The following is a 121,896-nucleotide window of genomic DNA, read 5'->3' as shown; positions in this document are numbered from 1 at the left end:
GCTTAGTCTCTCATATTGTTCTCACACATGCATTCATGTCACCCAACAGAACATCTTTTTCCTCAGGATCAATCATTAATTAATTCTTAATGTTTCCAAAACTCATTTCTTGTTTTTCTATTATCACCACTGACTGGAATGTAGCATGTATCCAAGTTATGAATTCCTATGTTCGTATACACCTATAACATCCTATATGACACCATTTTTGAAATATATTTTAGACTCTTCATTCATCATTAAACCTATACCTTTACACCCCTGCATGTTTTCATCAGCTCCACTCCAAAACACTGGACTACTTTCAAACAGATCTATTACATTCTTCCCCCTTCTCTTCATTTTACCAACATGCAACATTCTCTTCTTTCTGTCATCTAATGTCTTAACTCATCCTCTTTATCATTTACTCTTCTCCAATTCCAAGTCACATCTTCCATATGTTATGGCCATCACCAGATGGGTCCACAGATACTGACTCTAACAGTCATCTTGACGTTGGTCAGTTGAGGGTTTCTCATTAAGCTTTCTAATAAAGTGTGGACTAAATCAGGGGTTTTCAAAGTTTATCAGCCCATGGAAACCATGGATGCAAAGCTTCTAAATGTCAGCTGACAAGGCCCATACCTTCCTCTGTATCTTAGAAAAATTGCTATGCACATTCCTGGAGGCCCTGTAGTCAGCTGAACTGTTTTCTTTGCCCCTTATGGAACCCCATCAAGTTCTAGCAGAAACCTTGAGTTCTCTGGAACAGTCATACCCATGCCACATCCAGCATTCCTTGCTAATGGTAAGGGACTGATAGTTTGGGCCCATTTTGGCTAGTGTGTCACAAGGGTAGCCACAACCCAGTTTTATCCCAAGCATACTCTTGCAATTCCATGCAAACTAGGATCTAGATCAGCATTTTTCAAACTTGGCAACTTTAAGATGTACGGACTTCAACTCCCAGAATTCACCAGCCAGTAGCCTGTTGAGTTGCCAAGTTTGAAAAACACTGATCTAGAGACTACCTTGCAAGCCAACATATGTTACGTGCATCTCATCAACTCAGAGGTACATGTAGTGTGCTAGTCACACACTCAGGCTACTTTTATTACATTATTACTAGGATTATTATTCTAATAAAATTATCTATTTTGTTCTGAATCTAATAAAGGATTTTGGCCATCAACAGTTTTTTTTCTTTGCCCTCCTCCTCTTCACCTTCGGAGCAACGATACTGGGGCCAATGTGCTTGCCTGCTGTCATCTACTAACAAGGATGATTCTTCATTTTTTTGTATAAATCTCTAAGTAACTCCCAGCCATTCGCACCTGCTGCCCTCAGGACCGGCTGAGGAGAAGGCGATAGGCGCTCCCACATAAGCTTCCACTGGGTGGAGGTGAGGGAGCAACGAGAGTCGATTGTAATCACACCCCTAAAGAGGAGAGTCCTTAAATGGGGGAGGAGAGATGGTGACAGTGCTGCGGGCGCTGCTCTGGACACGCTGGGACTAACTGCTGGGAGCTACCTCAACAGCAGCCTCCGTCTCCAACGGCAGGCTGCACGCCCTCCAGCCGCCGCTGCTGCCCCTCTCCCGCCTGATCCCGTCCCGCCAAGAGGCGCGCCCAATGGACCGCCCGCAGGCTGCGCCGCTCGCGCACATTTTCAAAGGGACCTTCGTCCATTCCACCTGCGCCTCACCTATGGTCGTCCTGCAAGGCCACCTGTTGGGTGTAGAGGAGAGCGGGAAGGTGAGCCTGGGAAGGGTCGGAGGGAAGGGCAGCGCGGGGCTGTCAGCTGCTGCCTCCCCTGGCACATGGGCGCTGAAGGATGAGCTCTGGGTGGCGGAGGCCCTGAGGGGTCGCGAAGGAGAAAAGGCGGCAGCGCGACCGGTCAGCGGCGGCGGGACCGCGTGTGGGAGCGAGGGAGAAGTGTGAGGGCAGGACGGTTATATAACGCGTGGAAGGGATATTTTTACCCGTTTTTCCCCCGTTAACACGAAAAACCCGGCAGTTACAGAAACCTCGATGTAGAATAGTGAGAAGGCGGAAGGGCGGGTGGTTGTCATGATTCACAGAACTTACGTAACGTCTATGAAAAAGAAAAATGAAGTTTGGTTTCATCAAATCCATTTCCCAAGCAGTGAGCTAGCTTTCCGGCTTTCGAGAATCGCCCCAAGGGATCGCTTTAAATGGATCCGAAATACGGAAATGATGAGAAGATAGAAAAGTTGTTGGTAGAAAGTGTGGTAGTCTCCAGTACATTAAAGTCTCTTACGGTTTTTAAATGGCAGTTTAGGAAGGTGGGTAAATTATGCCAACTACAAAAAGGACTTGATAGACTTTAGAGATATTCAAGATACGTTGTTTTAGGAAGGGTTGCAACGCGTGTTTCCAATGCTGGCAATTATCAGAGCACGGCAAAAAAATATGATAGAAATAAATATTAAATACTGCTATCCCCTGAGCCTTTTTATTATTTGTCTATATAGAAGAGAAAGTCTGCTTTATACATATATAAAGAAACACTTGTCATCTTTAGATGTCTTTTTTAATTCTGATGTTATATTCAGTCACATAAAAACTCCTTTGCACTAATGTCCCAGAAAACCTCATGATATTATTGGTGTGTTTGTTGTGAAGAATAAATTAGTACTGGGAGTGTTGAGAATTTGCACCCTTTCTCTCTAAGGAGATAAAGAGCTATAAAAATGTTGAGAACGTTGGAGATAAAATATTAGATGTTTCAGGACAGTATTCAGTTCTGATCTTCTGTTCAGCTCACCTGATTGCTTTAATCCAAGATAATATTGTTTAATACTACCTTGTAATATGAAATCCTGCAGAAAGGTTTTCATATGCATTTCCCCCCCCACTATTTCACCTATTCAGATATTTGGTTCCACTAGCCACATCAGCAAGGACAATATTTGTTCAACCATTATATAAGCAGTATCAGGCAAAGCTTCCGGGCTTTGCTACTTTAGCCATCTGGCTCTATGTAATCTTAGATGCCAGAAAACTCTGGTCTAATTAGATGCTCATTTAACAGGAAGTATATGTTCCGCATTCATTGGTGAGTATACAGTTAAAAGCTTAATGAAGCATATTATTGTACAAGCTCATACACTTTCAAATATGTGTGTGTGTGTAGAGAACACATGATTGCAATGCGTAATAAATGAACGTGTTGGGCATAGCAACAACATGCACTTGGTGGTTCTTGAATCATTATCTTCCACTCTCTTTTGAAAATTATTCTTTGCCACATCTGGTTGCTGCATAGAACAATGGAGACAAGGATGTGTGAAAGGTATAAAAATAAGGGGGAAGACTGTTTTTTGAAAAGCTCCAGTGAGTCTAGTTATTGGAAGGATACCACCAAAAGCAGACACGTGGCTTTCTCCTGTTCCATTCTTAGACCGTAGAACATGCTCATTCGAGAGCTATTATTGGGCTCCACTCTTTTTTTTAGAAGAGTGTTAAACGGATTTTTATATTTTTAGATCTGTTTAAACTCATCTATTTAACTAGTCTCAGAAACAGTCTTAAGACAAGTAGGATATGTCGGTCTAACCTCCTAACATGCCAAAGAGGGAAAATGAAGACCTGGATTATTGTGTGATGGGACATGCTGGGGAGATGTTCATCAGCATTCCCAATCAGGAGCAAAAATCAAATAATTCATTTTCCTCCTATTGGTTGTAATAGTAGTAGATATACTATTAGAAAAAAGGAACAGAAAGGATAAATAATTCATCCTGCCACCTTTTTATGTTGGGATGGGAGATTTTTATTTCTTCCTGAAGAGTTTCCTTAGTTCTGGACATACAGAAAGGCTCAAAATGGAGAGATATGATGAGGCAGGAGGTGAACTTGTCCCTGTCTCACTCCACTTAAGTTTCTAGGTTCAGAGGATTAAGCAATGTACATATTGAAGCAGGCTCATCACAGCTTGTGCAACAGTGATTGCTTAAGGCAGTTAATAGGAATTGCTTTTAGGCTTGGAGCCAGAGTGGAGCGTACTTAGCTAATAGGGGTGAGTGTCTGAAAAATTGGCATCCACTATTTTACCTCAGGGAGTTCACTGATGCTGTAGAACACATAGTAAAATTTAAAAATAATTAATATTTTGTTTTAGTATGCCTATGCAAATCCTTTGAAATGAAATGTAGAAGCACCTCTCTTCAAATCACATCTTTTTCAAGGTTCATGCAGCCGTTTTGGAAGCTGCTCCCGGCTGTCTCTGTATATGTAAAATGAAGTGTCTGTCCCTGTAGATCCACACATAGGCACACACAAGACATCTAGAAGCAGCTTCTGCAGTGTCCATGCAAGCTTGGCTGGAGTAAGATGCACCATCTTTCATATGTTGTGAAGCCCCTTGTTTGAAGGATTTGTGCAGCACTATGTTATGGGTCCTTTAATTCAGTTAAATTTTCAGTATATTTAACCACAACTGTGTTTCCTCATGTCCTTAGTGCTCGTTGTTCTTCACAAGAATAAAAATGGCCATAAAAAGTGGGAATCCAAGAACACTTATTTGGCAGTGCTATTAAAAAGGAGACAATATTAAGTGAATGTGCTAGAATGAGTTCTATGAGACACCAGGATAGATAATCTTGACTTTTACTAATTCTACTTTGTTGTTTTTCTTCTTTGAAACTCTTGCGTTTAGCTATGTACTATATAAGAACAGTTTCATCTTCAGTGTGTGTTTCACACATTGTGCCAAGACATTCTTAATGTTTTCTTAAACTGTGGGGGTACATATAATATGTTACACAAAGCCAAATCAAACTGCACTATGGATTTACTCAGTGTGTTGAACCTAGCTTCTGTGTATGTGGGTAGAATATACAATTTGCTATTGAACAATACTTTCCACATGACAGTTGGAAAAATCTTGGAAGGTAAAGGAAGGCTTTTCATTTAAGACAACTTTTGATAACTGGAACAGAACCAGTATACTTTTTTTGTACTCAGATATATACCAGTAGTGCACTAGCGCTGATAGAATATCTTTCAATAGAACATATTACTTAGACTATTTGGGTATAGTGAAATGAATTCACCTTTGAATTTCATAATTGGCTAACTTTATTCACTGTTGTCCGCCAATGTATTCTTATTAAATTTATCAGATGCTGGATCAGTGTAGCAAGCAGTGCTTTTGAATAATAAGTCACACCTTTCTCTAAGTTCCTCCAATATGTCCTTTCCCTGTCCATCTTTTTCTCAGTCTAATACTTCTAAAATCGAGACCTTGCATACCACTGCCACTATCTTAGTCTAGAATCCTTACTTTGGAGTGCCCACTACTTGTTCCATTCCAGAGGTGTGCGCCTTTGTCTGCACGATGCATATACATTTTAGGTAGTTCATAATTAACTTCTGTTTCAGTTTATTTATCCTCTTAGGCAATCTTATCAGTTCATTCAAGTTCAGCAATTTGTGGGCTGGTACGTTGTAATGGAACAGGTTCACAAAGTGGTGACTGCTATCTTTCAGCTGTAATATCAGAGCCAAGTTTTTTGAGTGGAATAGGTTCACTATGATGCATCAATGGATGAACACTTGAAAAATCAAATTATGTTTATATAAATGAACTAACCTTTGCTTTATCGTCTGATTAATGAATACTTATCAAACATTGCTCATAAACAAAAGAAGCAGAACTGATCCTATTGCCTCACCTCTGCAATTTGTTTTTAGTAACTCTGGCCTTTGTTGCCCATATGTATTTGCTTTCTTTCTAAAAATGATATTTGCATAACATTGTTGCACTTTGCTGTTCCATAATAAAATTAGTGCAAAGTGCTGGGCTATGAATATAGTGTTGGCAGCTTGTCTACCATGACAACAGTCCTGCTTTCAGTGCTTACCATCTGGTGCTATATGTTTATCTTTATTTCACTTCTCCCAGTTATGAAATTTGTGTTTAGTACAAAGCATTAGTTATTTTCTTTGCAGTTTTTACTTCAACATCTCTGCAGTATTATTTTGTTGCTCACCAGAAGATCTGAATATATGTATTAGTTATGTAATTACATGCTCATGTGGAAACATGTCACATTATTTGATTTATATAGTTACACATCTCACATATGTGACTCAGGGTGTCTTACAATAAAATAAATAAAACAAAATACATAAAATATAAAACAAATAAAATACATAATATAAAATAAAAATGCATAGCAGCCAAGCATCATAAAATAAAATAAAATAAAATAAAATAAAATAAAATATTCTCCTTCAGGGGACTCAGAGAAGAAACAATCAGTCATGGAAATGAAAGTTTTATAGCACAAAAAAGGTAATGAATCTGCCTCTTTTGCACTGCCTAAACTATTTGCTGAGTTGAAAAAAGACTTAACTAATGGTTGGTCAAAAGTAATTAAACTATTACAAGAAGACATTTCCAAGTTGTTCTCCACTATAATAATCATTGCTGATACTGCAAATAAAGCATCTGAAGTCACTGAAAGGAATTTTGTTAATCTAATAAAAAGAAAACCTCAAAATTTAATGTGAAATTATTATATCTGGAGAATGCCAACCATCACTGCACCAATAAAACTAAAAACATTACACAGTTACATGAAGAATAGAATATATTATCTTTTGCAGTAAATTGCTAAATGGTATACTCCTAGAGATTAACAATAGACCCCAGGACATGGAAAATGTATGCCAGACAGGATACTATAATTATCTCATAAAAAAAAATCAAGATATATTATTAAGTTTTAAGTTTATTATGTTAAAAAGACTATCAATCAAAAGGCTAGAACAATGGAAAACACATATTGTGGTGAAACAGAGTCCAAATATTTTAAGATATAGCATCTGAAATTCTTCAGAAAAGATGTCCACTTTAAACTTTGAATACCTTAGAAAATCTGGGAAAATTTATCACCTGATATTCTTCTTCAGATTAGAATTCAATTTACATGGGAAGAAAAAATCCATATCTACACTGAAATAGATGAAACAAATGAATTCAAGATGAAGTATCTTGAATTGATGAATCAAGATAAACAGATCATGACAAATCCCACTCAGAGATGCACTGAGAGGAGGAGGAGGAGGAGAGAGAAGGAGGAAGAGGAAGTTCTACTATCAACTCTGGAATGGAAGAAGAAAAGAAATCCAATAACAGGAGTAATAGATGATAATGTTGAAAGGGACAATATATATATAGATGTTGGTTTGACCACATCATTTAATGATTAATAATTAATAGAGGAGAACTTCTTTTTAAAAAGTTATTTCTTCTTTTTTATTTTTTAGATAATTCATTGCTGTTATACCTTGAAATTAGAAGGGAGCAGCAGAAGTCTATATTTATCCACCTTGGCCCCCAGAACAGGTTTATCTGTGTGACAATTGTATTGTCACTTCTGGAGGTGACAGCTCTTCAGATTGGCCCATCTATAAACTACAGCAGGAATTCCTGTTATCTTTCTTTACACTGATCACTACATTATTATCAAAATGCTGTATTTTGTGGATCACCATGTAAGAAAGCCACTTTAACATGCTCTTGTTTGAGGATGGCAAAAAAAAAAAAGTAATCTACCTTTGGATTCCATATTCTAACTGCCAAACACACAAACAGCATCTGTTCACCTTGATTTCATGGAAAAGCTCTGTAAGGATTGAGGTAGGGGAGGAGTGGACTAGAGCCAGATGGCCATTACATAAACATACAAGGCCACCAAGGGCTGCTCCAAATATCTATTAATTCAGAATGATGGAAAGAACAGATCTTAAGTTTAAACACCGGAGAATATCAACGTTGTCTAAATTTTTGCACTTAACAGTAGGAAATGAACTATTGCATGAGGCTTTATTCTTTTCTGCAGTGAAGATTCTAATCTAATGTATCCATGTCTGAGTTATCAGCTAAGCCAAGCCAAGCCAAGGTGTCAAGCTAACCCATGAAATGTCAGGAAATTTACATCTGAGCCCAGGCTGGGAAACCTGAAATTGCCAGTTTATATTCAGATAGTATTGTATTAAGCAAGGATGCTTAGAAATCAAATTACACTTCAGACAATATCATAATGCAACATGCTTTATAGTATTAAATATAATACAGAAAAGTTGTATGTATCATAATTGCAATATCTCATTCTTATACAATTACAGTATCTCCACCTGCCCTTTAAAAATTGTCTGGATTTCAGATTGGTAACTTCTGATTACAGTAATTAGAAAATCACATTTTGTTTGAAGAAAATGTCCAGCCATCATTCTTATATGAGAGAGGAGAGGGGGAAACAAAGAGAAAAGTGGGAAGGGAGAATAAGTAGGGTGGCTTTACAGGCTGAGAGGCAGAATTGATAGTAATGTTCAGTAAAGGAAGAGTAGGTGTTCCTGTTAATACTATGCAATAAAACCAGCAAGTAATCTTGTGGCTCCTAAAAGACAACTGCTGTAACTTCCTCATCGCATGGTTTCAAAGTCCTGAGGCAGTATAATATTTTACCTGTACACTTGTAGGGAGAGAGAGAAAGAGAAAGAAAATGGGAGGAAGATTTCTTTAAGGAAAGCAGCTGGTGGCAGTATATTTAGTTATCTCTCCCCAAGCATTGTAGGGAGGAGCATCTCTAAAATACATTAAATACTCAACAGTTACAGAAATTACTTGTACAGTTCCTTTTGTATTTAAAGATGGAATATCTTCTTTTGGAACATTACAAGCTTAGCTTACGGTAATTTGTACTGAGATGAATAATAAGTTGCTACTGATCTGTAGGATATTGCAAGTTATTTAATTCATCACTATTACTGTGCCTGTGAATTTGAACTAATGGCTGTATTACAAGAAATGCTTGAACTGGCTCTTCTGAAGGTCCAATGCGTCATAAAAACCAGGAAATCCAGCCATGCCCAATTAAGCCCAAAGTATTCTGAAGTAACTGTAGGTTATTTATCTTCAGCTAGGAAAAGGATTAACTCCCTCTTGACAAATGAGGAGTTTGAGTCAAAAAGAGGATGAGGGTGGACACGATGGGCTTTTACTTAAAAAAAAAAAAAAAATGAAACAATGGCAACAGGAAATTGCCAGATGCTGCCAGATATAATGGAGACTAGGATACCAGCCAGAATGACTGCTCCCTATTTCATTTGGGTGGTTCCTGTATTCATAATTTACTTTTAACAGAAGCAATGATAGGAATAGACTACTATGCCATAGGAAAACATCTTTGGTGTCAGGCTTTCTCTGTTATCAGACCTGAACTCAACAGAGGGTAGTGTCATGGTAGGCTCATATTCGGAGTCAGAGGAGGAGACCAACGAGCAGCCAGTTTCAGAAGTGCCCACAGACAATGAGCCATCAGCTCCAGAGGCACCGGACAGACTGCCTGCCGCCTGAGCAGGCAGAGGAGGTGGGGCTGCCAGCAATCAGCAGACTTAGCTGCTGCCACTCTCCAAAGATAATGGAGGGAAATTACCGCATCCTCCCAATGCAAGTGCTCAGTGGGCTGCTAAGAGAGTAGAGCAAAGGCGCTCTGCGAGATTACTCATGAGGAAGGAGTCTTGCCCCATTAAGTGAGCTACACCAGGGCAGCTTCTATTAAAATGGAGCAGCAAGTTCAATTTCTCTGTTGATGACAACCGTTTGTTAACTCCTTGATTCTGAACCTGTGACCCTCAAGATCTGGACCTAGACCAGGACCAGCTGATGAACCTTCTACCCAGTTTTGACCTTTGGACTTCGCCTGATTACTTCCTCTCTCTGCCTGCTGCTTTGGACTGTACTCATTAAGACAAGCTTGCTAAGCATTCGGACTTGTTGCTTAATATGAGTGTGTGTGTGTTTGCATTCATATTTACTTTGTCAGCCACTTCTAGTAAAGCACTGCAACCACCTCTTCGTGTGCATGTGTGTGTTGGCCTAGAACAGGACAGGTACTCAGACACTTGACTCCATAGGGCTAAATAAGTATCACTGCTGCAGTCTTAGAATGAAGTGACTGAAGTTAGTGGATTGCTTCTGTAAACATAAGATCCAAGTCATCTCTTATATTCACTGCAGTTTAAATCCAGCATTGCTACTTCCTGTCTTTTCCATGGCTTAACAGGAACTTCAGGTGTATGTAGAGAGGTGGCTGCCTTGGGCCCTGCAGACAAAGGAGATCCTGGGCTGCTTCTTGCCCCACAGCTTTGATCTTTTAAATAGGTTAGGTATTGCAGTGGAGAAAGTGCACAGGAGGAGGGAAGGAGGGAGGAAGGAACAAGGTGGTGTTGCGATATCAACTTACCTTCTACTGTGACTCCTGAGTGAACCATCACTTCAGTTGCTTTGTGGAGAGTGAGGAGGTTCGGGGGAGCTCATGGGGTTCAGGCCTTATGCTCCTGTAAGGAAGAAATGACTGGATGACTCTCCTCTTCCTTTTCTCCTGCCCAAGCTCAATAGTAGCAGCCTGTGGGGGATTGGGGTAGGAGGCTGGTGAGACTGAGTACCACTGTTAGGCCCCCCAGAGAGTTCTCCTTACACTACTGGACACCTTGTTTTGCAACTCTGATGTTCATGTTATTTACATAATCAGCTTTCTTGGGCTGGGAAAGTCTAGCCCAATATATCTCCCATGCCATCCTTCTCTTCTACCCCTTCCCTTTCTATGTCTCTGAAAGGATCAGGAATTCCTCCTACTCCTCCTTCCTAGTTCAGAGTGACAGGAAGGAGAGGCATTTCTTCCTCTCTCCATCTCCATGTCTGAAAGCTCATCTTCCTTGAGATTCAGGGTAGCAGAAATGCATGATACTCTATCTTCATTGTAGAAGGCCCTTTCTAGTTGGAGCCAATGAGATATATGCAATTTCAGAAGCCTTCCTTTCTTCAAGTGTCCTCTGAGAAACAATGGGGGAGTCTGTCCCTGTACCTCCCCTTCATAGTCACCCAGCCCCAGCTTCCTCCCTTCCTCTCTCCACTAAGCTCCCCACCTCCCCAAAATCAGCATTGCTGGCAACAGCAGAACTTTCTTAGTTGATTAGGTAATTTGGGTTTATGAGGTGCTACAGATAGAAATGGTGAAGGAAAGGCATTGCTTGCATGTTGGCCATGGCCTCCCAGTAATATTTAGTGTCAGAGTCTGCACATTCATTCCCAAAGTTCAGTAAATCCTCTGGAAACCAAACAGTTCCATCAAAGATTTCTTTATTGGGAGAAATGCACAGCAGCTATAGTTTGTTGAGTCTAATTCCACAAAGCAAAACCCTTCCTTTTTAAGCCCAAACTTAAACTCCCCCCCCCCTTGTTCTTCTCTTTTCCCGCTTGAAATTCTTTGCACCTTGCTCTGGTTCTCACAGCGCTTGGCCTTGGAGATGCCTGTGTAAAGATAACAGCACCTGGCATTCTCTCCTCCCTCTTCCTTCTAACTTCAATGGCAGGTTAAGCAAGCGGTTTGCAATTAGATTGCAAATATTAACCATTTAATATACATTGTGAAAACTAAATTAAAAGCAATCGAAGGTTCTAGCTTGCGCAGATCCTGACATTTAGTCTCCTCCAATGCCCTGGATGGCCCCATCCTGTACTGTGAATCCAGAATGCAGTCTACTTTGAACTCTTCCTCCCCATCTACCAATGGTGTCCTAACAGCAGTAAAAACAATGGAAAAATGGATTTATCTTCAAGGTGTCTGGAAGCTGCAAGTGCAAAGCAATCAGACTGATTTGTGCCACAATGGAGAATGGTCCAATTAACTTGGCATCCAGCTTCTTAAGAAATCACACAGAAGGAGTTGCTTGATACAGAGCCAAATGCAATATTTGACAGCAGTGAAAGAACCCTTTTTGTAAATATATTAGTTTTATTGCTCATATTTACAAGCGGAGACACACACACACACACACACATATATCATATTATTTAGGATATACAAAAAGAAAATTGCCTATTTAAAAGTAAAACAAAATGAAACATTTAATATGACCTAATTTCTACCACTAACAAAACTAAAATATAGAATAATCATTTGCTAAATTCCCTTGCATACAGAGTGATATATATATTTTATTCTTTTACCCTTTCTTAGATCACGTTTTTTGAACCAGCTGATGGACAAGACAAACTAGCAAAGAAGTGGGGATTTAAAGCATCTGACATACAAGAGCTCAGTAATAAGTATGCATTTGTTTTATTTTATATTATCAACTGATGATTTGTGCATATTTCTTTTCAAGAACAATTGTATGGCTTATAAACCTGGTTGGCTAAAAGTAGAAAAACCAGTAACACCAGTTTGGATATAATAGCAAAGAAGCTAGGGGCAAAGCCAAATAGGATTAATGAAATACTATGAATCACCACAGTTGCTTTTATTGTATTAGAAGAGGATCACTATGTAAGAATTTAAATCTTAAAATCTCATGAGACTTTGTCAGATTATTTCTGTTGACCCTTGTTTGTTTTTGTCCTTCTTTTCTATTTAGCTGACAAGAAATCCATTTGTGTATCTTCCTTTCTCATTCTCTGCCAAAAGACATTCCAATTTATTAATTTTAACATTTTATGGCATTCTAACTTAATAAGAGTTGTACAGGCTTCAAAAATGTTTCAGAAGTGTTTTGGACTTTGTGTGATCCTGAAAAAAAAGTTACACGACTCAGTAAAGCACCCACATCTTTTTTTCAGGCTTCCACCAAAGCCTAGAAGAAATATGGCCATATTCATGAATAGCAGAGGGATGCTGTGCTCATGGGAGATCTGAAACCCTTCTGAATAATTTGGAAAACTTGTACAATGCTATTATTTATCAGTTGTATAATTTATGTCATTTATCTATTTAAAATATTTGTATAATGCTTCTTGTAAAAAAAGTCTCATAAAAATTTGCACTTAAGAGAATCAGTTCAAACAATTGATAAAAATTTACATTACAAAAAACACTGTAGTACACACACATACACATATTATAATGTAGTACTGATGCCGACTGGGTTGAAAAGACTTAGGGAACATTCATGCTTACAGTTTAAGCTTCTCCTGCCTTAAATAAACTGAGACACTGTGGCAACATCTTGCAAGATATTCAGTCCAGAATGCAGGCTACCACATACTCCCATTGGAGATTTATCCTGCTGCTGTGCCCTGCCACCTTTCTATTCCAGGAAATCAACAGCTAATTGCTTTACTTCCTGGGGGAAGGTCTTAGTGCGCTTACATACTTTTATATGTGTGTCATTGTATAGGTAGTCCCCATTTAGCAACTGTCTCATACAGCGACTGTTCACAGTTATGATGGTGATGAAAAAGTAACTTGACGACCAATCCTTGCATTTACAACTTTCACAGGTCTGTAAAGCAAAGGAAAGCTGAAGTAAATTCATAACTATAGTCGCAGTTTTACTTAGCAACTGCTTTGCTTAACAACTGAGTTACTAGTCCCAATTGTGGTTGTTAAGTGAGAACTACCTGTATGTGTAGAATATATCTATACAAAGTTTATATTTAGAAAGTTAAACCATAACATGCATATATATGCAAGTACAACAACAACTTTTAAGATCAAATTCCTTTCTTGAAGCTGTTTTGTACTGTAATACCTTCTAGACCTTCCTTTTATCATCAGCACAATGACTGTTTTAAATATTACTAAAAGTCTTAGAAGCTATTAAAATAAGGGCAACTATTGGTTCAGTTGAAGGTGCTTCCCTTCCTCTATCAAATGGCCAATGAACTGCTCCAGTTAGCCTGTTGGGAAGGAAAGCGCACCAGCTAAGACAGACAAGAACCCTGTTTGTTTGTTTGTTTGTTTGTCACATTTACAGTCAGTTCCAGAAATATTGGGACATCGACACAATTCTAACATCTTTGGCTCTATACACCACCACAATGGATTTGGAATGAAACAAACACAATGTGCCTTAACTGCAGCCTGTCAGCTTTAATTTGAGGGTATGTACATCCAACTCAGGTGAACGGTGTAGGAATTACAAGAGTTTGCATATGTGCCTCCCACTTGTTAAGGGACCAAAAGTAATGGGACAATTGGCTTCTCAGCTGTTCCATGGCCAGGTGTGTGATATTCCCTCAGTACCCCAATTACAATGTGCGGATAAAAGGCCCAGAGTTCATTTCAGGTGTGCTATTTGGATTTGGAATCTGTTGCTGTCAACTCTCAAGATGAGATCCAAAGAGCTGTCACTATCAGTGAAGCAAGCCATCATTAGGCTGAAGAAACAAAACAAACCCATCAGAGAGATAGCAACAACATTAGGCATGGCCAAAACAACTGTTTGGAATATTCCAAAAAGAAGGAACGCACCGGTGAGCTCAGCAACACCAAAAGACCCGGGAGACAACGGAAAACAACTGTGGTGGATGACCGAAGAATCCTTTCCCTGGTGAAGAAAACACCCTTCACAACAGTTGGCCAGATCAAGAACACTCTCCAGGAGGTAGGTGTATGTGTGTCAAAGTCAACAATCAAAAGAAGACTTCACCAGAGTGAATACAGAGGGTTCACCACAAGATGTAAACCATTGGTGAGCCTCAAAAACAGGAAGGGCAGATTAGAGTTTGCCAAACGACATCTAAAAAAGCCTTCACAGTTCTGGAACAACATCCTATGGACAGATGAGACCAAGATCAACTTGTACCAGAGTGATGGGAAGAGAAGAGTATGGAGAAGGAAAGGAACTGCTCATGATCCTAAGCATACCACCTCATCAGTGAAGCATGGTGGTGATAGTGTCATGGCATGGGCATGTATGGCTGCCAATGGAACTGGTTCTCTTGTATTTATTGATGATGTGACTGCTGACAAAAGCAGCAGGATGAATTCTGCAGTGTTTCGGGCAATATTATCTGCTCACATTCAGCCAAATGCTGCAGAACTCATTGGACGGCGCTTCACAGTACAGATGGACAATGACCCAAAGCATACTGCAAAAGCAACCAAAGAGTTTTTGAAGGGACAGAAGTGGAATGTTATGCAATGGCCAAGTCAATCACCTGACCTGAATCCCATTGAGCATGCATTTCACTTACTGAAGACAAAACTGAAGGGAAAATGGCCCAAGAACAAGCAGGAACTGAAGACAGTTGCAGTAGAGGCCTGGCAGAGCATCACCAGGGATGAAACCCAGCGTCTGGTGATGTCTATGCGTTCCAGGCTTCAGGCTGTGATTGACTGCAACGGATTTGCAACCAAGTATTAAAAAGGGAAAGTTTGATTTATGATTATTATTCTGTCCCATTACTTTTGGTCCCTTAACAAGTGGGAGGCACATATGCAAACTCTTGTAATTCCTACACCGTTCACCTGAGTTGGATGTACATACCCTCAAATTAAAGCTGACAGTCTGCAGTTAAAGCACATTGTGTTTGTTTCATTCCAAATCCATTGTGGTAGTGTATAGAGCCAAAGATGTTAGAATTGTGTCGATGTCCCAATATTTCTGGACCTGACTGTATATAGTCATCCATCTCACACAAAGTGACTCTTGACTTAAGAGTCTAATACTTGATCTAACACTTGACCTAAGACAAAAGATATTACTTTCAGACTACAGAAAGAAAATGCCCTGGAAGTCCAATTTGCAATGGGAGGGATGCAATTAAAGACTGATGTCTGTTTCCACCCTCAAAAAATGGTTGCTGTCCCATTTTAGGGATGGGGCAACTAGGCATTACAGATAAGCCTTAAAGCACCATGTAGGCAAACCAATATATTATATGATTGTACATTGTTTTCTGCATACAATTAAGTGAATAATTTGTTCATATGATTGCCCTTATTTCTTAAGTAAATTGTTAAGAGTTTGTTTTGCCCAGAACATACATATATTTTTTTAAAATTGAAATGTACTGAGTTATACCACCTGTTGCAGAATCAACTTTTTAATCATTCCTAAATACCCACAGGCTTTCTCATCCAGAAGCAATTATGAGTCTCAATTCATCTGGAAGAGGGCAGATTACTCTATTGCTGTCTATTTTTTTTTTTGCTCCTGCAACTAGATATACATTGCTTCTGAATGCAACTTTCATAACCAACTGTAATATCCAGTACCTGATGATGAATCTATCCTTTATTTATTCTTTACTTAACTATTGAACAACAGCAACAACATATGAAGAAATAGGAGACAATAAATACAAGTTTTGTGGAGGAATATTATGAACTGCATTATTATAATACTGAAATTCAATTTGTGGAACTTGGGATTCCATACTGTATATAGCCAGTCAATCTCCTGCACAATTCAGAAATCTACCAGCAATTGTTGTACAAAATGTCAGATAGGTAATCTATACAGAAACAAGTATACATTGTACCTGTAATTGTACAGTTATAATGTCAAATATGCCGTTGTACAGCCAGCCATTCCAATGAAATGGTTGCTCCAAAGTGGTAACTATGGCTTAAGAATATGGATTTTACTTTCAATAAATGCAGTTATATTAGTCTGAACTGAATACATAAATGTTCTTTTAGTATGGCAAAAATGTTAATTTTATATTTATATTTCAAAATCTTTGCTAGGACAGGTTGCAAGTTTCAACCGATGTAAGAAGCATAGGTTGTCTTGTGTTGTAAAAAAATTGGTGGAGCAGCATGATGTCTTTTTGTTTTAGTTTTCTGTGCAAGTGAAGAAGGTTAGGTTTCAGTGAGTGAGATGAATATTTGTGCCCATGACTTGCTCAGCTGAGTAGCTGAGTAATACTTTCATCTCAATCCAGTAAAAGAAGTACACTGAAATTAAATAATGCATTGTTTATTTATTAATCATTGTTTAGAAAAAAAAAGAGAGAACAAGCAAGCAAAAGGAGAAAAGAAAAAGAAAAAATGAATTGATACAGAAATATAATAATGCGTTTTTGAAAAATTCAGGTTTGGTTTCTTTCAAATATTATGAATATTAAGATCTAATAGTATCAAAGGACAGTAAATCTTATTATCTAATATAAGAGAGAACTGATACAGAATTAATATAACCAGAAAAGGTCTGGATATTTGCTGGAATGTTCATGAATCACATAAGATAAAATGCTGAGAATAATATATGAAAGATGTGGTATAACAAAAATATTTTTCAGGGAGCTGGTTTAGTATTATGTAATTTAGAGACACATCCAGTGATGGGCACAATCTGTGTGCCTGTATGGGTTGCTAGGTCTTGATATTGTAACTGCAGCAATCTTACTGCACAAGAAAGATGCTAAGGTTCCGTTCTTGTCATAAACAATAAATTATAGTTTGAAATATCTTCTATTTATCTATGATGTCAAGGGTTCCTTTGTCAGAAACAGATAACGTTATTATCTGAGCCTATGTGGTTTTGATATTTGAACCAGAAATTGTCCCTACCTTTAATTTCTTCTCTGGAATTTGTATCAAAATGTTCTGTCCAATTTTGTGGGCAGAGAATGCCAGGATGTTTGTCGACTATGTCAGCCAATCAACCGTTATTCTTACTACCCACTCATGTTAAATCAGAGAGGTTTCCCAGTTTACTGGGAACACATACACGCAGGCATGCTGCCTTTATTGATATTTCTTCAGCTGCCCTACTTCACACTATGTTGCTTCTGTCAACAGAATCAGCAGAATGTAATTTGCCACTGGAAAGGCAGATTTTAGGCAAATCCTTGCTCCTGGACTACAACACTGCGGAGTTCAAGAGTGGTCAAACCAGTACTTAATGTCTGAGCAGAACTCAATAAATTCTTAAATACTGTACAAGTCACCAGCTTTGCCTGAAGCAGTTTACTTAGGCCCTATCATCACCTAAAGCTATAATTCATGGGGTGTAGAGTTTACTTATTGTCTGTAGATCATAATCTCTCTAGTGGCTATGACAATTTATTTATGTTTACAATGACTTTCACTTTGTTAGCAGAGAACAGCTCTTTTAAATCAATACCTTGGTACAGTCATGTGGCAAAACACAAAGAAAGCAAAGAGAAGGAAGTTACACAAGAAACACTGTCTGTCCTTCAGTAATTATACAGGGTTTTTAGGTAGGACAACTTCTGGATCATTTTCTTAACAATTGATTATAAAAGACACAAGCAGATAAATGGCAGAAGCAAAACAAAGAGCCAAACAAGACTCTCTACTTAAACATTCAACATTTTCCAAATCAGCACCTTTGCTACAACCTCTCATAACCCACTGCTTCTGGGAGGACTGAATTATAGAAAAGGCTTACAGATCACTCAGGTCTGTTATATACAGGGAAAGCCCCACATTTTCTGCCTGAAACAGCCCTGATGCTCTCAGGCCACTGCTTTCTAATCAACTGTGGTACAGTGCAAATAGGTTACAAAAACCCTGACTCCTCCACAGCCATTACAAGTCAACTTTTCTTCCCAACCTCACCTCCATTTTCTAGCACATTACTCCCATACTGTAGGACAGGTTGACTGCTAGTATGCTTCCTATCTCCCAGCTCCTCATTTATCCAGCAGTAATGGTACCTGTGTAGTGCAGAGAAGAGTAGACTAAATATATCATGTCTTATAGAATGGCTTGGAGATAGCATGGGTTGTGTAGCAGGCTTTATTATTTCAGCATGTCTCTCCCACCCCACCCGCCCACCCCATTTTGTAGATCCCTATGAAACAGTTTATTATGAGCAGAAGCTGAACCTGCCAGTTTGTAAAACTGCCTTTGTCTATTATGGGCTCTGCAGATTGAAGGAAGCAGGAGCAAATGACAACATATGCATGATAATGTCATCACGCAAATGCTTATGTACTTGTGTCAACATCATGATGTAATATGTAATTGCAACATTTGTATGATAACATCATCATGAATGTATTGTGATGTTGATATCACAGTTTGTTACAGACACCATTGGACTTAATGAAATGCAAATAATAATATTTGGAAAGTTGATGTGTTTGTTTCTCATACTTTTCTTCCCCAGTGAATTCTTCATGCCAGGTTTGGTTGATGCACATATCCATGCCCCACAGTATTCCTTTACAGGGATACGAGGAAATCTGACTCTTTTGAAATGGTTGGAAAAATACACTTATCCAGTAGAGGCTGAATTCAAAAAACTTGATTTTGCTGAAGAAGTGTATACTAGAGCTGTGGTAAGTCAGATCTGTCTGTCTATCTACTTGTCAGTTTGTCCCTATCTCTCTCTTTCTCTTTCTCTCTCTCTCTCTCTCTTGTACCTTTTTCCTTATCACCATAATAATCTCAGGGTTCTTTCCCTACTACTATTATAGTTTGCAACTATAAAAAAAGAATATTTGGAGAAGGTTTTGCTGAATTTGGTATAATAATTTGATAATCCTATATGATTATCAACTTATTTTGAATTCTTCATTTCTACATTCAATAAAAACATACAAAGAGCAGTTATTCTTCCTGATCCTTACAGTTCAGCATGTATAATTCATGAATTAAAAAGGATCAGTTGGAATATATAGTAAGCACCTTCTAAAGCCACTGATTAATCTCTGTGTCATGGCCTGTTCCCCAGATAAACAAAGCATGAGCAGATAAAGCTGAATGCTAACCCTGTTTTCTGGAAAAAGCACCACTGAACTCAGGAAGATGTAACAGGGTTGGGTAATGATTTGGATTTGATTTCAAGAAGGTACTGCAGAAATAAGACAGCACCCATCTGCAGCTCTTTAAAACAGCTGCAGAGATCACCTGCACAATTCTGGGAAAGACATGGCTCCTTTAAAGAGTTGCAGACAGACTCCACACTTTCTGAAACAGCTTTGAGGAATCAAATCCAAAATGCTGCACAGCCCTAGTGAACACATACATTTATGCAGCTAGAAATCAATGTTTTTTAAAATTAGTTTTGCATGGAATATTCTTAAACTCTTTAAATGCATATGAGTGATAATAGCTGAGTTATATAGGATATATAAAACAGGAAAGGCTAACTGAATAGAATAGTGTTGTTTTGGTAGAATACTTTATGAAATACTAATTATTAGATGCTTGCATAATTTTGTGCATAATTTTTAAAGAATCTCTGCTCATGACCTAGCCATTTTTAAGTGCAACTGAGCTCAGTGGTGGAATGAGATATGTATGTGTAGTTATTTCTCTTTGAAATCTGTGGGATTTAAAAAGGAAGGCCACTCTGATTAGATTGGATTTATGAGAGGTTAGAAATGGGGCTGAGTCACACATCTAGCTGCTTAGAGTTCATTAAATATGATGTAGTCTAAGTTCTATAATCAATTTAAAAAATTACTCTATTACTTTCCATCCTCCTAATATAAGTTGTCTTGTTTTTCTTCTATTTTCTCTGGGAAATCAAACCCATCATATGAAAAGACAAGATGCAAGTAGATATTATTTATAAAAATACATATTTCAGGAAAATTCAGAACAAATTAACACAGTTGTACAAAGTAAAATGAGAGTGTATAAACTGTAAGCACCCACATACTAGTTATTCAGCTTAAATATGGATACACATTAGATATGTTGTTAAATTAATACACAAGTAAGAAATAAAAAAAATTCTTTTTTTAAATTATTCTTTAATAATGCTGCATTATTCTTTCCTGAAACAAATAAATTGTGAGGGGTTTTTTTTTTCTGCAGAGGCGAACACTCAAGAATGGTACAACTACAGCTTGCTATTTTGCCACAATTCACACAGATGCTACTTTGCTTCTTGCTGATATTATAGGTAAGATTGTCAAGAACTTTTAGAATGGTCCAGCAGAAGATAAATTGGGATTTATTGGTCAGTGATTAAGAGTAGACTAGCAAGGCTTTCTGAATTCCAATTACCTAATAATAACAATAATTAAAAAGTATTTCCTTCTCAAATTAATAGCTGGAAAAGGGACACAGGAAGTAAAACCAGGACTACTATTGATTTCAAATTCCTGGACTGAATGTATGAGGCATCATATTATTTCTTAGTATATGTCTGTATGCCCACCTCACTATTTTGTATCTGGTTTGTGAGTTGGTGGAACTTAAGATCTTATTTTACTTTTAAGAAAAAGTAAACAAAAATTCCAAATGGATCCTATTCTTACAGGTAATGGGAAATTTTCAGAAGCTCCAAATATATTTCAGATTGCCTTTGTTATTATGAACTGGATCAATTAATGCTTTTCTTATGCTAACTGTAACACACTTCAATGCTTCAAGTATTTTCTGTGTGGTTAATAATTTGGAATTAGGGATTAATTTGCTGGATCACCTGAAGAGTGTCATTCAAATTGTACATTCTGTTTTATCAGCAGTCAATAAATTTTATCTAGGAAACTTCCCAACTAGATATAATGAAAATAGTCATTCTTTGCTCTTAGCCAATAAGGGTTGCACTCATCTGTCAAAGCTAACATGAATTCATCTAATTACTAAAAACAAACAAACAAAGCCCAATTAAGTGTATGGTTTTCATCGCTATCATGTAAAAATGCTTCCATAAGTGTGCATTTTTCTACTGTTATTTTTATTTACCTTCTATTTATATAGCACTTTTGAATGTTTGGAGTACTTTGTTCTGCTTACAGATGAAATAAGACTTAAACTAAGGAACTTAGAGTTCATATCTCACAGTGGTAACCACATTATATTAGAGCTTATATTTTATAAACACTTGCTTTCAGAGGGGGAACTATAATGGTATAGCTAAAAACACCTAAACTATACAGGGAAATAATCATTAATTGCATGGAACTCCTATATTCCAAATTAATGCCTGCAATTATGAAGTATGCTTGTAAAAGCAAAATTTATTGGCAATTTTTTTTTTTAAGAGCTTGTTAAAAATGTGGATCAAAAAAATTATTCTAACTGTTGTTCTCCTTAATTCCTTACAGATAAATTTGGCCAGAGGGCATTTGTGGGTAAAGTTTGCATGGATATCAATGAGAGCTTCCCAGAATACAAGGAGGCCACCACAGAATCAGTTGAGGAAACTGAAAGGTGAGGCAGATACTTCTTCCTGTATAATTCAGGCAGCAGCATTTTCTAAGAATGATGAAAGAAAGAGGACATGGATTACTAATGATTAAAGCAAAGACTAACATATGGCATCTGTTTCTATTTTACATGTTTCTAATAGGCTCCTATAACAGTGGATTTTTGAGAAAATCCCAAATCACAGTATTTGGGATTTTCTCAAAAATGTTGCCAAAATAAACTTGTTGAAAAAGAATAAAGGTAGCTATAGAGAAACTAATGCCTGTATTGATATACAACATTTATGGACATATAATTTTTCTAACTTCTTAAAGGTCATTGAACTTAACTCAGAGCTCATGTGTGCATAACATTAAGATATAAGTAGATTAATGCTACATTTTTGTGAAAATTCAAGTATTAAAGATATATAATAATGTATTTCAGACAGCTCTGGATGATTTATGTACATAATAGTATATTTGCACATTTCTGCTCATGTGAAGAGACATCCTTCTGCTCCTTAATTCCTATGTAGCCACTTTGATTGATTGATTGATTGATTGATTCATTCATTCATTCACTCATTCATTCATTCAATTTATATAGCCACCCATCTTGCCATAGCAACTCCAGGTGGCTAACAACATATAAAAGCATAATCCAAATAAAGATTAAAACAGCATTAGAAAACAATTGAAGGCAGATGACATAAAATTCTACAATAAATTTAGCCACAACCACATGGTCTCCCATTAACTACCTGACCCCCAAGCCTGGGAACATATCAGTGCCTTCAATGCTTTTAGAAAGGACAGCAACATCAGGGCCAATCAGATATATGGAGAACTACAAAAGGAAGAAAAGGTTTCCATTAGTAGGGCTTTGAAGAAGGATGCTAAGGTAATACTGCATTGGCATTCCAGTGGTAAATGCTTTATGCTAACCCTGGGAATTGGAAAGCTAATAAGTTATGATAGAATATATGGGACTGGTATAATGTAGTATTTGTGGTTCCTTGGAAAATGCTAAATGTTCAAGTCTGGCTGGGGAATTCTGGGAGTTGAAATCCACACATCTTAAAGTTTCCAAGGTGAGAAACACTGGTATATACTATAAACTTAAAAAAAAACACCTCTGTATATCAGAAATACTACTACTGTATTTGCACAGAAACCCCTGAATCTACTCATAAGAAACATGACTGGCCTGAGCAACTAAGAACAGTCAATTACATGTGGTCCTTCCTAAAATAATAGCTACTGATATTTTCTTTAAAAACAAAAACAAAAATACTTAGTTATTAGAGCAAACTTCTTCACCCTGTTCTGTTCTATGAAATCTAATACACTTTACTGTTCCTTGATATTTTATCCAATTGCTGTGAGATAAAAAAAGTAATATTTATTGTTGAATTCCAATATAGCCAATAAGAAATTCTGAGATTTGGACTGAACCCTATGTTTAATTAGGAATGGGTGATTGGGATAGCTTTTTCAATTTGAATTGGGAACCAAACTGGGCTTGTGGAAATCCCTATTGTCAGAGAGTTGTGATTCCTGCACAACTGCAGAATCTTGTTTCAGAGGATAGAATTTAGCTTAATGAGAGAAAATTGAAGTGAGTTGTGTATTTTTCTTTCTAAAAGTACTGTAATAGCAACATTAAAGTAAATTGGAAATTATACGTAAGGTGAAAAGGTAATTCCCCATTTTACAGTTTCCAAGCATTTGTGTGAGACTACTGATGATGATGATGATGATGATGATGATGATGATTCTATCAAATTGTTGAACAAGGAAAAATTCAACTAATGCATAATCTTCATTAAGAATCTTGTTGCTGACCAGCAATACTTACAGTATGCTTTGGTATAAATATAAACTACTAAGAGACATGAGACCAATTCACACATTTTTCTAGGCAGGTTAGTAATGAAATATTTTTATGCATTTGAAAACAGTATGTTCAGGAACATGACTTTAGCACCCATATTTTAAATAGCTTGTAGTACAAAATGCAAACTAACCAGAAGTGTTTGTGGCTATGTCTGTATATAACTGGTTTAGAAAGAGCAATGTATTGAATTACCTTAAGATTTATATTAGCTATCATAATGCTATGATTGTGGTACTCACCCGTACCTGATCTATCTTTATAAGATTTTAAGAAGAATTCTTGTTTCTCCCTACTGCTCAAAAGCAGTTAAGTGTTTCTAAAGAAGCTGTGGGAAGAGAGATAGTACTGACTAAGTGAATGAAGGACAGATCTAAAATCAGACTTCACATTTTCAGGGTATTGTCAATGAAGCATATTTATGCCATATAAAATACAGCTTATAAAAATAGGACATTTCAATTTTCTGATACAGAGCCAAAGTAAGTTCTTACTTTGTAAAAAATATGGTCATAGCTATAATATACAATTATGCTTTCACTTGATTTTGTATGTTATCTATTTAGTTGTCACAGGAAACATAGTAATAACCAGTTGTCTACTGTTAATTATCAACGGCTTGTGCACATTTAAGAGCAAAATCCTGAGCTGGTGCACATTTGCACAATCTCATTAACTTCGACAGAAAGTGTTGATTTGCTGCAGTCTTTCCGAATATAGCATCCTTTGGATGTGTTGGGATCACAACAGGGAATTCTGGAAGTTGTAGTCCAAACCCACATGGAGCCCACCAGATTGAAAAAGTTGATTTCATGGTTGATCACACAGCTCACACATCCATTTATAAATCTCTTTCTAATTCCCTTCTCTGATCTTTTCAGATTTGTTCAAGAAATACTGGGAAAAAAAGTAAGTAAGCTGAGTTTTCTTCCTCAGAACAGTATATATAATTACTTTATACTTTGTATTGGGGTTTTTTTTGGAACAAAATGATCTTGGAATATGAAACCATGTACTGTCTAGATGTTTTATATTGAACTCCTATTCCTATACTGCTACAAGTCAAGGATTATAGGAGCTGGACCCAAAACATCTGGAGGACAGGTTGACTAATGTTTTGCCCAGAATGGTATCTGTCTACAGAAGGTGTTACTTTAGTTTTCAGAGCTCTGCCAAAAGTTGACATCAAATTGAAAGTTTTAATCTGATAGAAAGGGAACATTATTAAACCTTAGCTGTGTTTAATTAAATTTGAAAAATATAAAGTTAGATATAGTTTTATCCTGGTCCCTCCATTTCATTATCCTGTTCCCCATCTATTTTTTGGTATAGGACCCCATTCTCATAACCGTTCTTCCTTCCCCACTACACAGCTTTTTTCTCATTTTCAGATTGACTTCTAATATGTCAGGTTGTAGATTGAAGAAAGCTGGATCATAGGTAATGAGAGGAGATAGAAAACTTTGGCACCTTTAAAAAAAAAGGCAGCAAGAATGACATTCAAATAATTGAGTCAGTTACTGTCACATCTACTTTTGGAATGAATTCTAAACTTTAAAAAAGTTAATTTCAGTGAATTTAGTGAAGGTTAATTTTACTGCCTCTTCTATAAATTATTTTTGTAAAATAGTTAATATCAGTGGCTTATTTTTTAGGGTTGTTATGTGGACATTTTGTTTTGTTAGAGATATGAGAAAATATTCATCATTGGTGCTTTCCAAAAATAACAATTTCTCCCTTATTTATTTAACTTGTTTTCTAGATAACTTCACACAATATATCTTTTTGATTGCATTTGGTTATCATTATAAATATATGAAAATAATAACTCTTTTTATATTAATCTTGTGCTTGATGTGAATCAGCAGACATTCTAGAATCAAATAGCACTGTATATAATTATTAGTTAAAGCCTGAATTTGGATACACTTAGTGCTCGTTCTTACTAGCTAATAATCACTGTTTTGCTATGGTACATTATGGTTTAGTATTAGCGGGATAGAAATAAGCTTAAAGCCCCTTTTAATCATGGTTAACGACACATGTTAATATGAATACAGTAATAGGTATAGCTTAAAATGCTGTTGTATTCGCATATTTATTGTCTATCTTTTCTATTACTTGAATATCCTTAGTATCCAAGAATACTTCCTATAGTAACACCCCGTTTTGGACTATCTTGTACAGAGGAGTTACTTAGTGGCCTTGGTAACCTGGCAGAGGCTCATGATATTCATATACAGGTAAACCTTTTCTTATTATATTTACTGAAATTTCATTCACCCAACAGTTTTCAGAGTACCAGTAGCTTGGAAGAAAAAAACCTGTTTAGTTTACCAGCCCTGATACATGTTTTTCAGTCATAACAGATGTGGAAAAGTGCAATTTCCTTTAGGTTCATAGGATCAGCTTCAGAAAGAATAATCTTTTTTGCTGAAGGCAGCACATATTCTGATATATCCAAGAGAGATTTGGTAGTTAGCTCTCTGAGTGTGCCCTATTTTTCCTGTAAGTGCAGCTTCACAGACGAAACAGTAAACTTTGCATTTAGAATTTGGCATTTCAACACATTTTTTATGAGACTGAGCCACAAAATATTATTTCCCTCTCTTAATGTAGAAATATCCTTAAATGAAGAAGAGAGCTATTCTTTATTATTATTTCACTAGATAATAAATATGCTACAGTTAATTACTTACTGCTTTTGTGATGAATTTTTGCCAGGACTCAGCTCACTAATATCTGTCTTTTAGATTGTTATATAGTTTTTAGCTGTCATAATGCTGTATACCATTCAGAGTCACATTTTTGTGAGATGGACAGCTATATAAATATGCTAAATAGATGATATTGTGAATAGGCTTTGTGTTACTAGAATGCTTTTATGCACTTTTTATATATTATATTCCCCTCTCACCTCTGTGGGTGGTATGTGAGGCCTGGGAGTTTGAGGGTTCTGTGCAGTATCTTAGCTGTTCCTAGCACTGCGCTCTTCTGGACAGAGAGCTTTGATGTTCTTCCTGGGATCTGTTGGAGACACTTTCCCAGCTTAGGAGTCATAGCCCCTAGTGCTCCTACCACCATTGGGACCACTTTGGTCTTTACTTTCCACATCCTCTCTAGTTCTTCCTTCAGACCCTGGTACTTCTCCAGCTTCTCATATTCCTTCTTCCTGATGTTGCTATCACTTGACACCGCTACATCTATCACCACCTCTGTCTTCTGGTCCTTGTCTATTACCACAGTGTCTGGTTGATTGGCCAGTACCTGCCTGTCCATCTGGATCTGGAAGTCCCACAGGATCTTAGCCCTGTTATTCTCCACGACCTTCTGTGGAATCTCTCATCTGGACTTGGGGGGGTGTCTAGCCCATACAATCTGCAGATGTTCCTGTACATAATGCCAATTTCTTGGTTGTGCCATTCAGTGTTCCTGCCTGAATCTTACACCCTGTCACTATGTGTTGGACTGTCTCTTAGGTCTCTTTGCACAATCTGCACCTTGGGTCCTGTCTAGTGTGGTAGACCACTGCTTCTATGGATCTGGTGCTTAGTGCCTGTTCTTGTGCTGCTATGATCAGTGCTTAGTGCTGTCTTTTAGTCCAGCCTTTTCCAGACACTGGTAGGATTTCCCAGTGTCAGCCACCTCAGCTATCTGTCGATGGTACATCCCATGCAGGGGCTTGTTTTGCCATGGTACTTCCTCCACTAGAACTTCCTCCCATGTCTGCTGCTGCCTAAGGCATTCTCTCAGCAGCTCATCTTTCGGTGCCATCTTAGTCATGTACTCCTGGATGCTCTGGGTTTCATCCAGAACAGTGGCTTTGACACTCATCAGACCCCACCTGCCCTCTTTGCAGTGTACAATCTCTGGGTGTTGGACTTGGGGTGGAAACCTCCGTACATTGTGAGGAGCTTCCAGGTCTTCAAACTGGCAGCCTCACTATACCGGCAGGGTATCTGATGACTGGCAGGGCATACGTGTTAATGGCATGGATCTTGTTCTTCCCATTGAGCTGGCTCTTCAGGACCTGTCTTATCCTTTGGTGGTACTTGGATGTTGCTGTCTTCCTTGCCTCCTCATCGTGGTTCCCATGTTACTGTGGAATACAAAGATATTTATAGCTGGTCTCTATGTCTCTATGTGGCCCACTGGTAGTTCCACCCCATCAGTCTTAACTACCTTCCCTCTCTTTACTATCATTCGGCCACGCTTCTTCAGTCTGAATGACATCCCAGTGTCCTCACTGTAGATCTATGTCAGATGGATCAGTGAGTCAATGTCTCATTCACTCTTAGTATACAGCTTGATGTCATCCATGTAGAGGAGGTGGCTGATGGTGATTCCACTCTTGAACTTGTACAAGTGGCCATCACCTTGGTATATGCCGCATTTGATGGCCACTTGTGCAAGCTGTCTTGAGTTGACTTCCAGCGTTGTCCCATTGAGTTCTTGAGGAAGGTTTTTAGTGTCCTGTTGACTTTGTATAGCGCCAGGCATTCACAGATCCATGTGTGTGGTATTGAGTAATAGGCTTTCCTGTAGTCAATCCAGGCTGTGCTCAGATTGGTCTGCCTAGACCTTGAGTCTCGGGAGACTGCTCTATCTCTGAGTAACTGGTGTTTTGAGCCTCTGGTGTTGTTCCCAATGCCCTTCTGAGCTGTGCTCATGTACTGGCCCATATAGTCTTGTAGCTTGGCAGCTATGATGCCTGACAGAACTTTCCACATTGTGGGAAGGCAGGTTATTAGCCGGTAGTTGGATGGTGCTGTTCCCTTGTGAGGGTCTTTCATGATCAGCACGGTCCTTTGTTGTGTTAGCCAGTCTGGGTGGGAACCTGCTGCTAGCAGCTGTTTCATCCATGCTGCTAGGCGTTCATGCACTGCTGTTAGTTTCTTTAGCCAGTAGGTGTGGATCATGTCCAGGCCAGGTGCTGTCTAGCTCTTTATGTTCTTGACCCTCTGTTGGATGTCTGCTACTGTGATGGTGACTGGTTCTTGTTCTGGGAGATTGCTATGGTCTGCTTTCAGGTCCTGCAGCCACTTTGCACTGGGGTTATGTGTCTTCTCTTTATCCCATATGTTCTTCCAGTACTGTTCAGTTTCTGCTGCTGGTGGCTCAGCTGTTACTGTGTGGTTGCACTGCAGTTGGGAGTACACTTTGGACAGCTCTTTGGAGAACAGGGCATTTATCTTCTTGGCCTCTGCTTCTCTAGTGTATCTGTTTAGCCTGGTGGCCAGTGCTGTGAGCCTTTGTTTAGCAGTCTCTAGGGCTTCAGATGGAGTCAGGCCCATGTATTTTTTCAGTAGCCGAGTCTTATCCTTAATCTCCACACCCTTCTGTAGTTCCACCAGCTGACTGACTTCTCTCTGAGTTGCCTTGATCTTAGCCTCCAATCTCATTTTCAAGTGGGGGTATGTACTGTTGTTCTTCTTGATTGTGTAGCCACGCATTTCCAGGATTACAGCAGCTGTAGCATATACCAGTTCATTGGTTTGAGTTATGGTGGTAGGAGGGATTGTCTGGAGGGCTCTATTGGCATCTTCTAGCATACTATCTGATGGTACTTTATACACACACACACACACACACACACACACACTGTACATACATACATACAGTATGTATATACACACACATAATGTTATTGAAAATTTTAAACGCAAGAATAAGACTAATACAGATTAAAAGAGAATGAAAAAGAAAAGAGAAAAATGAAAAAAATGAAAGAGCAAACTAAAAATGCAAAAAGAAAAAGAGTAGCAGAAAAATAGAAAAGAAAAAAATATAAAAAATGGCTTCCAATCTTCTTTACAGCAGGTATAGGTACAATTATAAACTGACCTCTTTCTCTAAAGTTACTGTACATCATGACCCTCTTCTTTCTACAATCTATCCTATCTAATCATCAAAACCATAAATCATAAGTTCTTTTTTTGCTTTTTTATGCAAAATGTTCATAAGGGGTTTACAGCCACCAATAGATGTAGATATTGTCTTTTCTCTAGTCAATCAAATCAGTTTGGCCATTTCAGTGAGTTCTGTCATCTTCACCAACCATTCCTCTGTCGTAGATATTGCTAAATCTTTCCATCTCTACAATACAATACAGTACAATAATCTTGCTGCAGTTATCATATATAAAAACAATGTTCCATGACTTTTTTCCAACTGCTTATCCATCAGTCCCAAGAGGAAAAGTTCTGGTTTCAGTTGAATGTTAATCTTTGAAATCCTCTGAATCACTGTAAGTATTTGAATACAAAATTTTCTAGTTTTTTTGCATATCCACCAAGCATGATCAAATGACCCTTCTTGCTGTTCACATTTCCAACATAAATTTGAAGTATCTTTATACATTCTAGATAATTTTTCTGATGTCATATACCAACAGTACATCATTTTATAAAAAATTTCATTAAGATTATAACAAAGTGTAAATTTCAGTCCTTTTAACCACATTATTTTTCCATCGTTCCATCTGTGTGCTAGTGTATCCAAATTTTATATACTATCATACATTCCTTGACTGATTCTTCTTCTTTCAAATTTCAAGAAAAGTTTATCCATTTTAGCAATCACATGTTCATCATTTGTACACAATTCTGTTTCAAAGTCAGTCTTACAATGTCCATAAATTCTTTTATTTACTTTAAATCTTTCTGATAACTGTAAATAAGAAAACCATCAACAACCGTGCCCCTCTGCCATCAGTTGTTCTTTTGATTTGATTTTATATTCCCTTTGACGAAATTCTAGTATTTCACAATAGGTTAGCCATTTGTGTTTGACTATTATTTTTTGTCTATAGAATGCTTCTTGTGCTGAGAGCTACAAAGGTGTTTTTGGGTACAGCCTGGATTTGTATCTATTCCATGTTCTCAATATGGCACGTCTAACATAATGATTTTTGAAATCTACATTGACCTTGACTTTATTGTATCACAAATATCCATGCCACCCAAATCTCAGGTCATTTTCTTCTAACTCTAAATCTTCTATTTCTCAGCAACACCCACTTTTTCATCCAAACCAAACAACAAGCTGTAAAATACAATTTCAAATCAGGTAAACCCAATCCTCCTCTTTCCTTTGCATCTTGTAACACCTTATATTTAACTCGTGGCTTTTTCCCTTGCCATAAAACTTAGATATATCTTTTTGCCACTGTTTAAATGGTACATCAGTTGCCAAAACAGGTATTGTCTGAAACATCATTCAAGGCAAGACATTTATCTTTATCATAGAAATTCTCCCCAACAATGACAATTGTAGTTTCTCCCATTTTAACATATCTTTTGTAACCCCATATCTTGACATAATTATTTTGAAATAACATACAATTCATATTTGCCATGGTGATACCTAAATATTCTATTTTTTTTCAATTTTAAAACCCATTTTCTTCATCAGTTTAGTTTGATCCTCTATTTTCATGATTTTGTTAACATCTTTGTCTTCTGATTATTAATCTTAAAACCTGCTAGTATACCAAATTCTCTTAATTTTCCCATTAATGTTTCTATTCCCTTTAGTGGATCCTCCAAAACCAATAGCAAGTCATTAGCAAATGCCCTTAACTTATAAGTTCTTTTTAAATCTTTACTCCCACAATTCCCTCATCTTGCCTTATATCTCTATTCAATATTTCAAGAACTAAAATACACAGGAGAGGAGACAATGGGCATCCCTGTCTTGTCCATTTTTGTACCTCACAGGGTTTTGTTAGATCTCCATTGACAATTATTCGTGCCTTCTGTGAAGTGTAAATCAATCTTACTCATTTAATAAAATTCTCTCCAATATTCATATCTTCCAAAACTTTAAACAGGAAGACTCAGTTGTCAAAGGCCTTCTCTGTGACTAAAAAATCAATGAGGCTTGTTTTTCATTATGTTGCTCCAAGTATTCCAAAAAGTCCAACACATTTCTTATACTGTATTATCCTTTAACTGTCTTTTAGGTAGAAATCCACATTGATCCTCATGAATAAATTCTTAAAAAATTATTTTCAACCTCTCAGCCAAAATCGTTGTAAACATAGTCATTGTTCATTAACGATATTGGCCAATAGTTTCTTTTTAAAGTCAAATCTTGTCCCTCCTTAGGTATTAGTGCTATATTAGCCTCTTTCCAGCTCTCTGGCACCTTTCCCCTCTGTAAAATAGAATTCATCATATTTTGTAAAGGTTGTAAAAGTTCATCCTCAAAGCATTTATAGTAAGAAGCCAGTAATCCATCTGGCACAGGCATCTTTTAGACTTTTTTATAGATTTGCAAACATCCTTTACTATTATGGGTCCATTCATAATCTGTTTCTGTTTCTCTGTAATCTTCAGTAAATTTTGTTTCTTTAAATATTCATCTATTTTCTCCAGGGTAATTTCTTGTCCTTCATATAAATTGGAATAATATTGATGAAATACTTTTTGCATAGCCACATTATCTGTTATTACATTATCTCCCTCTTGTAATTTCAATATGATTTTCTTTTTTCTTTTCATAATTTGTATGCCAACCACTTCCCTGGTTTATTTGAAAACTCAATTTTTTTTGCATAATTCATTTTTATTTCCATTTTTCTTACTATTAACATAGATAATTGTCACTGTAGAAGCTTAATTTGTTGAGAATAGTTATCTTCTCTGGAAACTTCTTTAATTCCTCTTATTTTCTTTTATCTCATCCAACCTCTCATGAAAGTTTTGCTTGTGTCTCAAACCATTCTTACATCTGTACTTTTATTAAGATTATTTTTTTAAAAAATGTTTTAAATTTCTTTTTACAGTCCTCCACTATTGCATCTTTCTGTAACAGCATTTCATTTAACCTCCATGTGAAAGAACTGAATTTCCAGACCAGCTGGAAACCAGATTCACTGGATTATGATCTGAAAAGATCTTTTATGCACTCTTAAGATAACACCATTTTCTACAATCCACATGATCCAGTACAGCCCATCTGTTGTGCCCCAATCTGTTCTAAACATCAGATGCAAGGATTTTTTGAAGGGAGGAACAAAGAACTAACCTGGATTGTGAAACATGGATGGAGAAGCACTTTCCATAAATTAAAGTACCAGTGGATGTAGCCGATGTATCAGAATCCCTCCCTCCCTCCCTCTTCTATATTTATTGCAATTTATAATGCTATGTGAGATTTTCAGTGCATTTACACAAGGACTCCTTAACATTGCTGAGGCATAATTCTTTTGCTTTCAGCAACGACAATTTTTTTTAAAAAAATCTCCATCAGCAGATTCTTATCTGACTAGTGTAACTATTAAAAATGTCTTTGGTATGTACTTCCATTCAGCAGGCTTATTGTCTGGATAATATAGATACGCAGAAAGATCTTGCTGCAACTGTCCTTTACTTCTAGTATATATGGTACTGCCTACATTAATTGCAGTGACATGAATCTATTTATTTATTTGAAGTCCATCATGTCTGTAAGCTGGCCTTGAAATCAGCATAGTAGATAATTTCAGAAGACTATTCTGATGTTAGATACCATTGTGTTGGTCCTTGTCCTTGTTTTTCCATTAGCCTAAGTTTTAGGTAGAGTATAATTCAAGAACTGTTTCAAAAGCCCTTTGATGAGTCAGTCAGCCTCTGACGTTTCCTTTGAGAAAAATAACTCACATTCAGGAGCTTAGGACTGGTGAATTGCTACTATATAAACACTTAACTTGCTGAAAAACGAAAGTCCATTACTGCCGCTAGATTGTGCTTCATATAGCTTTTGAATCTGCACTGTTACACTTTGTCTGGGTTGGGTGAACTAGAAATGGAGTTATAAATTATTAGGCCTTTGCTTATTTTCATGCAATGGAACATGAGAGAACTTCAAGGGACAGAATTCAATATACACTTGGTGGTTCCTTGAGGAAAAGATAATGTAGTCTTTGAAACAAGAGCTCATTATTTAATACAAAGAAAGTGGCTACAATATCTTCACTTTGTAATTGTCTCTTGATGGATGCGGTCTCACGTACAGAAGTCACTTCAGCAGTGTGGAATTCTCTGCAAGGGGAGACCCAATTTTCAGTGTTTTTTGAAGGAAGGACAAGATGCAAATAAAAATAATCCTTTTGCACTACTTAGTCTTATCTGTGCATTCTGTCTTAAAAAAAAACAAAAACACCAAACCTGATAGAATATTGGAATAGTGCAGTTAAGTTTTATTAATGAAATCTTTTTACCTGATTTATAGTAATCCCACATCTCACAGTTTTAAATGGCTATCCTGGTTTGGTCAACATGAGGCAAGAATTTGCCCTTCTGGAAATATGCAAAGTAGCTAAGTAAGAAATAAACACGAAACCCACAGTCAGAGAGGGCTACTGCCATGACAACACACAGAGTACTGTACTATATAGGCTGTTGTTACGAGCCTGCACAGCTCTTATCCTTTAAATCAGAAATCACTACATTTCAATCTTTAATTACAATGTGTAGCACTTTTCCTTTATAAAGTATTATTCATGAATTTCAACTATTACTTTCCTAAATCAGCAGGGTACTGTAAAATAAAATGACTTCCTGCTGACCTAGTTCAACTCTGTTTTCCAGTATTGGAGCTGTGCTTGTTTTTGAAAATTATTTGGAAGAAATATTTCAAATCCTGAATAAGCACAGCACTACTCTGCTATGCATTAAAGCAGCCCAACATTATTAAGGCTTCTTCTGTGCTGCCTGTACTGTAATGCTACATTATATATCTCTTTAAAATATTGATGTTGTGTTCTCAGCTATGGAGATTCATTTCCATCAATTCTTTCTTCTTATTAAACATCTAAAATTCTGTATTCCAACTTTTCAAAATGTGCTCCAGATTAGGCAGCTCTGCTCCCTGCCATGCCTTGAACCTAGTTCTTTACCTCATGAATTTTTGTAAGGGTTTTAAAATCTGTTAAGGCAAAATGTTTCTCTTCTCTTTTCAAGCTTTTGTTCTGTTTTTTATTCTGCTTCTCTGAAAAAGCTACTGATCTCTCAAATAATAATTTAATTTACTATAAAACCATCAGTAATACTTAACACAGTATGAAGTTTTATAAATACTGTTTTTGTTTAAAAATGTAGCTTTGTGAATGCTTTGTGTTAAATAGCTTCTATTACATACTTGTTTGCATTAGGACATTTCTTAATATTATCTAAAGGAAGCTTATGTGAAATACTGACCATTGTCTCTGTGTTTTTCCCCCACCTTACAGAGCCACATAAGTGAGTCTAAAGGGGAGATCAGACTTATAAAAAGCAGGTTTCCTCATTATCAACATTATACAGAGTTATATGATAAGAATAAGCTGCTTACAAACAAGGTTTGTTATTTTTATTAGTCATAAAAATATCTGAGTAAATGTTGCCCTTTGAGTTACAAGTACTGCTGAAATAGAATAAATGTTGATCAATCTTGTAATTAGGAAAATAGACACTGTTCAGTATTCTGAGTTACAATGCATGCAGGCAAAAGCAATCTTACTTGTTTATGTATTTAATAATTTGTATGTCGTTTCCCCCCTTAAATGGAACTCAAAATGACATTCCTATTGAGACCAGCTTAGCATTGGTAATATGACTGTATCATGTTCCCACAGGGCATATCCTGACATCTAAACCTATTTCTTTATCTCATCATTTTTATAAAGACTTCTTAAAACTTGTGGATAAAATATTTCTGTTAGAAAAACAAACTTTTTTTAAAAAAATGAAATGTTTATGTCAAGAAGCTATTTACCACTCAACTCTGGGTTACAAAAGTCCAAATGACTACTAGGTAGCAGCAAAGGGATATAGAAAGTTCTGATTCTTTGGTTGTACAGATTTTCACCCAGATATGATATGGATACCCATATTATAATTTGAATTTGAATCTAAATTGGTATTGGCTGTATATGTAAATATATAGTTCTGTATTTTGCTTGTGTTTAGTTCATTTATACTTATTTGGCAAGGGAGATAGCTTGGAGATAGAAGATTTTAACGGTTTTATATATTTAAGCTACTATTTACAAAAATGTATTTCAAATACATATTAGTCTACTTTTAGAATATTTAAATAATTAATGGATGCGCTCTCCTTTTTTATCTGCCCATATTTTTTACTTGTAATCTACCCTTGTTCTATTATAAGTCCACAACTTTAAAATTCTAACTGCTCCCAGTTTTTACACATTATTATAATAATTGCATGAACATTCCCAATATACTAATAGCATATTTATGCTTATCTATTCAGAAGGAAATCCCACTGAGCTCATTGGGTATTACCACCATGGAAGTAAGCAGTGGTTGTCAAGGGGTTGTACTATAGGCTCTACTAAGCTGAATGTTTATTTACTTTATCTGCAAATGTGAACTTCTGAAGGAGAAGAAATATGAACAGTATTAAGTATTAGCATCTTACCAGTAACCCAAAATGGTTCCTTCCATTCAGCAAAGAATTGGAAGACCAAAAATTCTACAAAGTTTGAGCAATGTGTGGTACATCGCAGGAAGTTACTTTAGTGATTTTCACAAGAGATACTAAAATTATTATTTTAAAACCTGAATTGTCAAGATAAGAATAATTCAAATAAGCAAAGGTAATATTACTATATTTACTTTTAGACTATAATGGCTCATGGCTGCTATCTTTCTGACGAAGAGCTGGAAATATTTAAGCTTAGAGGAACTGCCATTGTACATTGTCCTAATTCAAACATATCGTGAGTAATATAATCACATCACAAAGTTATTACACTTACAAGAACTGGGTTTCTGATCAATCTTCCCCAATTTGATGCTCTTCGAAGGTGTTGGGTTACATATTGTATTATTCTCACCCTCCTAGATAAGGAAGATAAAACTGGAGAGCACAAATTTGTGGTAGGTTGCTTTAGAAAATGTCAATCATGGGTTAAATGCTGAAAGCATCCTGTTACCAGGTTTTTCAGATATGAATCTTGGGTGCCTTAAAGTGGCTTGATTTCCTTTTTTTTTTTTTTTAACAACCTAGCTCCTGTGTCTTTAACAATCTGAGACAAGAAACCTACGATGAATTCATAATCTCCATCAAACACTTTCTGGTTGTTTCCTTCCTCTTGATCCATTCACTCTCCTTTCATATATTTGTATACCAGAAAAGTCCAATCTGTATGCTTGGATTTTATTGATTTTATGCCCCAGCTTAAATACCAGGGTTGTACAAATTTCAGAAATGATTCAGAAGACTTTTTTTGAATCTCACAGGTCCATAGAATTGGTCTGCTATTCATTAAAGAAGCCATGCTTTTTTTCAGAATTATGTAGGAGCCTGAATGCCACTAATTTAAGGGATCCATTGGTTAAAATTGACACGACTCTTAAAGCAGCCACATCTTTTTCCATCTCATACAGAAGCATGAAAAAAATTGGACTATTTTAATAAACAGTATTGAGGTACTATGTTCTCATGAGATTTGAAATACTTCTGAATCGTTTTTGATTCAGCCTTATTAAATACATCACTTGCTCAGGTAATGTGGAACTTCCTCACAGCAATAGCATTTATGAAGTTATATCTAAAACAATGGCAAAGCTGAGCTCATACATTCTATTTTTATACATCTTGTTCTAGCACTTTGTGAATAGTTTTTAATGTTTCAATACATCTGTTACAACCTATTCTTTTTAATTATAAAGATGGTATCTTTTCATTCTTCTATTTCCAATCTAGATTAAAAAGTGGGCTTTTAAACACAAGGAAGATTCTGAATCACAATGTGAAACTTGGATTAGGCACAGGTTAGTGATTTATTATGTAAGTGTTAACTTTCAGGTACTGTTTTAAAAGATTAAAAAGGAGATAAGCCACATACATATGCACATGATGCATGTGGAATACAGGTAGTCCTTGCTTACCGACCACTCGTTCAGTGACTGTTCAAAGTTACAATGGTGCTGAAAGAGAAGACTTACAACCAGTCCTCAAAGTTGCAGCTGTCGCAGCATCCCCGTGGTTGCGTGATTGCAGTTCAGGTGCCTGGCAACTGGCATACATTTACGATGGTTGCAGCATCACACAGTCATGTGACTGCCATTTCCAACCTTCACAGCCAGCTTCCGAAAAGCAAAGTCAATGGGGAAGCTGGCAGGAAGTTGCAAGTCACAGTCTCATTATGTTTCGCTTAATGATCGCAGTTAGAACCTATGCCATAAGTCGGCGTGGTCATGTGACATTTCACTTTATGACCACATCTCTTAGCGATCAAGTTGCCAGTCCCAATTGCGATTGGAAATGAGAACTACCTGTAGTGTGTAGAATATCAGTGGTATCCACAAGGAGGGCTAAGGGGTGAGAATATCATAAGTAGCACTGTAGCATTGTGACATAAGCCCTGCCCCTTTTCTATAAGCATATGACAATATCACACATGCCCCAAATAGGTGGAGCTTGTGCTACAATGCTACAATGCTGCTTTCTCCATTCTGATGAAAGCTATAAAAACATGCAGATGCCACCGAGCAATATATGGATCCAACTATTCCCTCCAATTTTCATTATGGAAGAAGAGCTAGTTCTGGCAAAAAAAATAGGGGGCAGGGGTTTGAGAAGAAATGGGAATTATACGCTTTAATGTAAAAGAGATTTTCAATAATATTGGTTGACACCGTATTAAATAGAGAAACTGAGCGAGATTATAACCCGTTTGGGCATTTTTATATCCTTGAGCGTTCCATACATCTCCCTGTCCTTCACTGAGATGACTCCCTACAACCATGGGACTCTCCGTGCACTCCCTGCAGGGAATCAGTGTCGTTTGAGTGATCTCAGAGATGGGAGGAGTTTAACTGGAGCATTTGGATTGCACATTCCAACTGTGCGGCATTCCATGAATAAAATGGAATTATATAAATAAAATGAAACTTTTCCTGATAGTTGCTTAGGAAAGGGCATAATTTTCTGAGACAACTCTATAGTAAACATAATAAACCAAGCAGCTGCAACCATCTACAGGCCCCTCCAGCTACTGCCTGATTATCGAATATATATAAACTTCAGCCCCATCATAGCTGTGTCATCTCAGATGCTGGACATGGATCTGTTTACCATTTGCCTGTGTACCATTCACTGGGGGGCAGTTGTGGTGCGGGGTCTCGGCTTTCCTTGAGACTACAGCTCTAGCAGCACCACTGTCCATACTGAGTGGAACAGCCTGTGGCAAGAATGCACAATCTCTATCAGCTTGGCAGCAGCACCAGGCCTGCACCTCATAAGTGGATAGCGGCTGGGCTTTTTGCTGGAGGAGATTCAGGAGGTGAAATGGGTGACTTAAGCATCTGAAAAGGTTAAAACCTCTATTTTGTTTCTTAAATCTCTGGAGCAAAGTGAGGAGCAAACTTTTGGGCCTACCATTTAGGCTTTGGGAGCCCAGAAAATATGCTGGCAGGCTGTATCTGACCTTTAGCTACACTTTTTGCACCTCTGGCCTACAGCATGGGCATCCTCCTGTACATAGTGAATTCCTGAAAGATATATTGCCAGCATGACGAAAAGCCTCAATGAGACCCCACCTATGTTATAATAATGATCATCTGCCTGCATATTTAATGAAACTCATGTTTCCATCTAATGCATATGGTCTTCCAGGCTGATTGTAATGTTCTGCTCTATTGCTAGATGTTGCTGGTGGCTATTCAGCTTCCATGCTTGATGCTATCAGAAATACGATTGTGGTATCTGAAATCCTTCACATTAATAAAGAGAGTGATGAAAAAGGCTTAACTCTGAAGGAGGCATTCCGACTAGCAACTCTTGCAGGAAGTCAAGGTAATGAAATTCTCCTTCTACTCCTCTGTTTAATTGTCTACCCCAAAAACACAGAAGTTACATCTGATATTCTAATCTGGCTTGGAATAAACTTTTCATTTGGACCTTAGCATGTCTTACATCCTAACCACTACATTATACTGACCAAATACACCCTGTGTGCTAACCCCATAGTTTACTTACTCATGGTTTGTTGAATAAAACACAGCAGTTCATACTTCATGTAAGCCAAAACTAAAGAGACTAAAACACCATAGCTTAATGTGACGTCTGTACCAAATTGCTAAAATATGTGAGTGCCAGTGTGGTGTAGTAGATAAGGTGCTGAATTAGGACCAAGATGCTCTGTTCAAGTGTTACTTTTTACCATGAAAATTCAATGGATAACTTTGTATCATTTGCTATTTCTCAGCCCAATTTATCTCACATGCTTATTGTGGGGGGAAAATGGAGATGATCTATTACTGATCTAATATGCTATGTTGAACATGCTAGAAATAAGGGGGAATGTTTTCCATAAATTTACTTTGATCCTCTTCTGCTTTCTCTTATTAGCTTTGACAGGCATGGCTGTTGATGTTCTACTGCCCTCTGCTGTTTAATGTGGAAACTATATAAAAGAGAAAGGAAAAATCACACCATAGAAAGACAGTCTGAGAAGGTTTATTACTAAGTTACTAAAATTTAGTATTTCCAAAACAGTATTTCTCAGAGTTGACACTGGATCAGTTCCCTGCGGAATGACTATCCCTCTTTTGGCCATCTGATTTTATTTTATTTTATTTTATTTTAAAGAATTTGAGTAATTTTCCCTTTCATGGCCTGGGGCAATAAAACTTTAGCTCCTTCAGCATCATATTTTCAGGCAGTTTTAAAATATGTTTTAGGGCAGCCTATAAAACAAGGAATTCTGTTTTATGTAGAAGTGGCTTCAAATGAAAGAGCATTTTGATTTTGATTGCAAAACACCTGCTTGGCTATATAATAAATTTATCCCATACAAGTGAATATGTATCACTTTAAGATGAAACAATTTTTTCATGAGTTGTTTCTTTGCAATTTCATAAAGACTTCTTGTGTTGTCCTGGTATCATTCCAAGTCTCCTGAGACACAGTTTGAAAGGATTTTTTGTTTGTTTAATAAACTGAAACTGATATCACATAAGAGTCGATCAGTAGTAGATTTATGTCCAGCCTATATACTTACCTTCTTCTCACTCCCTTGGCACTGGATTACAATCTGTTCCTCTTCATAGCCTACTTTATGTGCTGCAGTGGGAGAGAGAGAAGTGTTTTTTTAATTTGTTCATTCCATGGAAGGATGTATATGTGTGAAAGGTTGGGAGTAAGTGGTAGGGGATGGTAGGATAGACAGAATGGAAACAACTTCATATTAAGAAACAACTCAGAAAATGGTGACCTTCTGTCAGCCATGGATGCAGGAAAACAACCTGCTTCTTTGCTGCATATACAGTCAGGTCCAGAAATATTGGGACATCGACACAATTCTAACATCTTTGGCTCTATACACCACCACAATGGATTTGGAATGAAACAAACACAATGTGCGTTAACTGCAGACTGTCAGCTTTAATTTGAGGGTATGTATATCCAACTCAGGTGAACGGTGTAGGAATTACAACAGTTTGCATATGTGCCTCCCACTTGTTAAGGGACCAAAAGTAATGGGACAGAATACTAATCATACATCAAACTTTCCCTTTTTAATACTTGGTTGCAAATCCGTTGCAGTCAATCACAGCCTGAAGTCTGGAACGCATAGACATCACCAGACGCTGGGTTTCATCCCTGGTGATGCTCTGCCAGGCCTCTACTGCAACTGTCTTCAGTTCCTGCTTGTTCTTGGGGCATTTTCCCTTCAGTTTTGTCTTCAGCAAGTGAAATGCATGCTCAATGGGATTCAGGTCAGGTGATTGACTTGGCCATTGCATAACATTCCACTTCTGTCCCTTCAAAAACTCTTTGGTTGCTTTTGCAGTATGCTTTGGGTCATTGTCCATCTGTACTGTGAAGTGCCGTCCAATGAGTTCTGCAGCATTTGGCTGAATGTGAGCAGATAATATTGCCCGAAACACTGCAGAATTCATCCTGCTGCTTTTGTCAGCAGTCACATCATCAATAAATACAAGAGAACCAGTTCCATTGGCAGCCATACATGCCCATGCCATGACACTACCACCACCATGCTTCACTGATGAGGTGGTATGCTTAGGATCATGAGCAGTTCCTTTCCTTCTCCATACTCTTCTCTTCCCATCACTCTGGTACAAGTTGATCTTGGTCTCATCTGTCCATAGGATGTTGTTCCAGAACTGTGAAGGCTTTTAGATGTCGTTTGGCAAACTCTAATCTGCCCTTCCTGTTTTTGAGGCTCACCAATGGTTTACATCTTGTGGTGAGCCCTCTGTATTCACTCTGGTGAAGTCTTCTTTTGATTGTTGACTTTGACACACATACACCTACCTCCTGGAGAGTGTTCTTGATCTGGCCAACTGTTGTGAAGGGTGTTTTCTTCACCAGGGAAAGGATTCTTCGGTCATCCACCACAGTTGTTTTCCGTTGTCTCCCGGGTCTTTTGGTGTTGCTGAGCTCACCGGTGCGTTCCTTCTTTTTGAGAATGTTCCAAACAGTTGTTTTGGCCACGCCTAATGTTCTTGCTATCTCTCTGATGGGTTTGTTTTGTTTCTTCAGCCTAATGATGGCTTGCTTCACTGATAGTGACAGCTCTTTGGATCTCATCTTGAGAGTTGACAGCAAGAGATTCCAAATGCAAATAGCACACTTGAAATGAACTCTGGGCCTTTCATCTGCACATTGTAATTGGGGTACTGAGGGAATATCACACACCTGGCCATGGAACAGCTGAGAAGCCAATTGTCCCATTACTTTTGGTCCCTTAACAAGTGGGGGGCACATATGCAAACTGTTGTAATTCCTACACCGTTCACCTGAGTTGGATGTACATACCCTCAAATTAAAGCTGACAGTCTGCAGTTAACGCACATTGTGTTTGTTTCATTCCAAATCCATTGTGGTGGTGTATAGAGCCAAAGAATTGTGTCGATGTCCCAATATTTCTGGACCTGACTGTAATTACCACAGTATAGACTTCCAAATGGCTTTATATTATGTCTTATTGAATTTTAGCTGGATCTTCCCACACCTGTTCTCTAACTGTCTGTCTCGCTGATCCAGCTCCTGCGATTCATTTGCACATAATGGGTCCATTTTTGTAGCAATGCTTCCTAATAAATTCTCGACCCTAGGTATCAATTGGGGCATCAGTAGAAATGGCAATGGGATTAATCCCAATTTTTCCCAAGGGCCTTGCAAAATTGCTTTTGGGAGTAGACTATTCTAATAGGCTCTATATCCTTGCAGAAGTGAAAGGCAGCTGCAGATCTAAGGTTAATCAGATGGTGATCCACCCATAACAATGGGGATCACCTCCCCAATCAGATAGAAGATAAGGTCAAACTTGTGCTGTGCATCATATGTTGGCTCTGTGACTAGCTGGGATAGACCCATGATTTCCATTGCTGCTATGACCTCATGAACTCCAAAGTGGATGTTGAAGACAACCAGCACCATACCTATGTGACTCTGCTAATTTTCCTCTATTGGAATATGGCCCCAATTTCAAAAGAGTTTCCTCTGTTCTGATATAAATTTACTTGTTTATTATCATTTGAAATCAGCTGATTGTAGTCTTACTGTATGCTTTGGAATAATAATAACAACAACATCAGCTGTTAAAGGATGATTTAATTAATTTAAGATGTTTTAAGGGTGATCCTAAAGGAATCTCCTGAAACAGTAATGTTTAAAATATAGTTCTCCCTCTGTTATTTAGAGTGGAGCAATACTCATAATGGAATTGCAACAAAGAACACAAGTATAACTTGTGTAAATGTAATATTGTATCCTTTCTATTCATTTCAAAATGTCATAACTTGTAATGTACTGAATTTGATTGTGTACGTTCGAAGAGGTTCATTTTTTATTTTTAATTTACAGCTTTAGGACTAGATCATATAACTGGAAATTTTGAGGTTGGCAAGGAATTTGATGCACTGCTTATCAATACCAAAGCTTCAGACAGTCCTTTCGATTTGTTTGCTTCTGACCGTGTTGAGGTAATCAAATACTGCATAACTGAAATAGGTTGCATATGTCTGGAGGAATCCACATGTGATGGAATGTCTAGAAGGTCCTGGGAACATGGGGCAAGGAGACAGATGCAAAAGTGACACCTCAGCCATGCAGGTGGGGAGGAGCATAAGAAAGAGACTCAGAGTAACTCCACCTTAAGGTGTAAGTTGATTTAGAGAATTGTTTTAATAGGTTTTCAAGGTTATTTATTTATTTATTTATTTATTTATTAATTATTACATTTGTATGCCACCTTATTAATTATTACATTTGTATGCCGCCCATCTCCCCCCAACGGGTGACTCTGGGCGGCTCACAATTAAAATCAGAAACCCCATCAACAATTAAAAAGCCCCCCATAAATAGTTATATACTTTACCCTAAAGTTATAGTTATATATTTTACCCTACTAGCAGTAAAGATATTTGCAGAAATCCAAGTAGTTCTTGTTCCTGAGTTTGCCTGCCTCACAGGTACTACCTAAACCCAGTGACTTTCCTAGTTGCTCCATAAAAACGTAAGAATCCTGCTCGATCAGGCAACGATTCAGCGTCCTCTGTCACACAGTGATCAAACAGATGTATTTAGGAAGCTCATAACCATGAAGAAGATGGTGATATTCCTTTTCCATTATTACTTCCTAGAAGCTGATATCTATGGTATGTCTCCAGTGATTCAGGAGGTAGTTATCAAGATTAGTACTTAACTGATAGCACAATTTTCCATGAATGTGTCTAATCTCCTTTTAAAGCCCCCTAAATTGAGGGCCATCATTACATTTGCTAATAGCAAATTCCATAATTTACCTCTGCAAAGATAAACATAAAGAAGTAGTTCCTTTTACTGCTCCTATCATATCTCACTTTACTTGTATTGGTTTAAATTAAAACACTACAAAAGCTATAGACTTTCCTTATAAGTAAAGTCCCTAATCATTTTGGTTGCTCTTTTTTTTTTTTTTTTTTGGCATCTTTTCCAGATCTACAGTATATGTGGGGGATGTAGTAACCACACCTATAACTGTATAGAATATTATGCTATAGATTTTATATAAGAGCCCTTGTATTCTTTTCATACAAAACTGTTGGCAATTCAGTTTTCAGTTACCTTTCTAATGATTGCTAGCATGAAATTTTCTCCCTCCCTCCCTCCCTCCCTCCCTCTTTCTTTCTTTCTTTCTTTCTTTCTTTCTTTCTTTCTTTCTTTCTTTCTTTCTTTCTTTCTTTCTTTCTTTCTTTCATGGTAGCCACCCACTGGACTGACTTTCTCACTTTCCTGTTAATTTTGATCCTATAGTAACTTTTTCTTGATCAGCTACAGTCAGCTCAAATTTTGTTTTAGAAGAAACATGGGTCATTTCCCACTTGATTTGATTTCATAGCCTTTGCCACTTAAAAGCCAATTCATTCATTTGGAGATGTGCTGTTAGAATTGTTGCAATTCCTTTTTGAGATTAGTACTCTGAATAGTTTGGACTCATAAGTAAAGTTTGTTGCATCTCTACTCCTCATAGCTCTGCACTATTTATTATCAAGTTAAAAAGTGCCAGTCCTGATGGTGATCCCTGGATCATCCCACTCTGCATGTCTCTAATGTAAAGAGTACTCTTTGTTTCCTATTCTTATCTCGTGATCGGGACCATTTGGTGAGGGATTTTGAGGATTTTTGAAACTCCAAGTATACAGCATCTGTGAGATCATTCCTGTCTACATATTTGCTGACACTCTCTTAAAAGTTTAGACAGTTAGATATTGAATTTATATAAAAATCATCAGAGATGCTTGATACCTTTTTTTTTCAAGCCATAAAGACATAAACATGTTTTTGTTTTTTAAAAAAGGCTTGATTTATGAGAAAAATTAAATTCTAATAGACATGTTGGAGTGGGATTGAGGATACCCAAATTTATCTCCACTTGACTATACAGCTCATTCACCAGTCCCTTTTTCTTGACCCCCATCTACTGCATAGTGTTTTTGTTGTGAAGATTAAAAATTGGATAAGAAAAAAATGGGTTCTAACATTTAATTGATTAAATGAACAATCTCAGAAGATTCCCACAAAAATTACAATAACAATATCAGTTCAGTTCAGGGAACATGTCTTTTGAAGGGGATCCTCACCTTGAAAATCCCAAGATTCCATTAAAAGGAAGAAATAGGATAACCTGGCAATGTAAGGAAAAATAAAATATAAAATGAAAGAAATGAAAATATATATTGAAAAATATTTGCATAGAAGAACCTTTATTCTGGTTCTTCAATATTTTATAATGCCAGGTATACTTGGATCAGTACTGTATTTGGATTTTTCTTTTGTGATGTTATGTTTGTTTAATTTTACAGACTATTAATATTTTATTATCTAATTTTACAATCAAAGAAGAACCACATTTTGAATATTTCCTTTTTCTCCCATGTCTTAGGATATTATTGAGAAATTCCTGTATCTTGGTATGTATGCTACTTATAATTTTATACAGATAATTTCATATGATTGCAAAATAAGTTTTTATACAATTATTAATTTATTCCCCTTTACTGATAAAAATTATTCATAAATATTATTTTATTTGTATATGTTTAATATTTATTAGCATTATTATATAATGAAATGTAATCATTTTCACTGAACATTAATACTTCCATTATGGAAGTGATTACATGTATGAAAGTGCTGCTCTGCACATGGAAACTTGATTTTGTTACTTGACAGCTGAAGTAAATCCAAGGATCTGATTTAAAATATTGTAACGTTAGTACTTGATATACTGCATGTGGGACAGTTGATTTATATGCAGTGCAAAACTGCAGGGGACAGGATGAATTTACAGGTTCATAAATTTATTTTGTTTTATATATTCTTTGTATTCTTGGTATATTGTGTTTGAGAGGATACATATTGTCATTAGCTCCTTAAAGTTGAAAGGAATATTATACACAGATGATTCTCATTTATGTCTACTTTTCATATATATTGATATGAAAATATCATATACCATATGAACTACCCACCACCTTTTGTCTACACACCACCTTATGTCTACTTTTCATATATATTGATATGAAAATATCAAATATCGTATGAACTACACACCACCTTTTCATATATATTGCATTTGGTCTGGATCCAGTATGTCTTTAAAACATTTAATGTATTCAGAGCAGCTTTCCCCAATCTGGTATCTTCCAGCCACGTTGCAGTCCGCATGGGAATTCTTGTAACTGTAGACCCAAAGAATCTGGTGGCCACAAATGATTGAAATTAATAGAATTTAAATCACTATAAAAATAACCTTGCCTACATCTATAACATTTCCCAGAAGAATACAGATGTAGTCTATTCCAAAGTTTAGCACTGTGGCAACATTTCCTGCCATTATGAGAATGCCTGTAGTTTTGTCTATGGTCTTCTGATTTATCTATACAGCAGCATAGTTAGCAGAGCATAAGATTGCTGGAATGACTTCAGAATGCTGTATGTGAACTGACTCCAAGTATAAACTGTGCATGATGGCACCAAACCTATGTCTTTAAATGTAAAGCCTCACTTCTGATATGAGGACCCACTGGGAGGAAATGGGGAGAATGGAACAGATCGCAGCAGTCAGCCAGGATATCCTTCAGCACTTTAAATCCCACTCCATGCCCTACTTTAGATACGACTGGGACAGACTTGTTTTTGAGGAATCTGCTACCGAACATTCAGTTTGGAACTTAGTGATGACTATGGGTAATTTTAAAATTTATTTTAACTTATTTATATTATTCAGAGGCTGCCAACTCCAAGCAACCCTGGGTGGTTAACATTTTAAAAGTAAGGAACAATTTAAAAAAAAAAAAAAAAACAACAGATCATAGATATCCAGAATAGAAAATATAATCAAATTCAAGTTCTTGAAAGATGTGAACGATGTATGTTTATAAATCAAATTCAGAGTTATGTGTTTATAATTTAGGAAAATTCAGAGAAATCATGAAGATTAACAGTGGTAGAGGATGCGTACCATAAGGAAATAATCTCATTCATCTTTGTGTTTTCAGGTGATGACAGGAATATTGAGGAAGTGTATGTGGCTGGCAAACTGGTGGTTCCATTTTCAAGCTCTGTGTAAATTGGATTCCCATTCTGAAAAATGCTCCACTAGTTATCATTTAGCTTGGAAGAACTGGGTAGAAATGCAGTGCCTTGTTGTTATGCTGATTTTATTTAGTATGTTTCTGATTTGCACAAGAAAGATTGTAAACTTGTCAATTACAAAACAAAAAATATGCCAAAAATCTATCTCATTTGAAGAAGACAGGAAGCAGCCCCAATGTTTAAAATAAAAAAGTGAACATGCATTTGGAATAAATCTTTCCGCCTACATCTTAAGAATATCCAGAGACAGTTGTAGAATCCATTTCCTCTCTTAAGATATAAGAACCCAAATCCTAAAAATGTATCTGACAAGAATTTAGGGATCTTATCTGTGAATATATTAGGATTACAAGCCCTGACTTAGAAACAAAGCACATCTGGTTTGGGTGGTGCCCATTTCCTACAACCATCTACAACTTTCCTCCTTGAATAGACATCACATGCTCTTGAAGTCAGGAGTGGGAAAAGCTGTTTCCTTTTCTCTCTCTTGGGGAGTGAAATGTCTCCTGAAACTTTCACCTTTATTTGCATACATCTGTCCATCTAGAATGCATTTTGCTTAATTGCAGATGTGGCATAGTGAATAAAGATATTAAAAAATGAGAGGCAGGTTCTCTGTCCACAGTTTATGTTATTCAGGGTGGCTTTAGAAAAACACTGGCTTTGTTCACACATAATGCAAAGCTGTAATGTGGTTAAATTAATTTTGGCTTAATATAAAGAATCCCGCCCCCCCCCAATTATGGATGCATTTTAAGTGAGAAGCAGGCCACCATCACTTGTTCAATAAACCATGGTAAAAGCAAATTCTGGTATAGTGTTATACAGAGACATATTCACTGTTTCTTATCAGCTCCCCACCTATTTATAGTATAAGGATAAGGCTATAGCCTTGGTGTTTTACAGATGTGTGTCAACTGGGTCCCATCTAATTGGAAGCATTTGTTCAAACTGTGAATTCATTCTTACCCTACAAGTTGAGTAAGAGCAAAAGCAATTTGAACAATCAAATCAATATGGAAAAAGGGGCTTTTGTTTTAGAATCTGATCTTTGAATTTGATATTTGCATAATGACACTATTTTATTCTGATAAAGTATATAAACCACTTAGGATAAGTACTCAGTAAATAATGTTAAAACTGTTGTTTTTCTATCTTGCAACCCAGAGATGGCAAGTATAAATATGATAGGCTTGCACAAAACACCTTGGAGGAATGTGTGCCTTTTAGGATCATTATTGGTTTTCTAATTTTTGGAGGATAATTTTAAGAGAATTACTATTATGCAGCGATTGCCTCTGAGGGATTCTCAGCAGGAAATACATTTCTGTTAATACTTGTATAAATAAACTATAAAACTTTTTTAAAGGATTTGTCTCTAAACATGTTGGAAAGCCTGTTGAAAACTGCCAACAATCTCTCAGAACACAAGATGCCTTCTTCACCAGCCTCTTTGTTCTCTGTCAGCATGAATTTCAGTTGAAAAGGGGGGGAAGCTAGCCTTGGAAATTTACTTGGGAGAAAAGAGAAGCCTAAATGTATATTTTGTGAAAAGAAGCATTTTGAATTATGGATCGAAATTATTTGAATTTCTGTCTTACTGTACCATTTGTTAACCTTACATTGGAAGATGTGAATGAGAATGAATATAACTTGTGCTTTGTGGAGTTATTTGAATGATTCCAGTGTGGCAAGTAGAGTTCTGCAGTATAAAATGTTGACCTAACTTTAAAGTGCATGTTTCACAATATTTGCAAGCAGAAGGCTAGGGGAACTCAGGAGAGGAACCCCACTTTATTCACTTATCTATTTTATTTTACTTTTTCAAATATAGTAAGCCTGTACGTTTTTGTACAATAAAGGAGGGGAAAAAGTGGTCCATCCTCTGCATTTATGCCAGAAATGAACTTTTATTCCTGCTTGTAAAAATTAATTCAAATACTCATTGGAAATCAAGGAAGGAGAAATATGATAACCAAAATTTTGCAGTACTACATTTGTTTAATATGCATTAAGAAGTTAGACTTGATTTAGTTTTATAAACAAACTTAATGAGTAAGCATGTTAGTGAACTCAGCTAACCATGGAATATTCAACAAATGATGGTTAAAGAAAGCATCGCTTAACATGATCTGTCAACCCAGTCACAGGCCTCATTCATAAGACATGCCAATAATATTTTGTCATTATTTTAATTTATACTCTATAGAAGGGGTCCCCAACCCCCGGGCCATGGACGGATACCGGTCCGTGGCCTGTTAGGAACTGGGCCACACAGCAGGAGGTGAGCGGCAGGCAAGTGAGTGAAGCTTCATCTGTTTTTACAGCCGCTCCCATCACTCGCATTACCGCCTGAGCTCTGTCTCCTGTCAGATCAGTGGCGGCATTAGATTCTCATAGGAGCATGAACCCTACTGTGAACTGTGCATGCGAGGGATCTAGGTTGTGCGCTCCTTATGAGAATTTAATGCCTGATGATCTGAGGTGGAGCTGAGGCAGTGTCAGGTTAAGCCCAACTCCACGAGACAGTACTGGAACAGCTCAGTTACTTTATTAGCTCGCACTTGCTAGACAGAATCTTGCCAGACTAACTCTAAACTCCCCAAGCCAGCAACTAAACACTACGAATTCCTTAGGGTGGTGCCAGTCTCATCCTCTTCACTTTCCCATGCTCACACTGGGGGCTGAGGAGATGCTTCTGTCCTTGACCCCTCTCATTCCATTCCATTCCATCACAGGTGGTGATGCTAGCGCTGGGAGCGGCTGCAAATATAGATTATCATTAGCAGAGAGGTCTGACTGCACAGAGACCATAATAAATCAATTGCTTGCAGACTCATATCAAAACCTTATCATGTAATGCACTTGAATCATCCCGAAACCACCACCCCCCCAGGTCTGTGGAAAAATTGTCTTCCAAGAAACTGGTCCCTGGTGCCAAAAAGGTTGGGGATCACTGCTGTATAGTATATAATATATACTATATTATTAATAATAGTTTACTATTTCATTATATTAAATTAACAAAAATGTATTTATACATATAATTCTGTTAACATAGTCATATAATATTGAAAAGAAGGAATAAGGAAAAGGGAAAAAAGCCTGGGAAATTAAATCATAAACAAAGTATTTGAAAAGAAGGAACAAAACATTCAAGTCCTCTTCAGAAATATTTAAATTTGTTTTTTTTCCCCCCAACAAACCCAATAAATTATAGATTAGCATCACATACAAACCCAACCACACAGTTGGATGGACATTGCTATTTGTGTGAAAACAATTATGATGTATTAGGAGTAAAGGAGTAAAGATTTTCATTTGTACTCTTGAAAAAAACAGTTATCCTGATAGTATGTTCTGCTGTTGATATTGCTTATCATATATTGATTTTCATCATAACGTAAAATAATTTAAGCACATTTTTCATGTCTTAAAGGTTTTGTCTGGCCCTGAAATCAATGAAACTAAAAATATGATAATTCAAAGGGTATCTGTTTATAAATGCACAGTGTTGCCATATCATTAACAGATTTGGAAATCCACCTAGATATGTCTGTTGCTAATTATAGAGCATGTGGGAGAGAACTAGGCCTCAGCAACATTGGTAGGTGGGGTCAAAAAAGGCAAGGCAACAGTTGTGGCATCTCAATTGAAGCCCCACCCCTTTTCCTACAAAGGGGCAGGGTTTAAATTGTGATGCCACAATCGCTTTTTTACTGTTTTGCCCCCTCTCCGGCAGACACCACTACTTGGCTTACCCCTTTTCACATGCATTTCAGTCTTGGTGTGAAGATTGCTATAGTTTTATTGTACAGCTTTTAGTTGATGAAAGAAATAACTTGAAATATTCTTGCCAGATTTTTATTTTTTATTTTTCTGTTTTCTTTCAAGGTGGGAAATGCACCCAAAAAAAAAAAAGTAATTGTCGCTGTGTATTCTAACTGCTTTGTTGTCAGTAATTGTAAATGAGCCCCTCTGTGCTTATGTAACAGAATAAAAAAGCTATGTTTACTATGTTTACATTGGTTAGTTTCTGAGTGTTTTGTAGAAAGGGGAAAAACCATGATCCATTCACTAACTGACTCCAGAGAAAGACATGAGTTGAAGAGAGGGAATCTGTGGGTGCTGGAGAAAAAAATAAATCCTAAATAAGGATCTCAGATAAATCAAACCACTCAAACTGAGAAAGAACATCTTTGCATAAAGTTCATGTCCTTTGTTGTCTATTCACCAACGCTGTGCAGATCCTTCAAAACAGGTGCTTTGAAACATGCTTTGGAAATACTATTCAGAGTATGAAAACTAAATGATATGAGCTTAAACTGTTAATTCTGGGAGGAAGCATATAATTTAATAGTTATAATAGTGACCTGGTGGGATATAGCAATTGAAGGAGTGAATATAGCAATTGAACAATACAATTTGTTTAAAAAGAAAATAAGCAGGGGAAAGGGAGAAGTTGTACTCTATAATAAAACAAGTAAAAGCAATAGTGATGTTAGTGTCTACTATTTTCTGCCCAACCAACGAGAAGATGGGAATTGTTCTTTCCTAAAGCATATTGTCCATTTTCCAAGAGGCATTTAATTTGCTTTCACAAAAGCTAAACAGATTTGGACCTGAAATAGGACTTTAATGGGTAACCACCTATTCAAGAGCTACTTGTGCAAGAGCTGAAGACTGGGAAGTAGAAAAACATCCCCAAAGTGAATAGCAAGCCTCCATATTGTTGCCAAGTAAATGACATGAAGATTTCTATGGAGTCAGGAGAAGTTGAGAAAAACTTGAGATTTACCTTCAACTCAAAAATAGCATGGAGTAATAGTAATGGGGAACTTCTATTACCCTGACAAATTCTGCCAAGTTTTTCTAGGAAACTTCTGAGTTGTTTATAGCTTTTTCCTTCAGAAGTTAGGGGAAGGAATAATGGGATCAACAATCTTTGATTTCATACAAACCAGTAAGTAAGTTAAAAAACAGGAAGTAGCAGGAACTTTGGGGGAAATTCCCATCTAATCCTGGAATCCTGCTTTTAAGGGAAATTACTATTCCGTATAGTGATATATGTATCTTTGATCTCAGAAAAGCAGATTTTAATAAATTCAGAGCTTTGATAAATAGGATTCAGTAACAGGAAAAGTTACAGGAAAAAGGGTTAGGAGTAGTTTCAAATTCCTTTAAAAAAGATACTGAAGGAACAATTGCAAATAATTTTAATTAGGAAAAATGGAGGACAATAGATGTACAAAATTCAGAAGAATAGAGCACAACACTGAGGAGAAATAACCAACTGTTTATTTCAATAATTGTTGGGTTCCAGCTTCACATGGAGAGGAACAGAAAACAATACAAATGTAAGACTTTTTATAAGAATTTTGAATTGTAGAGTGGGAAATTCTAGGGCTCTGGTTCATTGTCAGAATCTTGGAACAAACAATATAGGGAAAACCAGATAAGTTTGATTGTGTAAGGAGAGTTTTTTTTATTGTTAACAGAAAATGGTGCTTTTTCACGTGGCAGCAGTGCTGGAAATAACTGTTATCTATTGTTAGCAAGCAGAGGAAATGGATGGGATTAAGCAGAAGATTTGTTAACATTTAAACAAAGATAAGATCTTCGTTTAAATGTTAATGAAGTGTCTGTGCCATCCTGTATGCTCCCTATGTTCCACAAAAATGCATTGCCTCAGAGACATAAAAAAAAAAAGAGAAAAAAGAATTTCCAAACCAGAAAGAGGGTTGATAGTAGCAGCCAGAGATCTTTTAGGGATCTCCCAGAACTGTTGTTTGAAAAACAGGGATCTCCCAGATTATTATTATTGAAAAACAGAAAAGTTTTAAGAAAAGAACACTGGGGATACATCATACTATCAAATGTAAATGGTAATTTCAGAAACTGTACTTTTGTACCAAATCAATATTTCAATATATAGTGTCTAAAATTTCATAATCACTACTGTGCATACACTGAAAAAAAATGATCAAAAAGGAATAGCATAGTAATAAAAACTCTTAAATATCTATGTTCAAAGAGTTAAAAATTTCCACTCTTTCAATAATTATTTTGTAATTATTTTTAATTTATTCATTGCTTAAAAATAATCTAGCATTGTTGTTGTTCAGTCGTTAAGTCGTGTCCGATTCTTCGTGACCCCATGAACCATATTGCGCCAGGCCTTCCTGTCCTTCACTGCCTCCCTGAGTTTGCTCAGTTTCATGCTCATTGCTTCAGTGATGCTATCTAACCATCTCATCCTCTGCCGTCCTCTTCTCCTTTTGCCTTCAATCTTTCCCAGCATCGGGGTCTTTTCCAAAGACTCCTCTCTTCGCATTAGGTGACCAAAGTATCTGAGCTTGAGCTTCATTATCAGTCCTTCCAATGAGCAATCAGGGTGGATTTCCTTTAAGATTGATTGGTTTGACCTCCTAGCAGTCCAGGGGACTCTTAAGAGTCTTCTCCAGCACCACAGTTCAAAGGCATCAATTCTTCGGCGCTCAGCCTTCTTTATGGTCCAGCTCTCACAGCCATACATTACTACTGGAAAAACCATAGCTTTGACTATGCGGATCTTTGTTGGCAAGGTGACGTCTCTGCTTTTTAATCTAGGTTTGCCATAGCTTTCCTCCGAAGGAGCAAGTGTCTTTTAATTTCATGGCTGCAGTCTCCGTCTGCAGTGATCTTGGAGCCCAAATAAATGAAGTCTGTTACTGCTTCCATTTCTACCCCTTCTATTTGCCAGGAATTGATGGCTCCAGATGCCATGATCTTAGTTTTTTTAATGTTGAGTTTCAAGCCAGCTTTCACACTCTCCTCTTTCACCCTCATCAAGAGGCTCTTTGGTTCTTCTTCACTTTCTGCCATTAGGGTGGTATCGTCTGCATATCTGAAGTTATTGATCATTCTTCCTGCAATCTTAATTCCGGCTTGTGATTCTTCCAGCCTGGCATTTCTCATGATGTACTCTGCATATAGGTTAAATAAGCAGGGTGACAGTATACAGCCTTGTCGTACTCCTTTCCCTATTTTGAACCAATCGGTTGTTCCGTGACTGGTTCTAACTGTTGCTTCTTGGCCTGCATACAGATTTCTCAGGAGACAGGTAAGATGGTCTGGTACCCCCATCTCTTTAAGAATTTGCCACAGTTTGTTGTGAACCACACAATCGAAGGCTTTTGCATAGTCAATGAAGCAGATGTTTTTCTGGAACTCTCGTGCTTTCTCCATGATCCAGCGAATGTTGGCAATTTGATCTCTAGTTCCTCTGCCTCTTCGAAAACCAGCTTGTACATCCGGTAGTTCTCGGTTCACGTACTGCTGAAGCCTAGCTTGTAGGATTTTGAGCATAACCTTGCTAGCATGTGAAATGAGTGCAATTGTGTGATAGTTTGAGCATTCTTTGGCATTGCCCTTCTTTGGAATTGGAACGTAAACTGACCTTTTCCAATCCCGTGGCCACTGTTGCGTTTTCCAGACTTGCTGGCATATTGAGTGCAGCACTTTAACAGCATCATCTTTTAGTATTTTAAATAACTCAGCTGGAATACTGTCATCTCCACTAGCTTTGTTGTTAGCAATGCTTCCTAAGGCCCACTTGACTTCACTCTCTAGGATGTCTGGCTCAAGGTCAGTGACCACACCAGCATGGACATCAGGGACATTAAGATCTTTCTTGTATAGTTCTTCTGTGTATTCTTGCCACCTCTTCTTAATCTCTTCTGCTTCTGTTAGGTCCCTGCCTTTTTTGTCCTTTATTATGCCCATCTTTGCACTAAACGTTCCTTTGATATCTCCAATTTTCTTGAAGAGATCTCTAGTCTTCCCCATTCTATTGTTTTCCTCAATTTCTTTGCACTGTTCATTTAAGAAGGCCTTATCTCTCCTTGCTATTCTCTGGAAATCTGCATTCAGTTGCTTATATCTTTCCCTTTCACCCTTGCTTTTCACTTTCCTTCTTTCCACAGCTATTTGTAATGCCTCATCAGACAGCCATTTTGCTTTCTTGCATTTCTTTTTCCTTGGGATGGTTTTAGTTGCTGCCTCCTGTACAATGTTACAGACCTCCGTCCATAGTTCTTCAGGCACTCTGTCTACCAAATCTAATCCTCTAAATCTATTCATCACCTTCACTGTGTACTCACAAGGAATATGATCTAAGTCATACCTGAGTGGTCTAGTGGTTTTCCCTACATTCTTCAATTTAAGCCTAAATTTTGCAGTAAGAAGCTCATGATCTGAGCCACAGTCAGCTCCTGGTCTTGTTTTTGCTGTCTGTATAGAGCTTCTCCATCTTTGACTGCAAAGTATGTAATCAATCTGGTTTCGGTATTGACCATCTGGTGATGTCCATGTGTAGAGTCGTCTCTTGTGTTGTTGGAAAAGAGTGTTTGCTATGACTAGCTTGTTCTCTTGACAGAATTCTATTAGCCTTTGCCCTGCTTCATTTTGTGCTCCAAGGCCAAACTTGCCTGTTATTCCGATTACTCCTTGACTTCCTACTTTAGCATTCCAATCCCCTATGATGAAAAGGACATCTTTTTTTGGTGCTAGTTCTAGAAGGTGTTGTAGGTCTTCATAGAACCGGTCAACTTCAGCTTCTTCGGCATCAGTGGTTGGGGCATAGACTTGGATTACTGTGATGTTGAATGGTTTGCCTTGGATACGCACTGAGATCATTCTGTCGTTTTTGAGGTTGTACCCCATTACTGCCTTTCCCACTCTCTTATTGACTATGAGTGCAACTCCATTTCTTCTAAGGGTTTCTTGGCCACAGTAGTAGATATAATGGTCACCTGAATTAAATTCACCCATTCCCGTCCATTTCAATTCGCTGATTCCCAAGATGTCGACGTTCAATCTTGTCATCTCATGTTTGACCACATCCAGCTTGCCTTGGTTCATAGATCTTACATTTCAGGTACCTATAAAATATTGTTCTTTACAGCATCGGACCTTCTTTTCGCTTCCAGATACATCCACAGCTGAACGTCCTTTCGGCTCTGGCGCAGCCGCTTCACTCTTTCTGGAGCTACTTGGAAATGCCCTCTGCTCTTCCCCAGTAGCATATTGGACACCTTCCGACCTGAGGGGCTCATCTTCCGGCGTCATATCTTTTAGCCTTTTGACGTTGTCCATGGGGTTTTCTTGGCAAGGATACTGGAGTGGGTTGCCATTTCCTTCTCCAGTGGACCACATTTTGTCAGAACTCTCTGTCATGACCTGTTCGTCTTGGGTGGCCCTGCACGGTATAGCACATGGCTTCACTGAGTTACGCAAGCCCCTTCGCCACGACAAGGCAGTGATCCATGAAGGGGAATCTAGCATGGTGCAACTTTTCAGAGTTTTTAGTGATTTATTTTTGGTTTGGGTGTTTCTGTTATTTTTACTGTTTTGTGCACTGCCCAGGTTGTTGTTACAATATGGGCAGCTATATAAGTCTTTTAAAATGCCTAAATACATACATACATACATACATGCATACATAATAAATATTAAATATTCTGAAATCTCATTATTATAACAAAAGGGACATGCTTACATTTCTCATTCAAAGTGATACTTCAGATTGCTTAACTATAGTAGATCATGCTCCATGAAAGCAAATATTTATAATTTATGAAGACATAATTAAAGGTTATCTCCTAGGGTAAAGTTTAATTTATTCCATCAACTATCAGAGAGGAAAATAATTCATAATGAGACTTGATGTTAATATATTTTAATCAGAAAAAATAAAAGTATGTCACAGTTGCAGGAGCCACAGGAAAAAAAGCCAAACTCTAGATTTTTTTTTTTTTTTTTTAACAAAAAGATAAAAATCAAGAATCTGATTATAATGTCAAATCTATTTTCTCATAGATACTGCAAAACAAATGTCCAGCAAATGAAATGAAGGCAAAATTACAAAAACAGTAACTGGAACAACCTAGTTTTTGCAGACCTTCCTACAGTTTTGTCTCTGTGTCTATCTTGTTCAGTTGAAAGTACAACTAACTTCAGTACAGAGATGAGTCGGTTTCCCTCTTATCCTGGAAATGCCTGGGTTCTACTTATATCTAAGTATAAATAACCCCATTGTCAAAATTATATTTTATGGATCTTGTGCCTTGACTTTGGACATACATCTCACACCTTATCCTCAACTCTGTTTATTGTTCAGAAGATAAAGCTCAAGGGTGCTTCTGGCCCAACTAGCGGAAGATGCTAAATACAAGATGGAGGTAACTGTACTGTGGAGTGGTTTGTGAGGATAACAATATGACATTACTATATGAGTAGCTTCTAAAGTACAGGAAGGTAGTTTTCTTTGCAGTTAAGGAAAGATGATGTGATTTACCTATATTACTTTTAGCCTTTTAGTCTACATTTGGTTTTTTTCCGTTTGGAAAATGAAGGTGAAAATAAAGGTTAAACCAAATTCAGCCAAAGCAAGTGAAGTTCACTTAGGGTCTTTCCCCAGGTACACTCAAAGTTCACTGAGTGATTTGGGACCAGTACCTTTGCCTACTCAACCTACCTCATAGGGATGTGGTTGTGAGGAATAGAAGGATGGAGCACTTGTACCCTGCCTTGAATTAAAAGTGGAACGTCTTATAATGAACGCATTTGTATATGCGGAGCACCTGAAATTGAGGATATAGCACACATACTATTTGACTGTAACTTGTATAAGATGGTGAGAGATTTACACCTTGGCCCATATGTTAAATGAACAACCCATTGGGATTCACATATTAGAACAACATATTTTATGTGTGGTCAAAACCCAAAAATAACATACAACATAGCCTTGTTTTTAAGCAAAGCAATGTGTTTGAGATCTACATATGTGGGGTCGATTGGAGTGAATTGCCGGGGTGATATGGAAATTTGTATTTTCACTTACATATGTATATATACTTATACTTATTACTCAATTTTTATTCATGTTTTATTTAATCTGTTTGCTACATTACTTTTGGTAAAGAGTTTTATTAATTATTTACTGTCTAATTGTTATTTTGATAAGGCCTTAGGGCTAATCAATAAACTTTGATTTGATTTGATTTGAAGTGGAATGTCAACAATGAACTCCTGCAACATTTGTTTTTCTACGGTATCTGCATGACATTGCCTTCATGTTGCCCCCAATCCATGAGAGAGGAAGCCTTAAGTTCTCCTTAGCTGTCTTTTCTCCTTTATTCCAATATCATGCAAGGGCTGTTTTAAGAGGTACAGAATCTGTTAAGTTTTGTCATTCATTGCCCTGGGGAGAGGTTAGGTGACTGGCACTGGGCTTTGTTATTAGGGGCAGGGTAGCATTAGCAATGGGGACAGGAAATGTCATGCCAGTGCTGTTTTCTGCCAAGTGATGCAGAACTCTTAATGATCTTGAGTAAATCTGTCTCAGCCTAGCCTAAACAACCCTCTTGCTTTTTGGAAGTGAGATAAAGTTGTATTATTTCAGCAGGCTTTCAGCACTTAGTTGTGTTGAGTGGTTGGTAGTTTGTTGTTATAGATGTTTAATGTTTACATTTTGGAATTGTTGTTTGCCGCCCAGAGTTTGTATGGATTGAGGAGACCTGTAAATATTGTTAATAAGCAAACAAACTCTGAACTGAACAGAAAGCTGTAAATGGAAATTATATTTAAGGTAATATGTATAGGACTGCATTGGTACTGAGTCCATTTCTATCCTTCTGTGCCAGAGAATCTGTGGCTCTCAGTTTAATTTCACTTCTGTAAGTAATCAGTGCAGAGATCCTGCAAGGAGCCTGTCTCTAACACAGCAATATGCTGGGCAAGAAGGGGTGAAGAGAGAAAGAATTGTGTTGCCTCACTACTTTAGGATCTGGTCCTACCACCGGTGGATTTTCCTCTTCTTACCAAAATTTATGCAAAGGAGCCCAATCCTAAAAACAACAGCAAAGGGTTCCCCATGCTTATGCTATGCCAGTCTGAAGGAAGGAAAGCTGAAGTGCAATTGCAAAAAATATTTGAACTAATTTGCAAGCTTCCATAGCAATAGAAATTTGGAAATCAATCTATTGAAACCTGCAGAGCAGCAGTATCTTAAACCTTTTAGCTGTATTCAGTAGAAAATACAGAACAATGAAATACAGAACAATGATTTTAAATATTTTTAAACATCCACAACCAAACCATCAGTAAAAAGCGACATCTGCTTGCCTGCCTTGAAAACAGCTTGTTTACCATCTCCTTGAGAATTAAAGTTTTTTAAATACAAAAAAAAAAATAGATTCAAATTGCGTTCATGTCGCACCATTCCCTCTGGGAAGGCGATGCTAGGAACTTGCTTTTTGTTGTCAGAGTCTTTTACAATCAGGAGGAACAGTGCCCTTTTGATGAATTCAGAGCAAATGCATTTTCATGAATTTATTTCACAACTCAGCTTGGAAGGCAGCACAAGTACTAGAGAAAAGACTGTCTGGAATGAGCCAATTTCCATCATATACAAAAAATAATAGCCAGTTCTCTGGCACATAAAAATAAACAGTTTTTTTTAAAAGCAGCCTTATGGCTTTCTTATTATCTCAATGGCTTTATATTCTGAAGCAGGCGCATAGTTTGGATCCATTCATTTTAATCAAATCTATTCATCCACAATACCATATTCATGGAATCCATTACAATACTTGAATTCCTAAAAGAACAGCTTTTATACAAATCTCCAGCCTTCATAAAATGCGGAGATATGTGACCTCAATCAATACAGAGTTAAGGGCATCACATTTCCAATGAAATAATAGAGTCTATAAAAAATGTCCAGAACTGGTTGGTGAAATTTTCTTGTCTGTTTTGTACTATGCAACCTCCAAGGTTCATATCCAAATTACTCTATTGCTGCAAAAGGAAATACTGTATAACATACATGGAAATCATCTCAAAACAATTACAACAGGCACAGAAATGGAATACCTCTCATTTTTATTCTCTAAAATCAAGGGGTTTTTCAGTGATGGGGGGGCACATTTTCTGATATTTTAGGGAGATTACTAAGGACCACAGTGGAGAGAGCTGTGACATGGTGACATCACTGCAGTGTGCAAGGCCGACATCTTGAGAGGGGGAATGTTGAGATGTTTTTCTTTGGTTATGTAGGGAGTGAGTTAAGCCTAAGCAACCACCTGCAGACCATATCTGATTATTTGCCTAAGTCCAGTGGAAAACCACACTCTCATTTCTTGACAGATTGCTGACAATATTCAACAATACAATTTCTAGAGGCAATGCAGACTGCAAAATGAAGCTTGGACTATGTCTTGTTGGACTTGCTCACTCTGATTTTAAATCATATGACATCAACTACTTGCTTTCCTTAATAGGTCAGATCTCTATTTCTATGCAATGCATGTAAATAATAATATACTGAATAAAATAGTAAAGCAAACACTAATTATCACTTGATCCAACATCATTCCAGCAAGTAATAGGCTTCTCCTAAACCAATTGATTAAAAACACTTGTTAGGAATTTAAGCATAGCATAAAAGAAAGTCTTTTGAATAAGTAGATGAAAAATTCTTCACAAGTTAGCTTCCTGTACCATTATTATACCTCAGTACCAGAATCATTATTAACCATAATTGTTAAACTATTTCTCATAATTTGTAGAAGAAAGTTTGTTTTTAAATAATCTCACACCCTCATCTCTGTCTGTTGAGCAAGATCCAGCTGATAATGATATGGATTATGGACTGAGTAGTGGCAGTCTGGTCTTCCAGCTGCCATTTTAAATTTCCCACAGTATCCTAACAGGAAACTCTAGGGGCTCGGTTAGCAGGAGGGATTGCTTCTTGAATGCTTCTTCAAACCTGGTGGTATCTCTATTTAAATATTTATTCTAAAAGAGATTATTTATAGAGCCAATTTGGCACAGTAATTAAGGCACCAAGCTAAAACCCAGAAGACCATGACTTCTAGTCCTGCCTTAGGTATGAAGCCAGTTGGGTGACTCTGGGCCAGTCACTTTCCCTCAACCCCAGGAAGACGACAATGGCAAACCACTGCAAAAAAAGAAGGAAATCTGCCATTAAAAGTAAAGTAGTGCAGATAATAGCTCTGAAGCTCTACTTAACTCCATGTGAGTGTCCTCTTCAGCTTTTGTGAATCCTCCTTAGCTGATTCTCAGCTCACTCTTGAGACTCTACACACACATTCCTCTTTCACATAGTGACCGCTTCTGAGTCCCCATGGCTGGCACTTCTGGGCTGATTCGGGGATTGTGGGCTGCACTTGCTGGTGGAGCCTTCTCAACACGATGCTTTTGTTCCTTCTAAGTTCTCTTCTGCCCAGTAGCTCTTTTCCATCAGCCAGCTCACTCTTGCACTCACACTTCTGTGCCTGGTTTCAACAGGTTTCTTTCTCTCTTGAATGCCTCCTTACTTTTCTCTGAAAGTGATCTTCCACTATCCATGTAGACATTTTAATATGGGGAATTTTAAAAATGAATAGCATACTTTTCTGATTTTTTCCCAAGGAACAGGGAGAAATTTTCAGACTAGAATGCATATCTTTCACCTTGAAACATAGTGCTCATGAAATGCCTTCCTTGCAAATTCTTAATGCCTATTTCTTAGACTATTTATTTTTTAAAAACCAAATAAAGGGTAGTTCCTGAAATGTTAATTGTATTCATGACTATTTTGTGTGTGTGTCTTCAAGACCGTGTTGAGGCCTGGTGACTGCCTGGACAAGTCCCTGTAGTTTTCTTGGCAAGATTTCAGAAGTGGTTTGCCATTGTCTCCTTTCTAGGGCTGAGAGAGAGTGACTAGCCCAAGTCCACCCAGTTGGCTTCATACTTAAGGCGGGACTAGAACTCATGGTTTTCCAGTTTCTAGCCTGGTACCTTAACCACACACCAAACTGGCTGTCTCATTCAGGACTATAGTCCAAAACATTTCAATGATTTTCCTTAGATATGGACTAAGGTTCATTTAGCTTTCTAAATCCACTGTTGTTTCACTTTGAAACCCTTCTGTAAGGACTCATTAATTTAACCATGAAATTTACTGGGTAAATTTCCTAAATCAAGAAGTCCATGTGGTTCCTCTTCTTGTTATCCTAAAACATTCTAGCCTGAGAGACCTATCAGTGATATATAGAATTAATAAATAGTGTATCTCTTTCATCAAAGAAACTTGTTCTGTCTGAAAGGGAAATGTGGATATTATAATTTGCTATGACTCTGTTCCTTCAGAAGATGGCACTCTTATCTCCATATCCACCATTTCAAACTGAGGAAATTCAGCAAAACTGGTGAAAGGAGTGAGTTTGGTTTCTGAACTGCAATAAAATCAAGTTCTCTACAACTTATGATATTTGTCAATATGTTACATTTAGAAAAGCAGGTACTGCTTGATTTATTCTGTAATAATATTAATGACCTGTTTATAATGTTAGTACAGAACCACTATGTCATTGCAAAAGATTAAGAACACTTAAATAAACCACTCCAACAACTAAAATATTTTTTCTTCAATTTGTCAGCAGCATACACAAATTAAGTTACCTGATTAAGTAATCATCATAACTAAAAAAAAAAAAGCGTATCTATATAATCACAAACAACATTTTTTGAATAAAGGAAGCAAGATAGCATTCTCAGTAATCACGTAAATATTAAAACATTAAAGGACAGAGCAACTTCTCTTCCTCTTTGAAGTCTCTACACTTGTACAGATAATGCCCTTCTGGGATAATTCTTGAACTCTGCAAGAAAAAATGTACAGCAATTATTTGATGTAGGCTATCCTTAAACGATTAAACAGAAACATTGTAGGTAATCAGCAGTATAGAGCTTACCATTAACCTATCACTGAAATGAATGAAACCTATTGGGGTTATGCAAATCATTAATTATTGCAGCTGCCTGATACACTTTACCAGAACCTTAACTGTCTTCCTGGGGATGAAAATTCATACTTCAGTAGGCCGGACTACAAAGGAAGCATGCTTACGTTTATACTTATTAAGCTTTGATTTCTATAGTCCTTTTCTCTCTGTGTGCTCTGGCTGTAGTTTTAGAAGCAGAGTCACCAGTATGGCTAAAAGCATTTAAACTGGAAACATGCATAGCTCTGTGCTCACAGCCATGTACAAAGGTGTCCATCAACTGCCTTTCTTTGTTGCAAAAAGAAAAAAAGGAACAGCTTAGTAGCTCAAGCATCTCCTTCCCAATCTCTACCCATCTTACATGGAATAGATTGAAGAGATTCACCTGCAATAAATCAATAGTTTGTACATATTTAGCAGGAGTAAGAACCACTGAATTCAGTGGGACGTGCTACACAGAAAAAATGCTTAAGTTTTAAGCATTTTTTGTGTGTGAACTTGCTGTAGTTTTGGTATTGTAGGTTGCAGAATGACTGAAGGCACCAGAGTGGAGATGACTCACTTCACCTATGATCAAATTAGAGTATTGAAACAAGACAGAATATTCCTTCCTTAGCGTCCAGGAAACAATCTCAAAATGCTTTGAGGCGGACGTGATTAGTTTAGCTCTACATAGTGCATGAAACAAGCGAGGCAAAATCTTAAGCTCTGGAACATTTGAATAGGCTACAAAGCAGAGCATCACAAGGAACATAATGAAGTTGATATACTTCATATCCTTATAAAACTGTACTTTGCATGATTATTCCATGCCCTTCCACTTGAAAACAAGGAAAATTGGCAGTAACTGGTGTTTTCCCCACATTTAAGACTAAGGAACAATGGCATTCTGTTTTTGCAAATCTGGTTCTAGATCCAGACAATGAGTTCATTGAGCTCTCCCTGGTATGAATCAGATTGGATTGGGTGTTCTCTGCATGCCCTTAGTTTTAGGAAATGTGTAATGATTTTGACAATTTCTGATTACAGTCTAGGACAATGGAGAAAGATATTTAGAAGTAAATTTGAATATTGAAGCTTACTCTTTACAAATAAATATACATTCCAGTTGATTCCCACAGTCGTAAAACTCAGTATCTATTAGCAAATCATTTAATATAATCCTTACTTGGGTACAAGGCACAACATCCACTATACATGAGATGTTATGAGACTCATGTAATTTTTCTTTTAATGTTGACATAGCTTTAGGATATAAATGGGCAACTTGTGGTTCTTCAGAAGTTGCTGAATTTGAGCCAGACTAAGGAATCTTGCACATGCGGAGTAAATGAGAAACCAATTATTTGTTACTGGGAGCTTTGCACATATGTTACAGATAATTCTAGGCCTCTGTAAAGAAAGCGCAAGTTCTCAAACTACAGTGGCACAAGCAAGACAGAGGCATAACTAAGCTTTAATTAAAGTGTCATTAATAGGCCATCCCTTGTGAAGTGTGGGACTGGTATGATTTTTTTAGACAAGCAAAAAACCAAAATGCTAATTCTCAACACAAGCAAGAAAGCTACTAGAGGTTCAACACATTACAAAAATCTGATCTTTAAAACTAGCAAAAGAATAAATTAAAATTTCAGTAAGTACAAGTAGATATGCATTACAGTCTGGTTTCAATTTTTATAACTTACTGAATTTCTATTTGTAAATGTGAAAGCATGCTACCGCAAGGTTGCTCCACCTTGCTACCTCTTAAAGATACAATAAATAAATAGAACTAGAAAAAAAATGGAATTGGAAGAGATTTTAGATACCTGTTTCTGCCATGCAGAGCTGCTAAATGTAGTCAAGTCCACTTAAGTAGCCAAAATTAAAATCGGGTGACTCCAGCTAGAAGATGCCGAGATAAAAGTTAAAAAGGAATTCTACTTCAGATTCATGCCGAAATAATATACAATAACAAGATACAGTACTTGAGTTGGCAATTGTGAAGGCAAATCTTTTTCAATATGAAACCAAAGAATTGGTTTTCTTTCTCTGGAAGGTTTCCTTAAACAGTGGACTGCTTCAGGTAGTTTATCATGTGCTACTCTATATAAAATACACGCTATAATTTAGTATGTATGATTATCTGCTTTACATAAATTTGTATTTTTTAAAATTAAAAACACAGTATTTCAAATACATGCGCATTTCTGTATAGAACTTGGCTTGGTGGCATGCGGTTTTGCAAACAGTTTTGCACTTATTAGCATTTGTATGTACTTCTCTAATGTACATTTTATTCTTTATATTGGAAGACTATGCAAAATTCAAATTACTACATTTTTGAAGGGAATGGTTTAGTTCTTGTTTTGGCTTGAAAGTGCATAGTCAGATAATTTATCAGAAGAGAAAATACTCTTATGTCTTCGACATCTTTAACTAGAAAAACGTTTCTGTTTTCATTTTGAGGAGAAACGTGTCCTTAGTTTTTACTTCCAACACTGAAAAAACAGGAATGCTCCTTGTTTCTAAGTCCACTGAAATAGAGATATTGTCCTCCACCATTGAGCTATTGTCACTTTTTTTCTATTGTAGCAGTTAAAATCCATAAAAACTAATAATTTTAAAGGGTAAGTAGCTTTTAAGGATCTTCACCCCTTTACCATTTTCCCATTTTACAAATCAGACTTTTACATCAACAGATGTTTGAAAAACTTTCACACTCCAAATGTTTATCATGTTATTTCTATGCATGATCTCAACTACTATAGACTACTTTATCAGATGTACTAAAAGTTTACAATTACAATTAAATAGGTGAAATAGTAAAGCAGAACAATCAATTGATAATTCACAGGATTTTTGCACTACAGCAGCACATTTTATTTTTAAGGGGCGATATTTCCAAAATATTGGTACCACTATCATAAAAGTTCTCCTTGGGTAACTTCTAAAGTTTGTCAACTCTGTACAAGTATTCAGGATCTTATGAGCCAACAGAACTTTCAACCTGAATCAACAATGACAAGGCAGTGTAAGTGCAACGGGTTCAGCACTGGCAGAATAAGGATGGCAGGATATGCTACCATGCACCAAAGCTGTTGCATTTTGTACTGGCTGTAACTTCCAATCCTAAATGTAGGCAAGCCAAGAGCAACACTGAGCATGTCCTGAATCTTGAAGAGTCACTCATAAATATTTAAAGGGCAGACTTTCTTGTTACTAAAATGTTCAGCAGATTATCATTAACTGCCTGAAATCAAATACTGGATTTTTTTTTTTAAATTTAGTAGGAGGTTTGCAGTTTTATACTGCTGTCTCAAGAAGAGTTTAAAACCTATAACCAGTTCTTTCAATTTATACTGATGTGGCAATACTATGGAACGATTATCAGAAAAAAATTAGGCGATACAGACTGTACCCTACTAGTGAGAAAGCAAATACTCAGTACCCTATGAAACTTAAATGATTAGAAAACGTTTTATTGAACAGAAGTGTGGGGCTTATCCTAGATGAGCATTTACTCCAATCATTTTTGAAGCATGCACAGCCCTATTTTCCTCAGAACTTTGAAAATACAAGTGCTAAGGTTGTTTCCTTAGATTCGATACCCAAAATTTCTTCAAAGATTTGCTGACTTCAGAAAAGAAAAAGCAGGTTGATTTTATATAACGCTTTGACCAATAAAAATTGCCTACAGCAATCTTTCAATACCTCACAGTAATTTTGTATTGCACTGTAAAGTATAGTTAAAGAAGAATGGGCTAACAGGTACATCATAACTCGCCCACTGTCTTCATTATTCTGAATATAACAAGCCTATAATATTTATATAATACTAAGGACATACTTTTTTCCTTTTGTTGACTAACTTCACCATAGAAGATTAGAAGGCCTATCCATTCAGCTATTTTAGAAGCTCCTTGCACTCTTATTGAACACATCTTATAACATTAATTGCTGTTCATATCGGACACCCATCAACTCAAAGAAGGTATGTTCTTCATCAATGTAGTAAGTCTTAATTTCCACAAAGTGTTTTGACACAAGATGACTAAATAGAGTATCTGATTTGTGCAAAACTGGAGCAGAAAAAAGCTTTTCTCTATAATTTGTACTGAAGATCAAGTCTAATATATAAATGCAGAAGAATGAGCACTGTAGGCAACACATTCATTTTTTTAAAAGATGAAATGCACCTTTCTTCATATTGCACACAGTATAAATTACCTGTTTCTTTGTTAATAAAGAATTAACCAAGGTGCAGAATAGTTAAGTCCACATTTAGTGAATCATCAAGGGCCGCAACTAATTAATCTGGCCAAAGAATTAGTTTGCCAAAATGGCAACTAGAAAGAATTCCTACTGGAGAAGCATGTAGAATGATTAAGACATTTCCCTTTTCAATCATACTGATACTGTTATTTACTGAATTTCTGTCCAGGTGTGTATATATTCCTACTTATATGCTTTGCTCATCTGACTACATTATCTTTCAAAGTGAAAACAGTAATAATTTAAAAATTCTGCAAGGAGAGAAACATACATGCTAGCATAGTTAAACCCAAGAATTAGAAAGCAATAAAGCCTGAACGATAAATTGCAACCACTTCTTCCCCACCAGCAGAGCGTTCAAGTTACTCAATTAGTTTCCATGCCAATGAACCATCACAAAAGGAACTATATCCCTCTGTACATGATTTTATTATTTACATAATACAATATAGCATAGATGCTGGGTAGCATGATTATGTGCAATACATAAATATGAACTATCTGTACACATTTGTTTATCTAATAACTCAACTGAGGACAAAATTTAAAGCAAAGACCTGATGCTTTTAATGAAGAAAACTAAGACTGAACACTGCAATAGAAATCAGAAGTAGTGCCCTATGTATACACAACTATTTACAAATGAGAACAGGCATTACCACTATACTACTCTAAACTGTACTTGTTTATATAAAAAACACAAGTTTCATACATCACAAAAAAACCCTTCCATTATAACACAGAAGTGATATTACCAGACAAGCATCAGTGAAGTATACTGCCTTTTCTAGAGTTGTTATTGTACAATGCTGTAGATAATGCAGCCCATGCAATACACCCAAGAACACTACAGTCCTACACCCAAATACTATTAAAATGATAAAAGCAGCCCCTCAGAGTGGTTCCAGGTACCACTTAAAGTGTACAGCAGCCATATTGGGTATGATTTCTCCATGCAAAAGGGTGCAATCTCACTACATTTGGAAACTATAAAAAATTAAAGGCTAACCTTTTCAACCCAGAACACATTCAACTTAAGATGTACATGAAAAATTAAAGGCTTGAATACATTTGCAAACTAGGTTCATCAGATGCAGGTGCTTATCTGAAAGAGCTGCTGTGATTATCTTTATTAAAAATGTAGCCTTTAGTTTGTAAACTGAAATAAATTCTAGTTGCATTGTGCTACACAATGTATTTAGCTACTTAAGAGTAAGAAGCAGACAAGTCTTCTGTTGTAGGCTAGTTCATAAATTTCTGAAAAAGAAGTTTCCTTTGGGAACTAGTTTTTAACAGTTGAACAATTTTTATCACTTCCAAAGATTACATCCTTTAGAAGGTAATCTTAAACTGCAGTTTATGGCACCTGAACACCCATTTTCATTTAGAAACTGGCTCCTCTGCAGTTTAGCCTCAAAACAATGAAGTGTGGAAATTAAAGATGATTACAGTTAAGTATGGTAAAAGTAGACTCATTTTTCTTGGTGTATCATTTAATCAAACAGGCACATTAGCACTATCCAAAGATGATATACCTCAATTAACAATCCCAAAAGGCAAATCTGCTGCAAACATGCAGATTTTATGCATCTGTTTGGCACATGTGAACTAGACAACTCTGTCCTTTGTGCATGTCTGTTTTCCAATGCAGGTCTTACTCTTTCATTCATTTGGGGGAGGGCATGTATACATTTTAAAGGGCTGTATCTATCCAATTCTGCCTGTAACACCCACAATATCCTAAAATATCAATCAATAAGACAAACTAAAGTAAAACTCTGGAGAACATCAAAGGAAAATGGCCATGCATCTGCTCTTTAATGTTTTCCTAGGATATTTTAAAATAAAAACAAAGGAAGTCAGTCTTTGCACCAAGTAGGTTAGTTTATATTCTCTGGATTTTTTCAGCCACAACAACTGGATTCTCTTTCCTGATTTTTGCTGCAGCTTCTGCTTTGTAATCATATGGGCAGTTGTGCTTGTCAGAATAACGGTGAAGTCCACAAAACAGATTTCCACATCGGCAGTCAAATCCTGTGAAGACACAGAAGTACCACCTTGAATAAGTTATGGTGAAGTCTTATAATTAAGGCATTATCTTTCTAAACAATACATCTAATCTCCAAGGATGCTTGTTTCTGTGGTTGTCTTGTTTGAAAGAGCTTTAAATATTTCCCAAATACACTTTTTAAAAGCAAGGAACTGGATAAAATAATAACTTACCTGTAAGTCCAACCTTCTTTCTGCACATAAAACATCTGTTCTTCTTTGGTTTGGGCATTTCGGGTGTTTTCTCTTCATTCTGAGATGTACTAGGTTGAGTGACTGAAGGACTTGGTTGGGTAACCACTAAAAGAACAAAAGAAATTGGTTAAATGTGCCTTTCTGTTTTAATTTGAACTATTTTCATCTCCACCATCTTTTCACACACTCCATTGTTAAACAGAGATATACAAAATATTTTAAACTTGAAATGGAAGTTTCCAGCATTTCAAACTTGAAACAAAAGACCAGAACTTAATTAAGAGCCTGAAACAAAAATATTCTGAAATGTTCTGTCCTCTGAACAATACTTGACTGGAATTACATTGTTTTGAGTGCTGAGACTGGTATTTTCTATTATTTTTCTATTTCTATTATTTTTGCAAAAATGTTTATTTTTACCAAGTAAATGTTTATTTAATGTTTAATGCAAATGTTTATTTGCAAAATGTTTACTTATTACCAAATACTGTAGCAGGGCCAGTTTCATCCCTGCTATTAGATAGATGTGTGATGCAGGAGTGAAAAGAAAAAGTGATTATCTAAGCGTAGGGAGAAACTGCTGCTACTGAGTACTAGTCACTGACTTGCCTAGGTGACACAGGCTGCTGTCTCTGCATTCAGAATAAATTCCCGATCTGTGTTGCAAATTCTTGTGCAGACAGGGAGCTATTACCAGTCCAAAGAGGTGCACGTGCACTGAATGCATTACACAACTGTTCCCTATGCTGTTGGATTTTTCCTGGCTGTAAACTGTAAATGCAAGGACTATGTGGGGTTTTTTTTTTTTTTTTTTAACTTCAGTCTATATGCCATATATATTCTAAAAAATGTTGGGGTACCTTTTAGTTCATCTGTCAAAGTATATATAAATGCTGATTTTCTTAGTTTCTTGAGCTTTGCTGCCTAGCAAAGGCAGTAGTGGTGTTTTATTGTTATAGTTCTAATGCAACCACTATTAAGCTGCAAAAAGTGTTTTAAAAAATCCACACACTCAAACTGCTATCATTATTGCTTGCTGTGAAGATTTGAGAATTGTTTTTCAACCTGGATTATGATGCCTGGAATACCATAAACTGCTTCCAACTAGCAGAATTAACTTCTAGAAAATGGAACAGCCAGTTCAGGATGGGCCAGAGGAAAAACAGAATGTTTCTTAGCTCCTTGTACATAGGTATTAAAAACCATCCCTTCAGCATTTGTTTTTTATTTGGGTGATAGCCATACATCTCCATGAACCATCATGCCATCTATCTTTGTTCTGTCAAGACACAATCAACTTGAAGCAATGGAACATTTGCTGGAGTTATTTTGACCATGTTGTATCATGGACAATGTTAATGTTGAAGCCTAATTATTTCTATAAAAATTATTTGGAAAAACATTCTTGAAGTCTTCTAATGATATTGGGTATATAACCAGACTTAAGTCATTTTTCACCTCTTTCCCATTTCTTTTTTCAACTATCTTGAGGAACATTTATATAATGGAATTATTTTAATAGTTTGGAAAATTTTGAAACAATTTGGTAATAGGCGACTACAACTATCTTATAAGAAATCAAGAAACCATTTCTGACACTGAGCTTTATCAAAGGCACCAAGAAGCAGAACTGACAAATTTGGTGGCAATGGTTTAAACTTTAGACTTCTGCGCAGTCTGGCAATACATGTTGTGAGATGACAGGTGTGGAGAATCCTTCAAATATTATGGAATTCCAACTTCTATCAACCCCAATCAACGCATCCAATAATCAGAGGCATAAGAGACTCTGATCCCCCTATATCTGGAAAGCTAACATTTCCCTGGTTCTGACAAAGACAGTAATACTTAGGAGTTATCAGAGCATTTTAATTTTCCTGTGGGAACTGCACTATACCTTTAGCAACAAGTTCTACTTAACGCCACCTTTTTTGGAAAAAAACCCTGTTTTTTCTGAAAGAGGGTACTTTGAAGTAGCTCTCTTACCCTCCAATCACATTTCAAACAGCAGCTGCAACAGCTTACAACTGCTCAAAATAAACAGGAAGCATTGTTGGCCCTGAAAATGTGTGTATATCTTAGAGATGTTGATATCATTACAATAAAGAGCTAGCATGACTGCAGGCCTATAAACAACTTTATTGATAAAATTGTAGTAAAAACTGGAGACTCCTCTGCCACCTTCCAGACAGAGATCAATATCCCTTTCACTCATGGTACTGCCTATAGTAAAATGTTTATTTGTTGAGCTTAGTGAAATATGCATTAAGTATCTATACTGGATTATACTGAATATAATTTAAACGTTGAATTAAAGCAGCTACTGTGACCATTTTTAATCATGATGCAGGGATGTTTAACACAACAATATAACGTAATTTTAAGCCATCCTAAAATTGTGAACTGAAACATGATTGGGCATTAAAAACAATTCCCTTCTAAGAAAGGTCACAACAATGAATAAAACTGTTGATCAATAGATATGCATGTGAGCTGCTTTTTACCTCAAAACTATTTTGTCTCATATCCCACTGAAATTCACCCTTATGATACAAATGCACCAATGAGGACACTGGGAAAACTCTTTAGACATTTCAATTTTTAAATATTTAAGAACAAAATCATGCAGTAAAAAGTATTACAACTCAACGAGCACAATTAGTGCTAAGGAATCATGAGAATTATAATTTAAAGTATTGGGAGAGTGTAAAAGTTCAAATGATTACATCCACATCAACCATAACTTTAATATTAACTAATATAAACAATGTGGAAAATTATCACATATCAATACATAATCCATGCAAAATGCCTAATGTCAATCCATTTCAGTTGGTGTGAAATTTTTAAAGTTTTGAATCAATGAAAGAAAAGTGTGTTGTTGCTTAGCATTTTGGGGAAAAGTCTGAACATGTGCAATATATAATTAACCTTTGGTTACAGATATAAAGTGAGTTAATCAAATGTATAATATATAACTTGGTTGCTCATAAAACTACATTTGATACATGTCAAAAAGTAATTATTTAGGCCATAATTATTAAATATTTCCTTAAAATATTATTGTTTGTTATAAACAAGCTGTTATTATCTAGAGATGTGGGATTTCTCCATTTTTGCCCATTCAGCTTATTGGTATTAATGTTCAAGTAAAAGCCAAAATGTATTTCTCACTTTATCCTCCACTTATGCCAGACAACTAAAGAAAGCACTAATTTTTCAGAAGGAAGCTGAGAAAAGAAAGAAGAGGAGAAGGCTCAGAGTATACTTTATGGACTTCTGAATACAGACTTTTGCCTATATTGAGATACACATATCTACCTTTTCATGTTAGTCGTTTCCCCTTTATCATACCTAATGTTATGTGAAATCTTCCATGTATTACAAGATTCCTTCAAAACACTATTTAACCAGTTAGTTTTTTCTAATTATTGATAATTCTAACTAAAAGATGAAGTTATTAGCAGTACTTTCCTTTAATCTACATTCACTTTAATGCATTTAAAGAGGTTATTTTACAGTATACATTAAAGTGGATAAAACATTTTACAGCAGAAATGCTCTAAAAGGAGCATTTGCCATGATGATGGTACAGAGGAATGTATTATTAAAAATGGGCTTTGATAAAACATTTGATGACCCCTGTTTACAAACCTGATTAATGAGCAGAGTATGGATATGAAAATGAATATATATTAAGGATTGAAAGTAGGTTTCCTGATGTTACAAATGAGCTTTTGCAACTTGTCAAAATTTGTAATGTATTCATAGCAGAGCATGTCCTCAATATTAAAACACAATAAGCATTTTGCATGGGGTTTTCAGTTTATTTCGACTACTGAATTTATTAGCTGTTGATGTGATTAGAAAATTAAACATTTTTATTGAAAGAGAATGCATTCCTGCATGCTTTTTTTCTTAAGTATATGTGGTAAAAAGATGAAGTTTCCTTTGAACTGAGTTTGACCCTGTGACTCATGGACACAACTATGTAATCTTGGTAACTACATGGAAGTGGTTTGCCACTTTCTTCTTCCAATGCCCCCCACCCCCAACCCTTTGGACTTCATATTCTAGTCTACATCCCTGGATTTCCTGGTGCCTCCCATCCAAGTACTAACCAGCTCCTATCTTGCTTAGGTTTCTGAGATCAGCCACAGTTGGCTAGGTTGCTGCCTCATAGCTGGACTAACTTTATAAGAAGTGTTCAAATATCAAATAATATAGTTTTCTTCCTTGATTATAGACATTTAGACGTGCCAGGTCCCACTGTACTAACTGCACTCAAGTTACTTTAAAGAGGCATACCTGGCTCTGTTGTCTCTGTTTTCGGAATTACTTTCTCCTCTCTTGAAATGCTCATTTCTGTCATTTGCTGTGTTACAGGCAAGGCGGCAGCAGGCACATTTCTGCTTGCATTCAGTGAAATGAAAGCAATTTGTTAGTGCTATTAGGAAGACTAGAATTTTTATAAAGCTAAGATTTTAACAACTTGAGCTCCTTTTGGTAACTATTACTGAACCCACTGGTAATATATTTTGATAACAGATTATTAACAACTGACCTTAAAATCTAATCTTACAGTCATCCAAGATACTATAAACATTCCATCATTGTAATTCTCAGACTAACTGCAAAAATAGACTGATTATTTCCTCTATTAACTAAGTATAGCAGAATCTAATGCAATAATAGAACAAAAGCAAAAATGTTTCTGTTAAGTAATTTCAGGCTTAATTTTATACAACATCTTTCTCACTGTTTTACCTTGATTTCTCTGATGTGCTGCCAGCAGCACCTTCACAGTTGTTTAAACTAGTATCTGCTCTCTGTACAGATGTAGAATCTGAGGTAGGGCTATTGGAACCACCTGATGTTCCTGAGTAATAAAAAAAGAAATATAACCAAATACATCAGAACGTTTAAGCAAATAAAACAATTGTTATTAAATGCTTCAAGTCTTTCTAACTAAAGGGAATGAATCCAGACCTGAGAAAAATGTTTCAAAGCTTGGGAAGGCATGATGTAATATTCACTCCAACTGGCTACTTCTGAAATTTACTATAGCCATATCTAGTATTCCATTATATTGCTCCAAAACATACCCATTGGACTGATTCGACCACTATTTTGCTGTCTCTGAAGATGTTCTTTATAGCAGACGGAACACATTCCATTAGTTCTAGGATTCCCATAAAATCCACATCCTGTGCTACACAGCATGGGCCCTGGGGTCTGGTTGGTTTCCTGAGCCATGTTGTGCTGTAAACAGAGGAAAGGGATACTTAATTAGGAGCTGCCATACATTCACAATTCACATGGAACTGCTATTACAAATGCTGATATGACACAATATCACTCTGCATAAATATAGAATTAATATCCTCAGTATGAAATGGAAGATCATCAGAAACAGAGATGGGACAGGACTGATGAAAATTCATATAATTTGAAGACTGTAAGGTGTGAAGGGGAAACCTATTCTTCCTCCATTTTATCTGTCTACAAAGGCACTGATACCTCCTCAAAGGTAGGTGGATGGAGAAATTAGTATGCACTCTCAATTGTTAAAGCTGTGAGTTAAGCTTAAAGAAAATAAGCTGCTTGTCATTTGATTCCTTTCAGCCTAAAGCCATACAGTTCAACCCTCACCCAACAGATTCTTTTTCTATAAAAGGGAATGCTCCCTGCACCCTAAAAAAACAAATACAAATGGAATGTGCAGGTGCTATGTGGCCTACTCATATTATGATTATCACACAGATCTGCATCTAACTGCATATTTCACTGACAATTATCTTAAGTCCAAAGTTCCTGAGCTAGCAAGTGGACTTCAGATTGCTTTTATACAGGTCTCTGTTCAATTGGGAAGGAAGTGACTTGTATGCAAAGAGAGAAAATGTAAAGTAGTATTTTCCTTCTATAATGCTTAATCCTGCTTTCAGAATGAGTACTGTATCAACAAAATCAGTGCCACAATCACATAAACAAATGTTTTGCAGAACTATTATTATCAATATTATGATATTAAATATAAGACTTGGAACATAAGATTTTGATTATGTATGCATGCACGAGACTTGATTTTTTTTAATCTATTCTCACTCCTAATAGAAGTCCAAAACAAAACCTGACAGGCTACTCATTTTTATCCTTTCCCTAAATAACCAAAGAGTAGAGACATCTCATTATTCCAAAGTATACAGCTTTTAAAGTACATTTTTGAGAAGAATGGAAGAAAGTATGTATTAGCCTTCCAAAGTGGTAGTTTTACTTGTACACAGACAGATTTCCAAACATCATTAAACATCCAGGCTGTAGTTTTAAACTATGCACGAGATTACATTTTGTAAGCATGCAATCTGCTTTGTAAATCAGATCTAAGACTGACACAATTTAAATTAAGCACAGTAGATATAAAGTAATTTAAGGCTATTTATTGATTTATTAGAAATACTAGCCTACTCAATCAGTCATATTTAGTACTGGACCTTTATAAAGACAAAGCCCCCTTCAATAAAATGCCATTTTCAGTTCTCTTAGCAGTATTTTTTAAGAAACCTTTCATCGGCAAATAAGTGTGGTATAGAGGAGTATAAGCTATATATAGCTGAATAAAAGACAACCTAGAATGTATAGCAAACATTTGATTAAAACAACTAAGGACTACAAACTTTAACATTCTCTAAAAAGTAACAGGACAGATGTTCCAAAAATGGGGAATGGAGTAATAAAATAAAAGAAGTTCAGAACTGATGCTAAATGAAATGAGAGGTCAGTTCTGATTTTCAGATAGCTTTCAAGTGGCACTTAGCATGGAATTTATAATCTCATGTTATTTAACATGCTTTACACCGTTAGTCTAACTGAAATGCTGGTTTCTAATGCCACCTCATGTGTGTCCTCTAGCTTTAGTTTTTCCTCAGAAGCTAAGGTCACATGGGGGAGCGCATTAGCTTCCGCTTGTCACAAGGCTGCAATGTGACAAGCTGAGCTAGAAGCTCAGATAAAACCCTGTCAACAGGGGCCTCTGAAATCAGCTTCTATTTTTATCTCAAAAGCTGCCTAGTTCCAGGACACCTCACAATATTAAAAGAGCAAAATATGTATTCATGTTGAACTTTAAAAAAAAAACAAACCCAATTACAGTGCATCTCACAGTTCTATAAAAGAAAAAAAATGGGGAGAGCCAACAATTAGAGAATGTGTCAAACTAATTTAGTTACCATGGTATAGGTGATTGTTCTGCCATCCCTATATACAGGGGCTATAAAATCAGATGGTTAGTTTAATTTTATAAAAGTTTGGTTCCAGCCTTCCAACTAAAGATGACACATCCTAAAATAAAGATGTTCTTGTTCAACCTAACTTTCCATTACCACTAGGAACTCCTCCATCAACACTTGTTCTAAAAACCTATGGAGTAGAATGGAATAGTGGTATGAAATGCTGAATTGAATTACATGTTTAAAAACTAAAATCTGAAATGGTTTAAGAAGTTATTCTATCAAAAGGAAGAAGTCATAACAATAAAGTCAACACCCCTCTGTGGATTGCTTAATGTTGGAAAAAAATGGAATTTAAGATGAAGAAAGGAAAAACCGTGATTACTAATTCAGTATTACACCCACAGAAATTGCATCACTTATGGCACGCAACTGGACAGCTAACCTACATGCCCGTTTATCTAACTTTGTAAGACAGCAAGGCAGTTTGATTAAACTCGGAGGCCTTAGAAAGAAGAGCGCCTCCAGGCAAATCCTGAAGCTTGTGGGACCCAGAGGACAAGAAAACAAGAAACAGGGATTTCGTAGTGGCATAATGGAGACCGGCCAAGTCAGAGGAAACAAAGGAGAAGCCGCTGCCAGTAATTCAGCGCTTAGAGCGGGCGGGGGCGGGGGGCAGGCAGTAAATAAAAGGAAAGAGATCCGCTCTCGGGCGCCAAGGACTCCGGGACGCGCAACGCGCCGACAAAAAGGATGGTAGAAAATGGCAGGCGACGATGACGGTCGGGGCGGACTCTCCTTACTGAGCTACCGGGAGGGGATGGGCGAGAAGCTGGAAGAGGCAGGGGCCTTGCTCCAGCCTCGCTGTTCCCCCTCCCTCTCTCCCAAGCCACATCCACCCAGCTGACAAACACATACCGAGGCCTGGGGGCCTCGTGAAAGAAAACCACTGAGTCATAGCAAGGCCAAGCTAGCTCGGGAAAGCCAAGCGGTCGCCCCCACGCTCCGAGGCAACGCACAAACGATCGCACCCGCGCACAAAGCCACAAAAGGCCGTTTCTGCCCGGAGGAAAAGGGAGGGGGAAGGCGGGAAGAGAGAAGGAGGAAGGCTTCGCTCCCACCCCGCGCCGGCAAGCCGAGGACGCCCATTGTCTCCTTCCAGTTCTTTGTTTCCCCTTCCGCCGCTTCTTCCCCCTTTCAGCGGCTTTAGCCTTCGCGACAGCCCCCTCCTGCTTAATCGCCACCCGACATCGAGCACTGGGGAGAGGAAAAAGAGCATCCATATTTTTCTCAATTTCTCTCGCCCCCCCCTTGAAGCCACGCAACCAAGCGGGCACAGCGGCCCTTTGTCTTCCTCCCTACCCCACTGTCCTCCTTGTCCAAACAAAGCGAAAGGGAAGCCTTTTCATTTTTCTTTTTCATTCCCCCCCAGCTTTCGCGGGCTCGCACAACGGAAGGCGAGACCCCCCCCCCCGCTCCAAGCGCCGTCCCTTGGCAAACGCCCCCGCCTCTTCCCGCACCTCCATCGAGGCCAGATGGAGAACGACGCCCCTTCTATAATCCCCCCCCCCCCCATACCTGGAAGGGGAAGGGAATGAAAAGCATTTGGTTCGCCACTCACCCGCTCGCTCGGTGTCCGAGATACTTCGACTTGCAAGGGAAGAGACTAAAGAGAGACGGGGAGGCGCCGCTGTTGGGGCTTTAGCGGGAAGAGGGTCCCGGAGCTGCAGCAGCAGCAACCGCCGCCGCCGCTTCTTTCCTTTGTTCCAAGAGGAGGAGGAGGAGTAGTTGCTGGTGCCGCTGCGCGGAGCTAGACACGGCTAGGAAGGGAGGGGGGAAAGATGGTTCCTCGCCGCGCGCTGGTGATAATGGCGGCGGCGGCTGCCGCGAGCCTCCGGGCCCTGATGAAACGTACAGCCTCCCGCGCACAAACCGTCCTTTGAGTGTGGAGGAAGAGAGCGCGCGGGCAGCCCAGTCACTCCGGGTGAAGAAAAGTAGGCGGCCGCCAGGCTCTTAATGCGCTGACTGGCGCGGGCGCGCTCGCTGTGCCCTGATGGGAGTCACTCACGGTGGGCGAGGGGGAGGAGCAGAAAGGAGGAAGGGCGGCCTGATACGTCACCATTCCAACTCCTCCCTCGCTCTTCCCCTCCCCCTCGTCTCTTCTCCCCCCCCGTACATTGGGGAAAAGCGGTTAGTGGAGGGGGACGGAGACGTGTACACGAGCGACGGCGCAAGCGCCGCCTCATAGTTCACAGTCAGTGTCAACGTCACCGTCATTCCCTTTTCCCCGCCCCTTTGCTCGCTGAAAGGAGAAGAAGGGCGGATGGGAAGAGGCAGCTGAGGGGCTGGGATGGAGGCTTGAGTGGATCGCGAGGTCGGTTTGTCTCCGATCTGAAAAGCGCCGAGAGGGGAGGGATTAAGAGCTGATCCTTCAGGAGGCGTGCTGTTTCTAGGAGACTCGCTTTTAAGGTGGGATTACGATGTTAGCGAGCCATTTCTTCTCGTTTCGAATGCGCTCCGAAATAAGAGGGACGGATACTATTATCAAAAGTAAAAGGTTGGACGTGTGTATCAAAGCCGGACATTTTGCACATTCTCTAGGCATTATTGGAAAATATAACCACTAAGGAAAATGGGGAAAGACTTTAAATTGTAACCGTATCTGGCCTAATTTTTGGACCTTCTTCGTGCTCTGTTTTTTGTGATCGCTTGCCTGGTGAAGAGTTCTGAATCGTTCAAAAATTTGCACATTTTTATGTCATTTTTTAAAAATGGTCGTAATAAAGATACTGCTAAATCTTAGATTTGTTTTTTTTTTTGACACCCAACATAGTTATGGTCGCTTTTATTGATCTAGCAGTTTGTAAAATATCCTGTTGATTATTGATTAGTTTAAACCATTTTTATGATTTTAAATTAATGTATTTAAACAATTCTCTTCACGTGTTTACAGTTCTGTTAACACAACATTGTTCTCTCATGTTTACAGGTTAAGAAGGCATGTTAGAATAAAAAAGAATAACTGGGAAGCTCAGACCTTAATTTATAATGTTAGTAGAGATCCTACAACCTGCTGTACTGATGTCTGGATTTGCTGGTCTTGTTGGTACCTGTGAAAATAAATAATTTAAAAGAGAGTGCCAATAAATGATTACTAGCTCAGCTGAGCCGATGGAGTTGCTTGGCATCTCTTCTGCTGCTACAACCTGTTGGATCCAAGAGAAATTTTATTTTGGCTTTATTAATTAGGGTTGCTGCAGTTTAACTGATCTTACCAACCTTTTTGTTAGGCAAGATGTCTTTACATCAGCGGCCCTCATTTCTCTTTTTTGATACTCCTATGATTTTGCAGAATTTCAACTTTTATAGCATCTAAATGCTTTGTGTGCTTTATTTTTCCATGGAGGTTTGGCCATAGTCCAAAGCACATCTTGCTCTGTTACTGTGACATATCCAGGCACATGAATTACATTTGTGCAGCAACACTGCTTAGTATGGAGCCTTCTCATCAGGCAGAGTGCCTTTTTCCCCCTTAAACATTGTTGATTGAAAAAAGGGCATCCTAGTAGGTGTTTGAATTCTGAACATATCAGTTCTTTCTGACACTGTATTTTTTTCCACATCACTTCAAGTCTTTATAGTAATATATGGATAAATTCTTAGAATTATTAGAAACATTTCTATTTTGTAAAATTCTCTGTGTGGTGTGCTAGTACTGTATTAGTGATAAATATTCTGTTCTGCAATGAAATTGTTAATCGTGAATATGTAATAAGTGAAAATGACTGATTATATTTACCCAAAAAGAAGCCTCATGGGTCTTGTTAAGTCATTTGATCCCTTTTATGGTTGGCTGAAAGCTATGACCTTTATCCTACATAACTGAAAGCAGTGATTGTTATCACATGATACAGCCCCTTCTTTAACTGAGATCCTTTTTCTCAAATAGGGGCAAGTTGAATTTAAGTAGTGCCAATGTTATCCTGTAGAGCCTCAAAATAATTGTTTTTCAGTGCTTTGGTCTCCCAAGTGTTGCAATGAATGTGTATGTGGCCCTGAATGTACTTACAGTGGGGCAAAAAAGTATTTAGTCAGCCACCAATTGTGCAAGTTCTCCCACTTAAAAAGATGAGAGAGGCCTGTAATTTTCATCATAGGTATACCTCAACTATGAGAGACAAAATGGGGGAAAAAATCCAGAAAATCACATTGTCTGATTTTTAAAGAATTTATTTGCAAATCATGGTGGAAAATAAGTATTTGGTCAATATCAAAAGTTCATCTCAATACTTTGTTATATATCCTTTGTTGGCAATGACAGAGGTCAAACGTTTTCTGTAAGTCTTCACAAGGTTTTCACACACTGTTGCTGGTATTTTGGCCCATTCCTCCATGCAGATCTCCTCTAGAGCAGTGATGTTTTGGGGCTGTTGCTGGGCAACACGGACTTTCAACTCCCTCCAAAGGTTTTCCATGGGGTTGAGATCTGGAGACTGGCTAGGCCACTCCAGGACCTTGAAATTCTTCTTACGAAGCCACTCCTTTGTTGCCCGGGCGGTGTGTTTGGGATCATTGTCATGCTGAAAGACCCAGCCACGTTTCATCTTCAATGCCCTTGCTGATGGAAGGAGGTGTTCACTCAAAATCTCACCATATATGGCCCCATTCAATCTTTCCTTTACACGGATCAGTCGTCCTGGTCTCTTTGCAGAAAAACAGCCCCAAAGCATGATGTTTCCACCCCCATGCTTCACAGTAGGTATGGTGTTCTTTGGATGCAACTCAGCATTCTCTCTCCTCCAAACACGACGAGTTGAGTTTAGACCAAAACATTCTACTTTGGTTTCATCTGACCATATGACATTCTCCCAATCCTCTTCTGGATCATCCAAATGCTCTCTAGCAAACTTCAGACGGGCCCGGACATGTACTGGCTTAAGCAGGGGGACACATCTGGCACTGCAGGATTTGAGTCCCTGGCAGCATAGTGTGTTACTGATGGTAGCCTTTGTTACTTTGGTCCCAGCTCTCTCCAGGTCATTCACTAGGTCCCCCCGTGTGGTTCTGGGATTTTTGCTCACCGTTCTTGTGATCATTTTGACCCCACAGGGTGAGATCTTGCATGGAGCCCCAGATCAAGGGAGATTATCAGTGGTCTTGTATGTCTTCCATTTTCTAATTATTGCTCCCACAGTTGATTTCTTCACACCAAGCTGCTTGCCTATTGCAGATCCAGTCTTCCCAGCCTGGTGCAGGTCTACAATTTTGTTTCTGGTGTCCTTCAACAGCTCTTTGGTCTTGGCCATAGTGGAGTTTGGAGTGTGACTGCTTGAAGTTGTGGACAGGTGTCTTTTATACTGATAACAAGGTCAAACGGGTGCCATTACTACAGGTAACGAGTGGAGGACAGAGGAGCCTCTTAAAGAAGTAGTTATAGGTCTGTGAGAGCCAGACATCTTGCTTGTTTGTAGGTGACCAAATACTTATTTTCCACCATGATTTGCAAATAAATTCTTTAAAAATCAGACAATGTGATTTTCTGGATTTTTTCCCCCATTTTGTCTCTCATAGTTGAGAGACACCTATGATGGAAATTACAGGCCTCTCCCATCTTTTTAAGTGGGAGAACTTGCAGAATTGGTGGCTGACTAAATACTTTTTTACCCCACTGTACATGAGTAAGCTTGTGCTGTTAAGATATAAACATGGATAAACCAGCTGGCTCTTTCACTCACCCAGTTGGCATTTTTACAGAATGGAGCATCTTTCATTACAATTATGATTTCCTGAGGACAGGCCAGCTGAAGTAACTACAAATGAGAACTGCCCTTTAATGTCTATGTTAATGTTCAGATTAAATAATTGTGGTGACACCTAGAAATCTAAAGATTTGGGATCCAAAAATCTCACCAAATGAGTGAAAAGCGCTGTTATATAGTCAGGATTGCAATTTCTCCCCCATGTTTGTGCTCCACTCAGTTTCTTCTGAAAACATGTTCAAGTCTGAAATTTGTAAAGTGTATAGTCAGTTGTTATATGTTTAAAACTAATTCCCACTTAGCTAAATATTGTTTCCCAGTAAATAGACAGGATATGGCTGTATTTGTCTTTTTTTCCCTTTCATTATTATTCATGTGTGGAACTATCTCATCTTTACATAGTAATTCTCTAAGCTTTCTTTAACATTCTACATATCAGAATCACTACTACTATCAACAATTCATATCCTTCTATAATTTTTACATCTTCTAGTAAAGGTAAGTAACACTGGTGTCAGTAATGCGGTTGATGTAAATTAATGTTCACAGGCCATTCCTGTCCCATCCTATTGTGTTTTCATTTGCTCAGAATTCAAGGAGCAAGAAATATGTTTTACTGCTATCAGTGAGAACAATGACATGAACAGAAATACTACAGAAACAGTTATACAGCACAATCTATTTCCTTTACCTTAAACTCTTGGTTAGATTATGACTTCATTTGTTTCTTCCTAGGAGTTCATCAATAGGATTACAGTTAGATTAACCATTTGCCTCGTATGTTGGCTAGAAGTTGCAAAGTGATGTGAAAGACAATTCCTAACGATGTTTTTTTTTCCAAATAATTTTATTAAGAATTATAAATGAAAAGATTAAAAGTTAATACAAACAGAAAAATACAAAAAAGGGGGGGAGGGTGTGTAGAAAAGAAAAAAAAAGGGAAAAGAAAAAGAAAAAAAGAAAAAGTAACTTCCTGTTCATCTCAGCAGGTAAAAGCAATTTTAATAGCTTTTCACTGTCTCTAAATAAAACATAACCCCTCTTTTCTCCATAACTCATCTCTTAGCTAAAAAAACCCCCCAAATCCAAATGCTTCATCAATCATTCTTAGTCAGCAAAAGTCCAGTACGGGCAACCAGATATAATTATTTTCCTCTTTTAGCCCTGATCAAACAAGCCAACCTTATAAACCTTCCCTGAATTATTAAAATTATTAACCCCTTCAAAAAAAGTCCAAGAAATAGTTTGCTGGGCATCTGTGTATCCAAGCAAAAATCCTTCAGAACTTGTAGATTTTTTTTGCATGGCCATTAGATAAAGTTTATCTTTTTGTCTGTCACTTCTAAAAAAGTGTTTCCAAACCTTAGCAGAGCTCTTTTGTATGTCCAGAAGAAAAAAAATTATCCAAATCAATTTCCTGGTTCAGTATCTGTTCATCTCCTTTAGGGGATAAGTCATCCATCAAATCCATTTATATTACATTTAAATCCTCCCTCAAATTAATTTCATAGACACCCATTGCAACTTATTCTTGTTTTACAACTTCATTAAAGCATGTTCTGTCCAGTTTCTCAAACAATTGATCCATTCTATCCAGTAACATGGCTGAGATACATTCAAAAGTTTGCACTAAGGATTTCTGTAATTTTTCTTTGTCTTCTGGCTCCCTGTAATGTCCAACCTTCAAGGTCTCCTTATCATAAAGAAACCAAAGCAATCGCCATTTTCCCATGAGAAGATATCTTCTAATTAATTCAGAATGATAATTCCAGATCCCTTTGGCCCCTTAATCCATTATTAACTTTACAAAATCCATATACTAAGCATCCTTTTGCTGCATAGTCCAAAAAAATCATGCATTTTCAAAATGTTTAAGATCAAATTTACACCATCTTTTAAGGAGGCAGAGACTAACCCAATGAATACAGTAAAACCTTGCCAGTCCAAAGGGTCTTAATCTCTCTAATTTTTTACAAAAAGTAAAAATTTAATCCAAAAAGGTGATTAAGATATAAGGTGGGTCAAGCTTAATGTCCTTAAGGCTGCTTTGCAAGTATGAGCTTGATGTAATCCTGACTCCCAGCTACTCCACTCATAAGCTGACTAAAATGACAGTTTCTGCAGTCTACTTATGAGTAGCGGCTGTCTGGAGTCACATGGATGATCTCAACAATTTCTCCTTTGTTCTGAAGAGATTACGCTGGCCCAGATCCAGTATCCAGCCGCAATTTCCCTCGCAGAAGCTGTCTTACTAGCCAGCAAGCCAGTAAGACGTCAGCTCACCATGGTGCTCACGGGAAGACTCACAATTCCTCAAGATGTTGATTTTGTTTCTTGCTTGTTTCATTCATTGCAATGATTTCTGCTGGCAGAGAGAAGTGTTGCCTTTTCGTTTAAAAATAGCTTGTCTCCTTAGTCCTGGAATTGGTGAAGCTATAGGTTTTTCTCATAAATTTCATATGTCAGCTTTTTTTCATAAGTTTTTTCTTTTGGGGTTTCAACCGTAAAGCAAAGATTGATGTAGTTAATTGTTATATATATTCTAATGTTTAAAATCAAAGTATTGGGGGAGGAGAGATCCTGCCCTTCCCACTGCTATATGGGGTGCCACAGGGGTCAGTGCTCTCACCTCTCCTATTTAACATCTACATGACACTGCTGGGTGAGCTCATCTGTCGCCATGGGGTGAGTACATCTCCACCCCTGGTGACTTAAGCAATGCTGTGGATGTCTTATCTTGGTGTCTGGAAGCTGTAAGGATCTGGATGGGGAACAACAGGCTTCAACTGAACCCTGACAAGACTGAGTGGCTTTGGGTTTTGAGCCCTCTGATTTAGGATTTTTACTATCTTTGGTACTGGATGGGGTCGCACTGCCCCAAACCAGACCCTGTGCGCAATCTGGGGGTCCTCCTGGACTCACGACTCCTGCTCAAAGAGCAGGTGGCAGTCATGGCTAGGAGGGTCTTTGCAGAACTTTGTATTGTGCGCCAGTTGTGCCCATTCCTAGATCAGAGGGACCTACTCATGGTCACTCATGCCCTAGTCACTTCCAAGTTAGACTACTGCAATGCGCTGTACATGGGGCTGCCTTTGAAGAGTATCCAGAAACATCAGCTGATGCAAAATGCAGTGGCATGAGCAGTTAAGTGTGTTTCTAGTAGAACACATGTTATACCTCTGATTCATGAGCTGCATTAGTTACCAGTTTGTTTCTGGGTCCAATTCAAGGTGCTGGTGTTGACCTCTAAAGCCCTTCATGGCACGAGGCTGGATTATCTGAGGGACTGCCTGTCCCTGATTTCATCTGCCCATTCTACCAGATCCAGCAGAGGAGGCATTTTATGGGTTCCATTGTTTAGGGAGTTACATTTGGTGGGCCCCAGGTGGCAGGTCTTTTCTGCTGTGTTGCCTGCGCTGTGGAATCTTCTCCCCCCTGAGGTGAGGTTGGCTTCGTCATTGTTGACCTTCTGGAGGTCCCTTAAGACTTGGTTATGCCAGCAGGCCTGGGGACCCCAGGGGACAGGGGAATTAGTGAGGTGGCTCCCTTATTTTTAACATCCTTTTATTGTGTTTTATTTTTGTTTTTATATTTTTAATGTATTTATTGACTGTTTTTAGCTTTGTTGTACGCCGCCCAGGGTCACCTGCGGTGAGGTGGGCAGCAATATAAATTGGATTAATAAATAAATAAATGAATATACATTGGCTGCAATGTATGTTATAATCCCTGCTGTATTTATTGAGGTCACCTGTAGTTTTGAGTTCTGCTCATGAGCCCCAAAAGGCATGTTTCTAAGTGGCTGAACTTTTTAAAGCTATTTCCAGAACCTTGAGATAATCTTGCATCCCTTACAGTAATTAACTATTACTGTTCAAATTATAGCAAGGGGCTTACTTCATGAGCATATACGCAATTGCCCATTGCCCAATATAACAGATGATAAGTTCAAGTTACCCAGTCAACCAATCCACTCATACTCTATAAGGGTGTTGCACATGCAGAGATTTTACTTAAGCCCTCCCTTGAACATTGACTATGACTGAGATTTCTTTGTTCTTCTAGTCTCCACTGTCTTGAAAGCTTCATTGTATAGTTTTATGACTTTGGTATCATTCTGAGTTTTGTCCTTCCTGTACAAGAAAAAAACAAAGCAGCAGCAGCAGCTTGACTTGAATATGAGACTCTGTTAATATGGAATACTGTACTAAAAGGAAGTTTGTTTCAGATGCTTGGCTAGAAGCTTCAGTTTACAGAGCTGGAGTATCTAATTTTAAAATTCATTTTAAGCTGAAGATGTGCTATTGATCTCTGCTCAGAATTATAATTTTAAAATGTATTATTTACAGGGCTTATAGGCTACTCCAGTTAACTGACTCTGGCATAAAGTCCTCAAATCCGTAATTAGGGTTAAAATAAATACATAAAGATTATTATGGTGTTTATTTATAGCATTTATTTACATTCTTTTACAAAGAGAGAAAATGGAAAGAAGGTTTCAATTGATTTTAGCAGGCTCAGGATGGAGAGTAGTACACCCATCCTGGCCCTCCTTGATCTCTTTGTGGCCTTCGATATCATCAATCATGGTATTCTTCTGGCCTGGCTTCAGAGTGGGAAGCGCTATGTTACAATGGTGCTCCTTTCTTTGGGGCCAGCTTTATTGTGGGGGGGGAGAAGTTGAACCTGAGCCCGCTGCTTTGTGGAGTGCCTCAGGACTCTACTGTCTTGCCACTCCTATTTAACATCTACATGGAGCTGCTGGATGAGATCATTTGTCATCATGGGGTGTGGTATCATCAGCATACTGATGATACCCAGTTGTACATCTACCCTGGGCTGACCAAGTGATGCTGTCAAGGTCCATTTCTCGTGCCTGGAGACTGTGAGGGTCTGGATGGGAGAGAAGAAGCTCCAGCGAAACCCTTGCAAGCCTGAGTGGTTGTGGGTTTGAAGGCCCCTGGCTGTGGAGATTTTCCACCTTTAATCTTGCCTAGAGGTGCACTTACCCAGTCAGAATCGGTAAGCAATTTGGGAGTCTTCCTGCTGGATGAGGGGTGCCTTCCAATTTGGGAGGCTCCTGCTGGATGAGGGGTGCCTTTGCATAGGTTTGTCTTGGGCACTCTTTGCACCCTTCCTGGACCAGGTGGCCTGGCCTTAGTCACCTCCCACGAGATTACTGTAACATGCTCTATGTGGTGCTAGCCTTCTAGAGCATTTGGAAACTGCAGCCAGTCCAGAATGCAGTGGTGTGGACAGGTGTTGGTGTTTCTTGTTACATTCATATAACACTGTTCTTTGAGCTGCCCTGGGTCCTAGTAGGCTGCCGGGTGTGATTCACAGTGCTGATGTTCACCTATAAAGTCCTACTTGGCATAGGGCCAGGCTACTTGCAGGATCCACTCCATTGTTTCTGCTTGGCCCACCAAATCTAGAAGGGAGGGCATGCCCTGGGTTCCCTCCATCAAACAGTGTCATCTTCTTGGACTCAGGAATTGTGCCTTCTCTGTGGCAGTGCCTGCTCTGTGGAACAGCTTCCCCCAAAGATCTGGGTGGCTCTATCTTGTTAGCCTCTTGTTTCCATAGGTGTTTGGGCCAGGAGGTTAGGCAAGATCTACTGTTGATGTGGTTTTTCTGATTGGGACATTTTGTTTACCTTGAATGTTGTGGGTTATTGCTTAAAACCATTGTTTTAATCCTTGTACTCCACCCAGACTCACTGTTTTGAGATGGGCAGCCATATAAATAAAATAAAGAGCCAACTTAATTGTAATGATTATTCATCTATTTTTCTTTTTAGTTTTTCAGGATGTCAATATAGCTCATACTGCATAATCTCAGCTGAAAATACACTCTCAGAGCTTTTTAATGCAATTATTTATATACATGTTATAGTTCCCTCTAAATTGTCTGTATTATTTTATTTGTTGATTTGTTTTTGATATAAAAAGACTGAGAAAGGTTGATAGGAAGTAAATGTTATGTAGCTAATTAGATGCTTGTGTCTGTTTCATCTATTAAATGGTTACATAAACAGTAGCCTTTACCAGGGTTCACAGATGAAATTAATATTAATAATCTGCATTTACAAACCATATTTTAGTGTTTTGAGTGCTTCATGTTCATTATCCAGTGTAATTCAGTGTAACCACAGAGTTACCCAACTTGACACAGAAAGCAAAGTTAGGTTGCTAAAAGATACTGATTTGAAAGAAAACTTTTGATCTACAGTCTCAGGAGGAAAAGGAATAAGTTGTGAATATTTTTAATTGCTAGGGGAAAAAAAGAGGTGGGGTGGAGGAAGAACTGTCTTCCAACCAATTTTAATAAACATCTTAACCAAGTGGCAGTGTACTTTGATTTCTTACAGTAGCATTTTCTCAGCCTGTCTGACCAATTTCAGTCTTCCTGGTCTCAAGCATTTTTGGGAAAAGTTTCTCCATATGGCCTCTCTGTAGATTTTCTGCATTTTCTAGAATTTAGAATAATCAGAGAAAGACTTTTAGACAGTTCACCCTCAGCAGTTTTATATGGGAAATTCAGTGAAGTCCCTGTAGCATGCCAAACCTAACCCTGCAGCTTTGGCACGGTTGAATCCATCCTTCACATGTTGCTGCATTGTTCCTTTTATAATGATAGCCAAAGAAGACTCTGTTACTACATGTCCCAGGTCAGTCTAAGGAATTTTATGTTAACCTCCTTTCATCAGACAAGAAAACTTTCGTTATGCATAGTGTGCAAAGTTGGGCACAACTGCTGTCAATATCTGCAAATGATAAATGACTCTATTATGCTCATGTTTGTGTCTTTGATCAAAATAAGTAGAATTTACTGATTGAGAGTACCTTTCCCCCAGTCTGGTGTCCTCCAGATGTGTGGCGGTATGTTTCTTTTTCTAGCAAAGAAAGTCATTGACAATAGCAGCTTAGAGAGCAGCAGCCTGAGCCTGGAAAAGGACACAGGTGCTTTAATGTTTCAAGGACTGGTGCTTCACACGCTCCTGTATGTTGCAAAGCATCTCTTTCAAAGATTCATGCAGCCCCAATGTTTAATGAGGATAAGTTCACACTTTCTTTTTGTGGTAGATGGGCCATATTAGTTTAGCACATGCAGATTACTTTATCCAAATTCCAAAGATGTGTAGGCTAACTATTGCAGTAGCCATAATTAGCCTACATGTCTTTGGAATTTGGAGAAAGTTTCCAGGGTGTGCAGCTTTTATTCATTCTAAAAACGAAACTCACCAGAACGTTCTAAACAGATGTGCTCTCTGTACATGTAGTATATAGTTTTTTCTTGAGTCAGAGATCTACTGTGTAAGTTTGCCTTTCATAATATGCTTTTTGATGAAGTTGTTAATATTTTCCGGATCCTTATTCATCTGGCATCTTACTGTTCCATTGTGTAGGTTAACTGCTCTATAATCCAAGGGTCAAGATCTCTGGAGGACAGTTAATAGCTCAGACAGAATATCCCTGAAAGTCAATACTATATTATTTACTATTCCTAAAAATGCACTGAGCTTGCCCAGTTTCTATTCTCCTATTCCAGGCTGGCCTTGTCAATAGACAGTGAAGGAAGTGCCTTAGGTGGGAGTGTTAGAAGCAATGGCTACCTGGCCATTCTTCTCCGTTAGATAAGATTGTGATGTTTTCCAGATGTCTCCCATGTAACTAGAGCAAGATACTATTGTCAGACTGGTTGACCTCTGTAGGGGGAGTTTGAGGTGAGAGGGTAGCTTGATCTTTGCCTCATACAGTACATAAAATGGTTTGGGCTAGCTCTGCTGTTCCTTTCCTGAGGTGGGGGGGGGGAGGTAAAGTCTTCTTCAAGTTGTGCTCTACAAGGGCATGTCCCTATATCATGGCAACACTATCAAAGTAATTCACCATTGCTCCTTCTGGAATGTTTCTTGAAACTCCCAGTCTAGCATAAAGCCCTGACACTTGCTTGAGTGAGTACTAACTAGCCTGAGCTTGTTTACTTTCCAAGGTTAACCATATCTTGCCACCTGCTGAGATTTTGTCTTAATAGAAGGAGCTGATTTAATGTTATATAAATTAAAAACTTCAAAAAATAATCAATAGTAACCACCAGAATTGAGTAGTATTTGGTATCTAGTAAGTTCAGGGTGTCTTCTGTGTCTAATACTCTTTATTTTAATTTTTTTTTTTTTTGTATTGGCCCCCCTTCTAATGCATTGTAAGGATTTTTTCATTCCATTTTTTCCTATCACTTTTTTCCTGCCACTAAGAGCCATTTTGTCTTAACATTTCTAATTACAGAATAAGGAATCTAAAAGCTAAAGAGAATTTTGAAAGAGCTAATTTATTTTACCAAAACATGGCATCTTTAATCCTTTATTAGACAGCATGCTATACTGCATAAAAGCTTTGTCAACACAATTCTGTATTTTCCTTCTTAAGCAGCAGATCTTACCTTGACTCAAAATGTGTATGCTTGCCTGTTGTGATCCGTTTCTGTGACTTCAAACTTTTGATTCAATATGCATTGTTCAGCCTCATCCTTATCTTCTTGCCATATGTTTAACATGCATGGCATAGTTATTACTGGGTATAGCCTTTTATTAGCATGTGGCAGAGACCAATGACAATTTACTACTGAATGATTTATAAGTGATATCTCAAGTCCACTCTCTGCTCATGATATTTACTCTTCTGAGATGACTGTCTTCACTCAGCTTGGAAATTGCTAGTGCTTCAGCTCCCCAATCCCTTAAAGGCAGGGTAAAGGTGATTTGTTTCACAGCTGCCAACCTCAGATTGCTGAGGAACAAAAGCACTGCCCTCCAAAGGATCTACAGCAACAAAAATCCTCTTACACCCTCCCCCCACAATACAATAGAGAAATGAAATGGATTGCTTACACCTCCATCCACATCCTTATTTTATGCTGTGTGCATCTATCTTGTTGTATGGAAAAAAAAAAAAATCCCGGCAGTGCCTATAATGGGGAGCTGAAAAGTCACCAAGCAATCTTTTTCCGTGAAAGACATAAAAGCAGAAGTTGTGAAGCACAGGGGTTCTTGGACCAGCTCTACAGAGTAACAATACTTTTGGGTTTTTTTAAAGCCAAAACTTTGGCTTTAAATATACTGCAGCTGAGCCAGCAATAAAGCTACAGTATTTGGCTCTTGAACATAGTTAATGTTGTGTGATTACAGAGGACTGGAGCTGCTTTTGAACTGGGGAGAGTCCTCGTGTGGACATGCCTCCAAGAATCCCATAACTGAATCATGAGGAGGCCAGGAATTGGCTGAAGGAAAGGTGAAGCACACAAGCTTATTTTGTTTTATCTCAAAATCATAGTCCAGTGGAATATTTAGGAAAAAAAATAGCAGTGAACAAGCTAACAATCTGGGATCATAAGATCAGTAGTTGTTGGACCTAACTGACTTTAGAATTAAAATTAAATACAAAAAGAAATATATACACAGCACAGGATAGAAGGTATTCTTATAATTCATTTATATACAAGATGCCTTTTAGTAAAGTGAAAACCATGTAAATATACAATTTAAACATTTTGACCATAAAACTTGCATAGTGTCAAAAGACTGAACTTTGTATTTATGAAATATACACTGAATTTATTCTTTTTTAAAAAGAACATTATTAAATTTCAGCAAAAAGTAAAATATATAAAAATCAAGAAAAGAAAGAAAAAGCAAAAGAGAAAGTCAGAAAAGAAATACAGGACTTTCTTTGGTACAGGTATAGATCTAAGATACATTCACCTCTTACTCTAATATTTAAAAAACCCTACAAAATCTACACTGAATTTATTCTTATGTTACCGTTACGTTTGCTCCGAAGCCATGTTAGTGTATGGTTAAAGTATTGAAATAGGAGCTGGGAGATGCAGGTTTAAGTCAAGCCTCAGCCACGGAAGCTTACTGGATGTCTTTGGGCTTGTCAGCCATTCTCAGCCCAACTTACTTCAAGGGTTGCTGTTGTGGGGAAAAATTGGAGAAGGGAGTGCTAGGTATGCTGCCTTGAGCTCCTGGAAGAAAAGTGGGATATGTAAATCTTAACAAATAAATAAGTTCAAAGTGTAATTCTTCTTTCTCTCTTGTCTGTTAATGATGCTAAGTATAGTAATGAGATCTCAAATATAAATTCCCTTTCCTGAGTCAATGCACCAGTCTTCTGTGCTAAGCACTTCAAAGAAAATATTTTTGAAACCATTGAAAATTTTTTTTGATAAGTGCCTTGGATGAACCCAGGGCAGCTGCCATTACTATTATAACTGACTAGCTTCATACATACTGTAAACTCTTCAGACCATCTCTGCCAAATTAATCTTCACTGCCTAACAGTGATCCAGACCACTGTTTCTCAACCTTAGCAACTTTAATATTTCTGGACTTTAATTCCTAGAATTCCCCAGCCAGTAAGTCCAGACATCTTGAAGTCGCCAAGGTTGAAAAACATTGGTGTAGATGATGATCATGACTGCCCAACAATCACCCAGAAAACTTTCCAGGAGGACTAAAACCTGTAGGCAGCAGCTGAGTTGGAAAGACAGGGCAGCAGGAACTTCTGGAAAATCCTGCTTTTCCTTCCTCTAGACTAGATAAAAAGAAACTGAAAGAGTGGGAAGGAACAGAGGATGAGCTCCTACCCTTCCTATGTCCAGGAACAAAAACAGTACTGGAATGAAACTGAGCAGGGACACAAATCCTGTATACATTGTTTTCTTTCTTTCTCTTACATGTAATGGAATATTCTCATGCCTTCCAAATGTTATCTTTTTGTAATAACTTTATTAAATTTTTAAACAAGAAAAACTAACAAGAAATAATATTTAAGGAAAAGGAAAAAAAAAAGAGTGCCAACAGTGCAGAAAGAAAAGAAAGAGAAAAGAAGTATAAAGAAATGACTTCCAATTTTGTTTTACAACAGTTACAGATACAGGTTTAAACTGAAGTCTTACTCTAGGGTTACAATATAACTTTCATTTTTTCTACCATTTAATATTTTTCTAATCATCAAACCCATATATACTAATTTCATTTTTTTCCTGTTTCACGCAAAAAATGCAAAAGGAGTTTCAAATGTTATGTTATCAATATTCTATCTTAAGTGTCTCCTGAATGACTAGCTCCATCAAGCTCTCCTTACAACTGCCATCAGCCAATGGCTGTTTAAATAGACTGTAGCAATGGGAGAGATGGGAAGCAGGAATATTGCTCAGCCCTGTTTAGAGATCATCTGGTTCCTCTCCTTGAAGAATTTTCATTTCTGCTGGTCATGATCAGAATGGCTATTTATCTTTAATTGGTGCCTGAGTGTGTCTTCCTCACTCTTTTCCTCATTTAGGGTCTTGGATCAAATATGAAATAGGTTCATATAATTATGTAACAAGGGTTTTGAGTAATCATAACTCTTCTAGTTGCTTGAAAATACCAATAAATAGGCAACAGCAGCTGCCCAAAATTAAATCTGATTAGTATAAGGTATCCTAAGAATGTTGGAAATGTTGCCCCAGAATGCTTTTGAAAGTGACAAAGATGTGGATGTGAAATTACAGTTTTCAGGCTGTGATAACATAATGAAAGGGAATTTTCTCTTGTATGTGCCAATGTATGTGTAATTGAACTGGCAAACTAAGGTTGACATGATTGTGCAGCCCAACGAGGATCTTATGAGTTTCACAGGATAGTTTCTGTGGAGTTCTGTTCAATCTGTTGGAAAGAAAATTATCTTCCTTTATTAAGGAAAAAAATACCTGTAACACTGGCTGCTAGCCTAGTGCTTTGCCTCTGCCTATGAGTGTACAGTACCTTAAAATAGCATCTATATCTATCATAGGGCTGAATGAATAGAAAAACAGTGAAAGATTTGGACACCCACTGACTGAAAGGAGAAAATAGTGATTTGAATTTATATGAATGCCAGTTTGAAACTGAGTTCTTGGGTCACAGTGTATAATATATAATGTCAAAGTTTAAATTACCAGAGGTATGAGTGATATGCTACTTTTATTAATCATGAAAAATCAGGCAGAGCAACTGTAATCATACCTCTTGCTTTTTTCCTTACTGTGAAACAGAAGTAACATAGTTGAAAGACAGGAAATAGTCTTTTTTGACTATTTTTGAGTTAATATCAAACTGTTTTGTATTCATGTGGCAATAATCTGTGTCTTTTTGTACCATAGTATGGATGGTCTCTTGTACCCTGAAGAAAAGTTAAAATGAGGAAATGAGAGAAGAGAGCATTTAATTCCCTGTATAGTGCCCAATGTCTAATTCCTGTCTTGAACTTTCAGCATATACAATTTCTTTTCTTAATTATAATTAAGTAGTTTGCTAAGGCTGTGCTTTCCCACTGAATATGACTAAGATGCATTCAAGAGTCAGATAGTAGAAAACAAAGAGGGTAGACCAGAATCCAGTCTTAGTCAGGATTCCTTAGACTATAACTTTAGAAGCTATTGATTGGACTAGAATTCAACCATTCCTAAAACACAGTAGGTCCAGTTCTTTAAGCATCTTTACTACAGAATAAGCATAACCAGTCACTGTCTATTTGGGATTTTCAAGATAGATTGACAAATAGAAGGCTATCATGCTTCTTACAAAGGGATGACGAGCCTTTAACCCTGCAGGTGTTGCTGAACTACAACTTCCAGCATTCCTCACTGTGGGTCATATCAAAGGGCCTTGGTTCCCTACCTTTATCTTATGGTGTAAATTAAATTCTGTTATTGTAGAAAAGATAAGCTGGACTGGGAGGAGTGAAGGAATGGCGTCTGTGGATAAAATCCAATATTGTGGGGGCAATTCTGTGCTGCTTATATTTAGTTCACAGAATAATCAGCAGTGTATTTTGTATAGATTTGACTATACACTAAAATACATTGGGCATAACTGAATGATAGTAAATATGTTACTCTGACAACAGATTCCATAACTAAAATAGTCCATGCCAAATTCAGTAGCAATTAACTTGAAGTCACAGAACAGAATCTAAAGCTAAATTTCTTGGCACTTGAGATGTGAATGAACAGCTTGTACTATTAAAGAGATATTGCTAATAAGTCCTGTTTCCAGTGATGATATTTTTCCTCATGTCTTTCAGGATGATGATAAAGGAGAAATTTGGCAAACGGGTTAGTTACTGACCTCCTAAATTCCTTTTGTTGTTTAGGTGAAAGTTGTACAACCCAAACAATGGTAATATTTAGTTTTGTCCACCAGATATCAAATTGTTTGCATAGTCTAATCAGAAAATGTAAATTATAGAAGAAATGTACAGTGTTGGAAATATGGTGACTTGTGAATGTTATGATAACTTAGCAATATATGCTTTTATGAATTAAAACTTGAAATGTTTGCTTTATCTTTTCATAGCTAAATTAAAATAGATGTTTTTGATCTATTTAGTCATTTGTTTTTAAACAATTGCAATCCAGTAAGGAGCAGAGCACATCATAGAATATTTTTATTAACTTGCTGATGAAGTAACATATGAAAGTTATGGGAATTTGGGAGTGGTTTTACATATCCATGATTTCTGTTATATTTTATTTTGAAGATTGATGTGGGTTTATATTAAGATACAAGTTTTGCTGATAAAATGATTGTCATGACTATAAAATTACTTGATTGGTTTCTTCCCCAAGGCAGGCAGTCTGATATATCATCCCCTTCTATCAGGAATGGACTACAGTTCATCTGGCATAATGCCTAAATCCTTCTCAGTGGCAGAACTATTCATATGCTAACTTTTCTTTGATCGGTCTTTGTAACCCAGTCTGTACAAGTGTGTTTGTTTCGTACAGTTTCAAGTATGGAACCTACCTTATCAATTTTTATTCTTTTGGGTGCCTGAGCCAGCGCTATGAGCCTTATATCTTTCCCTAAAGGAAAGGCTATCTTTGCCTTTATAATATTCAAATGTTGAATGGAACCTGCTGTTCTGCCAGCAGTAATAATGTTATTGTACTCTGCACTATTTCTGTTTCTCAAGATACATGGGAGTGGCAAGAAAACATGGTTTGCAAAGCAGCTGTCAGGAAAAATGGAAAACCTGAATGAGGGGATGAGGACGATTTCCAACACTACACCTTGTTTATTTATTGTCTTGACTTTAATGAAAGAACATATTGTTCTGTCTTGATGTGAAAGAAAGTACATTCCACAAAGAGTCAACAAGACAGATACAGAGTCTGTTAATGTCTGGAAGGCTGCCATTATATTTGATTTAGCTAACGATGCTCTCTGATGCGTCCTAGTGCTACTTATGCTATTGATTTAATCTTGATAATAGTCATTTCAAACAGATTTTGTCAATCCTACAAGGAGAGAGCTGTTAATTGTGATTAAATCTAATCAGAAGAAGGGGGAAATTACCAGTTTCCCCTTACACTTACCAATATTAGAAAAGGGAAAGAAAGAATAAATGGCATTTGTTATGGCAGTAATATTCTTGGTTACATATTAATGGTATTCTGTAAAGATGAATCTGATGGGTAAAAGAAAATCATTGGCTATGAAATAAGAGGGGAGAGAGATTAGTCAATAAATAAACTATAAGTATGCTAACTTGTCTACCCATACCCTATTTATGCAGAATTATTCTGATAACATTTGTAATTTAGAACTATTTTAAGACTCCATAAACTTAACTATGCTTGAAGTATGAGAGGTTTATACTTTTTTCTGAACAAGTTTCAATATAGTCTGTAAAAACTGCTCTGGATAACTATCGTGAACCAAAGACAGGTCCTTAATTTGATTTCAATAGTTTTCAAAAGCACTGTTCTACATCTGTATAATTTTTTGCTGCAGCTGTACCCATCAAGTTTTCATTTTCATGATTGTCAAGAGGTCTTGTATCCCCTGGAAGCAAACATTCCTCTGAAATATCTCTGCAATATCTTACAAGTAATATTCTTCCCTTAAGCTCATTCTCAAGTCAATGCATGTATAATCAGAGGCTCCAGTATGGGCCAGACAGATTTCTGACAGTCTGACACTTAAAGGTTATGGAATTTTTCACATCATGTAGGAAGTATCTTTGAAGTGGCTGTACTAATTAAAAAAAATATGAAACACCAAAAAGGAGACTTAGGCCCTACCTCCACTTGCATATTAACACAGCATAACCATGCCTTGACAACATCAGTCTTCCCTCTTAGCTCCATACTGTTGCCTTCAACTCATCTCCAACCTATCAGTAAAATTAAAATTGTCACCACCTGGAATTAAAGTAGTATTGTTCCTCTAGGCTATAGTCAAGTCAAGTCTGATGCTTTGTCACCTGTTGCTGTATAGCTGAAAACAACTGATCTGTTGTGGTTTCCATCAGAGGTGTGTTTGAGAAGTGTTGACAACCACTAGCATACCTCCTCTTCTAACCATTCCTTTCCCAGAGTTTGGCTTCTTAAGGTTAGTACTGTTTCCTCATTTCCTTTCATAGTCACCATCCCTCTCCCTATTTTTGACAACCACCTCTCCCCATACTTTGAAGAAGGGAAAGATGAGGAGAGTACAGTGCCACTATTTGGAGAAGAAGAGGTGTGGGATTTGTGCTATTCTTCTTTAACAGTATTTTGAATTGATAAACCCATTATTCTATTTGTGGGTGTTTTTGCACTGTTCTGCTGTAACAGTATTCTGAAATGTATTACTATCTCTTGGCATAGCAGCCCTGCTTTTCTTTTTTCCAGTGTCTAGAAAAGAATATGAGATGTTGAACTGGGCATCATATGGTTTGCCTGCATTTGTCAGTTTCAACCACTTGCTGCCTTTTCCATGAAATGAGACCTTTCTGCCCAGCAATTACTCAACTTCAGTCATCCCACTCTACAGGGCCTGCATAATTACATAATCACTTTCTGCCCTGTTAACTTCCCATTTGTTTCTTTATTTCGTACTCTTAAATTTGGGTGAAGTGTGAGAGGAGGGGCAAAGCAAGCAAGCCCCGATAAGCCTTGGCAAGGTCGTGAAGTCAGACCCATCCTATTTAGGCTCTGTTGGAAGATGTTTTTTTTGCTAGCTAGTGGAGCACAGAAGGGAAATGGCAGCCAAGGCTGAAAGAGGAGGCCATGACAACAGGCATTCTTACAAATCAAAATAACATCTTTCGGTAGTAACCAAGAACAGCTGCAGCAGAGGCAGGATAGGGGATTGGCAAGGGGCAGAACACTTTATGCTGATATAGTTTTTGCTCTTTCAAGGATGGGTAGACAGCATTTTAATCCAGTAGTGGAGAAAGGACCATGGTAATACACAGGGAAGCAATTTCCCAGTCTCCCCCCGCCCCCACAATGTATTAGAAGAAGATCTTGGTCTCTGAAAAAAACCCAGATTGTGCTCCTCTCCATTTCCCTACACTACAGCACTTGTAACATAGCTTCAAACACTGAAACTCAATTTTGTTCTGTCAGACAGGACTCATTTTATTGCCAAGGAATTCTAGTAGGCCACCCTGCATTGCTTTTGCAGCCAATTTCAGAGATAATATGGAATAGTACTTCCTTTACCAATACCACAAGCTGCTGCAGATTACTACTGTCTATTTATTACTTGAACCTTTATTAAAAGGATGAGTAATGTGTCTCTCCAACCTGTACAATCGCTTAGGTGTCATCAGGCTAATTTTCTTTAGCTTTGCAGCCGTGTTCCTTTTCCCATTAGAACGATACAGAAAAGATTGTGGTGTACTTTTTTGTGAAGAATTCTCTGATTGCATCTCTATTGATATTTATAACTCTGAGTCTGTGTGCTTGATATTTTTTTTAACCAGGTATTAAATATTGGATTATCATATTTGGCATAGTTGGCATAATGTGTGGAAGATTAGCATTTCATTTGAATTCAAATTCTATATAACAGTTCAATCAAATTATTTCATATATCTTTAAATAAAACAATTACCATTTTTATAACATAAATATATAGATTCGTCCACCTTAGAGTGGTGCAACTTTGTTTCTGTATACAGGCAATCCCCTCCACCCACTGCATGCCATTTAATAAATAATATATAATCATGTAAACTCAGGTATGTTTAACGTTCCCACTGGTGTGGCTCATAGTTGTTCAGCTATGTGAGTGAGGTGGCATTTATTTGCTTATCCTACTGTGCCACCTGCTACTTTCCCTGCCATTATAATTATTTACTGTGAGATACCAGGAAATGAGAACCAATTCACTGCACCCAAAAGGAGTTCTGCATGTCACATAGATCATTTCCTTTCACATTTCTCCCATATTATATGCTATCATGTCCTCTCACCTTTTCATATCTTATACCGAGTGTGTGTTACATAGATAGCTTGTTCACACTATTAAGTTGTGTAGAGTTTTCTGGTTACCTGTTTAGGCTCCTTTTTTACATGCCTCAGGCAAGTAATTACTTTTTGGCTTAAAACCAGATGAACATTTCCTAAATGCTGTGTTTTTAATAACATTATTTGAAACAAAGCAAAATGCAGAAAGAAGGAAGGGTGGTGATGCTAATCCCCAAAGCACAATTCTCTTTCTAAGTTTCTGTGAAATGACATGCAGGATTCCTTCTCCAAAGCCAAACTGTTATAACTTATTTTCACTGACAGCAGGAAGGTAGGATTTATGCAGACTGCTGAAGTTTGTTATTTAGTCGCAGTTCGCAGTTCCTTATTCACTTAAATTTTGACAACTCATCAGTAAATTGAACAGTACTGTATCCTAACGTTTATACAAGCATAAAAGTAATCCATGTTATATTAACAAGATTCTATGAACTTCAAAATAAGCAATAATTCAGTATGATAAAGATAATTAGTAGAAGAACATGCAACACAGAATAATCCCATGTAACTCTTAACTCTAAGCATTTGAAGTTTTGAATTCACAATCAGATTCAGCCACATTAAATCGCACCTCTCTAAGTCCAGCAGACCGTACCGAATATGATGGGATTTTATTTTCCTAACCCAAAGCCTTCTGGGCACATATCTATCTACAGTGGCACACCAAGAATATTTTGCTCAAAATAGAGGCCAGTAATGACCTCTGCATTCTATTTTTTAAATATAATTTTTATTAAAAGCTTTAAGAATAATAAGAACTACTACAAACTCAATTAGAACAGAGAGAGTGAGAAAGAAAGAAAAAATAACAGAAAAAGCTAAAATGTAATAAGAAAAGAGAATAAAAGAAAGTAGAAAAAAACACGATATAAAGAAAGATATAAAGGTATGAAGAAGTATCTTCTTGATATTCTTCTGTTAAAATATAACAGTACAGTTTTATTTCAACCTCCCTCTATAATGTTACATCATGACTCTCTTCTTTCTATAATCTATCCTGTCTAATCATCAGAACCATAAATCACAAGTTCATTTTTACACAAAAAATCCATAAGGGGTTTCCATTATCTCTGTTTTCTAAACCAGTTGTAGGCCATCCTAAGTCATAACCTCACAGGTCCAGTGAACTCTCCCAGATATGACACATTGTACCATCTCCAGCCCAAACATTTTTTAATAGGCCCATCACCGCTAACCATGGCACAGCAGTCTTGATCAAAACAGGTGAAAACAAATAAGCAAATGGCCATTTGTATGCCCATATATTTGTGCTTAGAAATATGATAACTAGATCTCTAATTTAAGCACACTTCAAATATTGTTTGGATGTTACCATGCTGAAAAAAATGGTGATAGCCCAAATTAAAGCCCAGCTCAAGTCAGATTCCCCATTTTGGTGTCTGAGATGTCCAGGCACTTTTAATATTTTCTTTGAATATAATGCCAGCCAATGTGAAAATATTGGGGTGCTTTGATGAAAAGTAAACTTATCTGTGAATGGATTTTTTAGATGGTTCTTTGTGCAAAAAGCATAATACAAAATGCCTTAATAAGGGTGATTTTTGAACTAATGATTCTATGGCATCAAGATACAATTCACAGGTGCCTACTTTCTGCAGATCATACAAAAGATAATACCTGACTTTCCATTAACATTTGTAATGTGAATTGCAACATAGCAATATATTGTAAATAACTATGTTCGGTCTTCTGTGTTCCAATTTTGGAAGCATACTGCTTTTCTTATATATCAGCACAAATTACTTGCTTGCTTAATTTATTTATTTATTTAATCTATTTATTTAGCCGCCCTATTCACTGTGGCATACATCAGCAATAAAAGTAATAATAATAAAAAATTCAAATAATAAAACAAAATATATACAAAAACCTCACAATCCCAAACAGCAACGTACAAGCACATAAGTGCCAGGAAAAAACTCATCCAGCAGGTCATACTAAAGGTTTTTATACCTTTCAGTCTCCTCAGAGGGATGCTGTTCCAAACCTTGAAAAACGTTAGAATCTGGTTGGCCTTTTTTTAAATTCAATTTTAAGTTCATTGTGGTATCATCCATTTAAAAGTATAGCACAATCACTTTTGGTTAGATGTTTGTTTCATATATTACTTGGAATTTTTCCGATTCCTTGAAGATATTTTTTCAACTCTATTCTTTTTGGGAGACAGTATGTTTTATAGGATTGACTACTGTGTTCTTGGTTTCAGCTGGTATGAGGATGTTTATGAGCACTGTAATGTTTGATCTCTGTGAAGTAGCTAAATACATGCTTTGAATTTACATTTTATTTTCCTATGCCAAATGGCATATTTATCTTTCTTAAGTTCCTTCTTTATATATAACCATATAAAAAGAAAACACACTGTACATGTTCTATCTATTCCATATATTAGCAGTTGTGTGGGTATATGACTTGGGATAACCTAAAAGTGATTTGTGATTCTGAGGCCCATTATTCATTTTTATCTATTTTGGGAAAAACCAGCTTGACACACCACTCTTTAGTGTCATGCACATGGAAAGCATTCAGTGGGATGAGATGCAGTCGCATTTAAGACGGTCTGCTGAGCATGTGGGTGAATTAGGGAGATGGTCGAAAGCTAACAATGGAATGAATGCAATATCTTAGACGTTTATGGTGAATAGTTTTGAGATTACTCTGCATTACATTTCCTTCTGCAAAGATAAGTATGTTTATTATATTGTTTATTGTTGACTGTTAGACAAGTGCAGCCCTCTTTACTTGAAGCCACCCTTGAAGATGATTTGGAAACTGCAGTTGATTCAAACGTAGCATCCCGGCTGCCAAAGGAAGTAGGTTCAGCAGAGTTACACCTGTGTTGAGGCTGCTTTGGTTATCAGCTGGCTTCCAGGCCTAATTCAGGGTGCTGGTTTTAACCTTCAAAATGCACATGATTTGCAGGATCATCTCTCTCAGCCAAAACTGGCTCACCCTGGGTTTTCATCCTGACAGGAGCTGCTTCATGTGCCTACTGCCTATGAGGTTAAGAAGGTGGGAGCCTGGAGGCACATCTTCTTGGTGGTAGAACCTATGTTGTTTAGCATAGGTTTTTACTAAACATATATCCCTCCCTCTGTGCAGGAGCTTAAGGCAATGTACATAATGCTCTTTCCTCCCATTTTCTCCACAACAGTAACCCTGTGAGGTAAGCTGGTCTGAGAGAAAGCAACTGGCCCAAAGTTATTTAGCTTCTGTGGCTGATGGGGGACTTGAACCTGGGTCTCCTTGATGCCATTCCAACACCTTAATCAGCATTCCACAGTGGCTCTCACCACCTAAATAAAGGAAGCCCCCCTGTCCCTCCTCCCAATTTGCCTTTGTGAAAACCATGCTGCTATCTTGGGCTTTTACTATGGTCAGTGGACCCGGACTCCATTTGTAACTTTTATTATGTGAATTATTATGCTTTATGTTTTTATTATTATTAGATAAACTGTCTTGAGTTGAGAATAGTACCATCTTTCTTAAGGATTTTAATTGCCAAACTCTTCTGGAGAATTGTCTTAAAAATTTGAGTGATGTTTAAGGCTTAAGTATATGATAACCAAAGTATTGTGAAGCTATGAATGTTAAAATATATATATTTAATTAGATCACTTTGAATTAGAACAGAATTCACCCCAGTTTACTCCAAGCCATAAAAAAATAGTGAGCTATGATTAAAAACAAACCACTTTGGACATCTTTCATATTTTATGAGGTACCTGCTTAACATAAATATGATTGTAAATTTCATTTGGGGAAAAGAAACAACACAGTAAGCATTCTTTTTAATGTTTGCATTTTATGTTCTGTGTCAGGCCTAGCAAGCACACCATTTATTGCTAAAGGAGAATACTATTTCCTGAACCTTTCTGAATATGGACCTACAGTATTTTGACTATGTCACCAGCATGAGAACAGTCAATAATAGTTTCCACGAGCCAAAGTGTGAGGATCAGTACTAAATGTGACAGCACTACTTAGAAAGCTCTGAGGTAAGGAAGAGCTGCATCATAGTAATATCCGTTAAAGCGGTGGAGAAGGCTGCCAAGAAAATGATGCTTTCTCCTCTCCAAGGTCTTTAAAAATGGTCTAGACAAGCATTAGGGAATAATCTGGAAAGAATGTTTTTGATCTGGCAGAGAGATGAAATGGATGAGATAATAAACCTACATTGTCTTTAATTTCTCTGACTCATATTCCATCCATCAAAGTTGCTATCAAAACAAGGAAAGAAGTGCCAGCCCAATTGGTGACATTTTAAAGCTAGGATGCTGTCAGCAGTTATTTCACATGTGCCAAAGAGCGTTCAGTAGTGCTATTAACCTGCGACATGCAGGAATACCAAATGACAGCTCTCCTTCTGTAAGAAAAAATCACAACTGATTTCTGAAAAGAGAATGTGTAAAACCTAACCTTTATTTTGTGAGCACCACACAACAGCTGTATGGGCCTTGGCAGTTTTTTGCATTAGCTTTAGCATTTGCCATGGATGTGGAATTTTTTGTTTCTAATTTTGTTTCAGTTTAGTAGGAATCTCAGTAGGCAGGACAATATGTTCTGAACTGATATGAGTGCTCCTTAGGAGGAAAAGTGGGATTAAAATGTAAACCATCATCATCATCATCATCATCTGGAAAATTTAGGTGCCTTGTATCAAGATTTTTAATTCTTATTCAGTCATGAAATTCAGAACCTTTGTGAAAGTTTAGAATATAATTTTTGTCAGCTGCAAATTTATAAATATTATAAAGATGATATTTGCTTAGCATAGCCTAATGGGTAGGATACAGAACAGTTGTTTTTATAGTACAAAGTTATAAAGTTTTTCCTTTTGGTGTCCAGCAGTAATCCATAGAGGTGGACCATTATTTCTATGGGGATTAAGATAATGTTTCTGCTTTAGCCCAACTCTCCTTTTTTTCTTTTTTTTACAAATTAAACACCCTATAAAACTAAGGTTATAAAATACATTTGGGGTTGTTTTTAGCTATTACTTTGCCAATGCAGCCATTCTGCTTATGATACTTCTACCAGCATATTAAAGGAAAGATGGTATTCCACCAATTTCTCCAGTTCCTCTTTCTCCTACCTGCTACTTTCCTGGAAGGACCCCCAACCCTCTGATGTAGATTTTCAAGAAACCTACATAAATGGGAGGTTCATTGGTAGGGTTCCTTTGTTGTAGTAAAATCTCTCTAATGGAGCTATGGATTCAGAGTTGGAAAAATAGGGCCATTAAGTCTAACCCTCACTGGTTCACAGGAGGAATACAAATGAAAGGATTCCAGCAGATGGCTGTCTAGCCTCCTCCTGAAGGAGCCTTCTGTCAGCACAATGTTGGATCCAACCCACTTAGTTAAATATCTACTTAGGTTTGAAATAAAAATGCATTTAAAAAATTAAAATGATGCTAGGAATGACAGCATAAAATTCTAAGGAAATCAGAAATAAATTGTGTGTAATTTAGGATTTCACAGAAGCTAGACAACCTCTGTCTGTTTGTCTATCTATCATTTATTGTTGGAATGTAATTTTGAAAACTAGTTAGGCCGTAAGGCCATAACCTCCTAACTCCTGTCCTTTTCTAGCTTCATAATCTGGTCTATAATTTTTCATTGAGGCATTATAATTTTAGGAGTAAAATTAAGAGATAGAAATTGCCACTGCTCCCAGCTGTGGTCATATTTTCACAAAAGGTGGGGTTTGCATTCTTAAACCTAGATCAAGTCTATCTTTTTAGTTCTATAGAAATCCTAAAATAGTCCTCTAGTACTATAATTGGCTTAGCATTAACAAATAACTCTCTCCCATCCCCAACAATTATCTATTTTATTTAAATATTTCTAGGCCACTTTTTTAGGGAAAACCCCTTCAAAGATTGCTTCTTCATTAGAAAACCAGAATAGTCTTATCTGATATGGTATACATTTATATACCTCTGCTATACTCTTTGAGAGGTGTATTGGTTTTTTAAGTCTTTTGGAAAAAGGCAAATGTTTGGGCTATAGCAGGATAATGAAATAGTCCCAGAAAAATCACACAATAAGTTTTTATTGTTCCCAACTTTGGTTTCAGCATCTGTTTTCTTCTTCCCTGAGTGATCCCAGTCAACCAAGGATATTGATAAACTGGAGTATGTTCAGAAGAGAACATACAGTAAAGGGCCCTGAAGTTGAAGGCATTGGGTATGTTTGGCTTGGAGAAGAGAAGGCTATGGGAAGACATGATAGTCATGTTCAAGTAAGTGAAGAGCTGTCATATGAAAGATGGGGCAGAATTGTTCCAGAAGACAGGACAAGAATCCGGTTAAATTACAGGATTAAATTAAATTACAAGGAAGAAGATATGGGTTAAATATCAGGAATTTTTGCTTATTATAAGAGCTGTCCAACAGTGGGCCAGACTTTCTGTGGTGCACTCTTCATTGTTGGACGTGTTTAAATAGGCTGTTTAACCAAATAAACTGTATTATGATTTAGCAGAGTAAAACCACCATTTTATCTCCCTCTGTGTTTTGTAGATGACCATGAAAGGTAGAGAAAGGTTTAAAATGAAAGAATCAGTGATAAGACCAGCTTATAGTTATTTATTATAAATGGGTATTATATATTTGGGCATATAGAGAAGGCGAATAATGATGTCATTAATCTGAAAGCATCCTAGGTACTTTTAGGAAGAAGATGGAGTTCAAAGTTACCCAACGATTCCCAGAACAAACCATGTAGACCAGATCAAGCATGCTGAGTAATTTCTCTTGTGTTGTATAAAGTAAAATCATTTCCACGTGGTGCTGTTTCTCTGTTAATTGCAATCCTGAACACACTAACTGCATAGTAAGTGCCACTAAAATTAGTAAGATGTACAGTTGAACTGTTAGCAGAATACATTTTGCAAGCTAAATGGTCTTGATAATGCCCTCAATTATTTGAGAAACAAAAAGCAGACATGCTTGTTTAAATATAGTTGGATTCCATAAAGAGTGAATCCAACATGTACACACCCACAGCAATGTGAGAACAAAAGCCAAGCTTCTCACAATTATTGCATGGAAGAATAACTAAAGGTTATTCTTGAATATTTTGTGATAGACTGTTAATGATTTCACAAAGCAACTGTTTATTCAAGCAGTGTAAAAAAGAAGAAAAGTACTATGCCATATAATAGACCACAATACTAACAGTCATTTTTATTTCATTTAATAATTGTTTCCAGAGTTTTGACTTGCTTCAGAATTCCTTCTTCTACATCATTTTATACATCCCTCTACGTAATTTTATTTTCTGAAATAATGATGCCTTGTTAGTCTAGCAGGGGAATGCAGCCATAACAGAAGAACATGTACAGGACAGAACAAAAGAGAAAGCTTCAGGTGTCTGTGGCTTCTTTATGTATCAGCACAATGTCCTCATCTTTGAATAGGGACCTACCATTGTTAAGCAAAAGAAAACCCATTATAGAATCATAGAATCATAGGGTTGGGAGGGACCTTGGAGGTCTTCTAGTCCAACCGCCTGCCCAAGGCAGGAGTCCTCATACCATCTCGGACAAATGGTTGTCTGATCTTTTTTTGAAAACCTCCAGCAATGGAGCACCCACAACTCCAGGAGGCAAGCTGTTCTACTGCTTAATGGTTCTCACTGTGTCAGGTCCAGCCCAAGTACAACAGTGAAACAGTCCAGTTGAGTTAAGTTCCTTTATTTGCTTACACCATACAGATGGAATCTTCCCAGACTAAATCTGTATTCCTGCAACTAGTGGATATACCCTGGGAGATTCTAGGGAGTGGCTATCCTGAACACTCCCCCTGCAGAATGTATTGTCTTTTGTCTCCTTTCCTTTCCTGGAATGCACCTCCTCCTTCCTGATAGCCTTGCTCTCTGTTGCCATCCCCCACATACTGTCAGGAAATTCCTCCTTATTTCCAGGTTGGAACTCCCTCTGATGAGCTTCCACCCATTTCTTCTTGTCTTACCCTCAGGTGCTATGGAGAATAAATCGACGCCCTTTTCCCTGTGGCAGCCCTTCAAGTATTAGAAGACTTCTATCATGTCTCCCCTCAGTCTACTCTTAGTTAAGCTAAACATACCTAGTTCCTTTAACTGTTTTTCATAGGATTTAGCCTCCAGACCCCTTATCATCTTTGTTACTCTTCTCTGCACTCTTTCTAGGGCCTCAGCATCTTATGATTTGTCACTGCCACTGACATTCCTTATTTTGGAGAAGAGACGGGATATGTCTTTTTTGAGTAGGTGGCTGTGGAGAAATTGTCATTTTGTGTGGGTCTTTCCTCACTACTTCTGATCTTTCTGTAGGGAAACATGAGAACAAAGTCCTCAAACCATGCCTAATGTCCTACATATGTCAGTGGTTTTAGGAGAAGGTGCAGGTGTGTCAACTCTAAATTGTGATCATCAGGGGACTCTAAATCTCAGACAAGTATTGGGAATAACATGATCACTGCAAAGAGATGTACTAGTGATTGTAGCTCTCTTACCAAAGACTAATTCAACATGATTATCTACATTAATACTTCAACAAAATAAAATTAGTGACTTAAATGGTTTCATTTTTTCCATAAAAATGATGCAGTGTTACATTTAAATGTGGATCATTTCTCCTGATGTTATACCTATTTCAATTTCTTTTTTCATTTCAGACAAATAATTTAATACATCAGAAGGAATAATCTATCACAGGCATTCCAAAAAAAGAGCTATTGGGTAGTATGATGTATTTAATTGTTGATTCTCCTTTGAAATTAGTGACTTGTTTGGCTTTTGTGAAATATATTTTTGAGTTGATGATTCACATAATTTAATCTAGAAGTTTATCCTTGAAATTGGACTGATTCACAAATTATTTTTATGTTAGTGCATAATTTAAAGGAAGTACAGGCCTGTTCAGTGCATGATTACATCAGCACTTGCCAAACAGCAACTCAGTTGGGGCAGGGGGGAGAACTATTTCAAAACAAAATGAGTAAAAACGAAGAGGAAGGAGAAAGGTAAAGGATGTTGTGAATCATGATATGGGCACATACTGGAGCATTCAGTTCATTAGTTCACTAGTTCATTACATCTTTCTACTGATAAAGTCAATGTCTATCTTAGTTTGCTACTATTTGACTCTGCTTCAGAGAACTTCAGAAGAAGCTATGTGAACCTACTAGGTAGAGTTCCATATACTTACTGACAAGGGCTGAGTACACTTAGATTTGATAAAGAACATTGCATGTCTTCTCATTCTCTGGAACCAACATGAAAACAGAGATATGACGCAAACAGTGTTTTCAGTGGTGATCTGTGTCATCCCAATCCAGTATCCCAGGAGCAACATTCCTGTTCATTTAGTGCTTCCTTTTCTGTGCACGGAAAATCCTCCTGAGAGATAGAGCCTCATGTAATGTCACCATGTGACCATGTAGGTGGACAGTAATGGAGGAAAACCAGAAATACGAAGCTCAGTGTTTTCTTAATTCATTTTGAAGTCTCTTTCTCTCTCTCTCAAAAGCTGTTCAATCCCATGTGCATTCATAATACAAAGTGACAAATAGATCCATTCCCTCCCTTTATTGTCTATCAGCAATTAATTTCACAAATCAACCAGCCCCTGGAGGTGTACCTGAAGCAAAGCAAGTAACAGGCATTCCTTCAGAAATGCATTGAGAGGCATTCCAGACACAAATTCCACTCTGAACCACCTATTAAGTAAGAAATTGGAGTTAGGTCACATTGCATCATGTCAGGGCACACATCTCACCAAGGCAGAGTCAGCTTTGTTTTGCAATATCACTGAGCTGTTTTCAGAGAGCAATCTACGGAATGGACTTTAAACAGCAGCTCTGCTTGGAAGGAACTAGACGGATTGGAAGGAACTAGAGGGATAGGCAGATTTTGCAAACTTTCTATTTGTCTGCTGTAAAGTACTGATAATATAGTGCATTCTTCTTTTTTACATATATGTTTGTATATGTATATCTAGCTAAATCTCAGAATGATTGCCAGTGACTTCCCTGTAACTGCCTATATATTTTGAATGCTTCATAACAATAATTTTGAAATAGAATTAGAAAGAATTGAATTGTCTTATATCAGTACAAACTGTCTGTTCACCTAGCCTAGTGTTTTCTATTCTGGTTGCAATTCTCCAAAATTTCAGGGCAGCCAAGTTTTTGTCTAGCAATCTGCTTCCATTTTCCTAGAAATACTAGGGATTTTTTTGTTAATATATTTCTAACAGTTATATCCCACTTTTCTTCTAGGAGCTCAGTGTAGTGTATGTACTGTAGTACTTCCTTCTCCAACTTGTAAAGTAGGATGAATTGGAAGATAATGACTGGCCCAAACCCATCCAGTGAACTTCCATGACTATGGTTAGACTTGAACCTAGCTCTCTCTAGTCCTAATCCACTATTTTAACCACTAGATCACACTAGGTTCTGCATATAAAACATGTTTAACTGTTGAGTCATAGTCTAACCCTGAGTGACAGTGATGTTGTTTTAGTGTATGTGTGTATATAGGTATCATCCCCTCCTTTTTTATAGTTTTAAGTGGCTTATAACACCCAATAAATTCCTAAGTAACAAATTATTAAAATCCGACATAAGAACTCTAAGATACTCTAAGAACCCATGAAAACCCACTCAAAAGCCTGGGAAGAAGGAGATGATTTTGAAGTCTGGAAGCCATGAAACCATGCATAGTATCTCCCAGTTGCTTCCCAGAGATGTTAAATAAGATAGGAGAGACAATGGGATCTTGCAGGATTCTCCAGGATAGTTTTGAAAGAGCCAAATGGAAGTCTTTCAAAACCACTTTCTGATGGCATCAGAAGAGTTAGGAGCAAAACCATCTGAAATGGCACTTTTATCTCTAGCTCCCCTAAATGCTCCAGTGAGATACTATGGGCAAAGCATCTGAGAGAGCTTGGGGTATCAACAGAGTTGCACTTCCTCTGCCTCTCTCCCACTATATCTGCACCTGAATTCATTGACGATACTGTTGGACAATATGTTATACAACTAAATCAGTTTTTCCCTCTTCTGAAACATATTGCTCTCACAGATTTTGATTTCTAGCTGTATGAGTAATGGTTCTGGAGGAATCCTTTTCTTTTGCATTTTAATTCTTTTGCAGCAGCTGGGGAAGATATAATTCCCCTTCTCAGGGATTTCTGAACAGACTGATTATTTCACTGCTTGCATGATGCTGCCACCAGGACACAGATGGTATCATGGGAGCACTGGTGTGTATGTGTGTGTGGTTGTCTTGTATTACACATGCAGATTTGTTTGTGATCAGCCTGTACATATTAGTGCTTAAAATGTGATTATTTCAATTGTACAAAGCCTGGATGCATGCATGTCCAAGGAGAGCAGTATTGCAAATCTCATTGGTTCCAGTCCAGCAGTAGCTCTGCACATTTAGTTGAGTGACCTTAGCCTGGGAAACTACTTGAAGTGATTGTCAAAAGAGCCCTGAGTTCTTTGGCTCCATTTAGGAAAACTTGTTTTTGTATGTTGTTCTGTCTTGCAGGATCAGGAATATAACTAGAGATAGATATATATACTTCATTTCATTTGTCTTCTGGCTAATAACCCTGGAGATATTTGTACCATTTGTCATTAAAGCATATTTGCTCATATTTATTGGACTAAGAGTGCCATGCAAATGAGAGCAGTTAGGATTCTCAGGTTTGGAACATTTTGTTCAGAGAACTATTTCGCATTATCCCTTTGAAAAGTAATGTCTTCTGGCTTTCTGCGAGTTTAGTCATCCCAAGATACAGAGAGCGCCAGTGTACTGGATGTGTGAATAAATTGGTGACAGGCTGGATCCTCTTGTGCTGTTACAAACTACCATAGCAAGGCACTAGATGTGAATTTGTTTCTTCAGCTGGACAAAAGCTATTTAAATAACCATGTTGCTCTTCCTCTTCCTCCTTCCAAACACATTAAAGTCACACTAAGTCGGTGTGGTCATGTGACATTGTGCCTTATGACTGCGTCGCTTAGCAATGGCATTCCCGGTCCCAATTACCGTCAGTAAGTGAGGCCTACCTGTATTCTTAAATGATCTGTAGCTGGAATGGTAAGTGAGAAAAGCAAGTTTATAAGTGATATTAAATCAGAATTGTGAACATCTAAGAAGTCTTTGAAGAGCCCCAAAAGCTATTTGAAAAAGGATTGTAAAATGAGAAATAAACAACTGTAAACTGAAGGGCATCTGAATTAATAAGACATTTGGGTCCTGATAGCTCAGTGTAACTGTCAATTTGCTGTGAGACAGCAATTAAAGCAAACTATTTGCTGTGGTTTATTAAAAAAATGGGTTGAAAATAAATAATGACCAATGTCCTATATCTGTGGTGGAGAAGGACTTGGAATAAATATAGATTTAAAAAAGAGGCAGAAAAGGACAAGCAAAACAATTCGGTGTTTAGAATATTTATTTTTTTAAAAAATGAATCTATAACATTTCAGAAGTTAAAAGATTTTGGATAAAGAACACAAGAAAGGTTTACTCAATGATTATATGAAATGATTTTTGTGAAGATAAAAATGTGATCTTCTCAAAATAAAATATATAAATAGAATATATAAATCCAATAAATAAGTAAATAAAATACTAGAATTTAGGATGATCTAGTCAGATTGATTGCCAGGAGTTCTGGGACCAACAAAAGGAAGTATTTGCATTCCCACACAAAGAGAACTGTGGAACTGATATTAGGTAGGAGTGGCTGTGGTTGGCTAATCATTGGCATTCAGTCTCCTGCCCAAACTACTAGGCCAATCGGTTTTTCCATTCTTAACAATGCAGTCAATACTTGAGATTCTCTGAGACTGTCCCCTGGGGTATATTTTTTTCCTGGGACAATGCCATTTTTATGAATGCCTACATTTGAATGGCAAAGCCATTATATTGCAAAGAATTAGGGAGAAAGGAACATGCCAGGCTACTCAAGTTCAAAGTCTATGCTACTTTCATATCACTATGCAGGATGATCTTGAAAGAAGAATACACAACAAAGGAATAGAGGAAGACCAGTTGCTCAACTCACTGCCTGGCTGACTTTAATTAGCATAATTTGCATGACTCCCACCTGTTTGTTATTAAATACTGTTGCCACTTCCCACTTGTAAGGTTGGAGGGAGGCAGAAACAGCAGCTGTTGAAGGAACTCTCCTAACTTAGCAAAAACTCCCTCACAAGTTAGATCTTTGCAGGCAGCTGAAGTAAGGAGAGATTTCTAATCTTTGTTTGCAAAGAACAAATCTATCCTGTGTTTAGGCTTGGTTATCAAGTTAGTTTTGTTTCAGAGAAAGAGTTGTAACCAGTGCTAAGTGGCAATAATTTTTCTAGGGACTGTATGGATGTCTGTACATACATACTCATATTAAATATGTAATACTCATATTAATACGTACTCATATTAAACATGATACAACAGAAAAATACCTCATTAAGAAAGGAACCAGTCCTTTTAGCATAGTGCAAATGAATGGCTGAACTGTAATTCTATTGTCATTGTTTAACTACAGTTTATTGAATAAACTAGAATTTGTTGGATTTGTATGTTTAACCTTATCCCATGATAACAGGTTGAATTTGTATAACAACTAAGCCAGAATCAAACTACATTATGAATTAGTGGAATCTGTGAACTCAGCCAATGTGTCAACCACAAAGAACAGACTTTTATAAAATTAAAGGAAAGAAAAATGTGGAGGCCTCCAGGTTGCCTTAGAGTGCATCCCTTCAGCATTAACTTTATTCTACTATCCACTTTGTGAGTCTTGAAGCTTCATCTTATGCATCATTTTCTGTGATGCAGTAACACAACCTTAGTTCTGATATGGCACCATAATATTGCCCAAAACCTGACTCCATGCTAAGAGTCCTAAATAGATAGAATCCAAATTTTCTTTCCCCAGAAGAGCCTCCCATGAAATTTCATTTATACAAATGCAGAACTGGTGATAAAAATAGACACACCTTCATAATTCCATTAAGGGTCATTAGGAAGGTGGGGTTTTGCTGTTAGATCATTTCTGACTTGATGGCTAGACCCAGAATATTGTCAATGGTGCATCGGCCTTCACTGACTTTCACTTATCTCCTACAGTCTATAAAACTGTGGATTAGACTCAGAGGCAAGAAATGAAAGAAGGACACTCAGATGACCCTCTCTAGTCATTCTCTGTAGCTGTCTCTTGTGTTTCAGAATTGGAAGAAGGTTTGTTAATTTCTGAATTTGGGGCCTTTGGGTGGGAAGATCCAAAACACCTTCTGTTTTTGTAGAGCTAAGCTGAATGGAGAAATCATGAGTAGAAGGCTGACAACTTCCTAGCTGGACAGACTACTATTGGCAGCCTGTTAGAATTATCTTTTACTGGTGTATCTTTGGGAAAAGGGGCCTGCCAGTGAGGTTTTAAATGACCTCCCCTCCCAATTTGAAACAGAACTGATTTTGAAGTGAGATACCAGCATGAGAGAGTGGTTAATGTTTTCAACAATCAGCTATGGACCGAATAAAGAATGACTGTGCCCTTGAGGTGGTGATCAGCACATAGAAACTCACATAGTTGGGGTGACAAGATGTGAGTGATGCTGGACTGGAAAAAACAAAGACTGCTTGGCAAGAAGTGGGAGAAAGGGGAGAATATTGATAAAGTGGATACATGGGAGCAAGGACTGTGCTTGGAAGAGCTATAAATTGTCACTTGACATTTGCCAATATAGTAATCAGAGACTGAGACTGACTTGATAGCTCCTGACAGCCTCCTGCCCTGCCTGTTATGGCAAAAGGCTGCTTTTCCCCAGATGGTATGGCTTCCCTAGCACAGTTTAAACCCTATCCCAAGGAAATCTGTATGCGTTATACATGCCTTCTCTCAAGCAAGCTGTATTAATATGGAATTACTGTATTTTTCCATTTATAAGACAATACTTTTGTCTAAAATCGTTACACTAAAAATTGAAGGGCGTCTTATGCAAGGAAGTAAGCCAAGGAGAGAACTGTGCAGTTGCGAAACTGCCCATACTTTGTCTCTGCAAACAGGCTTCCTCCAATCACAAGCCTTATGTAACTGATGTCAGCTGATGCTGAACAAACCAATTGGAGGAAATCTAGTTGCAGAGACAAGCTATCAGCAGTTTCACTTGTGATTGAATGTAATCAGTTATGCAAAAGAGCATGGAAATAGAGCTGCAGAGAGCCAGTTTGGACCTCCTCCCACTGAGTGTATCATGTAAATGTTACCTAATTACTAAATAAAAATGTGTTCTGTTTTATCTTTAAAATATTGATTTCTTAATTTTGGGTTGGAAAAGTGGGGGTCGTCTTATACATGGGGGCATCTTATAGATGGAAAAATACAGTATATGACATTTCCCCCCAGTATCTTGGGTGAGCTAAACTCCAGTGATTTGCAGCTGAGGGTGGTATAATAAGGAGGATTCTTAATTTTTTCTCAGTATCTCTGACCTGTCTATACCTCAAAGATTTTTATGCTTGAGGATATTATGCAGTACTTACTGTCCTTCAATTAACACTATGCAAACATTAGGAACCTTTCTCTACTTGTACAGCATCTTTTTTTCTGCCATGTCCCCATGATGCTGACTTCATATTTTCCCAGACCAAGGGTAAGGCAGGTTTCAATCATCCTTAGCTGAATTAGTGTTAAAATAGTATTTATACGGAAACCATCCAAGGGTAGCCTCAAGATATATACAATCTGTTTTGTCACTGATTATCTTGGACAGAAATCAGAGGATGACAGTGACTTGAAACAGAAGCAATACAGAAAGTAGGATTGGTAATGGGGCAGAGAATTTCACACCACTACCCTTTCTGCCAATTCAAGGATGGGTGGGTAAAACTTAATCTTAACAGTAAGGAATGGCCCTGTGGCAATGTAGACCATTCAATCCCGTTTTAAAGAGTTCTTGACAGAGGCTCCAGAGTAAATTGTAACTTAAAGCTATTTATTTCATAACAGTCTTAAACATCACACTCTCACAGTTCTTCATTTTCCCACTCCTGTCCTAGGTTAAATGGGTGGCCATATAAACTGAATAAATAAATATATAAATTTGCCTTTCTAACTTGTCATGCTTTCTCTCCCTCCTTGCGTTTCCTTCATAAGTGTAAGCCACTTATGAATTCTAATTCACACAAGGAATATACACAGCTTCCTTACTGAGTCAAATCAACCTAATTTTGTATTGTATTGTAATTTCCAGTCCAGCACTCAGGTTTTCCCAGTCATGTGAGAAGTCCTCAGAAGAACTTACATCTGGTCAGTTCCCAGTTTGGGTACACCGAATAGTTCTTATAAGCAATTAAATTAGTATTTTATGATGTATGTATATCAAAAGTTACATGCAGAAAGACAGAAAATATGCTGTTTGCAACCCAAAAGAATTATAATGTATATTTTATTGCATTGGCTAGTGATTATGGATGACACATCAGTAATAAACATCTTAATTCTGGATTTACATTTTTCAGCGTAAGACAAAGGTGTTTGGGCAGGAAAGTCTTTGTTAGTGGTCTAATGTAGCACAGCCAGACTAACCTAACAAAACTGAACAGTTAAGAGTTCAGAATGTTCCAATAAAACCCACAGCAACATATACTAACAGAGTTTGAGTTTCATGCCCAATACATCAAGAGAAGGAATACAGATGGATTCTCTTCAGAAAGTGGCTATCCAAAATTGACTGCCAAGGGATCGATTCCAAGCTACAAAATTTTTGCTTTTCTACCCACTATGGAGGAATAGTTGGTGAAATTGACAGATTTTGCTGAGATGGATAAATTAACTTCTTTGATTAGAGAAAAGACATTATCTACATTTATTGGTGACTAGAAACCTCTTATGGACTTTTTGCATAAAAATGAAAAAAAAATGAACTTGTGATGCATGGCTTTGATGATTAAAGATTAGAGAAATAAGAGTATTATAACTTTAGAGAGAGAGGTTAAAATATAATTGTACTTGTAACTTCTGTGAAGAATATCGGAACCTGCTTCTTTGTATCTTTTTTCTTTCTATTTTTCTTTAAGTTTTTTTTCTTTTCTTGCACTTTTTGCTTTCTCTTTGCTTTCTTTTTCTTTTTTCTTCCTTACTTTATATTAGTTTGTATTAGTTTTTATCTTTGTTTAAAAACATCAATAAAAATCATATTTAAAGAATTGTGCTTTCTAAATTACCAGTGATTATGCATGAGTATACCCACTGCCAAACATTTTTCAGGCAAATTAGTGTAATTGATATTGTCCCTCAGATTTTTTGCTCCTCCTTCCTCTTCTCTGTTAGGGATACCATATGAGGACTGCACAAATCCAGATAACCATTCGTTAGCACCCAAAAGTTAGCTTTCAGTATTTTGTTGCCATCTAGGAGTTGCCTGGATTTGCATAACCCAGATATGATAAGCCAGTGATCCATATTATATTCAAAGTCCTGCCATTCTACAGCTGTGGGTGTATTTCTGTCAAGGCTCTTTGCCCTACTTATCACAGCTGTGAGCTCTGAGTATTTCATTTAACTGCTTCCATTTCAAATCCAATAAATAATTGTGGTGCACAAGAGGAGCAGAATCATGCATAATGCCATGAACCAACATTAATTCTGATTTCATGTAGGGGCATGGGATGGGGGGAAAGGAAGAGTAGCCTATCAGAAGTTACCAATTTGTTTGCTAAAATGAGTGATTCATCAGTGCTGGTAATAGTGTTGCCCATCTTAATATGTCAAAATGACCACAACAAATGCTTCTGACATTAATTCATTATTAATTGAAGTGCAATTTAATCTGATATGCAATTTAATGGGGAGGGGTTTTCCCCCCAGAAGCAATTCATCTGTTACAAAACCAGTTATTGCTAAGCTGCTTTCTTCCTCTCAAAACTCTCTTGACTCTCTGTTCTTGGTACTTCTCTATTAAGATGACATCTCTGAAAGCCACAACTAAAATTGGCTGCCCTAATTACCTATCATGCTAAATTTATTGAACAGAGGATTCCCAGACAGAAGGAGTGAGGGACTGGGAGGGAAGCTGCCTTTTTTCATTGGCTGTATTGATGTTGAGGATTCCTCCCCTGGGCAGCAGGTCGGATTAGAAGACCTCCAAGGTGCCTTCCAGCCCTATGATTCTATGGGTTACCTCATATTTAATTTTTGTTCTACCTACTCTTGGAAACTGGACAGTTGGAGTCTGAATCCTGGTTTGGGGAGAAATTATCAAGTTGTTAGAATTTAAAAGCAATGATTAATGCCTCTTAGGAAGTGACAGGTGGTTGGGTCCATGCAGTGATGAATTTTTCTCTGAAGGAGGGGATGGTTCTATTCATTTTGAAGGAGGTTGTTGTTCACCTCCAGATCTGCTGGACTCAGTGGATCTGAACAATTTTTGTCCGTTCTCTAACCTTCCCTTTTTCGGAAAGTTTGTTGAGAAGGTGGTTGGCTTACAGCTCCATCCAGAGGGCCCTGGAAGCATCAGATTATCTGGACCACTCAGTCAGGATTCCGGCCTGGCTATAGAACTGAGACAGCACTGATCACACTTGACCTCTGATAGGTTAAGGATGGGGGTAGTACATCCATCGTGACTCTCCTTGATCTCTGGCATCCTTCTGGGCCACTTCAGGAGATTGGTTGTGGGAGGAAGTACTTTGCAGTGATTCTCCTGCTTTATTCAGGGCCAATTCCAGTTGGTAGGGAGAAGAGGTTGAGCCTAAAGCCCCTGCTTTGTGGGGTGCTTCAGGGCTCTACCTTCTCCCTGCTGGCAAGGCCATCTGCTTCCAGCTGGAAAGGCTGACTGCTGGCACAGGGTGCAGCATCATCAGTATGCTGCTGATACCCAGTTGTATTTCTCCACACTGGGATGACCAAGCTATGCTACTGAGGTCATTTCCTGGTACCTGGAGGCTATGGAGATCCAGATGAGGGAAAACAGGCTCCAGCAAAATCCTGACAAGACTGTGGGTTTTAAGACACCTCCCCACTGGCTCCTGAGATTCTCCATCTTTAATTCTGCCTGGGGTCACTTCCAAGTCAGAGTTAGTGCACAATTTGGACTCCTGGACTCACAGCTGCTGCCTGAAGAACAGGTGGCAGCCATGACAAAGGGGGTCTTTGCATAGCTGTGCCTTGTGCACCAATTTTGCTAATTCCTGGACTGAGAGACCTTGCTCATGGTGACTCATGCCTTAGACAGCACCTATTTGGATTAGTGTACAGTAATGTGCTTTACATGGGCCTGCCCTTGAAAAGCATTCGGAAGCTGCAGCTGGTCCAGAATGCAACAGCATGGACAGTTTTTGGCATTTCTCGTTATGTTCATATAGCACTGCTGCTTGGTCAACTGCAATGGATCCCAGCAGGCTTCTGGGTGCTGTTCAAAATGCTGGTTGTTGCCTATAAAGTCCTACTCGGCATAGGGCCAGGCTACTCACAGAGCCACCTCTCTCCCATTGTTTCTGCTCAGCCTACCAGATCTAGCAGAGAGGGCGTTTTCCGGGTCACCTCCATCAAACAGTGTCATCTCGTTGGACCCAGGAATTGTGCCTTCTCTATGGCAGCAGCACCTGTTCTGTGGAACAGCATCACTCTGGAAATCCGTATGCTAAACTTAGTGCTCTTAGCCTTTTGAAAGAGTTTCCCCAGGCATTTGGGCCAGGAGGTTAGGTGACCTCTGCTGTTGATGTGTTTTTTCTTTTCTTTTTGTGATCTGGATTTTATTTAAGTTTTACGCTTGGGTGTCATGGGTTATATGTATATAGTTGGTTTAATCATTGTATGCTGCCCAGGGTCACTGTTATAACATGGGTGGCCATATAAATCATGTAAATAAATAAGTAAATAAGTAATATTCACCAACCAAAACTTTATTCCCACATGAAAATGCTTAATTCAAATCTCAGATGCCACTAAGCTCAATATCCTCATAATGATGGACTTTTCAGTAAGGACCAGAGAGAATTGTTCTTCTAGGCTATCTTAGGATAGAGAAGATGCAGCATTTGTGAGGTACAATTCAATTGTCTTAGAAATACAAGAGCTTAGATCAAAAGTTTTTTCTGTATCTCAATTTTCCCCCCTACTGCACAGGATTTTACTTTATTTTTTCTTAAACTATGAGCATGTAGGGGACTACCTCATATTGAGACAGACCATCCATCTCAGTGCTGTGAACACTGACTGATTTCAGGGAGAAGTTTTTCAGCCCTTATATGGAGTTCCTAGGGTTTAGCTTCATGCAAAATATAAGTTCTTCCACTAATTTTTGGCTCTCATATCTGCAAGTTATAACCTGAAAGTATTTTGCTAATAATTCTATTATGCCATGAACTAAGTTTCCCACAGTCCTTCCATTTATCAGTTAGCTAGAAAGAGACTTCTTAATATCAAAAGCTTAATTTCTTGGAGGGAATATTGACAGGTTTGGTTGAGGGGGAGAAAACTATTTGGAATCCATTTTAAAAAGTTTATATGTGCTGCAGATGTAATCTGGGTTCAGATCTGTTGATGGTTACAACTTCTAATTAAGGAAATCTATTTTAATTCCACGAATATGTAGAGTTGCTTGTTGAAAATAATCTCAGCATCTGCTGAAGGATACAATTCCCATATTCTTACTGGGAAACTATCATGGAGCAAATAGCTTTTAAACCACTTAAAATTTTTAATCCACAGAACTGCTGAAGGTAACTTTTTTTTATGATATCATTATCAAATGCAGTGGTCAGGTAATGAGGTAAATTTTGATTAGCCCTGCTCCTCATTTACTGATCAGAGAGGATCATATCTTAATGTTAAAAAGAGGCTTTTGAGACCTTTTCAGTTCCAAAGAATTTTAGTTGCAGTTTTAATATTACTTCAGAAATCCCCTCCATTTTAACTGTCCCTAGATATTTTTTTAACATTTTACATGCCCACATAGGAGATTTTTCTCCCTGCCCTAAATTGATGCATTACCCATTTGGGTGACAGCAGGTAGATATAACAGCCTCCCTTATGAACACTGCACTTGTGTATGCTCAGATATGGAGGTGAAACCATAGCACATGTATTACTAAAATGCCTGCTTTATAAACAACGGTGAACAGATGTTACATTATCTATTGTTAGAAAGGTTGATTCCTTTTATAAGCACGAGGAGACCATTCTCCTTCTTTGTGACCAATTTTCAGATACTTCCAAGAAGACTGCAAAATTTAATAGCTATACCTTATAGAGAGAGCCAGTTTGGTGTAGTGGTTAAGGCAGTGTTTCTCAACCTTGGCAACTTGAAGATGCGTGGACCTCAACTCCCAGAATTCCCCAGCCAGCATGCTGGCTGAAGAATT

General features: G+C 37.5%; 2 protein-coding genes across 2 annotated transcripts; one reads left to right on the top strand and one right to left on the bottom strand.

Annotated features, from left to right (window-relative positions):
* Positions 1–1,440: 1,440 nt before the first annotated feature.
* Positions 1,441–51,886, top strand: GDA (guanine deaminase). Its single transcript, XM_007434503.4, has 14 exons — positions 1,441–1,736; positions 12,038–12,126; positions 18,885–19,056; positions 20,543–20,630; positions 21,781–21,886; positions 24,640–24,667; positions 25,894–26,001; positions 34,974–35,081; positions 36,370–36,467; positions 37,457–37,524; positions 39,401–39,550; positions 43,589–43,707; positions 46,149–46,176; positions 47,767–51,886. Exons 1-14 carry the CDS (start codon positions 1,614–1,616, stop codon positions 47,835–47,837), a joined length of 1,356 nt encoding a protein of 451 aa, XP_007434565.2. The 5' UTR covers positions 1,441–1,613; the 3' UTR covers positions 47,838–51,886.
* A 17,556-nt stretch (positions 51,887–69,442) lies between these two features.
* On the bottom strand, positions 69,443–79,498 carry ZFAND5 (zinc finger AN1-type containing 5). Its single transcript, XM_088130217.1, has 6 exons — positions 79,042–79,498; positions 75,300–75,456; positions 74,962–75,073; positions 74,503–74,603; positions 70,174–70,299; positions 69,443–69,984 (listed from the first exon to the last, which is right to left on the bottom strand). The coding sequence occupies exons 2-6, from the start codon at positions 75,448–75,450 to the stop codon at positions 69,836–69,838; spliced, it is 639 nt and encodes a 212-aa protein (XP_087986343.1). The 5' UTR covers positions 75,451–75,456; positions 79,042–79,498; the 3' UTR covers positions 69,443–69,835.
* Positions 79,499–121,896: the final 42,398 nt, after the last annotated feature.

This window comes from Python bivittatus, unplaced genomic scaffold, assembly GCF_059951505.1.
Source record: "Python bivittatus isolate LINGU-HERP-01145 unplaced genomic scaffold, Pbiv_v1 ctg000850_np1212, whole genome shotgun sequence".
Classification (NCBI taxonomy): Eukaryota; Metazoa; Chordata; class Lepidosauria; order Squamata; family Pythonidae; genus Python; species Python bivittatus.
The sequence above is the reverse complement of the archived record's forward strand: the minus strand, read 5'-3'. Positions and strand labels throughout refer to the sequence as shown.

What these genes read in the sequence shown, in the direction of transcription:
- GDA (XM_007434503.4), top strand. Translation starts at nt 1,614, where the DNA reads ATGGACCGCCCGCAGGCTGCGCCGCTCGCGCACATTTTCAAAGGGACC. An exon ending in ATACAAGAGCTCAGTAATAA is followed by an intron (nt 12,127 to 18,884) that starts GTATGCATTTGT and finishes TTTCTTCCCCAG; the next exon opens with TGAATTCTTCATGCCAGGTT. An exon ending in AACTCTTGCAGGAAGTCAAG is followed by an intron (nt 39,551 to 43,588) that starts GTAATGAAATTC and finishes TTTAATTTACAG; the next exon opens with CTTTAGGACTAGATCATATA.
- ZFAND5 (XM_088130217.1), bottom strand. Translation starts at nt 75,450, where the DNA reads ATGGCTCAGGAAACCAACCAGACCCCAGGGCCCATGCTGTGTAGCACA. An exon ending in AGCACATCAGAGAAATCAAG is followed by an intron (nt 74,604 to 74,961) that starts GTAAAACAGTGA and finishes GAATGCAAGCAG; the next exon opens with AAATGTGCCTGCTGCCGCCT. An exon ending in AACAGAGACAACAGAGCCAG is followed by an intron (nt 70,300 to 74,502) that starts GTATGCCTCTTT and finishes TTGTTCTTTTAG; the next exon opens with TGGTTACCCAACCAAGTCCT.